At 32.7% G+C, this 144,179-nt stretch overlaps 11 protein-coding genes, 2 long non-coding RNA genes and 1 pseudogene across 17 annotated transcripts; 5 read left to right on the forward strand and 9 right to left on the reverse strand.

Annotated features, from left to right (window-relative positions):
* Positions 1–3,298: 3,298 nt before the first annotated feature.
* LOC105973237 (nascent polypeptide-associated complex subunit beta) lies at positions 3,299–5,511 on the reverse strand. Its single transcript, XM_012998256.2, has 6 exons — positions 5,335–5,511; positions 4,495–4,562; positions 4,233–4,381; positions 4,075–4,131; positions 3,748–3,786; positions 3,299–3,652 (listed from the first exon to the last, which is right to left on the reverse strand). The coding sequence occupies exons 2-6, from the start codon at positions 4,560–4,562 to the stop codon at positions 3,456–3,458; spliced, it is 510 nt and encodes a 169-aa protein (XP_012853710.2). The 5' UTR covers positions 5,335–5,511; the 3' UTR covers positions 3,299–3,455.
* A 3,745-nt stretch (positions 5,512–9,256) lies between these two features.
* CALS5 (callose synthase 5) lies at positions 9,257–23,661 on the forward strand. Its single transcript, XM_088821844.1, has 43 exons — positions 9,257–9,380; positions 9,538–9,827; positions 10,090–10,190; positions 10,823–10,944; positions 11,038–11,134; positions 11,274–11,384; positions 11,499–11,627; positions 11,724–11,816; positions 12,150–12,241; positions 12,364–12,490; positions 12,597–12,734; positions 12,817–12,893; positions 12,976–13,054; positions 13,138–13,260; positions 13,343–13,457; positions 13,643–13,980; positions 15,111–15,163; positions 15,248–15,308; positions 15,395–15,476; positions 15,558–15,607; positions 15,691–15,777; positions 16,237–16,359; positions 16,442–16,533; positions 16,642–16,729; positions 16,796–16,956; positions 17,411–17,534; positions 17,608–17,702; positions 17,810–17,909; positions 18,055–18,206; positions 18,589–18,698; positions 18,791–18,913; positions 19,008–19,076; positions 19,416–19,605; positions 19,690–19,801; positions 19,886–20,005; positions 20,092–20,207; positions 20,287–20,370; positions 20,790–20,902; positions 20,982–21,211; positions 21,780–22,577; positions 22,690–22,740; positions 22,864–23,049; positions 23,118–23,661. Exons 2-43 carry the CDS (start codon positions 9,644–9,646, stop codon positions 23,346–23,348), a joined length of 5,727 nt encoding a protein of 1,908 aa, XP_088677970.1. The 5' UTR covers positions 9,257–9,380; positions 9,538–9,643; the 3' UTR covers positions 23,349–23,661.
* Positions 23,662–27,283: 3,622 nt separating this feature from the next.
* LOC148768422 (uncharacterized) lies at positions 27,284–27,819 on the forward strand. The gene is made up of 3 exons (XR_016032834.1): positions 27,284–27,331; positions 27,418–27,517; positions 27,604–27,819. It is a non-coding gene; the product is annotated as an uncharacterized LOC148768422 (long non-coding RNA).
* A 9,067-nt stretch (positions 27,820–36,886) lies between these two features.
* On the forward strand, positions 36,887–38,026 carry LOC148768423 (uncharacterized). The gene is made up of 3 exons (XR_016032835.1): positions 36,887–37,015; positions 37,526–37,604; positions 37,796–38,026. It is a non-coding gene; the product is annotated as an uncharacterized LOC148768423 (long non-coding RNA).
* Positions 38,027–43,381: 5,355 nt separating this feature from the next.
* Positions 43,382–44,145, reverse strand: LOC105973165 (uncharacterized). Its single transcript, XM_012998185.2, has 2 exons — positions 43,804–44,145; positions 43,382–43,714 (listed from the first exon to the last, which is right to left on the reverse strand). Exons 1-2 carry the CDS (start codon positions 44,143–44,145, stop codon positions 43,382–43,384), a joined length of 675 nt encoding a protein of 224 aa, XP_012853639.2.
* A 1,363-nt stretch (positions 44,146–45,508) lies between these two features.
* Positions 45,509–46,272, reverse strand: LOC148768424 (uncharacterized). Its single transcript, XM_088821200.1, has 2 exons — positions 45,931–46,272; positions 45,509–45,841 (listed from the first exon to the last, which is right to left on the reverse strand). Exons 1-2 carry the CDS (start codon positions 46,270–46,272, stop codon positions 45,509–45,511), a joined length of 675 nt encoding a protein of 224 aa, XP_088677326.1.
* A 1,362-nt stretch (positions 46,273–47,634) lies between these two features.
* LOC148768425 (uncharacterized) lies at positions 47,635–48,398 on the reverse strand. Its single transcript, XM_088821201.1, has 2 exons — positions 48,057–48,398; positions 47,635–47,967 (listed from the first exon to the last, which is right to left on the reverse strand). The coding sequence occupies exons 1-2, from the start codon at positions 48,396–48,398 to the stop codon at positions 47,635–47,637; spliced, it is 675 nt and encodes a 224-aa protein (XP_088677327.1).
* Positions 48,399–55,765: 7,367 nt separating this feature from the next.
* Positions 55,766–62,120, reverse strand: LOC148768426 (uncharacterized). The gene is made up of 9 exons (XM_088821202.1): positions 61,605–62,120; positions 60,849–60,965; positions 60,686–60,734; positions 60,339–60,553; positions 60,179–60,247; positions 59,350–59,444; positions 58,980–59,073; positions 56,439–56,508; positions 55,766–56,319 (listed from the first exon to the last, which is right to left on the reverse strand). The coding sequence occupies exons 1-9, from the start codon at positions 62,037–62,039 to the stop codon at positions 55,766–55,768; spliced, it is 1,698 nt and encodes a 565-aa protein (XP_088677328.1). The 5' UTR covers positions 62,040–62,120.
* A 5,411-nt stretch (positions 62,121–67,531) lies between these two features.
* On the reverse strand, positions 67,532–70,708 carry LOC105973233 (PRLI-interacting factor). The gene is made up of 2 exons (XM_012998251.2): positions 69,826–70,708; positions 67,532–68,660 (listed from the first exon to the last, which is right to left on the reverse strand). Exons 1-2 carry the CDS (start codon positions 70,441–70,443, stop codon positions 67,716–67,718), a joined length of 1,563 nt encoding a protein of 520 aa, XP_012853705.2. The 5' UTR covers positions 70,444–70,708; the 3' UTR covers positions 67,532–67,715.
* A 12,542-nt stretch (positions 70,709–83,250) lies between these two features.
* LOC105973166 (uncharacterized) lies at positions 83,251–83,898 on the forward strand. Its single transcript, XM_012998187.2, has 3 exons — positions 83,251–83,367; positions 83,470–83,532; positions 83,746–83,898. Exons 1-3 carry the CDS (start codon positions 83,278–83,280, stop codon positions 83,896–83,898), a joined length of 306 nt encoding a protein of 101 aa, XP_012853641.1. The 5' UTR covers positions 83,251–83,277.
* Positions 83,899–85,062: 1,164 nt separating this feature from the next.
* LOC105973227 (NAC domain-containing protein 82) lies at positions 85,063–89,657 on the reverse strand. Of its 5 annotated transcripts, none has more exons than XR_016033100.1 (8): positions 89,500–89,651; positions 88,513–88,931; positions 88,091–88,365; positions 87,059–87,394; positions 86,089–86,511; positions 85,865–85,973; positions 85,529–85,766; positions 85,063–85,428 (listed from the first exon to the last, which is right to left on the reverse strand). XR_016033100.1 is itself a non-coding variant. In XM_088821846.1 (7 exons), exons 2-7 carry the CDS (start codon positions 88,667–88,669, stop codon positions 85,738–85,740), a joined length of 1,329 nt encoding a protein of 442 aa, XP_088677972.1. In that variant the 5' UTR covers positions 88,670–88,950; positions 89,500–89,657; the 3' UTR covers positions 85,063–85,737. The 5 variants fall into 5 exon arrangements, 3 of the variants coding, with proteins under 3 accessions (XP_088677972.1, XP_088677971.1, XP_012853699.2); XR_016033099.1 differs by having other exon boundaries at positions 88,513–88,950; XM_088821846.1 differs by having other exon boundaries at positions 85,063–85,766; positions 88,513–88,950; positions 89,500–89,657.
* A 672-nt stretch (positions 89,658–90,329) lies between these two features.
* On the reverse strand, positions 90,330–90,974 carry LOC148768427 (AAA-ATPase At2g46620 pseudogene; annotated as a pseudogene).
* A 1,622-nt stretch (positions 90,975–92,596) lies between these two features.
* LOC105973210 (chitinase 2) lies at positions 92,597–93,795 on the reverse strand. The gene is made up of 2 exons (XM_012998228.2): positions 93,712–93,795; positions 92,597–93,586 (listed from the first exon to the last, which is right to left on the reverse strand). Exons 1-2 carry the CDS (start codon positions 93,764–93,766, stop codon positions 92,760–92,762), a joined length of 882 nt encoding a protein of 293 aa, XP_012853682.2. The 5' UTR covers positions 93,767–93,795; the 3' UTR covers positions 92,597–92,759.
* A 7,166-nt stretch (positions 93,796–100,961) lies between these two features.
* EMB3144 (AAA-type ATPase family protein) lies at positions 100,962–108,208 on the forward strand. Its single transcript, XM_012998237.2, has 17 exons — positions 100,962–101,450; positions 101,978–102,233; positions 102,450–102,828; positions 102,907–103,165; positions 103,746–103,877; positions 104,037–104,111; positions 104,197–104,322; positions 104,408–104,517; positions 104,597–104,675; positions 104,770–104,907; positions 104,983–105,094; positions 105,816–105,979; positions 106,092–106,197; positions 106,318–106,394; positions 106,538–106,681; positions 107,242–107,424; positions 107,811–108,208. Exons 1-16 carry the CDS (start codon positions 101,166–101,168, stop codon positions 107,386–107,388), a joined length of 2,589 nt encoding a protein of 862 aa, XP_012853691.2. The 5' UTR covers positions 100,962–101,165; the 3' UTR covers positions 107,389–107,424; positions 107,811–108,208.
* The last annotated feature ends 35,971 nt before the right edge of the window (positions 108,209–144,179 follow it).

A 144,179-nucleotide genomic window follows, 5' to 3' on the forward strand; every position in this document is an offset into this window, starting at 1 on the left:
CATGCCTGGACATACTCTATCATATTTTAATGGTTTAATGCAATTATATACGATTTTTAGTGAATAATTTTTTTACGATTCAAAGTGTATCTTATTGTTTATGTTAAAAATAAAATTCAGCATCTTGTTTGAAAAAAAAAATTATTATAAAAATAATATAAATCAGATCATTTTACTAAATACTTTAGTTCGAATCGTTGTTGTATTGATATTTTCCTTCTCTTTTTGCAAAAAATATCTCTCTTCTGCCTATCCAATACCCTTTTTTATAGTTGTTAAGTATATTTATAAATAAATATAACAATTTTAGTAAAACTGTTATAATTTATAATTCGTTATGACTTAATGATTTATAAAATTAGGAGAACGTGTATATCATCTTTAAATATAATAAAAGTGTGTGGTAAAGTAATATTTATTTTATTGGTCAATCAAATCAAATTGAAAATGAGATGTTAAATATAACTCCAACTTGTTTTTTCGAAAAAAAAAACTCACCATTTGGAACTGATATCAACAATTTTAAAACAAAGTCAATTAATACAATTCTGCTCTTTTCTAACAAAAAAATAAGTTTTATTAGACCAGGTATTATCAATCATTTTATTACAACTAATTATCTCAATTTGGTCATTAATTAGGGTAAATAGCATGGGTTTGCTTATTTTGCAGATGACCCCCATGTTGTATTCAAGTAGTCGTGATCGTCAATTTTAGGGATTTTTATCCAAAAGTCCCCAACCAAGCATGTTTATTATTCTAGGTTTAGGGGACATATCTCTTTTACCAATAAGCCCATCCTTTTAATATTTATTATAACTAAAGGAAACATTCATGTATATCCCAATATTACCCTCAACCATTTATACCCAATTCTTAATTGTAATCCAAATTAATCAATTTTGTCCATAAAAGTTCAATTTTGACCACAAAAATTCAATTTTGACTTTTTTTTGGAGTATAATTTAATATGCTCCAATTTCATCCTTAACTTAATTTAATCTCAATTTGACCCCAAATTTCACAAATTATTAAATTTTGACCCAAAAATTTTTTTTTTTCAAAAAATATTTTTTTTTTCAAAAACTTTTTTTTTGCCGCCGGATTCCGGCGTTGACCGGCGGTCAACGCCGGTCTCCGGCGTTGACTTTTTTAAATTTTTTTTTTTTTTTTTTTTTCTTTCTTCCGGATTTTTTCGCCGGTTTCCAGCGTTGACCGGCGGTCAACGCCGGTCTCCGGCGTTGACTTTTTTTTTTTTTTTTTTTTTTTTTTGCTTTTTTCTTTTTTTTTTTTCTTTTCTTTTCTTCCGGATTTTTTCGCCGGTTTCCGGCGGTCTCTTTTTTTAGTGTTTTTTTAAGTTTCTTGTTTTGTTTTGTTTTGTTTGGTTTGTTTTGTTTTTCCACGTCCGCCGCTAAACGTTGACCGTAATTGTGCTGTCACTGACAGTAAATTAACGTAATTATACTGTCAATGATAGTTAATTAACGTAATTGTACTGTCGTTGACATTACATTTATGTAATTGTGTTGCCGTTGACAGTAAATTAATGCAATATTATATTTTTTTATTTATTATTATTTTTTTTTATTTTTTTTTGATTTGTTGACAAGTCAACGTAATTATATTACTGTCGTTGACAGTAAAATAACTGTAAACACAATAATATTACTGTCAACAACATCAATATTATTATTTTTTTGTGGTGTTTGTATTAATATTACTGTCTATTATTGTAATATTACTGTAAACACAATAATATTACTGTGGTTGACGGTAATATTACTGTTTGTTATAGTAATATTCCTGTCAACCACATCAATATTATTCTTTTGTTTGGATATTTTGTTTGTTTGAGTTATTCACGGAGTAACGTAATAATATTACTGTCTACTATTGTAATATTACTGTTGCTATAGTAATATTACTGTTGCTATAGTAATATTACTGTCACTCACAGTAATATTAATTCTTTTGGTTTTTTTTATTTTGTTTACATTTGTTGAACGGACAACATAGTAATATTACTTTATTATACAATAATAATGAATTTTGTTGTGTTAATATTAATGTGCTAGAGATTAATATAGCAATATCACTGTGTTAAACTATAGTTTAGTTATTTTTACTGTGTTTAACAGTAATATAGTTAATATTACTGTCATTCAAAGCAATATTGTTGTTTAAACGGAAAAAAAAAGTTACAGAAAAAAAAATTAAAAAAAAAATAAAATAAAAAAAATAAAAAAAAAGTCAACGCCGGAGACCGGTGTTTACCGCCGGTCAACGCCGGAATCCGGAAAAAAAATCCGGAAGAAAAAAAAAAAAAAAAAAAAAAAAAAAAAAAATTAAAAGTCAACGCCGGAATCCGGAAAAAAAAATCCGGAAGAAAAAAAAAATAAAAAAATAAAAGTCAACGCCGGAATCCGGAAAAAAAAATCCGGAAGAAAAAAAAAAAAAAAAAAAAAAAAAAAAGTCAACGCCGGAATCCGGCGGAAAAAAAAAGTTTTTGAAAAAAAAAATTTTGTGAAAAAAAAAAAGTTTTGGGTCAAAATTGAATAATTTGTGAAATTTGGGGTCAAATTGAAGTTAAATTAAGTTAAGGATGAAATTGGAGCATATAAAAGTAAGAGGGGTTATTTTAGTCCTTTACATAAATCTGGACCATGTGTGGACTTATTGGTAAAGAAGAATATTGTCTGGATCTCTTTATGAATAAGTTCCCACTGATGGGCTTATTTGTAATATGCCCTCAATTTTATTAACAACAGCCTAAAATGACTATATTGCCCTCATGTTTTTCTTTCGGATACACTCATACCATGTGGGGTTCTTTGCAACTAAGTTGATCTCTTATTATTTTGAGTGTTAAGTTTAAGATGAAAAATTAACATGAGCACTTTGCCTCCTATTGACTAATCCTAGTCCTAAAAAGGGCTCAAGAAGAACAATACGAGCAAATAGGTAGAGAAAGGCTAGTAAACGAACACTGAGATTATACCCATGAGTTCACCGAAGATCGCATTGTCGGAAGCTACCATGTTACAAAAGGGACACAGCTTATAGTGAACTAGTGGAAGTTGCACCATCTGATGTAATTGTCCGACTACTTTGAACAAAAATGGCAGGTTCAAACAATATCGTGAAAAAAAAATTGTTCGGGAATAAGGTGGAAATTGGAGGGAAACGGCTAAGGATAGAACTCGTTCAACCACATCTACTCCCATTCGTCAATTTTAAGCGTCCAGAGGCTTTTAAAAGGATTGCTAAAGAACAGTAGATAATATGACAGATAAAAAAAAAAGCAAGGTGAAAGCATTGAGAGTTTTACTAAATGAAACATAGTACCAGCTTTCTGTTATGGATCACATGGGGGAAAAAATAAAAAGCAACATAACAGATATTCCAAAAACATCGAAAATATAGGCAACGGCACAAAATTGAAAAATAATTCATCCTTAGTGGGTGTGTGTGTCGGTGGCGGAGTGGGTGTGGGTGTGGCCCTCCTCTGCCGCAGCTTCAAACGTCTCTCCAGCTACAAGTTCCGGCACATCATCATCATCTTCGTCACCGGGAGCTGCGACACCGCCAGTGGCAGGTGCCTGCTTCTGGAACTGCTCTGCCAATTTCTTCAAATTCTCCAAGTTATCTGGGCCTGTAAATGTTTCAAATCGTACCATTTTTAAGTCTTTTTGCACAAAACTGAATGATAGATGGATATGCAAAATGCTCGGAAACACTACCACTTACCCAATTGGTGAATTATTTGAGGGAGAATGTCTTGCAATTCTGAAACAACAGACCAGATAAAATGTCAACTTCATTTGAAAAAGACATGAATACGAATAACAGAAGACAGATGAGTTAACACAATCCACCTTCATTGCAGTTTTTTTATCAGAAACAATAGAAAATGACAGACTTCATTCAAGAAAGTTAAATGCCCAAATACAAAAGAAATCATTAAAAAAGGAAAACCATTTGCATTCTAAACTGAAGTTAACAAAAACGATTGATGCCCTATAGCAACGAAAAGTGTTCATATTTTCGTACGGGTATCGGTAAAGCAAAACTTACTCTTGTTCTGGGGAGTACCACTAACAACCCAAGTGTTGGCTGCAATAGATGCTTGAACTGAAAAGAAAAACAAAAACGAAATTTTAAAGTCGAACAAAATAAGTTTAAAGTTTAAAGCTTTTGCTAAAAAATTGAAATTCGAGTTGCATAGTTCAAACCTTTGGGGTTAACGAACTGGATAACAACATCCTCCTTGAAAATATTGACTTCCTCAATTGCAGGAATGGCGTTCACTCCTATTCTCTTCAAGGTGCTTTGAAGCCTTTTGTCATCCGTGGTGGTTGTCTTGTGTACGGCTTTCTTCTTTCTACATTCCACAGACAACAAAAAATAAAATATAGTATCCAATATTTTCTACATCCATTTTTTTTCATGCGGTAAATAGAAACAAGATTCGATGTACTGTATAAAAAGACAAACCTTCTCACGGTACCCTTACCACCGGTTCGGACCGAACCGGCCATCTTCTGTAGCTTTTCAACATTCATCTGTAATCAAACAGCACCGAAACTCTTAAGAAATTTCTAATACATATCGAAAAAAAAAAAAAGTAATCTTTAATATAGTAATTGTTGTTTTCTCATGAAATGAACATGTAGTTATACTCATTACACATAGCCCATGAGATGATTTTGTTATTAATTGCTAATGACGTCCTTAGGTATAAGAACTAATATTATGTGGGCAAATGGCAACAAAACAATTTACCATCGTTGTAATTTAAAACAAATCTACGGATAACGAAGTTGGCATAGCCACCTAAAACCAGAACATCCTCAATAATACACTAAAATAAAAGGAATAATAAATCCATGGTCTTATAATTAGAAACATAATCCAAATCAAAGGAAGATGTACGCCATTTGTTCACAAAAATATAGAAAATAATTTTCGTGCAAATAAAACCTGCCAAGACATTTTTTTTTTGGGATTAAATCAGAAATCCAATTTCTCTAAACCATAAATCAATCAAAACGAAGAACAAAGCCATTAAAAGTAGAAAATAAAAACCTAAATCTCGAAACAGCGGACTTTTTCTCCCCAAAAAAAAAACAATTAAGATAATTCATCCATTCAGAAAACAAGATCGAACATCAACCAGGACCTTAAATGAAGCTAGACTCCTCTATCAAAAACATATAAATGCATTAAAAAAATCCCCAAATAATTACCAAAAAATGTAAAATTGAATGCAAGACAAAAAAAAAGCGCCAAGGTGTAGAAAAATGGAGAGAGAGAGAGAGAGAGGGGTAAGCGTACCGCCGCGACCAGAGCGGTGGAAGAGAAGCGGAGGCTAATCGAGAGAGAACACACAGACGAGTTCGAGTGAGGAAGTAACACAACGCAGTGGATAACGAAATGAAACCCTAGTCCCGTTTTTTATATGGTAGGCATTGAAAATGAAGGGTATTTTGGGTATTTCGATGTGTATTTTGAGGTATTTTTGTCCAGATATTTTCTCTCTCTGATGTGGGTCGGGTTTTTTTGTACCCGCATGGCCGATAAGCCAATTCAGCGCATAGGCTGGGCTCTAAGGGAAAAATGGGAGCCCATAAAAGGGAGATTTAATTTGGCTGTGATTTTTGTTCAAGTTTCTTTGAATTTTTTAAACTATAGTTGATTATTTAATTACAAATTAAGTGAAGGTTATAATAAAGTATTTGAGTGGCTTGAATGTTTGCTACATTTGTTTCTTTTAATTTATTAAATTGAACTTTACCCTAATTTTATGTATTATCAAATAAAAATTAGTCTATATTTAATTTATTATATTATGGAATGAAACAATTGATCCTATGAAACATCTTCAACACTCAAGCTAGTGATGTAGTTAAGGAGTAAACTAGGAATTTGAAGAAAGTTTAAGTATTGACTAATTGAGTACATAAATGAGTTTGACACATATTTATTATTTATATAGTTATTTTAAAGAAAAAGCGGATCCCCAACCTCATGGGTCCAACCCCAAGCATTTTATGCAAGATGTAAACACTAAACAACATGATGTAGATCAGTGTTGGTGAGCATGAATTTGCTAACTGATCAAACGTTTAAGGGATCTCAAACTTTCATGAGAAAACGGAATTGAAGCCCCACCCTATGTTCCGGCTCATGCGGCTGAAACAACATCACTTCATGTCCTTTACCATTGAGCTATGGTCGTGGACACAAAGTCATAAAAAGGAAATCAAATTAATTATAATCAATAACATATGTAACCACTCCTTATGTGCGCTAAAAAAATACATCATAAATTACACAGGGCAAACGTATTATTGCTGCGCAAGTACCACACTACTAGAAGTAGACATGGGCGGAACCAGGATGAAAATGTAGGGGGGGCTGGCTAAAATTTTAGGGTTCGGGGCAGCGCCCCGAAATTTTTTTTAGGTTCACAAGAACATTGCAAAAATAAGTTTATATTGATATGTTTTAATTAAAATATCATATACTTTGTAATTTTTCGTATTTTAAGCATGACAAAAAAATCCAAATTAATTCAGATTATTCTAATAATGTATCGTACTTAATATTTTGGGGATTCATGGCATTGTCTCATATTAATTTTTAGAGTTATTGATAAAAAAAATTCAAAAAATATGTAGATATTCATAAATTTTATTTCAAATCATACACGTTTTCACCATTTTATATATATATATATATATATATATATATATATATATATATATATATATATATATATATATATATATATCAAAATTATGGAGAATAAACAAAAAATTAAGGATTAAGATACATATTTACAAAAACTTTAGGGAGACCAAAAATAATATTCACAAAATACATTGCCGAAATACCTAATTTTTTTTTTATCTTGGGGGTCAACAGCCCCCAAGCCCCTACTAAGTTCTGCCTATGGAAGTAGACCATACATGTTTACAACATATGTTCCACAAAGGTATAAAAAACAATAATAAAATATCTACCAATTGATCACTATTTAATTATTCGGTAAATATCGTTATTGTATAACGATGATCTTAATGTTAGAACTTAAAAGTGTTTCATGCATCTACCGGATTCCTTTGGATTGAAGGATTTGAAAAGAATGAATTTGAATTTATAAATCCAAATGGAAAGGATTTGAAATAAATAACTCAAAACAGAAAAGGATTTGAAATCCACCAAAAATCCACCCGATGTAAATAATTAGGTCAAGGTGTACAGGTGCAGCATGATCTAGTCTTCCACTATATATTTGCTACACCTTGTATTTGTGATCTACGCTTGTTTGTCGTCCTTGCTACATACCCCCAACGAATGAATTAACATTACTTGAGCCAGTAAACCATGCTAGTAATGAATGGAATTAACATTAGATGATCCAACAAACCATCGGAGCTGAAAAATGGTATCTAACTACAGGCATTTTCTTATTTTATGTTTACCTATATATGAAATAATTTTCGTTTAATTTGCTGTAAAAAATCAAATTAGTGTCTCTTAATAATACACGTGGTAATCAGCCTCAATTCTATTTATTGTTTGTTTTAAAACTTGTAGGTTCCATAAACCATTTTGACCATCTTTGTATTATATTCTTTCTTTTCAAAAATTATGTAGCCCAATAAGCGAAATGCTAATTGCTTCTATCAATTTTCAATAGCACATTTTTACATCCTCTTCAACTGCAATAATGTATATACAAAACATGTAGAATCATTCGAGTCGAGAGAAACCGAAGCTCTACTCCAGAGGCTTATACTTATAGGGCGCACGCACGTGAAGAGATGTATCGGGGGCCTGAGAGTTGTATAAAAGCGGCGTCTTTTAAAACTTCTATCAAATCTGGTCTATTCAAAAAATCTGATGACTCGTTCAAATTATTTGAGTTTTTTTTATCTTTTTTTTTTTTGAGTTGAGTCTAAATAATTGGGAACCGAGTTGAGATTGAGTCATTCTGTGAGCTCAAATAATTTGTGAGTTGATTAAAACTTTAACTGGATTAACCTTGATTAAATAAATAATATATGAACATTTAGTAACTTTAATATCTTACACATATTTACTAGCATTTACTTTACACAAATTAATAAGATAGTTGAAAAAATAACTTTAGCTTGCTAATGAACGAGAATTTGACTATGAACTCATAAATTGAAGTTCTTTTCAAATTTGAACTCAATATAAAGAGTCCAAAAGTTTTTGTTTTAATATATTAAATATTTTGATTTGAATCATTTCAAATACTATTACTTTAATTTGTTAGGGAGTATAACTTCTTTAGATGTTCATAAATATTTTAGATTTTAGTAAATTTTATCATAATACATATGACTTGACTTTTGATTCTAAATATTATTCAACACGTTATATTATAAACAACAAGCATGAAATTTATACTTACAAGTTAAAACTAGTCCATTTTCAGATAGATATTTAATAAAGTAATGTGCAAGTCCACAATGACTTAAATACATTAGAACTACAAGTTCAATTTAAACTCGATATAAATTCGGAGCTCGAAAATATGTAAGGAGAGTTTGATCCTATAACTATAAATTACGAATCCCAACAATACACGAGTTTTAATTTTAGTCATGAAATTCGATGATATTTTAATTTGAACCTATAAAAACTCGAGTTATATTGTATGGTTGCCACCATAGAGAGCAATTACCTCAATAGTATATTTATTACTCCATCCGTTCTTATATATATGTCATTTTTCACATTGGCACAAGTCTTAAGAATATCAATAAATATGTTTTGATTTTAGAAAAATAAATATATATAGATCTAAGCACTCTTGTTTACTAATTAATGCAAAAAGAGTGCTGAAGAATTAATAAGTGTATAATTAATGAAATATTGGAATTGTAAAATAACAAATAATACGAAACAATTTTTTTTTAAATAGATAAATATTATGAAACATATGAAGTAATATTTTTAACAATTTATTATTTGATTAATTGATCCATAAAAGAGATTTGTACAACTTTAAATAAACTCCTAAAGGAAAAATGTAAAATGAAAGTAGAAGAAAGGCCAGAGGAATTAACAACTTTGACCTTGTTGAAGGGAGGGAGAAGGATGAAGAACGAGGTCCGTACATCTTCCTAACTGCCCATGCGCAGAATCCTCAACTTCTGCCACGTGTCTCTGATGGACCACCTCTCCCGTTTAAATACTCCCTCCCTTCATTCTCCCTCTTCGTTTAGCCCCGCGCTAACGATAGTTAGCACCTCCCTTTCACTTTCTCTCTCTAGACATACATTCCCGTTCCGTTCCACATTCACACACACAACACACACACACAAACACGCACCATTATCTCTGTAAGCTCCTTTCGATCGTAAGCTTTTTTCGTTCGGATTTCATTTCACGAATGTTGTATTTTCTGGAATTGCGTTCGTGAATTTTAATCAATTTTTTTTTGTTTTTGCTGTTGGCTGTGTTTTGGGCGGTGGTGCATGGCGGCGGTCGATCGATCAGAAAAAAAAGGGGGAGGCTAAATAGTGCGAGCGAGAGAGAGCTGCGGCTCCTCTGAGCTTTCGAGGGCTTTGGTCGTCGCGGTCCTCGATAGAGCGAATCATACAAGATGACGGCCAACGGAAACCACGAGCAGCCGTCTCTGACGCGGCGGGCCTCGCGCAGCGCCGCCACCACCTTCTCCATGGAGGTATTTGACAATGAGGTCGTGCCTTCCTCCCTGCAGTCGATTGCCCCCATTCTCCGCGTCGCCGCCGAGATCCAGAATGAACGCCCCCGTGTTGCCTACCTCTGTGCGTCCCCTTCATCGTCAAATTACTTTCCCCATTTTTTTTTATTTTTTTTTCATTTTGCACAAATATCATTGCTATATTTATACAGCTGTTGCGTTGGAGATTTAATTTGTATCTAAGCCTCTAGAATAAGAGCACTGTTAATTATTATAATCAATTATATATTTCCTGTTCATGTTCATCTTTCCTTATAAGTTCTTATAGTTTTTTGGTAAATGTCTTTAATTCCTTTGGATGGTGATGATATGATTTATTTTTATAGGTCGATTTTATGCATTTGAGAAGGCGCACAGGTTGGACCCTAATTCGAGTGGACGTGGTGTGCGACAGTTTAAAACTAGTCTACACCAACGATTAGAAAGGGTACATTTATGTTTTGTTAAGTTTAGTATATATCTATGATATGCTTGTTTGGATATATGTTCAATACTAATAATAAGAAAAAAATATACGATCAATATTTTTAACATCGTATGCATTTGACAAGCTATTTCATCTAGAAAAATGTATATATTGATACATTGTACAATAGTAGAACCCCTGTATATGACACCATAACAGAAAAGAGTTGCTTCTGGAAGCCTAGTATGTTTCTGAAATTTCTTAATCCATTTTAATGGTCTTGTTGTTTGGTGGCTTAATAATTTCATACTTATTTTTGGGCAGTGAGTGAGGTAATAGCACTCACATACAGGAGTAAGAGCCAAAACTTGTTCCGAGAGTTCTTTAGTTGAGGGTGGGAATATATATATATATTTAAGTCAGATGAAAAGCAATTAAGAAATTTATAATAGAGCAAAATATTTAATTTCATATCATTATTTGTATATAGTACAATTTTAGATAAGCTATGCATTCTGGTGCAGGGAGATTTTACTACCCTTGCTGCTTCTTTTATTTTTATAGCCCTTTCAGTTCCTGGGGAGCACCCAAATAATGGATGTTAGAACCATGAAGATTTTTGATCGATGGTTTGTTGGTAAATTTGTATTCAGGACAATGCATCAACTCTTGCTCACCGGGTCAAGAAGACGGATGCTCGAGAAATTGAGAGCTTCTATAAGCAATATTATGAGCACTATGTTTTGGCACTTAACAAGGGGGAGCAAGCTGATAGGTGCTGTTAACAGACTTCTTTTTAAAATGTTATTAGTATTTGACAATTCACCTAATTCGAAGCTGATAAAAATTTATACCAACTTCGTGGCAGAGCTCAACTTGGAAAAGCTTATCAGACGGCTGGCGTGCTGTTTGAAGTGCTTTGTGCTGTTAATAAGACAGAAAAAGTTGAGGAAGTAGCTCCTGAGGTTAGTTTCTATACAACTTTACGAGTGTTTGTCATTATTATTATTTTCAATTTATAATTGAGTTTAGATACAGCCACCTTTCTTGCGTTTGAGGGAGGAAATTGATGTCCTAGAATATAACTTATGTTGTTTTTTACAGATTATGGCTGCTGCAAACGATGTCCAGGCAAAGAAAGAAATTTATGCTCCATATAACATTCTTCCACTGGATTCAGCCGGGGCTTCACAGTCCATCATGCAACTCGAAGAGGTGATCCATTTGCACCACGGGGCACTGATATATGTGCATGTTAAACGACAGACGTGCATGCTTAATAGTACATTCCAAGTCGTAAGTAATAAGGTGTTTCTTTGATGATATCAGGTGAAAGCTGCTGTGACTGCTTTACAGAATACTCGTGGCTTAGCATGGCCCGCGTCATTTGAGCAAAATCGCCAAAAAGCTGGAGATTTGGACCTGCTTGACTGGCTGAGAGCCATGTTTGGGTTTCAGGCATGTCATACGAAATTGTTGAACCAGAGAATGAAATAATCAGTTAACTTTTAAAGATGAGGATATTTAGTCATTGAGTTATTTTGATATCTACAGAGGGACAATGTCAGGAATCAAAGGGAGCATTTGATATTGCTGCTTGCAAATATTCATATAAGGCTAATCCCCAAGCCCGAACCGCAAAACATAGTATGCATGCCCTTTTTGTTTCCTCTTTTAAGTATTGAAACCTTACTGTTTTCTCGTCTCTTTACAATAAATCCTATGGAGCATCTGACATCTAATGCATTAGCCACAGTGATGGGTTCACTTTGTAAATCATTACTAAAAATCACATAGGCATTGCTGCAAATATGCTTTTAGCTGCATGCTTCCTTTCATGACAAACCTTTGATTTTCATCACTTATATATTATTTAATATGCTGGACATCATCTTTGTTTGTAACTCATACTACACACATTAGTGCACGAGTTTATTTATTTTCAGGGAGAGTAACTAAAGGCACACTATTTTTGCTTAGCTTGATCATCGAGCTGTTGATGCACTCGTGAATAAGATTTTCAAGAACTACAAGACATGGTGCAAATACTTGGGAAGAAAACACAGCTTAAGGTGAAATGATAGATTTCTGCAGTAAACCTCAGCTATTGTGACATTTCTTTTTTCATGAGCCAAGTCAACTGATCTGGTGTTTTTTTTTTTAATTTTCTTTATTTAATGTTACCTGCTTTTAGGCTTCCCAAGGGTGAGGTGGACGTGCAACAGAGAAAGATACTTTATATGGGCCTTTATCTTCTTATATGGGGTGAAGCAGCTAACGTTCGCTTCATGCCAGAGTGCCTATGTTACATATTCCACAATGTGAGTATTTGTCTTGTTCAACAAATTAGGATTTGTGTGAAATAGTTACCCTGACATGCATGTAAATACAAGAGCAATATTGTTAAATATATGAGCGCATGTTCAGATGGCATATGAACTCCATGGACTCTTAGCTGGAAATGTCAGTATTGTCACGGGAGAAAACATCAAGCCTTCTTATGGTGGAGATGAAGAATCTTTCCTAAGGAAGGTTATCACGCCCATCTATCGAGTAATTGAAAAGGTAATTTCTTGCTCAGATAAAAGGCATAGTAACCGAGTGTTTGTCTTCAAAATAACAAAATGGAGTGCTTATCTTGCTCCAGGAGTCCAAGAAAGGAAAGAATGGAAAAGCCCCCCATACAGCCTGGTGTAACTACGACGATTTGAATGAATATTTCTGGTAAAGAGTTAATTTGTAAGTAAATGTTCGTTGTTGCGATCGACTTAATTCTGTGCAAGTATGATTTGGTGAACTATTATAGGTCATCAGATTGCTTCCAATTGGGCTGGCCAATGAGTGATGATGGTGAGTTTTTCAAATCAACAAGAGATGTAACACAGGTAAATGATGCTGGTTTTCTGGAATGAACTTGTCGGGTGAACTCAGATGTTCCTTGTCTGCTTAGCATGACTGTTTTTTTCAGGGGAAACGTGCTCAGAAGAAGCCTGGAACGCTGGGAAAATCATTCTTTGCGGAAACTCGGACGTTTTGGCACATTTTCCGAAGTTTTGATCGTCTATGGACATTTCTCATTCTTGCTCTACAGGTACCTAAAAAAACAATGAAAAACGAAAAAACCCAGTTGAAGTGGTAATGCTTGTGCTAAATGTTCGTTTGTTCAACTGCAGGTTATGATAATCCTTGCATGGAGTAATGTTTCCATATTCGATGTCTTCCAGAAGGATACCTTATACAAGTTGTCTAGCATTTTTATCACTGCATCCTTGCTTCGCCTCCTTCAAAGTATGTAATTTATATTTTTTATATCGTAGGACAATCTTCAGGTGTTATTTGTTTTTGTCAACTGTAGTTTCATCTTTTGAAATTACCATACACTCTTTTCCTGAACAAGTTAATTTCAATTAAGTTTTAGGCCTTCACTTTTGGTGCTTATTTGATTGAAACATCAATTTTTGAAACTCCTATAGGTATTTTGGACCTTGTTCTGAACCCCCCAGGGTATCTCAGATGGAAGTTCACTACGGTTTTGAGAAATGTTCTGAAGATAATTGTCAGCCTCGCCTGGTCCATCACCCTTCCCCTGTGCTATTTGATCCATACAAAATCATTTTCATTTTCCCAAATAAAAAATGTGCTTGTGTTCCTGGATAAACTCAAGGGTGTGCCTCCGTTGTACATCATGGCGGTAGCTCTATATCTGCTACCAAATTTATTGGCTGCAGTCTTATTTGTTTTCCCAATGCTCCGCCGCTGGATTGAGAACTCCGATTGGCTTATTATTAGATTTCTCCTATGGTGGTCACAGGTATATCTGTTACTGTCTCGTTCTTTTTTACTCTTAACCAAGCACTCGCTCATGCTTATGTTGAAATCAACTAATATGTGCCGTAATATCTGTATCATTCTGTTGGCTGTCATTAACAAGAAATATGAGATTAATCTTTGACGATCAGTTTCATCAATGTACGGCTTTTTCCAACAATATTTATTTAACTAGAGTACATGCTGGATAAAAACTAAGATTCTGCAGCGCTTCTCATTATCCAATATCAGAAATGCATCAATATTTTATATAGGCAAGAACCAATGGCCATTCATTATGTACTCTAATGCATGTACATTTTAGTGGGCAAGTAGATGCTCCAAATCTTGGTTTAACTTCTGATGAAGACTATATACCTCTTTGGTTTAATTATCCATTATTTTATTTTGCTTTGCTAGCCATTTTCTGATAAGTTGCCTATATGATCATTTTATTTTATGATTTTGTGTGATGGCATATTTCAATAAAAACTAAGTTAATATTATTGTCAACTGAAGTCAGCAAATCAGAACTAGGCTGTACAGTTTTCCCCAGCAGCAGTATGAAGTATTAACTGTTTGTCTAATCACAAAGCAATGTACTGCTGTTCTTCAGTATTGCAGTTTGTTGATCTAAACTTTGTTTGACTACTGTAACAAATTGGTTTTGTTGACTTATCAATTATATTGTCATATAATAGTTGACCTTTTTGCATTATCTTTTCATAATATGATCTGATATAGCAGTTAATCGCAGAAAAGTGAAAACGAAATTTAAGAACATTAAACACTGTATACCATCACATTTTTTCTTTTGGACAATAAAGTAATGACTTTAAAAGTTTTATGGATGTGGTTGAGTACTTGTCTTTCATAATTATTTTTTGAAGCAACATTTGTTTTGTGCTTCCATGGAAAGAAAATGAAAGTCTTATCCTAAACGTTCTCGTTACAATAATCCAATGCCCAAATAAGCATTAAGAACTGTAGAAAGAACTTTTGTTTATGACTCTATTTCACAGTCACACTTGTCTTTGTATCCTGCAGCATTCTTTATACTGTTATATGTATCTATCAGTTTCTTGAGTATTAGTATATGATGTATCTGTAAAAAATTAACTTATAATTTTGCAGCCAAGAATCTATGTGGGAAGGGGAATGCATGAAAGCCAGTTTTCACTTATCAGGTATATAGAAGTTCCCTATTCATTAAATATGTTTGTTTACATGTCCGAGACTGACTCTGGTTTTTATGTTGTAATTGGTAACAGATACACTCTGTTCTGGGTGCTGCTTCTATGTTCAAAATTTGCTTTTAGCTATTTTTTGATGGTAGTTTCACATCCTTCATCAATTCAATTTAATACAAGATATTGGGAGCAGTTTTTTTCCTTACTGTAGTGTCTGGTTTGGTTCAGATAAAACCTATGGTTGAGCCCACAAAAGATATAATGAACATTCACCACGTTGATTATGCTTGGCACGAATTCTTCCCGCATGGTATGTATTTAGATGTGCTGAATTTCTTTTTTCCCCGAATCATCTACTGGACTTTACACATTCGAATAATTGCAAATGCAGCTAAGCACAATTATGGAGCTGTTGCTGCAATATGGGCGCCGGTTATCTTGGTGCGCTTTCTTTTCATTAGCGTTTTTATAAAATAGTATGATTCCGTAAGCCGTTTTTCATTGTTGTGATGATTCTCGTACAGGTTTACTTCTTGGATCTCCAGATTTGGTATGCTATATTCTCCACCATGTATGGAGGTTTTACTGGGGCTTTCGATCGTCTCGGTGAGGTACGATTGCTAGTAAATTCAATTGGCTAAATAATTATTTGGATTTCCAATCAATAATATTGGAGCTAACTCATTATCTTCTTATATTCATACTTAAATGGACACTTTATTTTCTTCTGACTAAATTGAAAATAATGGGATATTGTGACGGGTAAAGATAAGTTCTAGGCCGTTACACAGATACAACTTGTTAATTGACCTAAGCTTCAGTTTCAGTTGTTTCTTGTAGTAGCAGGAGTCATACAATATACAAAGGTTATCTGTTCATAGCACAAATGTTGTGAACTACTTTCTAAAATTTCCTTTTTCTTGTCAATTTGATGTATGACAGTAAAATATGCACCATATACTTGTAGGATCAATCTGATAGCACCATCAGCATATTTAGTTAACTATAAGTTACGTATATCTTCAATTTAGTTTTTGTTCTATGCTCACTTATCCATTTGGTCGTCACAGATTCGGACCCTTGGAATGCTGAGGTCACGTTTTCAGTCTTTACCTGGTGCATTCAACACTTACTTGGTCCCTTCTGAGAAAACAAGGAAAAGAGGGTTTTCTCTTTCAAATAACTTGCAAAAGGTTCCTCACCCTCTAGCATTTCATATATTTCATGTTCCCAAGCAATGGCATTTCTAAACTTCATATTTCCTGCCATCTGTAGGAGACTGCAAGTAGAAGAAGTGAAGCTGCCAGATTCGCGCAGTTGTGGAATGATGTAATATGTAGCTTTCGTGAAGAAGATCTCATAAGTGACAGGAAAAGCCCCTAGAACTTAATCTTTTGTTTATATACTGTCCTCTCTTCCAATTTACCTGTTTGAATTCGTTTTATCACATAAAACTAAACTTGGATTGTTAACTTCAGGGAGATGGATCTGCTTCTTGTTCCTTACTCCTCCGATCCTAGCCTAAAAATAATTCAGTGGCCCCCTTTTTTGCTTGCTAGCAAGGTAAAATACAAAGAATTTTAGTTGTATGTTCTTCCCATATTCTTGTTTGACAATTCGCTTTTGCAGATTCCCATTGCACTAGATATGGCTGCTCAATTTCGATCCAAGGATGCTGACCTTTGGAAACGCATCTGTGCTGATGATTATATGAAATGTGCTGTCATTGAATGCTATGAATCATTTAAACATGTTCTGAATACCTTGATCATTGGAGAAACTGAGAAAAGGTTATTTTTATTTATCTCGTTCAGGAGATTATTAGCTACATTAATTAGCTTTATGATATAATATTGTTTAGGCTTGTAAAGCACGAAATGAGTTCCTGCAGCCTGTTCCAATACTTCAATATGCACGGCATTAGAATAGCTATACGTATTTTAAGTTCTTAGTAAATATTCCAACTTCCAACGCCATGTCATGTTTCCTTTTAGGATTTATGATGAAGTAGAATTAGTATTATCCCTAACATTTTCAAATGTTTTATTGTACGCAACTCTGAAGAACTTCAGTTATATCTTCCATTTAGTTCCTAATGTGAAAATTATGGTTTTTTGTGGGGATCAAATCATATAAGATAGTTGTTTTTTCCTTCTTAATTTACTGTTGAGACTTGAATCAAGTATTAAAGGCTTTGGGATTTTTTTTGTTGCATTCCATCCTAATGTCGCTTTGCTGGAACAGGATAATCGGAATCATCATTAAAGAAATTGAAAGTCATATATCAAAGAGTACATTCCTTGCAAATTTCAGAATGAAGCCTTTACCTGATCTGTGCAAGAAATTTGTGGAACTTGTGGAGATATTGGTAAGTCATTTGTGATCAATGTTTTAGTTTTTCTTCCGTGTTTCATAACTAAACCCTTCTTTGTACCTTGCAGAAAGAAGGTCAACCTTCCAAGAAAGATAGAGTTGTTCTGCTGCTGCAAGATATGTTAGAAGTAGTTACCCGTGACATGATGGTGAACGAGATCCGGTTGGTGGATAGTACAGTATTTAGTACTATTATGCTCTTTTTCCTGAACACATTTTTTCTTCTTATTTGGTGAAGCACTATGAATTTGTTCCCTCCTTTGAATGCAGTGAACTGGCTGAACTTGGTCAAGGTAGCAAGGATTCTGGAAATCAACTTTTTGCCAGTATTGTTTTCCCTCCCCCAAATACAGCACAATGGGAAGAGCAGGTATATGAAAATGAGTTCCCAACTTAATATCTGTAACATATAAACAAACTCATATATAGAAAGATCAACCAGTGAATAAATGAAGCTCCATAGAAAGTTTAATGGGTGAATAATTGAAACACCACTGCATGTATTTGTTTGACAGATACGGCGCCTCTATCTGCTCCTTACTGTAAAAGAATCAGCAATTGAAGTGCCCACAAATCTCGAAGCACGTCGAAGGATAACATTTTTTGCCAATTCACTTTTTATGGATATGCCACGCGCACCTCGAGTGCGCAAAATGCTGTCATTCAGGTGCATCTACTTTCCATTCTTATCTTGTTAGGAGTTATTTACACCACTCCTTACCATTGAGAGGAGACTACTCTAAACTCCTTATATTATATTCTATCTTACAATATTTAGTTTGTTTCATGATGAGTACCATAAGGCTTAGGTAGCATGAGATTTTGCATTTAGTAGCATAAACTTCGGTAAGAAGCATGGTTGAAACCTGGCTTTTAACTAACTTCATCACTGATTCTTCCAACGAGATTGAACTTCTCTTTTCAAATAAAATTTCATCAAGAAGCATTGAACTTATAAATAACCTGTTCGAATATAGTATATTGATTGTCATCTGCTATCAAGGCTGAATAGTGTTTCACGTTAATAACCATATCAATTGGCATGGCAGTGTATTTACTCCATATTACAGTGAGGAGACTGTCTATTCCAAGAGTGATCTTGAAATGGAAAATGAAGATGGTGTATCTATCATATATTATCTTCAAAAGATTTATCCAGGTCTGATTACTTCCAGTCGGAAATTACTTTGAGCTGAGCTATTTCATTATTATGTTATTGTCCATTGATATTCGTATACATATTTCATTCAGATGAATGGAACAATTTCATGGAGCGTCTAAATTGCAAAGAATCTGATATTTGGGAAAATGAAGAGAACATACTGCAACTACGCCATTGGGCCTCCTTGAGAGGACAGACTCTTAGCCGAACAGGTTTGTTGAGTCTCTCTTCACTCTCTATTCCTCCTCTTCTCTGTTTTCCCTCTAGAGCCTTCGTGTTGTTTGACAATATTTGCATGCCATGCAGTTAGAGGGATGATGTACTATAGAAGGGCCTTGAAGCTTCAGGCTTTTCTTGACATGGCTACAGAAGATGGTAAGGGAGAATTTTTCGAATTTGCTTAAGAATATGAACAGGATCTGATTGGACCTAAAGAACATCTGCATACTACTACCATTCCAATTTTGGACCAACTACATGCATAAAGTGGTGCAAGTAACTGTAAAATAATTTGAATCTATAAAATTTAGCTATACCTAACTATTTCGTAGAAAGGTGAAGAACTGTATACTTAATTTTATTATCACTGTTCAGCCAACGGCGAACCACTCGATGTGTCTATATCTAAATCTTTGTATTCATAGAAGCTAACTACTAAGTAATTATAAGAGAAACCCATGTTCATTTCTGACTGTTCTTGCGTACATTGAACAGAGATACTTGAAGGCTATAAAACTATTACCGAGCCATCAGCAGAAGATAAGAAGAGTCAAAGATCTATGTATACTCAATTAGAGGCTGTAGCTGATATGAAATTTACATATGTCGCTACCTGCCAGAATTATGGGAATCAGAAAAGGAGTGGAGATCGACGTGCAACTGACATTTTAAATCTGATGGTGAAGTAAGTTTTACAATTTATCAATGTGAAAATTATGTTGTTCTTTAATCCTTATGCTAATCATGATCTCTTTCTATTTTGCCGCAGTAATCCATCTCTCCGTGTAGCCTATATAGATGAAGTTGAGGAAAGGGAAGGTGGGAAAAACCAGAAGGTGTATTATTCTGTATTGATTAAAGCGGTTGATAATCTTGATCAGGTAAATGTTATCTTTTAGCTCTTAATGAATACTAAAAAGTTCGATTCAACTCCAAGACTGACTCAATATTCTTTCTTTATGAAGGAAATCTACCGTATAAAGCTTCCTGGGTCAGCAAAGATAGGAGAAGGGAAGCCTGAAAACCAAAACCATGCTATTATTTTTACGCGTGGGGAAGCTCTTCAGACCATTGATATGAACCAGGTAAATTTGATGAAATCTGTACTAGGATAATTATTTGGAAGAATTAGTCTAGCAAATTGACATAATTTCATGCTGCCTTTTTCTAGGATAATTATTTGGAAGAAGCTTTTAAGATGCGCAATCTACTTGAGGAATTTAATGAAGATCATGGGGTGAGACCACCTACAATCCTGGGTGTCCGCGAGCATATTTTCACTGGAAGGTTGGATATAGTTTTAACTTTCTGGCAGGTTGACACAACTTTCAGGTTTAGCTCTGATCTGTTATATTTTCATCTGCAGTGTGTCATCATTGGCTTGGTTTATGTCTAATCAAGAGACGAGCTTTGTCACCATTGGCCAAAGAGTTCTTGCTAGACCTTTGAAGTATGTTCTTTCTTTCTTTCCATCCTCTTGTTTCTGTACAGTGCATATGTTAAAACCGATATAGTTGTTTATCTTCTATAGTGTAGCTCTAATAATCTGCTGCTTGCATTGGCAGATGCCAGGATGAGTACAGCAAATGTTGGAAATTTATGTTGTAAAAGCTTGGGTTTAATTAGACATGTATAGACTAATGACACCTCTTGGTTGTTGCTCTTTTGCTTAATACGTGTAAAACCCCTTGCTATTCTGCTATTATAGTTTGAACTGGACAGTGAATGATGTACATAAGCTAATGTTTGCATGGCGTAAAATCAAATTTCTTAGGCACTAATATACCAACTAATTGTTTGATGATTCATCCTGGTTGCTGCAATCATAGTTTTTACATGATCCCTATTCCTCTGATTGATTTTATATAGGGTACGATTCCATTATGGGCACCCAGATGTTTTTGACAGAATTTTTCACGTAACCCGTGGAGGCATCAGCAAAGCTTCAAGGGGAATCAATCTTAGTGAGGATATATTTGCTGGTGAGATCTGAACCCATATTTTCCTAGCAAATATATACCTTCATTTTCCATAGTTCCTAATGTATGTTACTACTTGAAGGTTTTAATTCAACACTAAGGCGTGGAAATATTACTCACCATGAATATATCCAAGTTGGCAAGGGACGAGATGTTGGTCTTAACCAGATCTCACTTTTTGAAGCCAAAGTTGCATGCGGTAATGGGGAACAGACGCTCAGCCGTGATATTTACAGGCTGGGGCATCGTTTTGACTTCTTCCGCATGCTGTCATGTTACTATACAACCACAGGGTTTTACGTGAGCTCGATGGTAATATGTCTTATTTATAAATCGCAATTCATAATTGTTGGTACTGTACACTAGAGTTAATTCAGATTTCTCATGTTTAAAACCAGGCATACTCAATCACATGATATTAACTTGGAAACAATGTTTTAATACTTTACATGGAAATGTATTTCTTTTCAAGAGACTTGGGTATGACCATTATCTTGGTTACCTATCGATAGAAATAACATTTGCTAGGCACTGTGCATTATTCTGCATCGATATTCTTCAGAGACTGGATCAAAATATTCTGAGAAATGTTATGTATTTGTGTGTGCTAGTTTCTTAATCCTAGGGAATCTGGCGCTTATCTATTTTCAGATAACTATATACTGAATGCTCTATGAAAAGAATCTTCTGTAATGTCGTCAAAGAACCCTATATAGAAGTTTGTGGTTAGACTGCTGGCAATTCATTGTGATATATTCTATTGTTATTAATTAGTGATTATGACATACAATCTCAACAGTTGAAAAGAATTTGCTTTGTTATGTCCCCTCCAGCCAATATTTTTTTATTGACAAAGTGTTTTTTTATCGATGATATGCAGCTGGTGGTCCTTACAGTGTATGCTTACTTGTACGGTAGACTCTACCTGTCTCTCAGTGGACTGGAGAAGACCATAGTCAGGTTTGCAAGATCAAGGGGAGATGACGCTCTCAAGGTTGTCATGGCATCACAATCAATTGTTCAACTAGGTTTCTTGATGGCATTGCCCATGGTTATGGAAATTGGACTTGAGAGAGGCTTTAGAACTGCAGCTAGCGATTTCATAATCATGCAGCTTCAACTAGCATCTGTCTTCTTTACTTTCTCTCTCGGGACAAAGCTCCATTACTTTGGGCGAACAATCTTGCATGGAGGAGCTAAATACAGAGCCACTGGGCGTGGTTTTGTTGTGAGGCACGAAAAATTTGCTGAGAACTACAGAATGTACTCAAGGAGCCATTTTACGAAAGCTCTAGAACTGATGATTATGCTCATAGTTTATCAAGCTTATGGTGCAGCTACTCCTACCTCTACGGCTTACATATTTGTCACTTTCTCAATGTGGTTTCTTGTGGGTTCGTGGTTGTTTGCTCCCTTTCTTTTCAATCCTTCGGGATTTGAGTGGCAGAAGATAGTGGATGACATTGAGGACTGGGCCAAGTGGATGAGTAACCGTGGTGGAATTGGTGTTCCCGCGACCAAGAGTTGGGAATCGTGGTGGGATGAAGAGCAAGAGCATCTTCAGTCCACAGGTGCACTTGGACGATTCTGGGAAATTATCCTTTCTCTGCGCTTCTTCTTGTACCAGTATGGAGTTGTTTATCAGCTGCAAGTCGCCCAGCAAAACAAGAGTATCATTGTGAGTTATCTGAAATTGCTTTAGCTCTTGCTGATTTTTGAAAGATTTTGTTTGGACTATGATTTTATTCCGGAGAAGCTGGAAACTTACTATATACTGGTATATTTTACAGGTTTACGGTTTGTCGTGGCTGGTCATTGTTGCCGTGGTGATCATTTTGAAGGTCAGTGGCTTTATTTTGTATAATAAAATGCGGAGAAATCAAAACCTCGTCATTGCATGTTGTCGCATTGAACCTTAATAATTAATACCAAAAATAGTTGAACTTGCATCTGCATGTATGCAGGTGGTGTCGATGGGAAGGCAGAGGTTCGGGGCAGATTTCCAGCTGGTTTTCAGACTCCTAAAGCTATTCCTGTTAATTTCCTTCATTGCCATACTTTTCGTGTTTGTCAAATTCCTTGACCTCACAATTGGAGATGCCTTTGCCAGCTTATTAGGCTTCTTGCCAACTGGATGGGCTCTTCTGCTGGTACTCTCTCTCTCTCTCTCTCTCTCTCTCTCTCTCTCTCTCTCATATTGTATTGTTCCCTCTGACAGATAGCACAAGCATGCAGGCCAGTAGCGAAAGGACTGGGAATGTGGGGGTCAGTTAAGGCTCTGGCGAGAGGGTATGAGTACCTTATGGGGCTAGTGATATTTGCTCCGGTGGCAATCCTTGCCTGGTTCCCATTCGTATCGGAATTCCAAACAAGGCTGCTCTTCAATCAGGCTTTCAGCAGAGGTCTGCAGATTCAACGGATTCTTGCTGGTGGAAAGAAAAACAAGTGAGAGACCATGTCCATTATTATATGTTATCATATACGTATATATGCGCACAATTTCGTATTCATTACTTGATCATTCACATTATATTACCTTACCCTGCAAAAGAGGATATATAGATTACAATACACAACCTCGACTTGTTAACTATACGTTAGCGGAGTCGTCGTTATTGTAGCATATCTAGCGGACGATGAAACTATATATAGTCTTATACATGTACTCTAGTTTAAAAGTTGCATTTTCACGTCTACGATTGTAACACAAATATTATTACTAATCAAATGTGACCGAAAATATATTGTTTTTCACATTTAAACTTGACTGTTATTATAATTTTAATGTCGTCGTTTTAAGTACATGTTTTTTTTCCCTTTAAACGAGGCTAGAGATATAATAGTCGAGGACTAACTTTCGTTTACTAATGATTTACGTAGTGAAATACGATTTTATTAGAAAGTAAAATATGCTATTATTGAGGGAAAATTTTAAATTTGGTCTTGTATGTTATGCTTAGAGATTTAGTCCTCTAAGTTGTGCTAATTCAATTTTAACTGCAATAACGATGTGGAATTAGCGATTTTGATCCTATTTCGCTCAAACTTTGAATTTACCGGTTGTTTAATGATGCAGCTAAAAAAGTCATTGAAATAATATTTATCTGGACGCTTAAAAATTACAAATGTTCATCTAACTTGGTTTATAGATTCGTCATTTCACATAATCAAAATTATATCAAGGCTAAATTAGATGTTGACTTTATAATTTTTCCTTGTCCATATAAGTAATAAAATCCATCAAATTTATTTGTCGCGTCATAAAAAAAATGCAATATAGGACCAAAAATACTACTATATTAACAAAGTTATTGCATGCAAAATTAAAACATGACTAAATCTTTAAATAGGCCAACATAAAAGACCAAAACTACAATTTTCCCTTACTATTGACATCGGAGTGGTCCACTACATCGGAGTACAGTTTATAATCACGGTACATTGTTAAATTTTTGCATAAAAATTGAAAAAAAAGGTTCTGCAAAATATAATAATCATTGAAATATTTGAAGGCTTGATAGAAGAGAAAATAAATCGATAAATGGAAATAAGTGAATGAAGCATTCAAATTTTAGATTAAAAATTTTATTATAATTTTTTTCGAATTTTGGTTTCGCTAAAAGCCCATCTTGTGGATATTTCAACTACTTAAAGTGCCTGGGCATGGATCGGTTTTATCGGCCAATCGATTCATTTTTGACCTATTTCTTTCGGCCGATGAGTTTGTTGTCGGGACGGTAATTTTAACGACCCATATATAAATGGGTCGGTCGATGGTTTTCAGTTTACTAAAAAGTCGGTTGGTCGGGTAATATCGGTTAACCAACTTTTTTAATAATTTTTTATTATAAATATTTAATTGTAATTCTTATTAAAATCTATATCTATATCTATGTATTTATATTATCTATATCTATCTATATCTATATCTATATTTTATATATAGGGATCATTACAAATAAGTCCATCAATGGATACTTATTCATAAAGAGATCCAGACAAAAAACTCATTTACCAATAAGTCCACACATGGTCCAGATTTTTATAAAGAACTAAAATAACCCCTCATACTTTAATATGCTCCAATTTCATCTTTAACTCAATTTAACCTCAATTTGACCCCAAATTTCACAAATTATTCAATTTTGACCCAATTTTTTTTTTTTCAATTTTTTTTCCCGCCAATCTCCGGCGTTGACTTTTTCGATTTTTTTTCTTTTCTTTCTGTAACTTTTTTTTTCGTTTAAACAACAATATTGTTGTGATTGACAGTAATATTAACTATATTACTGTTAACAGTAATATTGCTATATTAATCTTTAGCAGAGTAATATTAACACAATAAAACTCATTATTATTGTCTAATAAAGTAATATTACTATATTCACCGTTCAACAAATGTAAACATAATAAAAAACCAAAAGAATTAATATTACTGTGAGTGACAGTAATATTACTATAACAACAGTAATATTACGTCAACCACAGTAATATTGCAATAATAGACAGTAACATTATTACGTTACTCCGTAAATAACTCAAACAAACAAAAAATCCAAACAAAATAATAATATTGATGTGGTTGACATCAATATTACTATAACAACAGTAATATTACCGTCAACCACAATAATATTATTGTGTTTACAGTAATATTACAATAATAGACAGTAATATTATTACGTTACTCCGTGAATAACTCAAACAAAACAAAAAACCCAAAAAAATAATAATATTGATGTTGTTGACAGTAATATTATTGTGTTTACAGTTATTTTACTGTCGACGACAGTAATATAATTATGTTGACTTGTCAACAAATCAAACAAAATAAAAAAAAAAACAACAAAAAATAAAAATAATAATAATAATACATTAATTTACTGTCAACGGCAACACAATTACATAAATGTATTGTCAACGGCAGTACAATTACGTTAATTAACTGTCGTTACAGTATAATTACGTTAATTTACTGTCAGTGACAGCACAATTACGGTCAACGTTTAGCCGGACTTAATAAAAAAAAAATACTAAAAAAAGTCTACGACGGAAACCGGCGAAAAAATCCGGAAGAAAAGAACAGAAAAAAGAAAAAAAAAGAAGTCAACGCCGGACACCGGCGAAAAAATCCGAAAGAAAAAAAGAATTTTTTTTTTCTAAGTCAACGCCGGAATCCGGCGGCAAAATGTTTTTTGGAAAAAAAAGTTTTTGGTCAAAATTGAATAATTTGTGTAATTTGGGGTCAAATTGAGATTAAATTAAGTTAAGGATGAAATTAGAGCATATTAAAGTATGCTCCAAAAAAAAGTCAAAATTAAATTTTTTGTGGTCAAAATTGGATTTTTGTGGACAAAATTGATTAAATTGGGGTTACAATTAAGAATTGAGTATAAATGGTTGATGGTAATATTGACATATATATGAATGTTTCCTTTATATATAATAAATATTAAAGGGATGGACTTATTGGTGAAAGAGATATAACTCCTAAACCTAGAAAATAAAGAATAAAGATGCTTGGTGAGGGACTTATGCACAAAACCCCCTTATATATATATATATATATATATATATATATATATATATATATATATATATATATATATATATATATATATATATATATATATATATATATATATATATATATATATGGGAAATTTGCTAGACACCCCTTATTTTGGACTTATATAGGTAGAAGTCCTAGTTGCTAGATGAATATAGGCCTAAGTCCTTTCACAAAAAAAAAAAATATAAATTAAATAATAAAAAGAATATATAGACATAAGTACCCTTATTGAATAAACATATTTTAAGGGATTCAGTTATTTACGTAAAGTTAGGAAATCAAATCCCACTAATCACGATTGAAGGCAGAGTATCGTGTAAGACGCATGGAAAACAGATCTTAGTCGATTCAAGTGAAATATGAGATCATCATGAAGAGTTTGAGAAACCAATACGATCATATTATAATTAAACGCGAGAGTCGGTGTTGATAATTAGTGAATCTTTTTTTTTGGCCTGCAATCAACATGAAATTGAATTATACGCAAAGGTTTGTCAATTGATGTTTGTTGTTTTGAATTTTCGATTTATTAATCGTTGTTTTTACAACTTAATTTTCGTTCAATATTGTTTGCAGTGTATCGTTCTCCACAAAATTGGTGTTCAAGTATGATGTATTGGTACTGTGAAGAAAGTGTCGGATGCAATCAACATGAAATTGAATTATACGCAAATGTTTGTCAATTGATGTTTGTTGTTTTGAATTTTCGATTTATTAATTGTCGTTTTTACAACTTAATTTTCGTTCAATATTGTTTGCAGTTTATCGTTCTCCATAAAATTGGTGTTCAGGTATGAGTATTGATACCGATGAAGAAAGTGTCGGATGCAATCAACATGAAATTGAATTATACGCAAAGGGTTGTCAATTGATGTTTGTTGTTTTGAATTTTCGATTTATTAATTGTCGTTTTTACAACTTAATTTTTGTTCAATATTGTTTGCAGTTTATCGTTCTCCATAAAATTGGTGTTCAGGTATGATGTATTGGTATCGATGAAGAAAGTGTCGGATGCAATCAACATGAAATTGAATTATACGCAAAGGGTTGTCAATTGATGTTTGTTGTTTTGAATTTTCGGTTTATTAATTGTCGTTTTTACAACTTAATTTTCGTTCAATATTGTTTGCAGTTTATCGTTCTCCACAAAATTGGTGTTCAGGTATGATGTATTGTGTTTGCCTTCCTGAATTTAAAACACGTCGTGGTAGACCAAAGAAGAAGAGGATACCGTCTATTGGCGAGAAGATAAAGAGGAAAATAAGATGCGGCAGATGTAAAGAACTCGGTAAACACAACAAGAAGTCTTGTACAAATCCGATGTATTCTTAGGGGTGATGCTTTTTGGTTATGCTTTTTATGTTTCATTTAAAAACTTGTGCTATCATTTTGAAGCTTCTATTTTTGAATTTTTTTTTTATTTTTGATTAGCTTATGTTGATGTTTTACCATTTATAATGAAATGAACAATTTAGCAAATGGTAAATTTTGATTAGCTTATGTTCATGTTTTGATTAGCTTATGTTCATGTTTTACCATTTAGCAAATGGTAAATTTGCTACAGACAACAAACACGAAGTTATTCAACAAATACATACCTCCATCTTTTATATTGTAAACAGCAAACAACAAAAAGCAAATAACAAACTATAAACTTTTACAGCGTTCAGTGAAACTGTCGACTTTGTTTGGTTCATTACATCGCTCGTTGCACTAGTTAGCAAACAATATGTGTAAAACACAGCGCATAATATTATACTTTAAGGAGCAAACGTGTAAAACTAGTAATTGTCTTATTTTTTAAACTGTCCTACTTAGTAATTAGCGAAAATTGAAATTGCAAACATAAAAAAAGTAACATAAACAACGAGAAAAGTACGTCAACTAAGTTTAGGTACCAAAATAGCAACAATTAGTAGAGTACGTCAAATTATAGAATAATACAAGGATGTTTTACCAACTGCAAAATTATAATTGTATCAAAATGCAACCAAACTAAATATCAAAAATAGCAAGAGTTCAAGGTAGTTTCTAAAATTTGATCATTATGCGCTAATCTAACTTCACAGTGTGTTCATCGTTTATGAATTGATGAACAAAGTCACTTCGTAATGCGCATACCCCATTTTGTGCATCTTTAATGTCTAACGACAAAATTGTCGTGCGATATAAAGGACGAACATCCCGCAGTCAACTGAATCAGGCTTTTGTTGTGGTGATGTCAAAACGGAAACTAATTTGGCCTTTGACTTAATACCAAATTTCATCTTCCCATTTGCAATCTGCATGAAACTCTTCATTTATTTGGCATCAACCAAGAATGGATCTTCTTTTCCGTCCAATCTTCTAGGCAATGAGGAGTTGAAATGCTCCCACGAGCAGTTAATCCTATCATAAACAAGTAGAGTCCAGTGGGGTATTATGTTCATGGGACCTTCACCTGAGTTTAACGTGAAAAGTAAGTAACGGGAATTGGTCACATCCTTTCCCGTCATGAAGTGTTGTACCATTTGAGTTGGTTTCATATTTTTTCGTATAACTCCCTGAAAAAACATAAGATATTACTTACATTACCAATTTTGTGTTTAAAACTTATAAACAAGATTAGATTATATATACCAGAAGCAAACTGGGGAATATCAGACTATTCCCCATACGTGTGGGGTCTACGCCGCTTGCAAAATGCTCTTCATCTTGTTGTTTCATCAAAAGGTACGCACAAGAGTCAATTATCTGCTTATGCCATAATAACCAACCATTTCGAATAAAAATAAATCAACGTGCAAAATATGAGAAAATATCTAAATGTACGTACAAATATACGGTATGCAAATGTTAACTACAATTTAAATGTACAAACATTGTATAACAGACTGCAAACACCAAACTACAAAAACATATTGCAAAAAACCAACATGATAAGTACCACAAATATAAAATGTAAACATCACAATAGACACACTAAACTTAAATAACAAAAGACAAATATTCATGTCTAAAGTGCAAACCACAGTTAATAACAAATTGCAAACACCTAACTCAAAACATCCAACTTAGTTAACTGATTACCCAAATGAAAAATAAAATGTGCAAACAACAAATTGTAAAATGTGCAAACAGCAAATAGTTCACATTTTGTTTAAGAATAAACATAACCAAAGTTGTAACATAAACAAACCCTTCAATTTTTTTACTTGATTTCGGGGATTGGAAATCATCATCCTCCTTTGTTGTTAAGGGGAAAAAAAGGGGTTCTCAAATTATTATTGAAATATTTGAAATAAATAGCAAACAACAAAATGCAAAATCAAAATAGGAACAAAATACAAAATTAATAATGAAAGAAAAAAAATCAAAATTAAAAACCCAACATGCAAATAAAATTTTACATAAAGGATCATTGCTCCAAACAACAAACCCTAAACACCAGCCGTTGATTCCGAAAAAAAAACAATTTGTAAACAGCAAACGGAACGAAGGCAAATTGGGAAACAACAAATCAAACGAAGGCAAACGGAATGAAGGAAAAATGCTCAGACCTGGTAAAACTGCAAACGCTCAGACACTCACACGCTCAAACAATAAACCCTAAACACCAGCCGTTGTTTCCGAACAACAAACAATTTGTAAACAGCAAACCAAACGAAAGCAAATAGGGAAACAACAATTCGAACGAAGGCAAAATGCAAACGACCTGGTAAAACTGCAAACACTCAGACACCCAAACCTATGGAAGGCTTCAGAATTTGTGGAGAGATTTTGGCTTCGAAGAAACAGGGAAGAAATCGATTTCCTTATTTTTGCAATTCTAATTTTCGGATTTGCAGTATAAAAGGGAGAAAAATAGGGGATTTGATTTTGAAGATTTATTTTACCGTATATTGATAGGGATATTGATAGGGGTACTTTTGACAAATTATAAATAAAAATATTTGCTGAAAATTAGAATTTAATAGATGGATTTTAACACATATAATCTCTTATAAGAGGACCTATAGCAAATTGCCCCATATATATATTATATATATACTTCTTTTAAAAGCATGAATAAATAGATGGTTTCTTCCCATTTTTGTATGTACAAAATTACCCCACAAATTAGGCTTCAAACATAGAATTTTAAGGGCAACTATGTTATTTGATTAATATACATTAACGTTTAGTATCCAATCTATAAATCAATTAGAATAAATAAATGATACTATCACACTACATTTTTTTAGAAATAATAATCTGAATAGAATCCGTGCGCTTAATGTGTTTGAAGATTAATTTCTTCCACGTATAGGGAAATATTCGTTACATTCTTAATGTTTATTGATATTTGGGGTAATGGCAAATAGGCCCATGACAAGGTCACTTAATTAAAAAAGGGATATCTAATTTTTTTGTCTTTCAAATAAATCCAATCCATTCAAACTTATTTGCAAATAAGGAAAATCCTTTTATATATATATACCAAAATTACCCCCAATTCATTGAAACTCAATTTAACTCTAATTTCATGATTTACACCCCAATTTAGCCCAATTTCATCAATTAACCAATTTTAACCCTAATTTCAATTTTGACCCCAATTTTGACCCGCCACCACCGGAGACCGCCGGTCGCCGCCGTTGACCGGCGTTGACCGCCGGCGTTGACTTATTTTTTTATTTTATTTTTTTTTGAAATTTTTTGTTCCTGAAATTTTTTTCCGGCCGGTCAACTGCCGTTGACCGCCGGGTCTCCGGCGTTGACTTTTTTTTTTTTTTTTTTCTTAAAAAAAATATTTTAATTAATATTACTGTCTTGGCTGCTAAATTACTGTCTCCGACAGTTATTTAACTGTCGGAGACAGTAATTTAACTGTTAATTGACTCTTTTTTTTTTTTTTTTTTTTTGCTTCAAAAATATTTTAATTAATATTACTGTATTCGTTCCTAAATTACTGTCTCCAACAGTTATTTAACTGTCGGAGACAGTAATTTAACTGTTAATTGACTTTTTTATTCTTAAAAAAAATATTTTTAATTAATATTACTGTATTCGTTGCTAAATTACTGTCTCCGGCAGTTATTTAACTGTCGGAGACAGTAATTTAACTGTTAATTGACTTTTTTTTTCCTTAAAACAAATTATTTTAATTAATATTACTGCCTTGAATCTTAAATTAGTGTCTCCAACAGTAATTTAACTGTCTTAGACAATAATATTAATAATATTACTGTTCGGAAAAATAATATTCATAATATTACTGTCCCAAACAGTAATATTACTGTCTGAGACAGTAATTTAGTAGCCAAGACAGTAATATTAATTAAAATATTTTTTTCTAAGAAAAATAATTCAAAAAAAAAAAAAAAAAGAAGTCAACGCCGGAGACCGGCGGTCAACGGTGGTTGACCGGCCGGAAAAAAATTTCAGGAAAAAAAAAAAAAAAAAATTCAACGCCGGAGACTGGCGGTCAACGCCGGAATCTGGCCGGAAAAAAAAAAAACATTTCAGAAAAAAAATTATTTTCTGAAAAAAAAAGTTTTGGGGGTTAATGTGATATATTTGTTTAAATTCGGGGTCAATGTGTAATATTAAGGAAGTTAGAGCATAATGGGTGGAATTGATAAAAAATATATTATTGAGGGTATTTTAGACTAAAGACATGGGGACAGGCTTAATCGAGAGACTGTTTTTTTTGTGGACCAAAATGCATTTAAGTCCCATGTGATGACCTTTTTGCCATTTGCCCTTGATATTTAATTAGCACCAATTCTATTGATTTCATAATTAGTCTTTAATGTGCACGACTGTTAATAATATCCCAACCAAATTCCCCATAAATCATCCGGTAAACCCAAAACAACATATATTTCTTTCAATAACATAATACACATCGATAAGCATGGTGAGAGAAGGACTTGAGTTATTGTGAAGAATACATGTAAAGACCATTTATTTATTTGTTAACTTTTTTTTTTTTTTTTTTTTTCACGATGGCTTGTATTTCTTATTCTTCCTTTCGATAATCATGAGTGCAAACTTGGATGCATGTTCACAAGCTTTTAAATGTTAGAGCAGTATAACATTCTTCCTATTCTTCCCAACAAAATAAGGCATGTGGCCTTGATTTATTTTGCATCAGGTTTTTTCTTGTTTAGCAATGAGTTTTCGTTGTATGATAATTCTTTTCAATTATTGTGATGTCATAAAATTATTTGGTGGAATGTAATCGTTGACAAAATTGAAAAAATAAATAAATTATCATATGTAAAATATAATCGGAAATACATTATGATCATGAAGAATTGAAGACAATGCCCCTGTAATACTTATGCTTATGATTTTTTTTTTTATTTTTTTAGAACCTGTTTACAAAATTTTCATCCTTATGCCCCTGGAAATGTAATTATCTGAAAATAAAGAGCCTAATCTTATATATAAAAGAAAAAAAAGGCTGGACAACCCTAAAAAACTCTAATGGTGTAAGGGTGGAAATGTACTTATCTGAAAATATAGAGGCTAATTATATAATTACAATAAACCTGTAACAAAATCTCGTCTAGTCACGTCAATTTAATCTCAAATCTTCACCATTAAGTCGGATCTTTTTTCTCCCTATCTCTCTCCCTTATTTCTTTTCCTCTTATTTTCCTCCATTGACAGCTCTTCTCTCTTAGTTTCTTTTCCTCTTCTTTTCCTCCATTGACAGCTCTTCTCTCTTAGGTTTCGGACTTCATTTTATGTTCATTTCTCTCTCTCTCTCTCTCTCTCTCTCTCTCTCTCTCTCTCTCTCTCTCTCTCCCCTTATTTCTTTTCCTCCATTTTTACAGAATGTCTCGACTTCTTGTTCTGTAAGTGTGTGATTCGTATGTAGTGATGACTGTTGTTGACTTTCTGTGTTGTTCAATGGTATGTCTATTTGTTAAATAAAAGTTCTTTTATCTCTTACGATTTTTATTTATTTTTGTCATACACATTCCTTTGGTAGTTCAATATAGCTATTTTGGTAGAATTATTTCTCCAAATAGAAATAATTTATATTTTCGAAAAAATATTATAACTATTTATATTAAATTATTATTTTTTCATATGTTTTATTTTTTAATATATTAAATAATAAGATTTGATACAAGATCTTATAAAATTATGAAATGCAACATATCATGACTTGGTAAATATTTCCTAGAGGAGTTCATATAGATTTGAGACCTTTTAGAGCAAAACCTAGCTCATTGTGCATTTATAATATTTTCTTAAAGTAGTTCTATATTTTAAATTTATATATTATTAAATATTTTAAATTTATAATACAAGTTTACCATAACTATGTCTACACCAAAGACAATAATACAAATAATTATTAACAATTTTTCATATTCTACTTATTTTTTTAATTATATCTTATTAATTTCTATCCTAACTCCTAAACTAATTTAAATTCGGAAAACATATATTTTATTCGTATTAAATAGATCTCAATTGCTTTCCAATGAGATATTATCTTACTATATTTTAATCAACCCCCCCCCCCCCCCCATTCCCCAATCCATCATCTTACCAAATTAACGGATATTCATATGAAAATAAACATCTTTCTAAACCCCCGCAATTCAGGAGAGTTTCTTCCAAAAATTTCGCTAGAAAATCTACCCATTATCTACGACCTTTGTTGGAACCCTAGATTATTACTACATTTGTTCGAAAAAAATTCACATTCGTTCGAATTGCGGAGAAGTAAGAACGAAAACATGGTGAAATCGAACAAAGGTAGGTTGCTACGAAATCCAAATCTGGCTGCAACCACCTCCTTTCTTTACCGCATGCCTGCAAAAAAATGGCGTCCCTTCTGTAATCCTTCCATGGAATCGTACGCCATAATGAAAGATGTTGGCGGAGGGCGCTTGATCGCTACCGTGAAGACCACCTGATGATGCTGGCGGTGATGGCGTGAAAGGAGACGCAGAGAACACGTTTGTTGGGCTTGTGTAGCAGTCGACGGCGGAGGAACAGTGGTTCGAAGCAACGATTCAATTTTTACTATGGAAATTTGGTAGTCAACTATATTATTTGTAGAGTCAACTATAAAAAGTGGGTAGTCAACTATAGATTTTTCGATGTCAACTATAAATTTGTCGATGTCAACTATAAATTTTCATCTGTCAACTATAAATTCTTCTATGTCAACTATAAAACAGTAATAGTCAGCTATATTTTTTCATCACTTAACTATGTTTTTTCAGTTAAGAACGAGGTTAGGGTGTTTCTAAGTGGAATCTCCACAAGAAAAGCTTCATTTCAGGCGAAAAAATGACATATGGTAACCATACAATAGAAAATAAGACTGATTCTCAAAATGTAAAAAGAAGATGAAGAAGAAAGATAGAGTTATGTGGAACGAAGAGATTGAACGAAAGAAAAGAAAAAGAAATAGAAGAAAGAGAGGAGAGAGAGATGCATAGAACGTGCAATATCGGAAAAGGGGGAAGAGAGATGAAAAAAAAACGGAAAACATGAGAAAGAAATAGAAGAGAGAGATCCATGGAGAAAAATATGAAAATGAAGGGCATAATAAACATTAACTTAATATTAGGGGGTGATACAATTCAAGAAATATTATATGACCTTCTTTATGAATTGTCATTTTAAATTGGACCAAAACTCTATTATTTTATGTAATGAAGAGGTTACCCCTTATTTTTCCAGTATTTTATTTTAGGTCAATATGAGATTAATTTTTCGATAATTTTACAACGATGAACCAAATTGATCAATAATTAGATTATGAAGTCTTTTTATTAATTTAATGCTATTTAAATTTATTTATCTACTTATTTATTAAATCACTCACAAAATATTGATTTGTAACCAATTAATACTAGACAATGTAACCTGTAGATTCACGTGCAACACACGTCCTACTAACTAGAAATATATAAACGAAGCAAAAACTCAAAACTCAAAACACAAATTTATAAATCTCTCCATACAATTTCTATTTTGTAATTCTTATTTCATATTCTTTATCATATATTTACTTATTATAGAAGTATAAAAAAAAGAACTCTTAATTTTAAAGTTAGAATTTTTACTAACATAAGTTTTCCCAAAATTTTGAATACCTTTTGATTTTTTTTTATAAAAACATCTTACTATCGTAAAAAAAAACAATAAATAGATGGCCGATAAGACCAACCAACCACCCATTGTTTACCCGACAAAGTTGGTTGCCAACCATTACCCGACCAATAACTGTCGGGCCGGTAATAATGATGAGTGCATCTAATTTCAGTCGATTTGAGCATTGATTTGAAATTTCGTGGTTTGTTCTTCGTCTCCAAAAAATGGACCTGAAAGTGTCGAAGATTTCACAATTTTCGACATATTTTGTCGAACATTGTGAATAAATCGATACTTTTTGGTCGATTTGTGCGTAATTTCGAAAATTGGAATTATCACATTTCGACATGTTCCCGTCGAAAATGGTGGAAAAATCGACAGTAACATGTGGAAATTAGGCTGTGATTATTGTATTTTATTTTACTTCTTATTTTGTTTTTCCAATTTTTATTTGTTTGTTTTTTAAATTATGTATATTTATTTATTTGTGTGTTATTTTTGGGTTTTTGCAGTGGAAGAACTGCGTGAACCTCGTATACCCCGATTGTCTCGAACCGTAAGAAGATGAAGGAACTATCTAATAAGGGCAAGACAACCATGACCAAGACCAAGAAAAAGACAACGACCAAGACCAAGATCAAGAAAAAGACAACGACCAAGACCAAGAGCAATCCATCTATGCCGTTTAAGGCTCCGGGTAAGGTACACTTACGGGTCATTCATATAAATGGTGTAATAGTAGAATTGATTAACATAAATGGTGTGGTTTTTTTGTAATTTACAAAAGTGGTGTAAAAACTCCACTTGTAGAGGCGGCAACATAGGGAATTGTGCCAAAAGAAGTCAGGTATTTTTTTTTTGTTTGGTAGTGATTAACGGGTGAGATTGAGAGGAAAAAAATGAACGACTGAGATGACTGTGTAGTAAAAATCACGTGTTGTCGCACTCTGCAGAGGCGATTTCTGCAAAAGTAGAAACCACCTCTGCAAGAGGCGATTTCTGCAAAGGCTGCCACTTTAATTTTCTGCAAAGCAGGCTGCCACATTAATTCGGTCAACAATAATAGAGGAGGGGGTTGTGAGGTGGGGCCAACCCTTGCATTTAAATTGGCAAGTGAAGTGGAGGGGAGTTTGCTTTTACTTCCTCCTCTTCTTCTTCATTCTTCACAATTTTTCAACACAGGTATTCTGTAAACTCTTTTTTTTTCTTTAGCAAATTTTTTAATTTTTTGTTTATAAATAACGTTATTTAATTTTTTTAAAACATGTGGTTGTTATTATATTGTTATATTAATTTAATCTGTTTATTTATATATTTTCAGTTTTGTAACAGAAAATTATAAAATACAGGTATGTTTAGTTAGTTGTATAATTTTTCGTTTTTTAATTTGTTTTTGAAATATTGTACTAATTTTAATTTCTTTTGCAGAAGGTGAACGTAAAAATACGAAGGTATATTCTAATATGTTTAGTATATGTAATTTTTTCATTTTAATTTGTAAAAAATTGAATGTACTTTTTTTCGTGTTTTATTTGTTGAGTTATTTCATAGTGTGTGGGTTGAAGAAACGGACCAATTTAATGATGTTGTTTGCTTAATTTTAAGTTATACTTCAAATTTAATTAAATATGTATATAAATTTAATTTGTGAGTTGATTTATATATATATATATATATATATATATATATATATATATATATATATATATATATATATATATATATATATATATATATGTTAAATAAGTAAAATTGTTTCTATTTAATTAATTTTAATGAAATATTTGTAGTTAATTTTAGGTAATTTTACATTATAGTTCCATTTTTATAAAATTAGTTAGTGTTCAACTGTTTTTTTGGTTGTAGCATAATTGCTAAAATAACATATAATTGAGTAGTGTGTGTTTTCAAATTTTTTTGTGTGAATTTTTTTTCAACTTGTACTATTTTTTTTTTGTTAGATTGCAATTGAACGGGAGGATCGAGTTGTGTCCGAAGAACAAAGGGATTGTTTAACATCTAATCATATACTAATTTCAGGTATTTTTAAGTGCTTTTTAAAAATTTATGACATGTTATTCATTGCGTAAAATGTGGTATAGTATAATTATTAGTATAATATAATTATGTGGTTTGGGTTTTGGAACTGTATATAGTTAAAGAATTTTAATATTAATTGTTTGATAATAATTTTTTTAATTAATTATATTTGTTTACACCATAAAAAATAGGTGAATTTAATGGCACCTAATAAGAGCCGAGTCAAAGTAATCGTGTATATTGGGGGTAATATAATTCAAGATGATTGGTTGGTGGAATACGATTGTCCTCACAAAGCAATTTTTCGAATTAGAAGGGATACTTCTTTCCAACTACTATTATCGAACTTGTACGAACGATTCGAATAGACAATACTAGGTTCACTCTAAAAGTTCGGGGAAAACTTTTTCGCTTATATGGGGATACGGTTAAATTAATGCTGTGTGAAATTAAATACGGATCAAGATTTGGAAATGTTTCTTGATCCGGAAGAAGGGAATGATTCAATGGATATTTTTGTTCAAACCATTCCATTATCCAATAATGTACCGTCTCCACAATTAACTTTCGATCTGAATGAGCCATACAACATAGTCTCACAATTGAGTCCGGAAGTGGTTGCTGTCACGCAAAAGTTTTGGCCCTTACAAACTATTTGATTGACAATTCTGTCAACGATCAAAGTTCAGATGTACGTGTTGCTCAATTTACTCAAGCATTGGCATTTATGATATTTGGTGGGATTATGATTCCGGATAGCACCGAAAAGGCACTACCTTTGATGTATTTGAAGCCTTTTGAGGAAATCGATACAGTTCGTTCCTATAGTTGGGGTAGTGCCGCATTGGTGGTATTGTATCACGAGCTATGCAAGGCGACACTTCGAGGAGAGCGTAGGGATGTTATTGGATGTCCGATGCAGCTACTACAGTTGTGGGCATGGACCATAATTCGCCGTATAGCACCAATATCAAAACCGCTTAGAGATTACGATCCAATTACGGTACTTCAACTAAACGCGGATGATGTATTTCCAGTACCTCCATATGGTACACGGTAATACTCTAACTATAACTAATTCCATATAATTTCAAATCTTTCAATTAACTCTACACTTAATATATGCATTGTTTTAATATACGTACTTTGCATAACACATTGCAGTTGGTTGCATCCTTTGAGTTATGTTCACACCGCTAGTCATTTAGTTCGCATATATAGAACAATGCTTGATCACATATTGCCAAACCAGGTTCGTGAATTTGCTAATAATGTTGAAAATATTTTTTTTCAATATTGTTGATAATGTTGTTGATAATGATGTTGATCATATTCGCAAATGTCCTAATATTTTTTTATAGCTCATTTGGATTCCATATAACACCAGTGATGTTGAGTACCAAGAATTGGCTTCGGATTCGACGATTGTTTCATCATTACTTTGGATGTCTAGTTGTCAACTTATTTGTTATTCACGAAAGGAGATGCATCGTTCGGAGAGAGTATTACGACAGTTCGGGATGGTCCAGCCAATTCTGTCACATCCTACAGATGTTGTTATTTCCAACAAATTACATGATTTGACTCGTCAATGTCGATCGGGTCTGGATTGAAGCGAGTATTTGAGTACATATGTTCCTAAATGGCAACATAGATTTCAGACTGTCGTCCCATTTCAACCAATCAATGGACAAGATACAGAGGATGGTTATGAAGCATGGTATGATGAGCACACTCGTCGTTTTATATCACCGATTGAGGATTTGACGAGCATTGGTTTTCAGACTGGAGATCGGACAATTATGAATTTGGTGGCACGTAATTTTATGTCAATAATGCAATTACATACAACTACTCGATTTCTATAACTTATTTTATAATTTATTTCAGGCTACTCGACTAGCCTCAATGAACACCAATATGCCAGAAATGCAGCCTATGATCAATATGCTCAACAGGACCGAGATTCCTTCTACGGGTGTCTCGGATGGAGGAAGAATAAGAACTCACAACTGCACTCAAAGGTCTACAAGAAAAAGGAATGATTTCACTTCCCGAGATGAAGATGTGGCCGGTCCTTCCAAGTACCGAGATTATGCCGGTCCTTCCTCATATCGAGATGAGGCCGGCCCATCCACACTTCGAAATGAGCCCGGTACTTATCCCGGTTCTACTGATGATGTTTATATTCCAGCACCAGTAACTCCATACCAGCCTGTTATGAACATGTATTCAGGGAGTGAATTTTTGGATCTCAATTTAGGATATTACCAAGGTGACCAGCCTACATATAGGCATTTCAATGTTTCTCCCGTTCCCTATCACCTCCAATCACCTCAAAATCATTCTATCGAGAACTATGTTGCCACGCTATTGAAGATGATATTGCGCAAGAACCAGTGGGTAGAGTGAGTAGAAACTGGCGTCCGTCTAGATGTGGGACCGATGGACATCTCGAACGTCATTGATGCTCTTTTTTTTAGTAGTTGACATTGTGTATTTGATATATATGGATTCTTACATTTATGTAATTTTTATTTAATTATGTATGACGTTAAATTTTAAATTCTCAATTTGGAAAAGAAAAAAATAATAATATTATATATGTATGTATATATATATATATATATATATATATATATATATATATATATATATATTGATTAAAAAAAAAATCACATCTCCTAGAGGCGATTTCTGCCTTGTCAGACTTTTGGCCTGAAATCGCCTCTACAAGTGGAGTTTTACACCACTTTTGTGAATTACAAAAAAACCATACCATTTCTGTTAATCAGTTCTACTATTACACCATTTATATAAATGACCCGTACACTTACACAGTCCGGAGAGGGTTCTTCCTCAACGAATCCGCTGCCGGCTCTACCTGTCCCATCGACTGTTGAAGTCGGTAATTCGAGCAACCAACCGGTCCGAGGCTCTGAGATATTGGAGTTGTACATAAAATTTGATAAGCATGTTGCTTATCATATTGTGATGGAGGTCCAGAGCGCTCGGAGTGCGGCGCCAAATTTCGATTTCGGAATCACACGAAGACGTTGAATGGCTGGGCGCCGACGCCGTTTATTATGGAGGCCATATAGAGAGCTCAATTGATGTCAGTTGTACACGCCTCGTACAACACTATGGACGACCATCTACTTAGATCCTTCATAGAGAGATGGCAGCCAGCTACCAACACGTTCCATTTACCTGTTGGAGAGATGACCATCATTGATGATGTGAGCACATTGGTCGGTTTGCCGGTTTTTTGACGTACTGTATCTTGCGAACGTTTGACATGTGATTCCAATACGCAAGCCAGTAATTTGATGCTCGAATTGCTAGGTGAGTACCCGGAAGATGTGGATAAGAGGAAAGTATTGAAGTTGGAATAGTTGAAGGCCAAATTTAGTAAGGTGACCAGAAGAGACAGTGCGAAGAAGATGATATACGCCTTTTGGGCGTATTTGTTATTTTTGTTGGGGTCTACTATATTGTGCGACAAGACCGGCAACATGGTAAGGGTTCTCGTCGCTGATTTGGATCAGATCAGCGAGTATACTTGGGGCACTACATGTCTTTGCCGGTTGAACGATGAACTATCGTCAGCCTCACAAAATTCAACGAACTCGATGGCTTCCTGGCTGACGCTCTTCCAATCATGGATTTACGAGCACTTTCCGTATTTGGCGGGTGACACATTAAAGACGGAGTTCGAGGGGCCATTAGCCAGCCGATGGGAGCCTCAGTCAAAGACAACTTCGATGCCTGAACGAGCCATATACTTATGATCTCGATTAGATGATATGATACCCGATCAAGTAAAATACAAGTTTAGTAATTTGTTACTACTACTTGAGTAGGTTTCTAAATTGTTTTTTAAATTATTTTATTAGGTTATATGGTCACCATACGCGGCTTTTCGTGATCGTTTCCCGTTGCCCGTTTCTGTTTGGTTAAAGTGGGATGATATGCTGCGTGGACCACTTCGAGGCATATCATCTGGGTAGAGTGTTGAGGCAGTTCAACCGGATCCAGATTATTCCATGGCTTATACACATGTCAAAGGCAATGTACAAAGCTCTGGTTAACAAAGGGCGACCAGTCCAAAACTCGGTATTTGTCGCGTATGGCAAACGATTCTCCGATCAGTTGGAGGAGTATTGTTTGGATGAGAAGTCGAGGTCCGTTGAAGTTAAACTCGAGGAGGGGGACACTTCGCCAGACTACATAAATTGGTTCCGGTCGCGATGCATATTACAACTCACCAGGCATCGATCCCATCCACATCGACCACGTGAAGCTCGTCCCAAGGGGGGGGGGGGGGGGGGGGGGGGGGGGGGGGAGGGGTCCTGATAGGGAGATCCAACTTTTGCAAACTCTGGAGTTGGTGAAGGGGACACTTACCGAGGTACGGACTTGCGCCATCCGACGCCCATACAGTTATGTGGTGGACACTAAATAACATCGCCAGATTGATCGAGCCGGATGACCCACCACCACCTCCTCCTAGCACGTCGGATGCCCCAATTGCTCACAACGATTTGCATGGTTCTAACGGTTTCTTCGCCATAGTGCATGTTCATGTAAATTGAAAAATTAGCAGTCAAATCTCGTAGCATGTCATCTCGTACTCGACCACATTCATCTTTCCCAAATCCCATCATTGAGGCAACTGCTCTAATTCCACAATGGCCATCCTGAACCAACATTGATGATTTCTCGGACATGGATACGAAACCGTGGATGGATCGTCTCAATATACTTATTCTTACTGATCAAACCTGGCGGCAATTCTAGATCTAACTCTTCAACCAATGATTTGAACGACCCTTGCGTCGGTATATTGCTCTTCTCTAACCAACGTTGACTTTTCAACCAATGTTGACTTTTTAACAAATGGTTTGAACCAATGTTGATTCTTTGCATTGACGTCGCCAAATTGAAAGAGCTTCTGGTATTCTAATATTTCTTCATCAATGGTTGGTAGAATAACTTCGTCTGTGGTCACGACGGGCTCCATACTTATGTGTTTCCAGTACGAGCCTATTAACTCAAGTGGGATAGAACATTTGTTTACAACAATATACTCATGAAGCTCATGGCAGCATGGTAGACCGTGGGTTGTTCGGATGGCGCAACTACAACACATATCACTCGGTTGCAACTGTTTCGCCTAGTCTACCTCAACTTTCAGTTGTTGCAGAGTGAATTTTGAGATATATTCACGAAGCTCATTGTATATTAACGTTTTGAAAGTGTGTAGGTAAGTATTTTTAGTTACTTTAAAAGAAGCTTTGATATCATCGTGTTGAAAGAGAATTCGGTTGTGGACTTTCGCATGTAAATCCACAAAGGTGCTAGTTGAATTAGCACATCCCTTTTTCATTCATTCGTGTGCCCTCTCCACCCGCCTAGAAGTGTACGTTCACATTTATTTGTCCACATAGATGCAATTCTCTCCTTCTACGGATCCAACAATTAAGTAGCTACGTATGCTATAGCCGCTGGATAACTAACAATTATTCTTTTCATTGACTCCCAATCCTCATTGAACTCATCTATGATATTTCATTCAATAAGAGCCGAAAAAGCCGACTGAAACTACTTCCACTTGGAATTGTCCTTTGTGAACATTTTCTTACAATTGGCCAATATATTCTTGTTCATATGTCACCGACACAACAAATGATGACTCGATGGATACACATTGGTTGCTGCCTTTATTAAAGTAAAATTTCGATATGTTACAATGCAATTAGACCGATGACAATTTCTCATGGCCTCCACCAAACAACGCGACGCCCATTCGAAATTTTCCGTCTTTTCGTGACCCAAGTATGCAAAACAATGGAGAACGCCAAGTTGGTACACGTAAAACCCATATTCTCAAGAAACGGGAGTCCGTAACGATTGGTTTTGTACGTGCACTCCATGACGAATATGTACGGATAGGACTGTGCCAACTTAATGCATTTCGGGTGGATCCACATCAAGTCGGTAATCTCATTAAGCTCGTTCGATTTATGGTACGAGAGGCATTCATCTTCTTTCAACTTGGCGAACAATAGTTTCAATTGAGATATCCCAGATAATTCGTTGAAATTTATCTGCTGGATAACATTGTAAACTGTCTTCATATGAGTTACTTTGGACGGGTCATTTTCTTCAATAGTCTTAGAATTTCCATTGGTTTCACCATTGCTTTCCTCAAAGTTTGAACAAGTGATGTCTCTTTCTTTGATAATCTTCTGGCATAAGAGTGTACTTGCAAGTTTCCAAACAAGTTGTGGTTGTGAATACCACTGTGAATAGTCAATTCCCACTCAACAATTTCATCTTCCTTGCCTTCTTTTGTCCCTTTCAATTTAAACGGACAATTGCATTTCTTAGAACTGGTGCTCCTTTTTCCCGGTCTTTGACCATCTTCACCAGGCACCTTCCTGCCAGCATAAAGGCCCCCATGCTCACAACCAACAATCACATATGGTCTCATACGTCTTTTCTCCCCGTCATTCGAACCCGCGATCATCATTACCATTCTCATTTGTTTAGATACTCACGAACCCATTCCAATAAAGCTATATATTCTTTCAACAACATAATACACATCGATAAGCATGGTGAGAGAAGGACTTGAGTTATTGTGAAGAATACATGTAAAGACCATTTATTTATTTGTTAACTTTTTTTTTTTTTTTTCACGATGGCTTGTATTTCTTATTCTTCCTTTCGATGATCATGAGTGCAAACTTGGATGCATGTTCACAAGCTTTTAAATGTTAGAGCAGTATAACATTCTTCCTATTCTTCCCAACAAAATAAGGCATGTGGCCTTGATTTATTTTGCATCAGGTTTTTTCTTGTTTTGCAATGAGTTTTCGTTGTATGATAATTCGTTTCAATTATTGTGATGTCATAAAATTATTTGGTGGAATGTAATCGTTGACAAAATTGAAAAAATAAATAAATTATCATATGTAAAATATAATCGGAAATACATTATGATCATGAAGAATTGAAGACAATGCCCCTGTAATACTTATGCTTATGATTTTTATTTTTTATTTTTTTAGAACCTGTTTACAAAATTTTCATCCTTATGCCCCTGGAAATGTAATTATCTGAAAATAAAGAGCCTAATCTTATATATAAAAGAAAAAAAGGCTGGACAACCCTAAAAAACTCTAATGGTGTAAGGGTGGAAATGTACTTATCTGAAAATATAGAGGCTAATTATATAATTACAATAAACCTGTAACAAAATCTCGTTTAGTCACGTCAATTTAATCTCAAATCTTCACCATTAAGTCGGATCTTTTTTCTCTCTCTCTCTCTCCCTTATTTCTTTTCCTCTTATTTTCCTCCATTGACAGCTCTTCTCTCTTAGTTTCTTTTCCTCTTCTTTTCCTCCATTGACAGCTCTTCTCTCTTAGGTTTCGGACTTCATTTTATGTTCATTTCTCTCTCTCTCTCTCCCTTATTTCTTTTCCTCCATTTTTACAGAATGTCTCGACTTCTTGTTCTGTAAGTGTGTGATTCGTATGTAGTGATGACTGTTGTTGACTTTCTGTGTTGTTCAATGGTATGTCTATTTGTTAAATAAAAGTTCTTTTATCTCTTACGATTTTTATTTATTTTTGACATACACATTCCTTTGGTAGTTCAATATACCTATTTTGGTAGAATTATTTCTCCAAATAGAAATAATTTATATTTTCGAAAAAATATTATAACTATTTATATTAAATTATTATTTTTTTCATATGTTTAAGTTTTTAATATATTCTTGTTCATATGTCACCGACACAACAAATGATGATTCGATAGATACACATTGGCTGCTGCCTTTATTAAAGTAAAATTTCGATATGTTACAATGCAATTAGACCGATGACAATTTCTCATGGCCTCCACCAAACAACGCGACGCCCATTCGAAATTTTCCGTCTTTTCGTGACCCAAGTATGCAAAACAATGGAGAACGCCAAGTTGGTACACGTAAAACCCATAATCTCAAGAAACGGGAGTCCGTAACGATTGGTTTTGTACGTGCACTCCATGACGAATATGTACGGATACGACTGTGCCAACTTAATGCATTTCGGGTGGATCCACATCAAGTCGGTAATCTCATTAAGCTCGTTCGATTTATGGTACGAGAGGCATTCATCTTCTTTCAACTTGGCGAACAATAGTTTCAATTGAGATATCCCAGATAATTCGTTGAAATTTATCTGCTGGATAACATTGTAAACTGTCTTCATATGAGTTACTTTGGACGGGTCATTTTCTTCAATAGTCTTAGAATTTCCATTGGTTTCACCATTGCTTTCCTCAAAGTTTGAACAAGTGATGTCTCTTTCTTTGATAATCTTCTGGCATAAGAGTGTACTTGCAAGTTTCCAAACAAGTTGTGGTTGTGAATACCACTGTGAATAGTCAATTCCCACTCAACAATTTCATCTTCCTTGCCTTCTTTTGTCCCTTTCAATTTAAACGGACAATTGCATTTCTTAGAACTGGTGCTCCTTTTTCCCGGTCTTTGACCATCTTCACCAGGCACCTTCCTGCCAGCATAAAGGCCCCCATGCTCACAACCAACAATCACATATGGTCTCATACGTCTTTTCTCCCCGTCATTCGAACCCGCGATCATCATTACCATTCTCATTTGTTTAGATACTCACGAACCCATTCCAATAAAGCTATATATTCTTTCAACAACATAATACACATCGATAAGCATGGTGAGAGAAGGACTTGAGTTATTGTGAAGAATACATGTAAAGACCATTTATTTATTTGTTAACTTTTTTTTTTTTTCACGATGGCTTGTATTTCTTATTCTTCCTTTCGATGATCATGAGTGCAAACTTGGATGCATGTTCACAAGCTTTTAAATGTTAGAGCAGTATAACATTCTTCCTATTCTTCCCAACAAAATAAGGCATGTGGCCTTGATTTATTTTGCATCAGGTTTTTTCTTGTTTTGCAATGAGTTTTCGTTGTATGATAATTCGTTTCAATTATTGTGATGTCATAAAATTATTTGGTGGAATGTAATCGTTGACAAAATTGAAAAAATAAATAAATTATCATATGTAAAATATAATCGGAAATACATTATGATCATGAAGAATTGAAGACAATGCCCCTGTAATACTTATGCTTATGATTTTTATTTTTTATTTTTTTAGAACCTGTTTACAAAATTTTCATCCTTATGCCCCTGGAAATGTAATTATCTGAAAATAAAGAGCCTAATCTTATATATAAAAGAAAAAAAGGCTGGACAACCCTAAAAAACTCTAATGGTGTAAGGGTGGAAATGTACTTATCTGAAAATATAGAGGCTAATTATATAATTACAATAAACCTGTAACAAAATCTTGTCTAGTCACGTCAATTTAATCTCAAATCTTCACCATTAAGTCGGATATTTTTTCTCTCTCTCTCTCTCCCTTATTTCTTTTCCTCTTATTTTCCTCCATTGACAGCTCTTCTCTCTTAGTTTCTTTTCCTCTTCTTTTCCTCCATTGACAGCTCTTCTCTCTTAGGTTTCGGACTTCATTTTATGTTCATTTCTCTCTCTCTCTCTCTCCCTTATTTCTTTTCCTCCATTTTTACAGAATGTCTCGACTTCTTGTTCTGTAAGTGTGTGATTCGTATGTAGTGATGACTGTTGTTGACTTTCTGTGTTGTTCAATGGTATGTCTATTTGTTAAATAAAAGTTCTTTTATCTCTTACGATTTTTATTTATTTTTGACATACACATTCATTTGGTAGTTCAATATACCTATTTTGGTAGAATTATTTCTCCAAATAGAAATAATTTATATTTTCGAAAAAATATTATAACTATTTATATTAAATTATTATTTTTTTCATATGTTTTAGTTTTTTATATATTCTTGTTCATATGTCACCGACACAACAAATGATGACTCGATGGATACACATTGGCTGCTGCCTTTATTAAAGTAAAATTTCGATATGTTACAATGCAATTAGACCGATGACAATTTCTCATGGCCTCCACCAAACAACCCGACGCCCATTCGAAATTTTCCGTCTTTTCGTGACCCAAGTATGCAAAACAATGGAGAACGCCAAGTTGGTACACGTAAAACCCATAATCTCAAGAAACGGGAGTCCGTAACGATTGGTTTTGTACGTGCACTCCATGACGAATATGTACGGATACGACTGTGCCAACTTAATGCATTTCGGGTGGATCCACATCAAGTCGGTAATCTCATTAAGCTCGTTCGATTTATGGTACGAGAGGCATTCATCTTCTTTCAACTTGGCGAACAATAGTTTCAATTGAGATATCCCAGATAATTCGTTGAAATTTATCTGCTGGATAACATTGTAAACTGTCTTCATATGAGTTACTTTGGACGGGTCATTTTCTTCAATAGTCTTAGAATTTCCATTGGTTTCACCATTGCTTTCCTCAAAGTTTGAACAAGTGATGTCTCTTTCTTTGATAATCTTCTGGCATAAGAGTGTACTTGCAAGTTTCCAAACAAGTTGTGGTTGTGAATACCACTGTGAATAGTCAATTCCCACTCAACAATTTCATCTTCCTTGCCTTCTTTTGTCCCTTTCAATTTAAACGGACAATTGCATTTCTTAGAACTGGTGCTCCTTTTTCCCGGTCTTTGACCATCTTCACCGGGGACCTTCCTTCCAGCATAAAGGCTCCCATGCTCACAACCAACAATCACATATGGTCTCATACGTCTTTTCTCCCCGTCATTCGAACCCGCGATCATCATTACCATTCTCATTTGTTTAGATACTCACGAATCCATTCCAATAAAGCTTCTTTTGTTGGGAATATTTCTGACGTGGTAAACGCATGTGTGTGTGTTTTACAATTTTACTTAAGATCTCCACTTTTGTCTAGATCGATTGCATATCTATTATTATTATTTTATTCGACATATATGCGTCGAAAGACACACATTTTCGACTGTGTCGAAAGACACACATTTTCGACTGTGTCGAAAATGGATGGCGGCTTTAAAAAAAACATTCAAAATCGACTTTTAAGAAAACAATAATTTTTTTGGACAAAATAATGAAAAACACAATTACATGAAGAAAAAAAGTTGAAATAGAAATTGTCAAATATACTTTAATATACAAATATACATATATAGTAAGTGAAGGGTAAAATTGTCAAAAAAGTGCAGGATCTTCTTTTTTTTTGGTAAGTGACTAGGAATAAATAAAAGTCAATTCGCCATATTAGGCATTAGCACATAAAAAGGGACTAAAAACGGAGGGGCCATTTTAATATATTTTATAATTCACGGGTAGTTTGGGACAAACCCCATAGTCGAGGAGTGCAAAACCCTACTATGGAGAAATTTTAGAAACTATATGGGCTCTTTTGGATTGGATGATGGGATTGTAAAATCAATATTGATTAGAGATTATTGCACTGTTCACTACTATTTAGTATCATAAAATACTCTTTTGGTTTGTAGGATTATTAATACTTGATAGTTTAATTTTTTCATTTGGTTTGAATGATTGTTATTGATTTCACATGTATTAACATATAAGCAATTGGTCAATATTTCTTTCCTTGACCAAACATATTCACGGTGTAAAGACCGCAATAATTCCAATTCTCAAAACAAGCATTAACAAAAAAAAAAAAAATCCAACTAAACCAAATCGATCGGCATCTCACGTCGGCCAAAACCCCCAAATCTCTGCAACATGATCTGGAGAAATACTAATCTGAATTAACATCAGAACAACCCATTCCAAAACCGAGTCGTCTCTCGCATAATGAGCAACAATAGGCGTTTTCGTGCAGACGGGTATGAGTTCGAAGATGGCAATCGAAGCCATCCACCCATTTGTCGTTGCGCAAACATCTTGAACTCCGTTAAACCCGAGGCACCGTTTTGTTACCCCCAAAACGAGACGTAAGTTCCATTGTTTTTGCAATACTGTATTTGGGTTGGATCTGAAATTATAGTTTTTATCATGTTTTTACAATTTTCTACAATTTTTTAGGGTTATATTAATAAAATATGTCAAAAAATATTCTGTTTACGTTTTAATGGATTTTTGTTAGGGTAATCGATGCAAGTTCTATGAGTGGTGTGATCAGGAAATATGCGACCGAAGTAAGAGGATAATTCCAGGTTTGTTAAGAAAATTTAACCTTTTAGAATCACAACTTGAAGCCATTAAGAATAAGGAAAAAATACAAATTAGCTTGCATTGTATGTCTAGCATGTGTTTTGGTTATGTTGCTTGATCCCCTATATGTTTCAATTGCCATTGTAGGATTTGTTTGTTTCTTGAGAATTATTGATCACTTTATGTAAGTACTACATGTATGCATACAATAGTATATGTGGAGTTTTTTTTTTTTTAAGAACTTGAACCTGTATTGATCTATTGAACGGAAGTAAAGTTTAGCTTCGTGTTTTGAATGACCATATTTTGTTATGTTGTTAAATATTATGTTTATATAGTACACATTATATGATAATTTGCTAAGACTAATTGAGAAATCCGTAGGGAGATAGTGGAGTACCATACTACCATTACATAACAAGAATACACTTAGTAAAGTTCTACCATACGTTGGCACTAGACATAGGGAAAACTCGATGAATTACATCGTACATGTGCCAATTAGGGAGAAAAAAGGGGGCACTCCATTCATATAAGTAGCGAATATAGGAATTTAAGGATCTATTGTCATTGTCTTCGTCCAAAGCATGCCCGTAAATATCATGACGATATCCGTCGGGGTAGATAACGTCCAATGGTAGAGATTCCTCATTAAATTCGGGAGGCTCATACATGTCATCCTCATTACGATTGGGTACTAGAATGAAGTTTTGAACTTGTTCCGGTTCCTCGTTCATTCTGTCCTCGTCGTATCTAGTTCCATAGGTAGATGTGGGCCGAATCGGGGAACTTCTCCGAAATTGATTTGTGATGCTCGCTTCTCCTCAAATATCTTGACACAAATGTCGTAGTAAGGGAACCCGAATCTCTTAAAACCTCTCTCTATCGTAGTCTCCTTGAGAAACATATGAAGATCCGATGTTTAGTATTAAAATACAAAGTATATAGTTTGAAAAAATTAAAACATTTGTGGGGTCGATAGCAACATGCATACCCAACGTGGGGAATGGATGCGAGTGGGCTCAACCGTGATCCGGTTCCTTTGTTGTAATTTAGCCTCGGTTTGTTGATGTATTTGAGGAAATCAACAAATCGGTTGCGTATAATTTGGTATCGGTTTTTTATCGTCAATAATGGAGTGTCCAACTCGTAGTATTGATTGAATATCCGTGCCGTCTCCACCACCATGGTATCGAAAACTTCCCCTTCGGCCAAGGATGCAAAGGGTGTGCATAACCGATCGAGTTCCGCCATGAGGAAGTCATCATACTCGGTCGGCCAATCCTCCTTGTTCAAAATAGAGTTGAGAAATTGAGTCCTCGTCATAGACATTTTTAATGTAGCACCTGCAAAATTAAACAACAATATTACCAAAAAAGTAAACTGTGGTAAATTTAATAAAAGATGAGTAACCTCTTCAATTTCCAACAAATTGCTTTATTTTGTGCTTCTTCTTGTTGTTTTGCCTTTAAACGTGTAATTTGTGAGAATTCCTTTGCATACATGACCTCATTTATAGTAAAAAAAAAAAGAAGCAAAGTAGTTCGATTGAGTTAAATGCTTTCAAGTGTGAATTTAATTATTTATGGTATGAGTTAACATTTTTTGGTCCTTGAGCTAGAAATGAATGTTGTAAATTTATTGTAATGACTTATTTAAGGCATCAATACACACACGTATATTTTACAGAGGCATTAATACACACACATATATTTTACAGAAGCCATGTAACGACCATCGAGAATCATCTGAACCATGACAGCTTTGTTTCGTCATTCAAACCATGGAATATGTCAACTAGTTCTTTGTTCGTCGTGCAAATGTGTTTGGTCACATTTAGTTTGTCTTCCACGCTTAAATTCGGAATCGGGCCAAGCGCGTCGAACACACTCTTCCTCAACGTAGCCGCATCATGCTCAAACCCCAAACGTTTCACCATTTCACCCAACCTTACCTCAGTTTTGTCAAAGAAATTCCCAATCATCCCCATTAACTCTCGGTCCAATGAATCTTGTCGGGGTCGTTTCTTACCCTTCATCTTCTTTGTTTGGTTGGATGTAGACCCCGCATGCCAAGATGACATTTTGTCGGAGGCATCATCGTTGTTATCATTGTAGTTAACATCCTGCACATATTCACCACCCATGGAAACATGAACGTTATTGTTGTCATTAGTCAATAAGTCGTTCACTACATCCGCGAACACATCCGCGTTTTCTCCTGTGGCACGGTCTTTGCCAAATAATGAGCTAGTGCTTATAGTACGGCCAAGATTTGTAATGCATTGTACGTGCTTGGGCATTGACAAAAAATGAACCACGATGAAAATCCAAAACAAAAAAGTAGATTTAGTATGGTGTTTCCCTAAATTATTTTCAGTATTGTTTTAAATTACGACTAACATAATTAAAAATTAATATCTTACCTTAACATATTTGTTCCATACTTGATTATTTTACCTTAACATATTTGTTCCATACTTGATCATCGGCAACATCGATTGTGTTGCTAGCATCATTCCATCCAAACCCGGAACGCGACATCATTGTGCTTAATGAGCCGTACATTTTTTCCACACATGGATTTTGCTATTAATGAACGGAACCTCCTTGAGATCGGTCCCGGGGAATGTTTGATTCATGTGGAATTCGAGGACCCCAAGATATCCAGTTTTGAATCCGTTGTCGCATTTCCAACCACTAGTGACTATCTCTTTTAATGCAACAAGTAAACAATGTTCTTCCGGAAAGGTCCAAGTGCGCCGTGTGTTTGTGGTACGACCCTTTGTGTTTTGGGATTTCTGTGAAAATATAATTCCATCCATATTGGTGGCATGTAATAAATATTGTATATGAAAATTATTATTTATTGGCCATTAAGACTCAAATCATAATAATAACACATTTGATTTATAACATACAATACATTCATTAGCTACTAAAAATTAAAAGAGTCTATAAATACAACTATTATATCATAAAATTGGAAAAAAAATCTATGTTATACACTCATCGAGATGCCAACCAATGATGATACATGTTCAACGCCAAAGTATCTCTCTAGTCAGTCCAATGTTGCGAGGCCTCCACGTTCTCAATGACTTGATCTTCTTGATACTCGTGGTTATTTCTCGTTTGCAAAACAACCTTATCTTCCTTGGGATCGCAATCATTATTAGTACGTATAAAGTTGTGAAGATGACAACACGCCATTATAATACGGTTTTGTTGTTTGATTGGATAATACACCGCACTCCTAAGTATGCCCCATCTTGATTTTAGTAGCTCAAATGACCGCTCGATTATATTATGAGCTTTTGCATGTTTTAAATTGAAAAATTCTTTGTGATTTTGAGGGACATTGGCTGAAGTTTCAAAGTCTTGAAGATGGTATCTAAGACCCCTATACTGGGCCAAAAACCCATCCCCATTGGTATACCCACAATCGACCAAGTAGTATTTCCCTGGCACGGTGGTATATTAAGATGGTTGTTAATGATTAGTTAAGAAGGACAATTAATGAGGAACAAATTATACGCAATTAGGGAAGGTAATATAGTCATACCGATAGGTACTTTTAAACCGTTTTACCTCGTAACCGCGTTGCGAAGAATCCGACTATCGGTGGCTGATCCTTCCCAACCCGTTAAAAGGAAAATAAAATTCATGTTCGTATCGCAAACTGCGATGACATTGATTGAAACATCTCCCTTTCTATTTCTATAGCGAGGTTTGTCAGCCTTTGCAACTCTAGCAGCTACGTATGTTCCGTCTAAAGCACCTAAGACACCCTATTCAATGAATGTGAAATGAAATTGGGGTTGAATGGTAGATTTATTAATTATTGAACAAATGGCCAAAAGTATCCATATTCATGCGTAGATTATTTCTACAGGTGTTGTCTTGCGTACTTATTAAAAACCTCAGATTTTGAAGTTGGGTTTTGACTTTATTTTTCAAACTGTACCTAGTGGGGCCATTTGAAGTATATCCTAACCGACGATGTCTAATTGAAGCCCAAATTTTTATGAACATAATTAAAAACATTTTTATGTCAAACAAAATTTCAGTTAGCACAGCAGCAATTTCTTCATCTTTGTACGGCATGTTCGTAAATCACAAATTACAATAAAATGGGAGCCAATATTACAACAAACATACTTCATATTATAACAAATAAAACAACCCACGGTAAATTCACATAAATAGAGATGAAATTTTATGTATTTACATGCTCATCCTATAATAAACGCAAAAATAAGATTCAGGAATTAATTGCTAATTAACAAAATAAAGCAGACATTATTGATTTAACAAAATTATTAACCATTTTTCTTTATGGTAACAACACAAGGTTTGCTTCCAATATATAACAATGAAAAATATAAAATATGTATCACATAAATTATGTTCATCAATTTTCCATTTGCGAACCAGGAAAAAATAACTATTGTAATACGCAACAAAATTGTTGTATAAAATTTGCAGTTATAAAATCGAAAATAAACATTTAAGGCTCCAAACACCTAGGTTGCCAACAATGTAACTCTACCCACACAGGGGAAAACATTAATTGGAAAGAAGAGATTAACCTGGTAAGATTTAAGGATTGGGTTGTCGACGGAAAACACAAACCCAAGCGAGCTTTGTATTGATGTAATTGTGGAACGCCGGACGAAAATCCCCTACACCCAAAGCGACCTCTCGATAGTTTTCTACTGCGTGATGACAAAAACCCACAAAGTTTGAAGACGATGTGTATGCCAAATTGAATTTCCAGAAATTTCTTGTACGGAGAGGTAAGAATCAGGTGATGTTGCTGCTAGGGTTTCAATCCCATTTTTCAAGTCTGAAATTGGGATACTTTTGCTTAAATAGATACTTTTTCTTGTAATTTCTGTGAAAGATGAGGGGTTTTTGGTATTTTCCTAACATTGATAAATTTGTGATTAAATTATCACACCTATTCAAGTGGGATAAGTTATCACCCATTTGGGTGATTGGATACCGGGCCTATAGTCAATATCGGGTTTTTGTCCATTGTACCAAACGTTGGATTAGGGGTGACTAATCTGCCAATCACCCCTTATCACACCAACCAAAAGGTCCCTATATATACAAGATGCATTTACATTGGAGAATGGATATAATGAAGAATCTTGGCTCTAACTTCGCGACAAAGATAGAAATGTCTTGAATATATGGCCAAATTAGGGATGATGAGCTTTGCTTCAATGGTTGTCCGATTTTTCTAATTCTCTCACATTTCCAGACTGCCATGCTTTTCAGATTCAAGCTATAATGTCATAAGAAATCCACGTCAATTATGGCCATCTGCCCTGTTAATTTAATTCATGGAAAATACTGATCTAAAATTTCAAGATATATATACCTAGTTTTGGACGAATTGTTCTTTATGCTGGAAACACGAAAATAATTAGGAAAATTAATTTGTTTCTGTGTATTTTAGTATTTTACAGGGAAATCAGATGTTGCACCTGGTTATGTGCACTGGTTGTATTTGAATCGTAAATTTATACATAATAACACATATACCCATGTGTTTGTGTGCTTAGTGGTAGTTATTTAATCAAATTTACAATTCAAATCAAATATACAGTTCAAATCCACCTGGTGTGAATAAGCAGGTGTAGCATCTAACTCCCCGAATTTTACGTGTTTGCCACTTTTAATCAGTTTATAAAGAAGGGATTGTGACTGCGGAATTTTCGGGTGGTAGATATTTTTTAAAAATGTTATTAGGACTGTTGTTATCATCTTCTCCGATTTCGAAACTTGATACGTCTGTTTCTATTGATGGAAAACATAGTGCTTCGTGCTAGATAATATGTGCGAAACATAAGGCAAATTTAGAAAATGGGAAGAAAAAGCCGAAAAAGGAGGAAAGTTAAGCCAGCGATCTTCATGTATATAGGCAATCAGAATTAGTCCCCAAACTTCTTTTCGGGGAAAAAAAAAATACAATTTCAGTTGAGAAGTTCGTGCACTCCTTCAAAATCTACAAATTCGTCATTATATTCGTGTAGTAGATAGTTGCCTTGTGCATTCTGAGGAAACACGTCGACGTTCATTTGAGTACTCGAAGAAGCCGTTCCCATTTCCGGTGCCGAAGAATCTTCTATACCAATCTTTTTAAACTCATAATTCTCGACATCGATATACACTACCTCGTTTGAATTGCCACCATAGATATTGTTGCTACTCTCGATATTCACGTTCTTGTTTTGATCTGCTAATGCCGTATGAGCCACGACTCGTGGTTGTAAATCGAATAATGGAGTTGCAAACGACGTGGTCTGAGCTGGTGTCGCTGTCACCGCATAGGGATTACTAAGCTGCCTTTTGCAGTTGGTGGGTCCCGCGTAGTTTGAGGCTGTTGCGTTACCTAATACGTTGTTGCCAGCAAAATAAGGAGCTGAGGGTGCTGCTGCAGGTGATTGCTGCCGCTCGAGTTGCTGACTGGACTTTTTCCCGGATGACGATACATTGGAACCAAGACAACGATACTTGGCTATACTTTCTGAAAGATAATAAATACGATCAGCTACATTTCCATCTCTCCGACTCTCTCTCTCTCTGGGCTAGACTATAGGCAGATTACGACGTTGTTACAGCAGAATTAAGTTTGAATAAACGTACCTTTTGGGGCGAGCCCGTTTTCTTGGCTATAATCAATCAAGCCATGCATAATATTGAGCACTTCCGATATCTGTTATTCAGTTACAGAAAAAACCAAATTAGTGAACCGCTACCGTAATCATGTTTAAGCCTTTTACGACAACATGTTAGATTTCAATTTAAAGAAATTCAAGTGGGGTATATGAGTAGGAAAAGATAACATATTCCGTACATCATGGGAAGATGAAAGTGAGCAAGCTATTAGATTGGAGTACGATTCTCCGACATGATGTTTTTTTTAAGACTCCAAAAATTAAAATGAAGAATTTACTCGCTATGTTGACGTCAATTATGTGCGTGCAGGCTAATTAAAAATTGTATTTCCAATTAGAATGCTTATGCACGCGGTAAAAATCCTAGTTTGAAATTTTGTCGTGCTAGAGCATTTCGTGAATGATTATATGCTTATATTAGGTTCTCCAGTTCGGCTTTTTCCTATAGTATTATCATTCTCAACTTCTAAAGACTATCGTTCCTACATTTTCCTGGGAACATAAGAAGGCAAACGTACGGTTGATCTCAGGCGATAATCATTCACAGTGAGTGTCGGCTAAATCTTTTACTTCCTTCTCGTGATAATTGATTATCTATAGTTATTCTCGCTCGATTTCATTTCTGATCAATGGAACACTTAAAGTCTATCCTATAAATGACATGTTGCTAAATGTTTATCATTCAAGAATCACACTCGATCGAATTTCATTTTCCATATTAATGTAGACCTAGTTATCAGCCAACCATAGTACCCTCTCATCTCGTAACACGTACAATTGGTTCCTTTTTCTCCAATATGTGAAGTCTTCAACCTTAGTCGTTTTGAGGTTGCGATAGTCGATCACTAAATGAATCTCCCCGTCAACGTTTCTAGCTTGAAATGCATACATAAATGCATACAAACTACATTTGTGTATGATCCTCCTCCTCCACTATTCAAAAGAAAAATACTTCAAAGAAGTCAACTAGTTATACTTAATTTACGACATTAAAATCATTTGTAACATAGATTCCATTTCATATATGTGATTACATAGGTACGTATACGAGTCGTGATTCGATTGGGTCATTTCGAAAACACTGAGCTTGACACCATTTATGGTCTCAAAATCTATTATGCAGGGTGTTTCCGAGTTTGACTCAATACCTATTACCATCCGCAATTAGGAAAGTCGCAACCATCCCGAACTTTTTAAAACCTTTAGTTAGCATACATAGCTCAATAAGATCATATATGCTCGTAAAGATTACTATCTAGAATAGATAAAAAACCAAGGATCCAAATTTGACAACAGTCGGTCTTCAAAATGGAATTTGAGAGTTACTTGGAAGACACAATTGAGACCTTGGTTCTATTAACCATTCCATTTGATGCCTTGGTGCTATAACCATTTCGTTGTTATAAGTTACATAGAAGAGAGAACCATTCCATTTGAAGTTAACGGTAGAAGGTGTTAAAGTAAGGACACGATTGATAAGAAAGATAACATGCGATCGTTGCATGGTATTTCTCATGTTATCATAGGAGCCGTCGAGGGAACTTCAATGAATTACATGAACGCAGGATCGATTCACCTTCAGTGGTGGAATCAACATAGGGCAAAGGGGGACGATAACCCTCCAACGTCTTTCAAATCCCTAATATTTTATAATAGATATTTATTATTTTTCGTGTATGGTAGCATTACATGTCCCCGAGAAAAATATTAGTGCATAGTTGGCTTCTGCGGACATAATAATATCCCGGCTGCACGACTCAACCTTGATAGATTCCCATGGCTAATAATTAGTTATCCATTTCTCATTTCTTGACTTTCCTTAGAGACTCACTCCATTTGAATTTCTTTTAAATTCAAATCATGTCACAAATGGAACAAAATAATAACCAAGGTCAAGTACCAACTCCTATAGTAAGAGATGGTTTGGTATGCAACCGAGATCGACAAGGAGTAGCAAATTGGGAGAGTAAGAATGTGGAATTGATCGTTGCGTAGTTTACGCGTAAAAGGATGTCTTAATTAGAGCAACCTAGACATCTTAGAAATTTGTTGGATCGTCAACTTACTAGGGATGGAAGTAGGAAAGAACCATCAATGGATTTATGAACTACTCGGGATTTTGGAATTTTGAGTAATTGACTTAGAATTCGATCAATCCCAATTCGTCGAAACCAAGAAAGCAGCCATGTTTTGTAAATTGTAGGCGTTGATGGAAGAATATGAGTTAACAAACAACTTATTAGGAGAGGAATCCTTAGTTCATCAATCAATTCTTCGGTAAAGCTTCTTAATTAACTACCGAACCATGAGAACATAAGCTTATATAAAGTGATCGTCCTCTGTTGAATTCTCTGATTTTGTGTTCTAAAGTAACGACGAAACGGAAAGTGTCGACTCTAATATGAATTTAATTCTTGAAAGGTACTAATGAGCTATACAAGGCCTCAAAATTGCGCTGGATGTAGAACGAAACCCTAGTAAAAATATAGAGAATTCAATATCAAAATACCTGAAGACTTCGAAAATATCTCTTGTCAACTCCTATTTGACTGATAAATGGCACGCCTAGAGCCTCTACCATCTGATTGGCCGATGATATTAACCTGAAAAATCATATATTATTTACTCGAGTACCTGATTTAGAAGAAAGACAGTATATAAAGCAGATACGAAATTCATATCCATATTACAATCAAACCGCTTGAGCTCGATTGGTATCCGGCTTGATTAAAGCTTGTCTGTGAACTACAGGACTATTAATCAAACTAAGCTCAAACACAATTTTTGAATCTTGATAAAAGTTCAAACAAGTTTGAAGTGGTCGGTTCGGCTCGATTACTTTACACACCTAGTGATAAACCTACTCGAAGAAGACTTACAAATCAGTGTGTTTTTGTCTTTCTTCCGGAGTTGCAGAAGAAGACTCTTGAGTAGAAAGTCGGTAGTTTTCCATTGCAGCTCCGAGCTGAGAAACCTGAAAAGAGGTACATAAATAGCATGTCATCACATGATGTAAAATAATGGATAATCACATGATGTAGTCCCTTATCTTTGTCAAAATTCAATTCCAGTCCCCCTTTATTGTGAATGTTAGTAATCCAATACCCCTGAATCAAACTCTATTGTTGATTTTCGCGCCTTTTCATTTTTGGCAGTGTATAATTTTTAGTAGTTTTTCATATTAGGTGGGTTCTGGTTTAGTCTGTGTTGGGAAATGATGGGGTGGTCATAGTCTGTTTGAATCTATTTGGAGTTGTCTGTTTGCCGCATGGTGCCACCTTTTTTTACAGTTGTTCTACTTGTTCCGCCCGTTTTGGATGGAACTGTAAGTGGCCTCGACTGTTGTGGTGAGGTGTACAGACTCTCTCGATTTTCTCAGGCTTTCTGTGCTCATTCTCATTCTTATATCTTCTCATTAGTTTGGGCTTCATGTTTTGCCCGTGTTATTATATATTTGATTGGTTTCCTTATTTTTTGGCAGTTGCTATTTTTAGCCATTTTGAGGGTTGTAGCATATTTATTGCCTTAGAATCTTTATGTACTCATTGATTTTTCATCTGTCTTTAGACAGGTTGGGGGTTCAGCCCAATGCTTAATATATTACTGTATATTCCATGTAAAACTTCTAAGAATCCTGAAAGATTTTGACAATGATATAGCATCAATTTTGTGAAATAAAATAAGAAAAACATATTTTATTTTAGTTACCTGAGGAACTATGAAGTTTCGATGAACATACTCGTCGTGATCCTGAGCACAGAACTCCCAAGAACGTATCTATTAAATCAGAAAAGACAATTAAATCATCAACATCAAACAGGAAACATAAAAAAATAAAAAAATAAAAAAAAATAAAAAAAAATCTGACCTTAAGATCTGGAGAGAAAACTATTCGAAGCTGACCATTGCGTACCGTACGCGTTTGTTCATATTGGCTCTCTTCCGCTGCTTTCGGATAGTACAGGAAAATCTGACCGCACGCACCTTTATATTCGTTCGGTGTGTCGATTTGCAGATGTTCATCCACTAAGCCCGTGTCGTACTTCCTTTTATGCAGCCTCGGAAGAAGTTCTTCGCTCATTTCTGAACATGCAAAAAAGGTTTAGTTTAAAAATCTTTTCATAAAGGTATGTATACGCACGAAAACTAACAAGTCACTGAAGAAACAGAGTATATACTATCTGTAGTCGAATAAGCGGGAGAATAAGAACATACCAAATCCGTAACATGGTTTCTGGTTACACATGTTGCATTGCCACTCGACCTGCAACAAATGTACTCAAACAATTATATTTGAGTATACTATAGAGTGCGTATAAAGGTTTAATTTTTCCTCGGAACTTTTGCATTGTACAAGTATATAATTAAAGCAATAAACCTTGAAAATAGTGTCTATCTGCTCGACGTTCTTGTACAAAGAGATGCACCATCTTTTCGTAGCACCCGGAGCAAAAAACTCGGCAACTAAGTTCCTCCAGAACTGAATATTATTGTCCTGTAGCATAATATTAGTATTTAGTTACATGCAGCGTTGTCACCAGGGGCGGATCTTTTAAGGGGCAGGGGGGCTGTTGCCCCCCCAAGATTAAAAAAATTTTTTTTTTTTTTTAGGTATTTTGGTATTTTAATTTTTGAATATTACTTTTGACCCCCTAAAGTTTTTGTAAATATGTGTCTTAACCCTTAATTTTTTTTTTCTTCTCCACAATCTTATATAAATATTTTGGTTAAATTTGTATTATTTTATATAATATCTATGAATATTTACTTATTTTGGAATTTTTTTATCGGTGTCTCTTAAAAATAATATGAGATGATGCCATTAATCTCCAAAATATTTAAGTGCAATGCATTAAGATTTTTTTGTCATGCTTAAAATATGATAAAACTATAATATATATGCTATTTTAATTAAAAAATTATCAATATAAACTTATTTTTGCTATATCTTGTGAACCTAAAAAATTTTTCGGGGCGCTGCCCCGAACCCCGAAATTTTAGTTAGCCCCCCCTATATTTTGATCCTGGTTCCGCCCCTGGTTGTCACGAGGCGCCCTGGCGAGGCGAGATAAGGAAAACCCGTCTAGGGCCTGTTGAAATGTTACAGAAATGAGGGTTGAAATGAATTACGTACCTCGGGCCTGTTCCTCTGCCGTAACATGTATTGCATCAGACGTTCAGCACCTTTTCCCGGTTTGTAATCTGAAGGGACATTAGATATTTCGGGTACGAAAACACCTCCTTCGGCTTGTTTCTCCACTAGAGGCTGTTTTCCGATTTTTTTGAGGATATTCATGTGGGCCCGTGCAGCCATGGGAGAGAGCTTAGATGGTGGCAAGGCTGGCTGCTTCCGACGTGGGCCCCGCTGGTTGTGCTGAGGAATATTCGTTTGATTCTCAACTGTTGTTCGGTCGAAGGAGCTCTGCACAGAGTTCAGTAGTAGCAGTTGACAATCATTTCGATGAGTAGTATGTTTGTTGTGCATCATATTGTCTCCTCCAAGTGTCGCGAATGAAGCGTCTCTTGTTTGCGAAGGCAACGGAAGGGGTTTCTTCCCATTTGGATCCATATTTCAAACGAAATAAACGAGTGTTGATGGATAAAGACAAGATTATTTTTCCGGGTATAATATATGTAGTAATTCGGCTGCCTGTTGTCGTTGCGGTTGATCTACAAACAACGGGTAAAGAGTTGTTTTACGGTAGACATTTTCTTGATTAGTCGACGAGTTTGTGCAAGTTTTGCTAACATGTAATATTCTATGTTTGGAGCTCTAGCTTTGTTGAGTTGGGAATTACAGTATTTAGAATGGTTATGTATACACACTATAGCTATTGTTTAGGCCAATATTTTGTAAAGAAAATAAATGAAAATGAAAAAAATAATAATAATAATAATAAGAACACCAAGAAAAAAAATATATGTATGAAAGAAAAGTTTAATATCTACATAACTATCCAAAATCAAATATAAAGTTTATTTTTAGGAACAAAAAAAATCCAACATATGATTTATTTATTTTTTATGTTCTTTTTTATATATACGTAACAAGCAAGGACTAGCATTTGTTTTCCGGTTGGATTGGTTCGGACCGATCGATTTGGTTAGGCTATGAAAACATTAATCATGATACCTTCGGGTGGAAATTCGATGGAACATATCGAAATCAACCTTTTGGGATTTTTTTTTTAATTATTTTAGAAGTAGAAACTAGTTTTAAATGTTTGAATTAAAATCTGTTCCAAATTAAGAAAGCCTTAGAAATTTCAAAAATCTTATCATATTTAAGATATAAAAAATTATCGCATTTATAATTTTCCGATACAAAATTATCATCTTTTTGCAATATTTTATTTTGATTTCTTTGAAAATTTTAGTTTTTCTTTTTTTTTTTTTTTTTTTTTTATTTATATAGTACAATGTATAGCAATTAGAATAATTTTCAAAAACAAAACAAAATAGTGAGATTTATCCACACATATCAACAGAGAGTAATGTTGAGTCCAAATATGATCTTTTAAGTTTTAGGGCAAATTACGCCCAATACCCTAAGGTAAAGCTAAATTACGAAAACCTCTCTCATGCTTGGATATTTCCAATCACCCCATCAATTATGTATTGTCTTACACGTTTATCCTTATGATGTCAAATTTACCTACTAAATGAAGGGTTTTTCCGTAAGAAAATACATAGTTGAGGAGTGTGACTGTAATTTCCCAGACAAGAATAATTTTTTCGTAATTTAAGCTTACATCAGGGGCCACGTCTATAACCATTTTGGACCCATTTTAGAAACATTGAGGATTCGGTGGATTACATAAATTAATTTATGCAATCCATAATATTATACTTAAAATTTGGTCTATTTATAAAAATATTTAAGGGTAAATTACAAACACCCCTGAGGTATGGTCAAATTACAAAAAAACCCCTCTTGTTTGGATAATTACATCTACCCCCTCAACTATGATTTTTTCTTACACCTCCACCCTTATGGTGCCAAATTCGACATAGTTATCTAGATTCTGCGAAATGTGCTCTAGTTTGTACTCGTTTTGTGTAAAAATACAGTTTCTGATGCACCACAAACTGATATATACAAGTTAAAAATCACATATTATGATCATCTTACTTCATAATGTAGAGTTTGAATGGGATAAAACGGGTACAAAAGTGATAATATTTCATATAATCTCGAAGATTCCACTAAATTTGAGGAGTTGTAATTATCCAAACAAGAGGGGTGTTTTTGTAATTTGATCATACCTCAGGGGGGTGTTTGTAATTTACCCAATGTTTAATTAACTTCATGAATTAAAAATGCAGGTACAAACATCTCTCTCATCAGTATTTGTTATAATTATTTTACAAACACCCTTTTTTGTTTGGATCTGCTCAAGTAATCAACACAGCTGTTATCAACCATATATCAATACACACACACACACACAATATATACACTAACACAAAAACATGTACACAGAGAGAAAAACAAACTGAAATGACACCAAACAGCTAACGCCTAACAGGCAACCAAAAAATAAAAGAAAAACCAATCAAATATATATATATATATATATATATATATATATATATATATATATATATATATATATATATATATATATATATATATATATATATATTTGAGTTGTGAATAAAAGGAAACTCACCAGGCTGTTGTAGGAAAAATAAAACACCCTGAAAGCGGCGCTGCATGCACTGTACAGAAGAGAGAAGAGAGAAGAGAGATTTAACTGATGACACTGAAATTATGTTTAATTAGGTTTGATAAATCCTAGGGGTAAGAAAAGTAAAGGCATTATATTATTATATATATAGAGATTAGAGAGATAATTATTAGTGTGAAGGGATTAATTAGAGATTATTGTTTCATTACTGTAATACTTCAATTTGTTCTCTACTCTCTAACACAAATGCACACGTGTACGTACTTCAAATTAAAAGGCAAGAAAAAAGGTCAACGTTAAACCTAATTATTCACTCTATTGAAATCTTTTGCTTTTCTATGCCATTAATATATGTATTTATCTACAGAGTTATCTTCTTAATTATATATTGTCAATTAATTAGGAATTATGATATTCAACTTTAGGAGATAAGCATGGTATTAAATTCTGGATGGAATCGAAAATCGTTTTGTAAACAAATGGAAACGACTCCGATCCTAAATTTGAATGAAAACTAAAACTTTAGGTTCACAAGACATTGCAAAAAAACCGAAACCAAATAAAATCCAACCGATAAAAAACGATATATATGTCGATTTTAATCTTACAAAAATCCATATAATTGGTTCATGTTCAATTTTAGCCAAAACTGAGCCGAACAAAGCCGTGCACATCCCTAAAACGCAATTTTACATATAAAAGGAGTTAACGCTATGGCAACTCTAAATAACCCAAATGGCATCTTTGTATTTACTTTTTATTTTTATTTTTTTTCTCTGATAATTTATTTGTTATTCCGTCTTCTTTGGTAATGGTTGTCTTATATATATATATATATATATATATATATATATATATATATATATATATATATATATATATTAATTTTTGCTTTTATTAATTATTTCATTTATTTATTAATTAATTTCATATTAAAACAATTAACTTTATATGATATTTTGACTAATGGGTTTGTATTATTAAATTTGTATGACTATTGGTCGATATTGTTACTGTAATTTAAATATATGTAATAAATTTTATATTCTAATACTTTAATATATAATTTATTATAATTGTTATTGTCATGTATTAAATTAATTATTATTTTCTACTTTTAAAATGATAACCTGTACATTGCACACCCGAAAAATACTAGTTAGTAAAAGAATTGTGTAGCCGACATTGATTCAGCTAAATATTTATCCACGACTATATGTTTTATAATTCAAATTTAAAAATACTTATCTACAGTCACACCTTTATAATTTGATATAGTTGGGACCACTATAATCCTATTAATTTAGTGAGATATTAAAATTTATAAATTAATAGTTATTAATTTATACATTAATTAATAACTTACTGATCTATGAAATTGTTATTATTATTATTTTTATTTTTTTATTATTTTCAATAAATATTAAAAAGAAATTATGCACAAACCGTTAGATGGTGAAATTACCCAAGAACTGCAAAATCTACTCAAGTAGTTGAATTATCGTAACATAATGCTATTGGATATCTCTTAAACTACTTTGAAAAAAACAGCATAACTTCAGAGATGTTAAGTTGGCAAATAAGTAAAGGATGCAACTATATGCAATACTAATTCCATTTGTACAAGACTAAATTATAAACGATTCTAAAAAAATCCATTTTATTAAGATGAAATCACAAATATACCCTTAAATTAAATTGGTTTTTGTTTGCTCATGCAAGACCAAATAACAAATAATGAAAAGAAAAAAAAACAAAAAGAAGAAAACAAAGAAAACGTGAGAAAGGAGAACTGTTTTATGGGTTTTGGAGGAGAAGATTGGTTTTGTGGTAGGGTTTTTTTTTTTTTTTTGTTTTTTTTTTTTAGTTTTTGATATTCCACATTTGGAATTTTCTATTTTTTAATAAGGGTATTATAGTATTTATACATTGAAAATTTTAATTTGATCTTGCACAAGTGGAATTAGTCTTGCATATACCCGCAGCCAATAAGTAATTGAGACCATCATGAAAACTGAAAAAGATGATGAAATTAAAAATGATACTACACAGCCCGTCCTACAAACGAAAGCTCTTAGAGCAACACCTTTATTGAACATTTTGTTTATTGAGCTATAGCAAAAGTACAATCAAAGTTCTTACCATTTAAAACAAAAAATGATATTTAATATGATATTGTCAACTCCAACAAGGAACAAAAAGAAAATCGAATCATGTATTGTAAGTCTCTATATCACAAATGTAATCGACCATGCATTTGAGAAGTTATTTCTGTACATTATTAATTTATATATAAGATGGGTTAATAAGAATATTTAAATATGTATTATCTTATAAATTTAGCAAATTATATATTTAGCACGTTATTCTCGAGTCAGAACTGAGAAAAGTTATTATTTGAGTAAGGTTATTAATTTATTAGGTATTAATTTACTGAAATTTTAAATTTCGGTTGAAATTTATTAAATCCTACACACAATAAAAATACTTTCTCTCTCTAAATTTTTTGTTTCCTCCCCAACTTTCTTCTTTTTGCCCATTTTTCCACAAAATCACACACAAAAATCGTCTATAGCATTCCAAGTTCAAATTGGAGGAAAATCTTTACATATTCAAGCTACGTAATATTCTATCTTTATATGTTGATTTTATTTTCTGAGGAATTGAGATGAATTTAAATTGTGTTTTCATGGTTTCTTGGAAGGAAAAAAAAAACATTTTTTTCTTTGTTTGTGTAGTGGTTGCCGGTGGAGTGGGAATGGCTTCCTAGACTGTCTTCGGTGAGAAACAAGCTTATTTCGACATCTTAGCATCGATCAGGATGCGCAAAATTCGACGCTCAGATGTCGTGTCAAGTGTACAAAAATCGACATTTGCAGGCCGAGTTCCATAGTAGATCGACAATGTTCTAAAAATATCAAATCTAACATTAAATCATTGACTACTAAGCATACCCATAACAACGTGCTCGTGGAGAATTGTAAATAATATTTTAACAAAAAATAACAATGATAAAGTTCGATTTTCACAAAATCGATTTGATTTTTCGTCCTTTTAAAGGCGCTTCTTTGGCTTGGTCTTCGGTGTTGGATTGTGTTTGTGTTCATCGTTTTACCGCGAAGGATCGGGTGTGTTCATCGTTTTACCGTGAAGGATCGGGTGACGGCGGCAGCGTCAGTGAAGGGGGTATATTAGTCATTTCATGGTGTTAATTTTGAATCTTCCGTTATTTCGAGTAGCCTCGACCTATCTAGCTAGTATCTCAAAAAAAAAAACACTAAATCCCAAAAAATCTATCAAACATTACACACAAACGCAAGTGCAACTCTTAGATGGTGGTGCCTAACGCAAATGCGCTCAAAAACACAACTGTAAAAAATGAATACATAAAAAGCTTAACCTTCTGATTACATTACAACTTGCACAAAAAGTGTTGGGAAATTTTACATAGTTAATTAATCTACATTATTATTAAACACCCCCACGAAGCAATACCTGATCGATCTCCCCCCCTACACGAACAAACATTTCGTTTCGATACCATCATCAGTTTTTTACCTAGATTCGATAGCAAAAGTCTCGGACCCCCTTTGAAACGATCTCCTCCACCAAATTTGAAAAGCTTTACCAAGATTAGGGCAGTCACTACCATTCTTGGAGAAGCAATGAAACCAATCCATAAACAAAGGATACTGCTCTTTTAACGGGAGCGTAAGCAATGATTGGCCCATAGCATCTTCCAACGCCTTCATATCGAGCCCCTTCTTACACCTCTGCAGCCACCCGAAATCCGACAGCATTGGCCGGAACCACACTTTAAGAAGCCCTAATCTCGTTTCCGCAGGACAATGGAATTTTCGAGTGCCCATTGCAATAAACAGCATCGCCGAAACTCTACTAATCTCGTACCTAACCATGGGGGACGCGTTCCCGTGCATTTTGAGCAGCACTTCTTGATTTGCCCACATGTCCACAAACTCCTCCGCCATGTGGTGGTCGAGCAGGATTTCGAGCAGCCAATTAATGTTGTCCACCTGTCTCGAGATCCGCTCCAACAGAGGTGGGTTTTTGTTATTGCCTGCGTTGTTGTCTGATGCACCGGAAGCTTCTAGAAGAAGAGTGGTGAGTGAGGTTAGGCACGACTCGCAAACTGAGTATATGTCGCCTTTGTTTAGATCGGGGGAGTCTTTTTCGTAGACGGAGCTTTTGCATATTAGAGCCTTGACCAATGACTTTAGGTCGTTTCTTGAATTGGTATTGGTTGAAGCGGTGATGGAATAAATGAGCTGTTTCGTTAGTGTTTGATGGGAATCGGTAGAATTGAGGGAAATGAGTCTGTCTGAGATGTCTGAGATGTCTGTTGTTTTAGCATTATCGATGTTTTTGAGTTTTGGAAATAGTTCCCTTAGCTTTTCCTCCTCTTCTTCGGTCCATGGTACTGCCTCGAGGTACTTTATACATGAAGAAATACCCCTGCTGAACTTGATGCTCGATGATACCTGAAAATTGAAGTCAAGGAGTTATAGTAGATTTCAAGAGAATCGAAAAAAATAAATAATTGACAGAATGAATAAAAATTGATGTTAAAAGCCTATAAACTTTTTAATATGATACGAGAGAGTTGGCCTAGGAAAAAAAAAAAAAAAAACCTTATCTTTGTTTATTTGGGTTTCGAAACTTGACAATGTAGAACGTGAGAAAATCAAAACTATTGATCAGAGGATAAAACAACAGCAGCTATTTGGTTTAATGAATGAGGAAAATTAATACTTGATGAGTTTGTTCCTATCCTTCTCTATTTTGTTTAAGAAGTTTAAAAGGCTAAAAAAAAAAGAAGAAAAAAAAATGTAATCCCCGGCTCACCCCACCCCAAATCAAGAGTTTCACGATCGTAAGCTTCGTGCGAAATCTAGAACACATGCAAACTCACTGTCTCAACATGAGAAGGAACTAAATTCATACGTCAAAGTTCAGCCATCACCTGATAGTAATTTCCATGGTAAATTATTTATTTTACCAGCCGCACAAATTTTATGATTCGGAAACACCTAAGATATTCAAAGCTGCATTTCTCTCAGTTTGGTCAATGATTCACTCCAACAAGTGGTTAAACCACTTATTTAGTTAAACTTGAGGTTGTGTGGAAAATAAGATAAGTAATTCAAATTCAGTTACACATCTCTTCGAGTGCATATGGATTGGAAGATTTGGAGGGAGGGTTTTAAATCTAATTACTAACCCCATTCGTCAATAACAGATTACGTGCAAACCTAACACCCTTTACTTCCATATTAAAACTAACGAAGAAAAAAAAATCGATTCTGGGTTAGAATTAGTTTCAACTGAAAATAACTGAAGACCAAATCCAAGTCTTTCACCTCAGAAAACAACAACGAAAACAACAACGCAATCAAATCCACCAATAAATGGGGGCCAAAAGCATAGAATGAATCAATATTATCGGCATATCTTCTTTATTGCATGAAAAAATATTTTTCGATATCTGAACACGGAAGGGAATCGGTATCTACGCCTAAATATGATACACTGCAACAACAGAAGGGGAACATAAAATGTTTCGGAATTGTGTAATAAATCCAACAAAGAGACCAGAACTGCTAAATTATATTGCATTCCAAAGGAAACAAAGAAGAAGAAATATACCTCAAGTATATCGATAGCCCGGAAAACCCCAATCTTGAGGAGCTTCTTCGGAATATCATCATCAAACATAAGCTCAATCGTGTCTCGGAACACGTTCAGATTATCCACATTAGGCACTTCAATCCTACAAAAGCCACTCACATTCTTGCGATAATCAGCAATCAAATCGGCAAAAACAGGGCTATTGGCAGTCAAAACCTCCGAACCCAGCTCGAGAATCAAGGATCCTCCATTCTTCCCCTTGAGATTTAACCTAACATCAAAATTACCCAGATTACCCTCGTCTCTGGTACTAATTTCCGAATCAGCCGGAGGCGGAGGCAAATTGGGGGATGCTTGAACTTTTCTGGGGGTTTTGTGAGTGATTACGGGGTTGTCGGAAATTGGGGAAACCCGGCCAGGGGAGAGTATGCGGCGGGCGAGGGGGAGCTTCTGGTGGTGATGTTGGAGTTCGGTCTTTTTATTACAGGAGGAAGAAGAGCGGGAGCGGGAGAGGACGGGGTTATCGGGGCTGAGAGGTGGAGTGGTGAAGGAGCAGCACCAGTGGCGGCGGCGATGCAGCGGCGGGCGCTGCTGCTGCTGCTGCTGGGGTTTGAGATGATGGGTGGAGTCGTGCATTGCGATTGAGGGTGGGAATAGGGATTACTAATTCATTGGGGAAGGTTTGGTAGGGATAACAATTGACAAAGAATGGTAGTGCGGTGGTGGTGTGGTGGTGGAGATTATGAGGAAATTGTTTTAGAGAGAGAAAGTGAAGAGAGAGAGAAAAGATTCCGAACGGCAGTAGGACGTAACGTACAACTGTGAAGTGAGCTGTAAACGGAATTCCCTCTTTTCCCTTTTCTTTTTCTTTTTTGTTTTTTTTTTTTGCTTTTTCATTTTTTCCCTCAAAAGAAACAAGAATTGCATTATATTCTCTTTTTTTTTGGGTTAATATTTTAATTATTATATATCCTCTAGATTTAAATTATATGCCGCCTTAGAGCATTTCTTTATTTTTTTCAAATTATCGATCAATTATAATTTAAATAATACATTAAATGCAATTTTTCATGTTTTGCATTAAACATTAATTACCTATTATCTCCTCATTAAATGATAAATATTACTTTGCTCCTTTTTATGTGTTTATCCTAAGATTCAACCATATTTAACATTTTTAATATATGTAAAAATCTTAAAACGTAGATCATACAGTTTTCTTGTAGATGCTAGTGTGAAATACGAGTAGAATGTAATGAGTTGGACCATGAGGCTATGAATCGGTTAGAACTACATCTCGAGTTTTATTAGCTGACGCTTTCTGACGAGCTCGAGCTCGAGCCCTTTTACTCATGTTGTTTATGAGTTCATGACGCGAGCTATTTTTCCCCTTCAAATATCTAATACAATAATCATAATATAATAACTACATATAGAATTATTAAAATTAACTTCAGTTCATTTTTTTATTATAATATAAATAGCTTATAATTATAATAATAATAATAATAATAATAATAATAATAATAATAATAATAATAATAATAATAATAATAATAATAATAATAATAATAATAATAATAATAATAATAATAATAATAATAATAATAATAATAAAATGATTATAAGCCTAATGTTACGGTCCGCAAGTCTTGGCCCAACCCTTTGTCGTTTCATTTGGGTTGAGGGGTTAAAGAGTCCAAGACTTAGCTCATATAGGATTAGGCCCAAGTTGACCGAATGTAAGTAGGCTTTGTATAAATTCTTAGATGATTCTAGAAAACTTTCTTGAACCCTTCCTTTGTAGACACAAGAATTTTGACATGTGCAATAAACGAGACATATATATTACTAATCATTATTTAATTATATATTTATTTCAAAATAAGAATATTTCAAAAGTATGAAGCAAATAATATTGTCAAAAATAAAATAATTACCATATTTTTTTGTATTCAAGTGTACATTTCAATTCATTTTGCATTGTATTTTCTTTAATTCTATTTAGGCCTAAGAGCAACTTCAATGGAGGCATTAAATGAGGTATTAAACTAAAAAATTACCACTTTGATGCTTTAAAATTAAAAAATCCTCCTCCAATGGAGGCATTAAATGGAGAATTATTTTGATACTTAACCACCCGGAGGTGCAAAAATAATCCCTGGAAAATAAGGTATCAAAAATATAACCACCCAATTAACCTATCACTATTTGACACGTGACATTTAAAAATATAATTATTCATATATTTAAAATTTGATAATCTATTTGATACTTGTGGTTGGAGTGAATTTTTTTTCAAGAGGTATCAAAGTATTATATCAAGTATCAAATGAATATTTAATGCTCCATTTTGATATCTCCCCATTGAAGTTGCTCTAATGGCAATCCCATTAAAATACACTATAAACTTTATGCAAAATAAATATATTCAAATTTGTATACAAAATAAAATCGCAACTATAGCCTAAATTGTATTTGTCATGTTAAATAACTAGGCATATATAATAATATACTTAATTCAAAATAAGAATAATATTTCAAAAGTATGAAGAAAATAATATTGTCAAAAGTAAAATAATTATCATATTGTCGTATTCAAGTGTATTTTAATTCATTTTATATTTTATTTACTTCTATTTAGGCCTAATGGAAAACTTATTAAAATACGTCATTATAAGAATAATTCTTCAAAAGTATGTAAAAAATAAAATTGTCAAAAGTAAAATAATTATCATATTTATGTATTCAAGTGTACATTTCAATTCATTTAGTATTCTATTTTCTTTATATCTATTTAGGTCTAATGGTAAACCTATTAAGACACATCGTTATAGACTTTAACAAAATAAAAATATAAAGTTGTGTACAAAATAAAATCGCAATTGTAGTCTAAAATTGTATATGCAGTGTCCAATGTAAGTAGGCTTCAAATACACTAAACTACCACGGAGTTACAATAATATTTATTATACTTTATATTTTATTGAATTATTAATGGGTTTACATTTATGATCATTAAAAATATTTTCACAAGTAATCATAATTTTTTATACTCCAATGATACAGTAATATTTATTATGCTTTATATTTTATTGAATTATTAATGGGTTTATATTTACAATCATAAAAATTATTTCCTCAAGTAATCATAATTTTCTATACTCCAATGTTATAATAATATTTATTATGCTTGATATTTTAATGAATCATTAATGGGTTTATATTTTACATCATTAAAGATATTTGCACAAAGTAATATTTTTTCTTTTGAAATTGGTAAAAAAATACTTTGAAAAATGATAGGTATATGATCGACAAACATTATGCGAAAAAATATTGAAAATGATAATTATAAAATTAAATTCAAAAATTGAATAAGAAAATATTATAAGATGTTAAATAAGATATGTACAACAATAACCTTCAAGTCAGCGGGAAAGATTGTCCTTAGGGTTTCTTAATTCTTATGGTTTTTGAATCTTTTCTTTTGTTAATAAGATTTTATAGGAATTCTTTGGAGTTTTCTAGTGAATAACTCCTAACCATTAGATCAAACAGATCTCCACTATCCATTGAGTAGGTGGTCTGGTATAAATAGGAATAGGGACTTCATCTGTAAGTATCCAAACAATTGTAACCACTCGAGCAATACAAGTATTTTCCTACAAAGGTCTCTTATCTTAAATTCTTTGTTCCTCTTTCATCACTTGGCATTTGCACCACATTTGACATTCACACCACATTTTCTTATCTTAAATTATTTGTTCCTCTTCCATCACTTGGCATTTGCACCACATTCGACATTCACACCACATTCGGGGGAGACTAACTTAGCTATAGCGAGGGCTGAAAATGAAATAAGGCTGCACAGTTCGTTGTAAAAAGAACAAGTCCGTGACACCGAGCTTACAAAAAAAATGAGGTAGAGTTCGGCTAGTTTCCACTTTTGAGTGCCGTAACATCTAAACCTTAGAGGATGCATATGTAATTTAACATTTAAAAAGTAAAAGAAAATGATTAATTCAAATATTAGAAAAAGAATTAGGAAATTAAGGTTGCTCCGAGACAACAACATTAAAATGTTTGCGGTCTATTTAATCAACATCATTTGAAAACTAATAAGAATAAGAAAGTTACCATTATATAAACAAAATACTATGAAAAAATATGTACGATTATGGGCTTTTTGATGATATAACTTTCAACATGTAAACTATTTTGCACCATTTGAGAAAAGTCTATTTCTAATTTCAGCTATCCATTTTTTTAAGGGTTAAGTTCATTTTGCCTATCTGAACTATAACCAACGTATTAAATATCTCATGAACTTCAAAATGAATCAAAACAGCATTTCCGTTAAAAGTCCATATGCTCTTGCTGATGTGGCACTTTAACTTTTACATTTATGATATTTTAGACAATTTTACCCCATTTCTCTTTTCCTCGCTTTCGTCTCCTTCTCCACACCACCTTTGGGTCAATTTTAATTTCTAAATCCAAATTCAACAACAAAACTTAAGAAATTCAACAAAAAAGTTCACCCAATTTTGTGAAGAAAAACATTATTTAGTCAAAATCATCCTAAAAAAAAGAATAACAATTTACACGATTAAGTTTTTGGGAATGTTGCTGGTGGATTACGCCAGGATCTAGGCCGTGCGTGGAGGAGCAAAAGTTGACTTCTTCTTGGTTTTTTATATTCCGGTCGCCGCCACCGGTGGAAACCCAAGACTTCGTATTTGGGTTTTCGAAACCGAAACTCATTGCAACCTTATTTTCGAGTCTGTTTTTTCGTAATTTGGCCATACCTCAAGGGGATGGTCGTAATTTGCCCTGACTTTTCATTCTCTATCAGGTATATTAATCGACTACGATAAAGCATACCGATTAAGAAACTGACTACTAAAATATAAAAAAACACAACTATATAAAAATGAAAATCAATATTTTGTTTACAAAACAAATAATATACATAAATTGGAATCAATACACAAAAATCCAAAAATGAATTAAAAAATGAAATCAAGTAACCTTAATCGACTACCAAAACTGTCGATTAACACTCAGAGCATAGTCGATTAACTTAATTGACTACTAAAGCACGTAGTCGACTAAGGGTTCAGCTTGCGCGAATTTATCTACATGTGCCGTCATCCGCTCAATCTACCAAAAGAACCTAGATCTGCTCTCCATCGTCAACACTCCGCCGCCACATCACACTATCACCACCCCACTTCGATAAATTCTTGCATCCGCCGTCTGCTGCACTACCACTCTCCGCCGCCGATATAAGGTACCACGACAATCTAATCTTCATAAAACTCCAGGAAACTTTAACTGGCGGTGGGTGGTTCCGCTCCTCTCCCTTCCGGATCAACATGCTAGAACCGAAGGATGTGGTCCTCATTGCGCCTGCTCTTCTTCGTCGGTTGATTCTGCCCTTGTGACCAATGTCGAGGCTGTTGCCAGAGAAAATAGAGAGAAAAAAAAAAAACTGAGAAGAGAGAAGAAAGAAACGAGAAAGAAGATGTGATGAAGGAAACATGAGATTAGGGTTTGACAGAATATATTGGACAATTAAGGATAGGATATTATAAAAATAACATATGAATGGAATATTAGCTAAGGGGGTTTTCTCTAATTATTTTTTGGAAGTAAAATTTTCCTCAACTACATTTCGCTACTTTTTCCATATAATAATATTACTATTTTAGAATTATACAAACTATCCAAATTTAAAGGCTTTAGAATTCAAATATTTGAAACTACAGAAAATAAACTTTACTCCCTCTGTTCCACAATAACTGTCTCTTAAAAATATTTTTGTTCCATATTATATGCCACTTTAGATTTCCAATACTGCATTAAATTCATTTTTTCCTGTTTTAACCTTATTAATTCAACTATAAGTATTAACTATCTCTTACCACATTATTAAATAATCAAGGTTATTTTAGTCTTTCTAATATATTTTACCTAAAATCAAGCTACATTTATTGAGCTTTTTAATCCTTGTGCAAAGCCAAAAACGACACTTAATAGGGAACGGAGGAAGTATATATCTATTTGTTGGATTTTATAAAATTCAATTGAATTACCGTAATGGGTGTTTAGAGATTTGTTCGACCCTACACCCGCTGATAAATACCGGGTGGGTCTTCTATAGCCACGTGTTTCTTTTTTGTATTTTATAATAGATTCCCCGCTAGGGTTTACCTTTAAGGGTTTTAGAAAAATAAAAAAAGAAACATGTGGCAGCAGAAGATCCATCCGGTATTTATCATCGGGTGTAGGGCCGAAGGAACCGTGTTTAGATGAGAGGGCAATGATTAAAATATCTAATAATGCCAAAATGAACTACATTACAGAATTGCATGATCCAACAAATTCTTGCATAATTTGGTGAATATTTTTAATAATAATTTTGTATAAGGGACGATTATTTCAAATATCACTTATTTCTTAATTTAATGGGACTATTAGTGAGAATTTTTTTTTAATAAGAATGAGTCTAAAAATAAAAATATAAAAAACACCGACAAAAGTCATAAATTAACTACAAAAGGTAACAAAACAATTGAAATATAATGCTAAGAAAAACAACTATATAAATAACATAAACAACTAATAAAAGTACAAAACAACTATAAAAAACAGAAAAATAAACTACAAAAATGACAAAAACAACTATTTTAACAAAATTAAAGCGACATGACTATCGCAACACATCAAGACCGATCAAATAGTTTGCTTCGAGCATTTTCGTAATTTCTTGATTTTCTCATCGCAAACCACCATTATTAGCATATCTAAACAAACAAAGAAAATAAAAGAACACCAATATTCCCAAACAAAAACATAGAAATAAAAACTCAAATTCGAGTATACTCAGTACTCACACTTTCTCCACAATCCTCCACATTAGGGTTGCACTTAGCAATAGGCTGACCCTGGGGCTCCTTCTCCCATTCCTTCGATTGGTCCTTTGTGTGCAGTTTCATAGCCATAAATCTCATCTCCTCCAGAAAAATCTTTTACCTCCCTGAATACATTTTCTACAGCTTCTCTGCCGCCGTTGTGGCTGAAACCACCACCATCCTTGCTTTGTATAGCGAATATCTCATTGTTATGGATAATTTCCGATTATTGGAGAACTGGAGGTGGAAGGGCGGAGGTGGGGGGCGGCGGCAGGGGAAAGAAACGCGGGAGAGGTAGGGGGCTGGTGAGAGAAAATGGAGAGGGGAAAAAATAGGGTTTGTTATTTGAATCAAGGGTAATACAGGTATACTACTCAAAATTTGGATTTATGTTAAATTGAAATATGGAATAAGAGGGTTTTCACTAATATGTAAAATAGGGGTATAGTCATTCTTATTTAACCTAATGTATTAGGGGGTTTTCACTAATAATCCCTAATTTAATACTACTTAAATAAAAATTAGATAGCAAATAGGTAATAAATAGGTAGTGACATTGATACCTAAATGAGAATCAATACCACATTAACATAAAAAATCTTCCCGTACAAAATTCTCACACTCTTCTCCTTTATATTCTCAAACCCCCACCTTCTTCGTCTTCTTCACATACCATCCAAAAATCGTTGTTGATCCCAATTTTTGACCTTCACCGGTGCATTGACTTTTGTTTTTTTAATCTCTTTTGTTATTTCTAAACAATATTACTGTATGAGACGGTAGTATTTCCGACCAAGATAGTAAAAATACTATATTAACAAAAATATTACTGTATGAGACATTAATATTGCAGACCAAGACAATAATATTATTATTTGAAGAGGTTATTTTACATACCCCCTAGCCACCAAATAAACTAGGGATAAACCCAAACCCAAATCATCCTTTGACGTACCCCCTGGAGAGGTGAAAGTATAATACTACCCTTATATGCAATTTTCGGCCAAACTGCATTCAGCATTTATGGTCCTGCATTTATCATTCGCTGATTTATTTATTATTATTTTCCTTTTTTTTTTATAAATTTGTTTGTTATATATATATATATATATATATATATATATTTAATTTTTTAATTTTTTTTTTAATTTTTTTTTTAATTTTCAAAACAATATGTTTACAGTACTAAAAATAACTACATGTAACTATAGTACCTATAGTAATTCATAGTTATGTTCGTTTTTTTCCCCCATATTTTTAGTCGATCAATTGTATACACACACGAATACTGACTTATACAAAATAAATTCATAAAACCCCAACAAAAATTTACAAATTTCAGTATTTTTATTATAAACTACATCAGAACCAATAAAATACAAATCGAAAATGCACAAATATACTCATATGTAACTACATGTTACTATAGTAATGTATAGTAATGTACAATAATGTATACTATACAGTCTGTTGAACAAATCAGATCTAACTTAAAAAAAAAATTGACACCTTCAAGGAAAGGATCAATGGCCTTCATTAAGCTGCAATATAAAAATCAAAAATAAAAAGAAATTATTTTAGTGCAAATCAACAAAATTTGAAGAAAAGCATCAAAACACTCAAAAATCAACAAACACTAAGAGATCGAGAGATAGAGAGAGAGGTTATTGCAGGGAAATGCTACAGATTTTAAATCAAACAGACAGTAACTCCTCACCCCCCCTCGCCACCTACCAACACCCTAGACGCCGCTAATAACCACCCACGGTTCCGCGCGCCCACAAATGCAAAAAAATATAGAAATAAATCTGAAAACATAAAAATAAACGAAATTACCATCAAAATATAGATCCCGACGAGAGAAATCCAACGGTGGGTGACCCGTCAATTTTCGACGGGTGGAACACAAAATAAAGCTCCGGCAAGACCACCGTCCTCGAATAAAAAAAAATTGCAGAAACAGATCCGCGCTCGAAACTAAATGAAATCACCACCAAAAGAAAGAGCTCGATGAGAGGAATCCAACGGTAGTTAAACCATCGAATTCCGACCACCGGAGAGAGAGTTATGGCTCCGAGAAACAATTTCGCCGGTGAGAGGTTTGTAGAGGCGGGATTTTGAATCTGGGAGAAGAAGGAAGCGTGAGTGGCTAGGGTTAAAACTGATTTTAGAAGGGTATTATAGGAACTTCAGGGTAGCCCATGGAGTATGTCAAAATATTTTCGTAATGAGGGGGGTTTCCCCTAGAGTGTAATCCACTTGATAATTAGTTCTATATAATTTGGAAGGGATCATTAGCAATAAACCCCTCATATAGATAATAAATGGTGATATGTCCAACCCTTAAATCTTTCTTTGTGATAACCCCTAGAATTTGTAGTTCCAATTCTACCCTTATATCAATAGCATAATTAGTCTCAATTATTCATTTTTTATCTCTTTCCATAACAATAATCTAATTCCTAAAAATCTACTTCCAAATTTCTAAAAAATTGCTACCAAATCAAAAAATATGATTTTTTTATTTTTTTTTATTTTGTATTATTTTCGGATTTTATAGCAATTTTTTTGTATTTATTTTTTATTTTTTAATATTTTTTAATAAAAAAATATTTTTTTAAAATTTTTTTTAAACAAAAAATTGATATTCTTTTTTCTCGACAGATTTACAACTCCGAATATGACTATAGTTGAATATGGTTATTATGTGATTACGCTGTGTATAACAGTGTAATTAACATATTGTAGAAGCATAATTATAAATATAACAATAAGAATATGACTATTATGTGAATGTGACTGTGCTTTGTAAAATATTATAATTAACAGACAGTAGAAGCATGAATATGACTATTATGTGACTATAGTTTGTATGACAGACTGAACAGGATTAACAGTAAGAATATGACTATTATGTGAATGTGACTGTGCTTTGTAAAACATTATAATTAACAGAGAGTAGAAGAATGAATATGACTATTATGTGACTACAGTTTGTATAACAGACTGAACAGGACAGTGGGAATATGACTATTATGTGACTAGGTTCTGCGTAATGTGACTACAAGTAATCAGCACTTGAAAAAACTTGCAATATTAACAGCAAAATACATTGCAAAAAGAAAAAAAATGACTACGAAAAAACAAAAATAACTAATGTGATCCTTCAACAATGGCCATCGAACATGTTTTTTTGTTGCGGTATCCAACTCGGTTGCACCGACTGCACTTAATCTTCCGTTTGATCTTCTTTGTCAAATATGACTACACTATTGAACTTATGCAACACTACAAAAAAAAGGACAAAATATAACTAAGTTGTTAAACATGACTACTCTGTTTAATGTGACTACTCTCTAAAATACATTGCACTACAACCGACAAATCTCGTAATTCAATGGGTTTTCCAGATCTAAACATTCAATATATGCAGAATAACACAAAAATTAATAAAATCCAGAATAATTGAAAATCAATGTATGCGTTCATAACAAACAAATAATAGAACTGAAAATCCAGATCCATAACATATTCTATTGCTAGTTCGACAATTAATTCGAGAAAAATAAAAAAATAAAATTTACCAATTAATATAGTATATATTGGTATTCCGCGTTGAGAGAAGGGAAATCTCCATGTAGAAATCTGACGGAGGCAGCGACAAGGTGGGGAAGGCGCCGCCGCCAATTGTACCAGGCATTGATGTGGTGGTGTTCGACGAGGGGGGAGACGATCTCCAACATCGGTGGAGGAGGGCCTCCTGCAACGGGTTTCGGCCGACGGCGTTTGAAGGGTGACTCCGGCGGTGGCGGTCTGCAGATGTGAAGAAGAAGGAAAAAGAAAAAAAGAAGAAAAAGAAAAGAAAGAAAGAAAAAAAATTGTGAACAGAGAAAAAAAGAAGCAAGAGGATGAAAGAGAGAGAGCGAGAACCGAGAGAATGAAATTGACGGAGAAATAAAATTGTATTATATTAAAAACCTAACACATATGGGCACTTTAGTCTTATCATGGCTGGTAAGGGGGTCTCACTAATTTAGATTGGAATGTGGGTTATAGAAAAAATCTTTAAAGTCAATTGGGTTTAGTTCAAAATATTTTCTAAATAAGGGGTGTATTGCATATTTCCCCAATTTGGAAATAAGGGGGTTTTACAAAATGGGATTTTTATGCAAAAGTCCCCAACCAAGCATGTTTATTATTCTAGGTATAGGGGACATATCTCTTTCACCAATAAGCCCATCCCTTTAATATTTATTATAACTAAAGGAAACATTCATGTATATCCCAATATTACCCTCAATCATTTATACCCAATTCTTAATTGTAATCCAAATTAATCAATTTTGTCCATAAAAGTTCAATTTTGACCACAAAAATTCAATTTTGACTTTTTTTTGGAGTATAATTTAATATGCTCCAATTTCATCCTTAACTTAATTTAATCTCAATTTGACCCCAAATTTCACAAATTATTAAATTTTGACCCAAAATTTTTTTTTTTTCAAAAAAATTTTTTTTTTCAAAAACTTTTTTTTGCCGCCGGATTCCGGCGTTGACCGGCGTTGACTTTTTAAACTTTTTTTTTTTTTCTTTTTTTTTTTTTTTTTTTTCTTCCGGATTTTTTTTCCGGATTCCGGCGGTCAACGCCGGTCTCCGGCGTTGACTTTTTTTTTTTTTTTTTTCTTTTTTCTTTTTTTTTTCTTTTCTTTTCTTCCGGATTTTTTCGCCGGTTTCCGGCGGTCTCTTTCTTTAGTGTTTTTTTAAGTTTTTTTTTTTTTGTTTGGTTTGTTTTGTTTTTCCACGCCCGCCGCTACACGTTGACCGTAATTGTGCTGTCACTGACAGTAATTTAGCGTAATTATACTGTCAATGATAGTTAATTAACGTAATTGTACTGCCGTTGACATTACATTTATGTAATTGTGCTGCCGTTGACAGTAAATTAATGCAATATTATATTTTTTTATTTATTATTATTTTTTTTTATTTTTTTTGATTTGTTGACAAGTCAACGTAATTATATTACTGTCGTTGACAGTAAAATAACTGTAAACACAATAATATTACTGTCAACAACATCAATATTATTATTTTTTTGGGGTGTTTGTTTTGTTCGAGTTATTCACGAAGTAACGTAATAATATTACTGTCTACTATTGTAATATTACTGTTGCTATAGTAATATTACTGTCACTCACAGTAATATTAATTCTTTTGGTTTTTTTTATTTTGTTTACATTTGTTGAACGGACAACATAGTAATATTACTTTATTATACAATAATAATGAATTTTGTTGTGTTAATATTAATGTGCTAGAGATTAATATAGCAATATCAATGTGTTAAACTATAGTTTAGTTAATTTTACTGTGTTTAACAGTAATATAGTTAATACTACTGTCATTCACAGCAATATTGCTGTTTAAACGGAAAAAAAAAGTTACAGAAAAAAAAAAAAAAAAAAAAAAAAAAAAAAAAAAAAAAAATTAAAAAGTCAACGCCGGAGACCGGCGTTGACCGCCGGAATCCGGAAGAAAAAAAAAAAAAAAAAAACAAATTAAAAAGTCAACGCCGGAGACCGGCGTTGACCGCCGGTCAACACCGGAATCCGGAAAAAAAAAAAAAAAAAAAAAAAAAAAAATTAAAAAGTCAACGCCGGAATCCGGCGGGAAAAAAAAGTTTTTGAAAAAAAAAATTTGTGAAAAAAAAAAAGTTTTGGGTCAAAATTGAATAATTTGTGAAAGTTGGGGTCAAATTGAAGTTAAAGTAAGTTAAGGATGAAATTGGAGCATATTAAAGTAAGAGGAGTTATTTTAGTCCTTTACATAAATCTGGACCATGTGTGGACTTATTGGTAAAGGAGAATATTGTCTGAATCTCTTTATGAATAAGTTCCCACTGATGGGCTTATTTGTAATATGCCCATACAAAATAATCCCTTATTTGAAACAATAACATTGCTTTTAGTATGAAATACTACGGTGTTGGTTGTTTACAAAAAAAAGGTAAAAATATACTAATTTTATTGTGCAAGACATAAAAAAATCACAATGCCAACCGGCCAAAGTGCTCTTATTATGGGTATTTTTGGAATTAGGCGCTTAATTAATACAAAGGGGCGTAAAGTGGAAGCACTAGAAAACTTGATCACGTACGGCTAAAACGAATAATTAGGGGTGGGACCAACATTAACGGCGATGATGCAGACAGACAGATACAATTATTGTACACGTGGATATCACCCGTTTGGCCAACACACTAACACCCCCATATATACAAGTCTCAAACTTTACCATTTCTGAACAAATATTTTTCCAAGCCACAACGACCTGGATATGCGCTGCCACGTGTTGGAAAGAGTCACACGTAATCATGAAATTCAATTAAAATTAACCGGCCAGGCCGGCATTATAAAAAGACGATACTCATTACATATTAGTATATATCTACTGTGTGTTACGTTGAAATTATAAACATTCATACATACTGTGTATGTTTAATTTGTTGAAGAAAATAATCGGAGGTAATATATATATAGTGAATAATATAATGGAGGAAGGTCTTAGATTAATAGAGAGAGAGTCGTCAATCGAGAATGAACCTCGTACGCTCAACATTCATCAGATCCACCTAGCCAGGGCAAGCTCTCTCTCTCTCTCTCTCTCTCTCTCTCTCTCTCTCTCTCTCTAGATCTATCATAAGGTGTGTGTGTTAAGTTGTTTTGTTGAAATATGTTAATAGGAATTGGCACGTCATGTGATGAACACTAAAACCATTCAGGAGGCTTCTGCCATTTTCACTCAGGTACTTTAATTAGTTAATTCACTCTTTCATTTTATCATCTTTTTATAGATAATATTATATATATAAAATCCGTAGCCATAATTTTCTGGGGAGAAGACTGTTTCCGAAAAAATATCGAAGAACGAATTGATTTTCTTTGTTTTGTATTATGATCGATGATATTAATAATTAGTTGAACAGATCGATTGAACTGAAATTGTGGATAATGAGCAGGTGTCGGAGCCGGTGGTTAGAAGAGCAGCAAAATCAAGGTTTGAGAGCGTTAGGGCAGCCATAAACGCCGAAGAAGACGATGATGAATACAATGAAAGCTGCATTTTTTATAATATAATACGGATAAGAGACATTGTTTCTGCCCCCTTTTGATCAAAGTCGTCATCGTCGGCACATATATATATATATATATTTTGTATATATATAAATAGATCAGTCTGTAAATTATTAATTTCTTCCCTTTGTTTTTCTTATGTAATCTGGCGCTTTTGTTTCGATAGTGAGTGTATGATCAGATTACAGTAATCTTATGTAGCCACACTTCAATAGTTTCAAAATCCACACCTTTTTGGAATTTTCTTTTTTCAGAAATACAAAACTTATTCCAATTCCAAAAGTTGAAATCTAGAAATTCATTCAAATTCCAAAACCTATAGATGTTTCGTAATTTCAAAAATTTTGAAAATTACACAAGTAATAACATTTTTAAAAAGTTTCAAAAACTCTTATAAATTTTCTAAAATAACCCACTTTCATGAAATCACAAAACTAAAACTACTCATATAATAAATCTTAATATAATTCTAACTGCACGGCACACCTATTTTGTTTTGATTGCAGACACCTACTTTCAACGCCACATAAAATTCTAAACCCTCGAATAAATAAAAGTCAAAACTGTGGAAGAAACTAGTTCTTTTTTTTTATATATGAAAAGTAGAAAATGAAATATTTTGGCTCTCCAACATGAAGCATATGCAAATATTATCTGTCATTTTTTTGGAAAATAAAAAAAAAAAATTAAATCGGATCAGAAATCGAAAATTCCAAATACTTTTTATATAACACTAATTCCAATAAAATAACTGAAAATGTCGGAAATTGGAATTTTAAAAATCAGAATGAAAAATATGTTCCATAATCACAAGTTTTGTAATCGGAACCGACGGAAATTAAAAAGTCCGTTCCAACTTTCACCACTAAATCAGGGCTATAATTACACATAACCTCAATATCATAAAGGTAAGTTATAAACCCTAAAATTTGACATCCCCTAAACCTAAAAGAAAGAAATAGAACAAGCAAAGGATGACAGCTGACAGTGAGTGACTGACTACTGCTGAGTTAAAAACCACAGAAATTATCAGACTAGACACAAATTCATTGTGTCAAAGAAGCAAAATCATAAACATATAGGCCAAATATAGTAAAACCATGCTTCCTAGTCATGTAAAAAATCCCATGGTTTATCGGGAAAAATCTTACTCAATAGCTACACTCAGAGATTATCAACCAAGTTGCCATTTAGTAAATCTGTTCAAGAGGATGGTGCCGAAGCAATTTCAATTGAACAATCACAGTAAGTATTCAAAAATACAAATAGAGCATCATTCAAGTAGCAATAATAAAAGAAAACCACAAAAAGCAGCAGATAATTTCGCACGAGAATAAACAATAATAATAATAATAATTGGTGCTTAAAAAGAAAGAAAGGGAGGATACACCAACAGCTGCTCGACCCCCCCATCATAACTGATAAAGCTTCGTTAGTGCATTCACCAGCTCCGTGAGTCACCTCAGCCTTTATATGTATGGAGGAGCCACCACTAGTACAACTACATGAACAATAAACAGCTGAAGGTGTTGAGCGAGCTGGATTTGATTCCGTTTTCTTAGGTATTCCTGGAACAATAAATTTGGCCAAAAAAAAATTTAAAATATGAGATCGACTACAGAAAAAGTTAAAAACAGTAAAATCATACTGCAACTTCAGAAAAGGTACCTGCAGCACCTCCCTGACAAAAAAAATGAGGTTTAATGCAACCTCAATAAGAGATGCTGCATTTACATAGTAAAGTCATGAAATAACAGAAAATAAAACATTCGTGTTTTTTTCGTTTTTTTGACAGAACACAGAATCAGTAGCCCCCATGCCTGAACACAAGTAGAATCCCGGTTCCGCAAGGGATGCTGGACTCTGGGAGAGATGATTTAGCAAATTTTCTTCAAACTGCCATTTTCTGACAGTGCATACATCATACATATATAGAGATGAAGAAACAATTCATAGAATGTGAATACTGTTGTCAAATTCATCAGTTATCAGCAGCAGGTCTACCTCTTTCCGAGTCTTGATTGTTGGAGTTGAAACCATTATTACCTGGTTGCCCAAATGCAAAATCCATATCATATGCAACATTAGATCCCTGATAAAACTGGTTGTCAGCCTGCATTTTCATGGTAAGTCCATGAGAATGATAGAACAAAAGAGCATCCTGGGAAAACCAAATTACAATAATCTGTTTAAAATAAATTTTAAAAAAAAATCGGTATTTTGCTCACCATCTGAAAGCCATCCAAACAATTATTTCCAGGTTGAAATCCTTCGGGCATCATAGGCAGTTGATTCGGGCCAGAAGAATACTGATTCGTGCTAGCAAAACTGGGTCCAGGGCGGAACTGTTGACCATTGTCATAGCTGTGGGACCCAAATATGTCGCCAAGTGGTGACTGGTCCGTTCGAGGAACTTTGTGTGGATAATTTAACGGGGCGAGAAAATCATTAAGCTCTATATAGGCTGAATTGTCTTGTGGAAGTATGTTGTTGAGAAGATATCCATCTCTCTGCATCCCTGAGAAATCAAGAGTGCCTTGATACATCTGAGCCCAACTGTTCCAACTATTAAGATCATCAAGACCGTTATATATATCATTTGCATCCCAACTAGCCAACCGTTTGTTCTTCCCCTTTTCAGTAAGATCATCCTGTATGCATAGAATTCAGTTTCAGTGACAGGAAAATATTTCAAAAGAACAAATAAATTATGCATTTCAATCACTTTTGGCAGTGACAACTCAAAACACTAGCGAGTTTATCAAAACCAAGTACAACAAATCTCAGATGTGTACAACAGTTACATATTTATAAAGGTTACCATGCTAAAGCCAATGATTCTCCTCTCCTTTTTCCACCCAAAATAGGGAAAAGAAACATGAACCTTAAAAGCAGATGGTACAGAGGAAGCACAGTGAACTTCTAATTTATTTGCTGAAGTATACTAACAAATACACATTAGAAGACCATTTAAGAACACTAAAGTGATTTATCCATTAGAGGACTATGCATATATTTAGCATTAACAGGATGGCAGGTATTAGTCGGTAAAGAAACAGTTCGGTAAAACGATACCCAAGCCTCGGTTGCTACATAATTGACAAGAAATATTAATACATCAATCGGGATAAATACTCAACTTAAGGCATATATATCATAGCAACAATATGTCAAAACAGGCATTTTCTATGCCCATACCTGGTTGATTCCATTCTCATTAGAAAGCAATGCGTCATCTTCTGTAAACGATTCCAACAGACGAACAATCTCATCATCAGTCTCATCCACAAGCACCTCACTAGTTGGAGTTGGATGAACAGCTGAAGGTGAAGGACCTCCTTCAACAAGCAATGCAGACGTGCTCCCAGGGGTAAACAAGCTTGACGGACCATCAGATGCCAAGGACATAGCTTGGTTTGGAGTGTCATCTTCAACATCGGCCCACTCTGCTTCATCAAATGGAGCTCCATATTGAGCACCATTTTTTGGGCCTGGACCATTCTTCTTGAAGACTTTACAGAGCACAAATGTGTCCTGCAAAATACATGAATGATCAGAGAACTGTTATAGGTCTAGCAACAACAAAAATAGCACAAAAGGAAAATTGCGAGACAGAAATAGTTATAACTGTTATCAAGAATCTTGCTATCTAACCATACGTAACTTTGATAAGCAATAATGCAGCTCGAATTCCAGTACATACTGAAATGAAAATTTTGTTTAACACTCAACATAAGAAACCAACTACAATGAGAATGTCCAAGGAAACAAAGTCCAATGTCCATAAAATTATTAATTGGATTAATGGTCATTAAAAGTGCCGTTGGTATTGAACTTGGAAAACGGGTGGATAATAGAGACAAGTTAGGTCGCAGAGAAGGTCAACCTCAATTAAAAACATTGTTCCAACTTACATTATGAAACCTAACAGTACTTCATATACTAAACCAATGGAGTTTACCATACAGATTTATAGTAATTCTTGCGAAACATAAGAATTCAAGTACAGGTAAGCCATTGTGACAGAACTTCATTTGAAAAGGAACAAGGGTTTCAGATAACAAAAACTTAAATGATTAGACTAATCCAACCAACTTTCATAGAGCACCAAGAATCTAAAATATGAATACTAGGTTTATGAGATATTAGCTCAACCAATAGTTTTACAGTCAAATATCAGTACGGTCTTATGAACAATCAGGTTTGTAACCAAAGGAGGTCAAAATATACCTGAACTCCAGCTGCAGCCAACTGGGCATCAACGATCTTGTACTCATGAATAACCCAATCGGTTCTTTCCCCTTTGGGTGCAGTGCCTAAGTGAAAAACTAAGGTTTTCACCGATCCAACTTTTCGGTCATTGTGACTGATAGGTCTATCCTTTCCAGTAGTTTTCCAGTACCCATTTTCAGTAGCACGCTTGACCCGAACTCCACTTGCATACTTTTTCTCTCTTGGGCAGAAAAAGAACCACTCAAGATCCTTATTTTTCAAGCAAGATTTATCTGCAGAAAATCAGAGAAACATCATAACTCAAATGTGTCCGTGTATTCAAAAGTCAACCAGCATATGTTAAATCAAAGAACCAAATAATTGGCAGTCAAAAACTGTAATTGTGCAATTAGAGAAGCAGAACAAGAGAAATAGTAGACCTGGAAGATCCCATGGAGAGAACTTGTATATGTTGACTTCCGCAATAGCTTCAAAGAGAAGCTTCTTTCCCATGACCTTCCTCTTGAGATAGTACATAATCAGCTCAACATCAGTCGGATGAAATCGAAATCCAGGAGGGAGGGATGTCCTTGCCATGACAACAGAACACCCCACAATCTAAATACTTGAATTTACTTCCCGCGAACAATTTTTTTTCTTTACAACCGTTTTATGGCACTAAAAAAATAAACCAACAAAAAAAAAGAACTGAAAAACGAACACGTGAACGAATTGCAATCGGCCCTCAAGTCCAATGTCGAAACAATAACTTTCTGGAGCACCAAAGTCTCTCCCGGTTCATGAAACGGAAAGCACACCAGACAAACCACTGATACTTCTTGCTGGAATCAAAAGACATCTGGTGTGCAAAACAAGCCCTAGCATTTTAACTATATGAGAAGCCTTTCGCAGAAAATAAAATCAAAAAAACCCACCCGAAACAAGTAAAAGCCACACCATAATGAAAACCCAATCAACATACAACCAAAACTATAAAAAGGAGAAAGAAAGTACCCATTTCATAAGAAACTTAATACATTGATAAAGCCCAGTTGGAGTGAAGCATCAAAAGATTTTACTCGGAAAATAGACAAAATAAATTTACCTTAAAAAGTAATACCTAAAAAAATTGAAAAATCGCAATAATATAAGAATCAAATGATATCGTCAATAGACTCTTATCACCATTACAGAGAAATTAAAACCATACAGATGAAACACTCAAACGATTGGATTCTATATTATAAAATTTTGTTTGACATATTATAGTTTTGACAAAATGCCCAAAATCGAAATGAAACCCTAGAATCCAATACCAGAAGAACGCTACACAACACCTCCCCCCCAAAATCAACGGTCCAGGAAAACAATTGCAGAGGAAACGGCGTATTGTGCCCAGAAATAAACAGGAATAAATCAAAACACACCTTAACGGAAGACGAACCGGAGAAGCCGAGAGAGAAAAAAACGCGTAGATTACTAAGAAAACTCAGAACAGTAAATGAAAGGGCCTAATTTGGTGCTGGGCGAGGGTTTAAATAGAGGGACTCTAGGGCGAGGTTTTGGAGTGAGAAAGTGTGTATTTGAAAAGAAAAACTTCTCCAATAAGCTAACTTCTCATTGGTTGATTGACGCAGTATTTTAGGGTAAATTTTGATTTTCCCCCCTTATATTTTGATTTGGTATCACTTTACCCCTCATACTCTCGATTTCATCGATTTGGCCCTTGCACATGAAAAACTGTCTCAATGTAGCTCTCAATGTCAGTTGTCGGACAATTAAAATTAACGGTCTAACCTCTGAAATTACAAAAACACCATCCCTCCCAGTTTAAATAATTATTAAAAAAAAACAAAAATAAAATAAAATAAAAAATTCAAGACAACAAGAAAGCATAGTCCACGATGACAAACACAATTTTTTTTTTATTATTATACTTTAAAGAGTAAAAAGCAGTTTACCCCCTAAACTAAGGGTCGATTTGCACTTTACCCCCCAAACAAAAAAAATTTGCACGTTTTTACCTGAACTCGTTAATTCGTTGTACGGTGCCCCCTAAACTCAATTTTCCGGCAAATTTGGACGGAATATTAAATCATATGCGTTGCACGTGCAATTTACAGGGGTAAATTTGTCCATTCTTAAATTGTATATATTAAATATAAAATAATGATTTATAATAAAAGGAAAAAAGCAAATCACCCACCACAGGCCTTTTTTTTTTCCTTTTCTTTACTCCCTTTTTTTCCACTCTGTTCTATTTCTTCTTCTTTCTTGTTCGTTTTATCTCCTCCATCGGAAAATGGATGTGCGTATCGATTCTCCCAGGACGCAAGAGGGCTGAATCGATTCCTTCTTTGTCGTTCATCGTGAAAATCATAATTCTCTCATCCTCAGAATTCGACAGCCCATCCATGAAATTCATCAGACCGGATGACGTAATCCTCGACCTCGATCTGTCCGACACATAACGATCGAAATCCTCGAAAACCTGCTTCGATTTCTGAAACATTTCCAAATCGTTGCGTATTTTGGCTTTCACGTCTGGGTCGATTACGAGCGAGTCGAAACTCGCCGGGTGATTAAAAGGAACCGATTTCCACCTGCCGTTGCTTCCGTTATTGTAAATCCTCAGTTCTTTCCCCCTCTGCTCGATATCGTCGGAGACTGTGTGTATGTGTTGAAGATAGGGTTTCAGTACCCTCCGCTTATCCCTTTTGTTGATTCTCATGACGAAATTCCGAGAAACAATCTGGTTCCGGTGGTCTCTTTCGATTTGATTGACCCATGAAATTCGAGCTCCGAGGAAGACCTCTTGGATGGACTGATTGTCGTCGAGGGAGAGAAGTATGTCATTGGGCTTTCTGCCGGAGAAAAGGTTGGTAAAATCGGAATCCTCCATCTAAGAGTGTGACAAGCTGTAGTCGGGATCGGAGGAGAGATAGGTGTCGTAAAGCCAGTGTCATAGAGGGTCTTAGCCGAAGCCGGAGGAAGGGGAGGAAAAAGCGGCGGAGGAAAGGAGGAGGGATAGGTAAATCGCTGGTGGTCGGGGGTGAGGGAAGAAGAAGATTGCAGATGTTTTTTTTTTTCCTTTTTTTTTGTTTTTAATTAATTTATATTTAATATATAAAATGGAAGTGAATTTATGAATTTACCCCTGCAAATTTCATGTGCAATGCACGTGTTTAACTTTCCGTCCAAAATTGTCGGAAAATTCAGTTTAGGGGGTACCCTGCAACGAACTAAAGAGTTTAGGTAAAAGCGTGCAAATTTTTTTTGTTTAGGGGGTAAAGTGCAAAACGGCCATTAGTTTAGGGGGTAAACTGCTTTTTACTCTACTTTAAATTGGGATGAGTGGTTTTTTTGTGATTTTCAGACCTTAGACCAAATGGTCGTAAGGTCAAAGGTCGAGGACTCATTTGAGACAATTTTTCAAGTGTAGGGGCAAATCGATGCAATCGAGAGTAGAAATGAGTAAAGTGATGTAGAGCCAAAGTATAAGAGGGGAAAGTGGAATTTACCATTATTATTATTATTATTATTATTATTATTATTATTATTATTATTATTATTATTATTATTATTATTATTATTATTATTATTATTATTATTATTATTATTATTATTATTATTATTATTTTATTATTATTATTATTATTATTATTATTATTATTATTATTATTATTATTATTATTATTGTTATTTTTATTGTTATTATTATTCTTACCATTGTTATTTTTATTATTATTACCATTGTTATTGACTTATTGTTATTATACTCATGTTTTACAATTACTAATTACCTTTAACTAATTGTATTTAATTTCATTTTGATAAGTGCAGGGTAAGAGCAACTCCATTTGAGGCACTAAATAAGGTATGAAACTAAAAAACTATCACTTTGATACTCCAAAATTTAAAAAATCCTCCTCCAACGGGGGCATTAAAGTGAGAATCATTTTGATACTCAACCAACCCAAGGTGCAAAAATGCTCCCTGAAAAATGAGGTATCAAAAATATAACCACCCAATTAACCTATCACTATTTGACACGTGGCATTTAAAAATATAATTATTCATATACTTAAAATTTGATAATCTATTTGATATTTGTGGTTTGAGTGAATTTCATATACTTAAAATTTGATAATCTATTTGATACATGTGGTTGGAGTGAATTTTTTTTCAAGAGTATCAAAGTATTATATAAAGCATCAAATGAAAATTTAATGCTCCATTTTAAAATCTCCCATTGAAGTTGCTCTAACGAAGTAAGCATAATCATCAAACAAGAGAGGTTTTGGCAATTTTCAAACTAAGAGAGGAAGGGTTTGCAGTTTCATTATCTAACAGGGATACAATAATGAAATTAATCCTAAAATAAAGCATTACAAACAAATGGTTCAAATAAAATTATAGATATTATGGTACACAAAAGAAAAAGGAAATACATAAAAACACTATAGTATTAGAGAGATGACATCATATTTATATTGAGATTTCAATACTACTATAGTACCAACTATTTTCGATACGGTACCAATATTGTACATTGTACGAATAATGAAATAATAGGAATACTTTTCTATTTTTCGCTTTTGTTCGATTTGTACACTATGATACTCCGAAATCGAAAAATACATTCACCTATATACATAGGTGTCGAATGCAATAAACTCCGAGTTAATTAATTAGTAGAATTATTGAGCAAGAACTCCTGTGTTTTGGTCTCGTAATAGTAACCGTCGGAGGAAGAAGCATCGGCCGAGAAAATCATAGCCCCATTCACACTAAAACCATTATCTTCCAACAAACTCAACGCCTCGAAGAATGCATCACCTTGAATCCCTCTCCCATTCACCTCGTAGCTAGGCAAAATTTTTCCGTCGAACTCCAACGTCCGGTTCCTGAAAACCTCCACGTATTTCTCCGGTGTCTTCACTTTGTCGGTATAGAATTGGTAGTTCACGTAGTCTATCACATCCTCGTACCCTTCGTAGAGACTCATGTACGGCGACACGGTGGAGTAAAAAGGCGCGATCGTGGCCACCGTGATCAAGCTTTGGTTCTTCAAGAAAGTGATCAGCTCTCCTATGCAGTAAGCGAAGCTGTCGTCGCTGTTTTTCTTGTCCGGGAATTTCTCGTAGTCTACGTCGATTCCGTCGAGGTTGTAAGTTTGGATGAGGGATTTTAGCGACGAGAATGCGTTGGAGATCCATAGGTTTCTGTCTGGGGGGCTGTACCAGAAGAGGGTTTTGCCCCCCAGGCTCCAGCCGGAGAGGCTGGCCAGGACTTTGACGTTTGGATGTAGGGATTTGGTGGCGGCCACCGCGTCCGGCGTCAGAGTGGCGGCCCAGTAAGGTGAGAAGATGCCGTTTTGTGGGGTGCCGGATGGGTTTGCGTCGATTGCGAAGCTGAGGATGAAATGGAAATCTATGCCTTCCTTTATCGGGACGTCGGATAATTCGATGGGGATTCCGGTGGCTCCGATGTACTCCATCATCACCTTTGCATCTGAAATTGTTTCAAACATAATTATATTAATTGATTGCAATTAGTACTATTTAGATTACTGTTATATGGTGAAGAAAATGCATCATATAATTAAGGAGGTTATTTATGCTAATATTAATACTTACCACAACTAAGTGCCTGAAAAGTGACAAACAACACAAGGAGTAGAACCCTATTCATTCTTCTGCCCTTCTTATTAATTTTTTTTTTTTTTTGTGTTTATTGGATATATATATTAATATATATATAGGTTGAGGATATATGTTAAATTTTCTCGATTTGTCCCTTAGCCGGCGGAATCAAGATCCTGCATGTTGTAATAATCTAGGATATATATGTATTCGAAGATTACAAGAATAAATGATCAAGAACAACTATTAACAAATTTAATTTATTGTTACGTTAAAACAAAATGTCTGGATGATTTCTCAATGTGAATCCCAAGACAAAATACTTTGTATTGAGATGAATCAGGTGGAATCTCGGCTCCAGCCAAATAAAAACATTTGAATCGGACATTATAGTTAGGGTCCATTTGATATACACCCTTAATATGAAAAATATATAGGGATAGGTCCACCCCTAAAATTCTTTCTTTGAGATAACCCCCTGGAGAGGCAAAAGGACTATTGTGCCCTTATATCTAATTTTTGTTCAACTGCATTCAGCATTTTTGCTAACTGCATTCAGCATTATGGCCAACTGCAATTAGCATTCAGACCTGCATTTATCACATTCTCAGATTTTTTTAATAAAAAATTATAAATGTTTATTTTATTATTATTTTTATATATACCTCTGTTGTATTTTTTATTTTTTTATTTTTTTATTTATTTTATTTTTTTAATTTTTTAAAATTGCTTAATTTTTTGTAATTTTTAATTTTAATATTTTTTTAAATTTTTTTAATTTTAATATTTTTTTAAAAAGTTTAAATTTTAAAATTTTTAATTTTTAATTTTGTTTCAATTTTTTGATAAATTTACTGTATTGAAATTGAGTAGACATGACTCTTGTATATATATTACATATGATTATATAAAAAAAACTTCATCTACACCAAAAGTAAAAATTCACAATTTAATCTTGATATTATAAATTAATTAATACCCAACAAAAAATTGGAAAAACACAATCATCAACATCACTGTACATCAGAAAAAACACATAACTTATATAGCTTATATATAACAATATATTACTACGAGTTACTACACGTGACTATATATGACTACACATGACTATATATGACTACATGTATATGACTACACGTGACTATATATGACTACACATGACTATATATGACTACACATGTATATGACTACACGTGACTATATATGACTACACATGACTATATACGACTACATGTATATGACTACACGTGACTATATATGACTACATGTCTATGACTATATGTGACTATATATGACTACATGTATATGACTACACGTGACTATATATGACTACTATGTGACTATATATGACTACATGTATATGACCACATGTGACTTATAGTCAGATATAGTGTAGTTTGTATTTATAGCTTCAAATCTTACTTTTCAACACAACAACAATTTCAATCTATCGATTGCAAAAGAACTGCACCATGTCCTCTCGGCAAAAATTATTGCATAGAAGTTGTTCGAACACCAAGACCTGTGACAAAATGATGATATTTGAAGTGTTAGCAGCAGAATGTTTAACAGGACATCAATAGCCAAATTTCTATTAAAAAATAAAAAAATTGAAATCAGTGGCCAAAATTCCTATTAAAAATTAAAATTAAAAAGATTGAAAAACAAATAGCAAATTATTGACTGCAAATCAATTGATTTTTTTTATCAATGAACGTAATCCTAATTAAAAAGTTCAGGAACCCTAATTAAAAAGTTCAATCAGTAATGTTGTGTACCATTGAATACAGGTATGTATTCCTCCATATATATATATATATATATATATATATATATATATATATATATATATATATATATATATATATATATATATATATATATATATATATATATATATACCAGATATATACAAACGGCGGCGGAGAGCAGCGGCTGCGGCGGCGGGGAGCAGCGGCTTCGGCAGCGTCGGGAGCAGCGGCGTTGGAAGCAGCATCGGGAGCAGCGTCGGGAGCAGCGACGGCGGAGAGAGCAGTAGCGGCGGACGACGGCGGAGGAAACAACGTCGGCGGAAGACGGTGGAGGGAGCAGCGGCTGTGGGCGGCGCAGATTGGGAGAGGAGCAGAGGTGGTCGTATGGGTGTGGTGGATCGAGAGAGAAGAAGAGAGAGGGAGGAGAGATGTAACGGCTGATGAGTGGGTGGGAGATAAACTAGGGTTTGAAGAATTAAAAGGGTAAAACATGTATTTTAAGTTGTTTAGGGGGGTCTCACTAATTAAGATTATAATTTGGGTTTTTGACTAGATAAGAAAAATGCATAGGACCTACACCTATATATTTCTAAAACTAGGGGGTTATCCCTCATTTCCCCTTATAGTTAATGCAGAATTTTGTTTTTATTTTTAAATAAACAACAAACTAAACTGTTGGGCCTCATTTGATTGCTAAGATAAACCATGATTAACTAAATAGTTGGACTTAATTTGATTGCTAAGATAAACCATGATTAACTAAATAGTTGGACTTAATTTGATGTTTGGTATTTCCAATAATTATCTTGATTTATCTTGCCTTCTAATGAGTTTTTTTTTTTGTTGGACGTTGCAAACTCCAATAAAATATTAGATTATTTAATCTTATCTTGGCTAATCTCATTTTACCAATATATTGCACCTCAAGGGCCATACTGACCGTACTGCTGCCAATGAATAAAAATCATTACAAATCAAGTTATTGGTTTTTGCCTTAGGAAGAGAGAGAGAGAGAGAGAGAGAGAGAGAGAGAGAGAGAGAGAGAGAGAGAGAGAGAGAGAGAGATTTAATTAGTAAAATTCAAAATATGATACCTACATCAGGTTCCTTTGAACTTTTATAGTTGAAACTTGAGAAAGACATCAGAAAATTCAACAACTTCAGAGCCTCATCAATGCCAAACTTTACGCCTTTTTCCTTCAATGTACTCATTTTGTGGATTCTGCCAGCCATTGGCATCAAGATTTGGAGATTGAGATGCAAATACGGCTCAATTGCATATAATTACGCTGCTTTGCACCCATAAATTCCCAGAGACGAGCAGTAGCTATAGTTTTGGAAAGTACTGTCTTTCGAAAGTTGTCAAAGAGACTCACCTGAGAGTGCATGGCTTTCTCCTTCGAAAGCATGAAAAGAAAGCCCGACCCAAGAATTAACAAATTTGCCTCACATTTGAAACAAGATTACAAATGAAAAAAAAAATTGAAAGATGAAGAAATATTCCTTTTCAGATCTACAATGGATTAATATCCAACGAGCAAAAAGTGTATAAAATAATAAATGAAAAAAAAAAAAGATAATGAGTATGGAAATCTAATATGCTATGTAATTTAAATCTCGTTCGCCTCAGCTGTGTAATCCTCCCAATGTCAAAAGAAATACATTCAACCACTCAAAGTTCATAATTAGCATACTAAACCTAAACTGAAACTTGTCTCATCGCTCGTCAATTAATCGTTCATTAGTCAATCTTATGTCAATCCATCATTGTAGGATTTAAGTATTTAACCCTATACAACCATAATAAACTGTGGATTACACAAGAAACAATGAGAAGAAAACTGTCATATATATTTTTATTTATTATTAAGCAAAAATACTAATGTAATCAAGATTTGTGGTCGAGAGCAGCTTCAACTTCCATGTACCTTCAAAACCATATCATCAATTCATGATTACTACAAATTATATTTTTACTAAAGCAAAAATAATGCAAAAGTTCCTGATATAATAAACAATGCTTAAAACACTAATTGAAATAGGGAAATTAAAAGAAAAAACTCATAACAAGAAAAGTGTGTACTTATGAAAGCTAGTTAGTTAGTTGGTGGCGGCCAATAGACGGTGCTTATAGTAAGCATGGTAAGGATGATTGGAATGTAGAAAGCTAAAATTCGGATTCCCTTGACAGCTTGCAATAATCCTTTGCTCGAACCCTGGTCCATTCTTCGCCACGTACCGAGCAGTTTTGTCTACGATCATTCTTATTTCCGGAGGAGGCAATATTGTCGAAGCACCCTCCATCTTTCAACCTGCAAATTTAATTGCAAACAAACATTGTCAGAAACACACGTAAACAACACCAACCGACAAAAAGAAAAAAAAAAAGTAAATTAATGGGTTCTACATGTAATGATGAAAACCAACCCCCAAAACCCTAGAATTTAGTACTCGGGGAAGCGAAACAGAAAAGTAAATAAATCGGACAGAAAACAATGAAAAGAAAAAAGTATGGAAAGATGAAAAAAAAAAGTCGTAGATGCAAGAATCCGCAGAGAAATTATGTTCGTCCTCGACTATTGGTTTTCCTGAAATCCGGAGAGAGCGGTTTTGGAAGAAAATATATAATATATAGGCGGCTGCTGGTAGTGTGGGTTTGGGTTTCCTTAATCAGGCCCAGCATCTAATGTGGGCTGAATTTGCATGCCCACCCCTCTTCATACGAAAACACTAATGTTGGTTATCAAGTTATTTATAATATAAATATTGAAATTGTAAATTTTTATTGTTGAGGTTTATGAATTTCTTTTTGTATAAGTTAATATTTGTGTGTGTACATTATTGATCGACTAAAAATATGAGGTAAACAAAAAAAATGAATATAACTACGAATGACTATAGTTTACCACAGTTACGTGTAGTTATTTTAAGTACAATAAACATATTGATTTAAAAAAACTTAACTTTTTTCTAGAAAAAATAAAAAAAGTAATATTTAAAAAAAATATAAATAAAAAATAATAAAGTAAACAAACGGGTTAAAAAAATTATAAATATATAAATAAATCATCGAAAATGCTAAATGCAATACCAGAAATGCTGAATGCAGTTTGACCGAAAATTGCATATTAGGGCAGTATAGTAGTTTTGCCTCTCGAGGGGGTATGCCAAAAGATGAATTTGGCTTGAGTTTAACCCAATTTTTTTCTTTCTTTCTTTTTTTTTTTAATCTTTACTTTGTTGTTTGCATTTTTGCGAAATCTAGGTAGTTTGTTGTTTGCAATTCAATAATGCAAAATTTGGATATATTTTTTATTCAGTTTACTATTTGTTTGCCGAAATCATATGTAGTTGTTATTTGCAATTCAATAATACAAATTCTTATTTTCAGTTTGCTATTTGCAGTTCATAGAATCAGCGGGGGTGGCGCGGCATCTGTGATTTTTTTAAAGTATGAGTTTGTACAATAAAGTATTTTTTTTTTTACGAATTGATTTTGTTTTTTGTACCAAAAAAGGCGAAATCCCTCGGCCCCAGGGCCCCCATTCTTTGGCCCGACAAGTATTTGATGGAGGAATGTAAATCATGGTAACTCACCGGCCCGTTAAGGTAGCGGACCCGGACTTGGTGCCCAAAAGTAGGGTTGTGCATTGATCGGTTTTAACCACCAACCAACCCATTTTCGACCCATAATTTGTGACGGATAATCAACCATCATCCGACCCATTGAAGTTGGGTCGATAATTTCAACCAACCCATGTATAGTTGGGTCGATAATGGTTTCTAATATGCTAAAAAGTTGGTTAGTCGGGTAATATCGGGCAACGAACTTTATTTATTAATTTTATTTTAAAATATTTAATATTTTCAATTTTAAATTTCTATTTTATATCACATTTATTAAATAGTCTATAGTAACCAAAATCCTAAAAGCAATAAATATAACCTAAGTATCTAATTTGAACTATTTTAATTTTAAGACATATAGCCTAACTATTTACACGATTCTTATTTGTTGAACCATTTATGTTTAATTGCAATACATGTGGCCTCTAATGTTTTGATTTTTTTATTTGAATATTGTTGAGCTAGGCATATTTAATTTATAAAAGATATAACACTGTAACAACTAATAAAATATTAAAAAAAAAATATTTAGATGGATGATCCATCAACCAAACCATCGACCGATCCACTAAATTTGTTTTCAACCATCACCCAACCCATGTAAATTAGGATAACGGGTTCCAATATTTACCAAAGTTGGTTGGATGTGTTGGGTTGGTTTTATGGCTGGTTTTTAACCAACCTAACCAATGCACAACCCAACCCACAAGGAACCAACCATATTGGAGTTGACACATTGCGGCTGCCAGGATTCGATCCTAGGACCTTGTACCAACTTACCATCTCCGGAACCACTTGAGCTACACCCATACGGGCTTGATTTTGTTTTTTAGTTAAATTTGGAAGAGAGATATGTTTGGGGGAATTAGTTTTGATAAAGAGATTTTTGGGGATTTAATTTTGATTTAATTAGGGTTATTTTGGCCACAATGAATATAATTAATTTATTAAAATACACATTTTTTTTTGAATTTATAGACATAAATTATAATATAGAGAGACCTACAACAAATTGTCATGTATAAAATAAGCCCCTTTTTTTATTGCATCCTGAATGTTTATTGGATAATTGAGTGGTCCAATTAAATACAACGGTAAATTCCACTTTACCCCCTTGTACTTTGGTTGAATATCATTTTACCCCTTGTACTTTGGTTCAATATTACTTTACCCCCATTTACTCTTAATTCATCGATTTGCCCCTTGTACTTTTGCTCGATATCACTTTACCCCCTTCTACTCTCAATAGCATCGATTTGCCCCCCTTACTTGAAAAAATTGTCTGAATGTGGCCCTAGCCGTTAGTTTTCAGACCTTTGACCTTAACACCGTTTGATTTAAGTATGAAAATACTAAAATGTCACCCCTCCAGTTTAAATAATTATTAAAAAAGTTAAAAAAAATAAAAAATAAAAAACAACAAAAAATAAAAAATAAAAAATTCAAGACAGCGAGAAAATATAGTCCACGACGCCAGCCACAATTTTTTTTATTAATAATTATTTAAACTGAGAGGGGTGGCTTTTTTGTAATTTTCAAACTTAGATCAAACGGTGTTAAGGTCAAATGTCTGAAAACTAACGGCGATGGCCACATTGAGATAAATTTTCAAGTAAGGGGGGCAAATCAATGCTATTGAGAGTAGAAGGGGGTAAAGTGATATCGAACAAAAGTACAAGGGGGCAAATAGATGAATTGAGAGTAGCAGGGGGTAAAGTGATATCGAACCAAAGTACATGGGGGCAAATCGATGCAATTGAGAGTACAAGGGGGTAAAGTGATATCCAACCAAAGTACGAGGGGGTAAAGTGATATCCAGCCAAAGTATGAGGGAGTAAAGTGGAATTTACCCTAAATACAAATATGCAACAAAAAACGTTTTCAAGCTAAAACGCGATTTTAAGAGCTGGGCTAATGAGACAGGGTACAATGAGGAAGCTGGTCTAAATGCTCTATTCAAAGAGGTCTCTTCTGCCAATGGAGGAAGGATATTCCGCAGAAAAGATAATGCAATTACACGATTGATTGATTGATTAAATAGTTTTGCTGAAATCAGAATTAAAAGAGATGAGCTTTTCCACTGTTTCGAACCCATTTCTCGATAGTTTATCGCTAAAACCCTTGTCCGTTTCCCCTTGTTCTAAAACCCTGTTTGCTCGAAGTGATAGGCGGCGTAATTTTTTGCTAATTAGACCCTTCTCGGCTTCAATTTTGCGGTTCCAGTCACGCACCTGTGTACTACATCTCCACAACGATGTGGGAAGACTGAGAATTAAAGGTTGCAAAGCTGCGCCAAGTCCGAGTTCCAACTCAGTGGAAGTGGAAACTGAGTCTGCCCACCAACTGTTCGAGGTGGGTTCCATCTCAATTTCTTCGCTTTTTTTTTTTTTTGAATTTTGGGTCTTGGCATTTGGGAATCTACACTTTAAAGTATGACACCAACAATGCAAGTAGAGTTTCATGTTACCTTAGCAAAAATTTGCTTTATCACTTGAATCGGTAAATTGCGTAATCAGAATTTGTTTTAATTTGCTTTACTGAAGAATATTGAAGTGGAGATTGGGTGATGGATTGTTTTCAATCTCTTTATGCATGTGTTTACATGCACTTAACGTTTGTCTTTTTGTACTTTAAAGTTTAAACAAAGTTGTTTCTTCTGGTATTTCCGAGTTATTTTATCTTGAAGTCGTATAGATATATTGTTTCCTACGGGTGTTACTAATGAAGCACTTAGTGTCGATTTTTTGGGAATTAATATGGTTTTGAAAACAGAGGTCTTTTAATCTGACTGGATAGTTTGTTTACGTTTTTCGATCTTTTAACGTTTATGAGAGAGATGACCTTGCCTGATGATATAAATTGATGATGGAGATTGCCAGAGTTTGAAAGAAGCAGAGAGAGAACGAGTAAACCAATTAGAGGAATTCGAGAGGAAGGCAAATGTTCAGTTGGAGAGGCAGCTCATGATGGCTTCAGAATGGAGCAGAGTACTTTTGACTATAAAGGGAAAACTAAAAGGAACTGAGTGGGACCCGGAGAATTCTCACGGCATAGGCTATAGTGACTTCAAACGACTTCTTGATTCGAACAATGTCCAATTTATGGAGTACTCTAATTACGGGCAGACTGTCTCAGGTTGGAAGTTTTCTTGTTTCTCGTTTTTATATTTATGCATATTCTGTGATTTGATTTGAACATGAAGTGTACAAACGAGATATTAGTATATTTTTAAATATTTTTTTTTCTCATGTTTTCACAATCTTTGTCATGTTTGTTTGAACTTTGAAACCCTCATTAGCTTTTTGGTTTCTTATGATTTTTTTTTGTTTTACTTCTTTGTCTGAAAAACAGTGATTCTACCCTATTATAAAGAAGGGAAGAATGTCGGTCAAGAAGGTGACAAAAAGAAAGAAATCATTTTCCGACGCCACGTGGTCGACCAAATGCCAATCGACTGTTGGAACGATGTTTGGCGAAAATTGCATCAACAGCTTGTAAATGTCGATGTCTTAAATGTGAATAGTGTACCTGGAGAAGTTTATTCAACTGTTGCAACTGCAGTTGTTTGGTCAATGAGGCTAGCGCTTTCTGTTGCTCTATATGTTTGGATTGATAATATGTGCAGACCAATTTACGGTAAATTAATACCTTGCGATCTCGGCACCCCTCCTAAAAAGACGACACTGCCCCCACTCAAGAGCCAGGGCCTTGGCTCATTAGGAAAGAGTCGGTAAGTTCACTTGTGATTTTTTCTTTTTTTATCCATACAATTTTATTCTGATCCGTTTAAACTTTACTTTGATGCCAGGGCAAAGTTCATATCAGCTGAAGAAAAAACAGGTGTTACATTTGATGATTTTGCTGGCCAAGAATATATCAAGAGAGAGTTACAAGAGATTGTTCGAATACTGAAAAACGACGAGGAGTTTCAAAACAAAGGTATCTATTGCCCGAAAGGAGTCCTTCTTCATGGTCCACCCGGAACTGGTAAAACACTTCTTGCAAAAGCTATAGCTGGTGAGGCAGGTCTTCCATTTTTTGCTGCTAACGGTACAGATTTTGTCGAGGTGAGCTTCTTTTTCGTAATAAAAATAGTAAAAATATTCTATCTCCTAATAGATTATTGAGACAATGTAGGTACAATTAAGGGCTCTTTCGTTGGATGGAATTGCAATTTATATCAAACTAATCTTTCTTCGATAAGCCAATCAGATTTGCAGATGTAGATTTTTTTTGTCCAGTTAATCAGTTAAATGGTTGACACTTAAGTATACTAGCACGTATTTTTCTATCTTGTGGAATAAATGTTTCCAAGTAGAAGAATCTACCCTAAGCACATATGAATATATGTGTAGTGTTTGAATAAATAGTTTTCGAAGCCTCGTTTGGTTGCCAAGATAGGATTAGCCAAGATAAGATTACATAATCTAATGAAAACCAAATCATTTTATTGGACTGCGGAAGGCCCAACAAAAATGTTCCCTGAAAGGCATGATAATGTAATATTTTTGGGTCGACCTTAGAAGTTATTGGGTTTACAAAACATCAAACAAAGTCCAGTTGTTTAGTTAATCATGGCTAACCCAACCAAACGAGGCCTAAGATTCTATGCAACAGTTAATAAATTAAACTTTCGTTTTGGTTCAGATGTTTGTTGGTGTGGCTGCCTCTCGTGTGAAGGATCTTTTTGCTAGTGCCAGGTCATTTGCCCCTTCAATAATATTCATTGATGAGATAGATGCAATCGGTAGTAAACGTGGTGGACCTGATATTGGTGGGGTATGAATATTATTCGCTTATTTTTCCATGTGCATTTAAATATATCTCTTCTTCTGCAGTGCAATAATGAAATTCTGCAAGATACATTCTGTTATTACAGTTGATATTCTCTTTGTCAAGTTTTAAAAAATGCGCTTCTGTACCTATTTGCTTAACCAGGGTGGTGCTGAAAGAGAACAAGGACTACTTCAAATACTGACTGAAATGGATGGTTTTAAAGTATCAACTTCACAGGTGTGAAGTGATTAGATTTCTTAATCTCTTTCGGATATGGGTGATTGTTTTTCCGTAGTTAACTTGGAAAGGTTCTGTTTTTCAGGTATTGATTATCGGTGCAACAAACAGGCTGGATATTCTTGATCCTGCTCTTCTAAGAAAAGGCCGATTTGACAAGATTATTCGTGTTGGATTACCATCAAAAGATGGTAGATTCGCCATACTGAAGGTATGTAAATTTCAGCCTCGTAGACTTCAAAATATCAAGAAAATAATTATTCGTTTATGGTATTTCTTATTGCGAAACATAACAGGTGCACGCTCGAAATAAGTACTTTCGGTCTGAGGAAGAGAAGGACACTCTACTTGAGGAAATTGCAGAAAATACAGAAGATTTTACTGGCGCAGAATTGCAAAATATACTGTAAATAGGAATAATACTTAAGCTCATATCTAATTTAAATCCCCATTATATAGAGCAGCTGATGAAATGACTAAAACAGGAACGAAGCTGGAATTTTAACTGCTAGAAAGGACTTGGACTTCATAGGTCGGGAAGAACTTCTCGAGGCCTTGAAACGAGTGAGTGTGTGTGTGTGTGTTTTATTATTTATTATTTTTGTAAAATTCCTAGAAATGCGCACTCATATCATTTGTTAATAATAAAATATTGCAGCAAAAAGGCACCTTTGAAACAGGGCAAGAAGATAGTACTGAAGTACCCGAAGAGTTGAAACTGAGATTGGCATATCGAGAGGCAGCTGTTGCTGTTCTTGCTTGTCATATTCCAGATCCTTACCGTCCTTTCACTGATGTATGATTTATTAAATAGAATTTGAAATAAAGTTACCAGCTTGGTCTTTTTGATAATATTTTTGGCATTTTACAGACAGATATTAATTCCATACGTAGTCAGCCAAATATGCGGTACGAGGAGAAATCGGGCAGGGTATTTCAGAGAAAGGCAGATTTTGTGGAGGCCATAGTACGCGCATGTGCTCGTAAGTTACAAAAAGAAAAAAAATACTCTGTGGCCTTGATGTTGAAATCACTGAATGTTATTGAAAACCTTTATAATACATGTGGATAAGTATCTAGAGAATGGTATCTTAGCAAAATTTGACTTGTGCAATGTTTTTGAAACACGATACCATAATTTTTTAAGATCGGTATATTTGGAAGTTAAATGATTACTTCATTACTTGAACTGTGAATCGACAGTCTTGATTGGGGTAGGTGCCCCCACCCTTTTTCTTAATGTATAAAAACCTGTTGTTTTCTTTATGCAAATTGTGTGTATTTTCCGGCATTATCTCTTGGGACCTTCTTCTTTCTTACTTGAGAAACTTCGAGTGGAAATTTTCGATTACAAATTTCTCATCTACTACATTCTTCATCTCAAAGTAGAATTCAAAGTTATAATTAGATCTTGATTTCTGACATGTCAATGAAGTCATGTCTTTTATACAGTGTTCTAGGGCAAGCTTTCTTGATTTTTTTGTTATCCTTTTTATTGAGCGTTAGGTGCTTATCTAATGTTTGGTTCGCTGGATTGGAATTAAAGACAAGGATCAGATAACAATAGGAAAGGGAAAATTGAAACCTTGATTATTCTCATTTCCTTGTTATGTTGAATAGTATTTCTACTTCTTTCTCTTTTTTTAGTTTGTTTTTTTTCTTAATTTATTACTTTGCTATGGCATTGATAGTTCAAATTTGCAGCCAGAGTAATTGAAGAAGAGATATTTGGAGTTGATAATCTGTGCTGGATTTCTGCAAAAGCAACATTAGAAGCTTCGAGACGGGCTGAATTCTTGATTCTGCAAACAGGAATGACTGCTTTTGGCAAGGCCTTTTACCGATACCAAAACGACCTTGTCCCTAATGTGAGTATATGCTGACATCACCATTTTTGGATAATGAGTCACTCTGTTTCTATTTTTCTAATTAATATTGTCAGTAGTTTGTTAAAATGTTTTATATAATCATCATTTTCAGCTAGCTGCCAAACTTGAGGCACTTAGGGAAGAGTACATGCGTTTTGCCTTGGAGAAATGCTCATCTGTAATAAGAGAATACCGTCCTGCTGTGGAGAACATTACAGGCTCGTTCTTACTCTTTGCATTTCTTATCGAGCTCTTTTTATTGCGTTAATCGTATTTTCGTATATTTATAGAATTTGTATAGTAGTCATCCTTTGTTGCTGTGCTTTCACTTCGACCAGATGTTCTACTCGAGAAGGGAGAGATAAAAGCAGATGAAATCTGGAAATTTTATAACACTTCACCTCGAATACCTCAAGTAAGCTTTGTTAAATGCTTTTCTGTTTTTGTCTAAAAGCCTGTATGAACTTATCAACTGATTATATAATTGAAGATTAAATTAGTTGATCTTGTCTATTTTTATATTCATTAGAAGCTGATGTTGTGCTATTTATTTACCAGGCTAGTGTGAGGCAATTGGATGAATACGGGGCCCTTATACACGCCGGACGTTGGGGACTGAATGGTGTTTCTCTTCCCGGGAGAGTCACTTTCGCACCTGGAAATGTCGGGTTCGCTACCTTTGGTGCACCTCGTCCCATGGAGGTTATTATTTATTGACTATAATTTTTCTACTTGAAACTTTAAATGCTGTTTCAATTTTACTAATACCGTTTTGACTTCAAACGTGATTTGGACACTTTCCTAGTCTGATTTTGGCAAAAATTCAAAACAATGAAATTTATAGTCCTTTGAGTTATCTTTCTAATCTAACATGAGTCATCTAGATTGGATGTCGGGTGACAAAGTTATGCATGAAGGAGTTATATTTTGAATTTTAAATAACTCAAAACATCAAAGTTGTGGGCAATGTTCATTAGTTCATGCGTATATTTCTTATCCGACATCCAATCTTGGTGGTTCAAGTTGGATTAGAAAGCTAACTCAAAGAACTATAAATTTCATTACTAGAGTTCCGCCAACCTCAGCCTTGAAAATGTGTAAAATTGTGATTGAAGTTGAAACATCATTATTAAAACTGAAACGACATTTATCACATCCTTTTTCTGCCTATTTGATTTCCCTTATGCAGGCATTTGCTCCTTCTTTGTTTTACATGCATCTTCGATATATTTTTTCACGCTAATTTTTTTTTTAAAATGCAGACTCAAATCGTAAGTGATGATACGTGGAAGTTAATAGATGGAATATGGGATAAAAGGGTCGAGGAAATGAGGGAAGAGGCCTCTTTGGAAATTGAAGAAGAAAAAGAAATGCCTCCACAACTTCTCATGGCGAGTCATTTCATTTAAGATTCTTCATAAATTATATATACATACACATACCTGGTAAGCGCGTTTCTTTTTCCAGACTTTTTTAACGTATTATTATTAAGATTGGAGAAGAAAATGTGATTTTGCGGGTATGACTTGTATTTTTGGGTAAACCTCCTCAAGTTAAGAGAGTATTATCAACCATGGAATGTGAGGTGAAAGGGACTTGTAAAGTACCCGATTACACTTTTGTCATCGATTTATTTTGGCTTGGGGGATAGAGATTAGAGGTAGGTTATTACTGCACATTTATTTTACGATCAGCATAATCATTGATAGTTAAATACGGAGAACGTTAATTAGTCCGATGAGTTGTCATTTCTGAAAGGCGAGGACAAAATGTTACTTGTAATTTTTGCAATTTATTATTTGTATTTATGTGCTTTTTGGGTTCATTCCAGGGAATTAAGCAGCAAAAATAATTATGAGGTTAATATCTATGGCGCTCCCGAGGTCTCTCCCCTCAGAGCCACGTGAACCAACTGTGTCGCAGACATGGGGGGCTCCTCCCGTCGGCGGGCCTCCAAATTCTCATTCTCAGCAGCCATTACACTTTCGTAAAACCCTATATAACATGAAATAACCGAGAGAAATAAAGTCACAAACAACTAACGCCTATAAGTCAAAGTTTCCCACATACGGCGCCATTTGATGGAGGAATCTAAAAGACACTACAATTAATTATGGTTTTATACAAAGCCAAACTGCTTATATTAATTGTGAGTTTTTATGGAATAATAAGAGGACTAGTTTTTAAGAGAATAGTTATTGTAGTTATGATCACTTGCTTTCTTACAAACATAAGAGGAGTATTTATATATATATATATATATATATATATATATATATATATATATATATATGAGCTAATTGCATATAACCCCCTGTGTAATTTCGAATGGGCAAAAAGACCCGTGTGTTAAAAAAATTAGCAAAAATCTCCCTATATTTTGTTTTACAAAGTACACTGCCCCTTACATTTAAATTGGGTGTTGACTTACATGAAATGACGAAACCACCCCTAGTTAGAACAAACCAAATACCCCACACTAGAAAACAAAAAATGGGGAAAAAAAAAAAGGAAAGTTCGAAAATTTTTCACTTTGAGAGCGGCAATGGAGTTGAAGATGTCAGACCGCCTCAAGAACAAAGAACAAAGGGAAGATAACTCTTGTTAGTTTTGACACAAATTTTCTGGTTGTTAAATTTCATTTGGCCTATTTGTATTGTGGGAAAAATAGAAAAAGAGAAAAAAAGGAAAGAAAAAAAAAAGAAAAGAAAAGAAGAATTGGTGGATCTGACGACGGAGGAGAAGATAACAAGGGAAGAGGCCATTGTTTAGAGTTAGGAGGCTGAAGAAGTTTATTGTGTCTGTTCAAGCTCCCCTCCATGTGCTCTAATGGTGGGTCATACACACACACACACACACACACACAAAAATACGGTCTGTAAATGCATTTTTTTTTTTTGCTTGAATTGAATTTCAGCTTCCCTTTTGTTTGTTGATTCGTAATGGATTATTTGATGGTGGGGGAAACTATTGATGGCTGTAGGTGTGTGTTGGAGAAGAAAATTCTGGTTTTGGGGTGTGGTTTTGGGTTTATTGGGGAAGATGGCTTTTTAGAAATATTAGGGATTGAATTGAAAATTTTGAGAAATTCATTTTGGGCCTGATTAAAATTATGGGGTGAATTTATAATTTTTTAAATTTCTAATTTAAAGGGTATTTGAGTCTTTTCACGTCAAAAATAGACACCCACTCGCACATTTCGTGCGTGCTACACACGTTCGGCTAGCAGGGGCCTTATTGCCTTTGACTAATTTTCATAGGGGGGTATTTGCTAATTTTGTTAACACAAGGTGTTTTACAGCAATTCGAGATTACACAAGGGTGGTTTTTGCAAAAAACCCATATATATATATATATATATATATATATATATATATATATATATATATATATATATATATATATATATATATTATCTTAAGCCTATAGCCGACTTCCTACCCTAGCTTGACATCTATCTCTTCACATCACTTGATACAAACCTTGTAGAATTTGTTACGAGACCAAAATACCTTAAGATCGAAAACATCCTAAAACAAAGGAATTAAAGTGGCAGAAGCAAGAAATAATGACCCCATAGCTATAAAGAGCTAGAAATCATTATTATCAAGGAGGAATATTGACCCGTGGATATAAAGCACCATAAACCAATATTATATCGCTAAGAAAGTTATAAGAATCCACTTGTAAAATCCCGAGGTTGCTGTAGAACAGCGAATGAGAATTAATCTCACCAAATACTCAAAATATCACTAAAATTCGTCCATTAAAATAGGCGAAATTAACAACCTACTAATAAGTGCTAAAAAGACTCTTTTTTCACAAGGAAAAAGATTCCTACCTAAACTCTTAACGAAACCTATAAATAAGAAAATCATAGGCATAAAGAACTCTAAAATAATACAAATATATTAAATCCTAATATTGAAACGTGCATAAATAAATTAGATAACTTGATCTTCAAGTCGACTTCTCGATCACCCTTCTAAACTCGTGTAGCTAGTTGGATGTGCACGTCCAAAAAATTCTAACTCGATTTAGACACTGTTCGACTCCGAATCTCTCTTTAGTCCAGACACGAAAGTTGTAGATCTTTCCGTTAGATTTTGGAATCAGTTTGAATCACCTTAAATACACTTCGAATGAGAGAGATATAAGCCTAATGGTAAACACTGCCAGAATCGTACGGGACTTTCGGGATGCATGAAATTCGACTTAAACACTGCCAGAATCGCACGGGACTTTCGGGATGCATGAAATTCGACTTATCCAACTAGTTCTTCTCATCCTGTTCTTCCAATTCCAAACCATTGAAATCTCAAACATCCGATTCAAGCCCTTCTTCTCCAAGGAAAACTCGAATAGCCTCTTTAAACTCGTACGCTTGTGCTTCTTCAAATTCTTCATCTTTGAGCTTGGTAGGATCATATCATACTCCCCCTCTTTAAAAGGAAACGTCCTCGAGTGACATATATAAAAAGGAGCATATAGAAACCATCTTTCAGGATCATCTTCAAACAGTTGTAGCTTATATGGTCTAGAATAATCCAAAGTTGATACACTCAACATTCCCATTGAAGTATAACTAGTTGCATTAGTACAACCTACTCCATCAATAATTAAACTGAAATATACACCTTCATGGCACTGTGTAGGAACAAGATAATCTTCGTGTATTGCATCACCAACTTCATCAGCATGCATAATTGGAGTTTGCACTCCAGTTAGCTCGGTATTAACTTCGATGCATGGCTAGATCATATCATCACTTCTCCATCTCCCCTCTTAGCAAGGTAGAGCTTCTTTCTGCCGAGGTAACTTTTTAGCCGAGGTACCCATTTGTGCCGGCGACGTCTCACTTACCTGAGGAAGACGAGCTATTCTTAGTTTTACCTTTATGAGCATTTAATGCTATGATGGGCCTTCAATGTGATGGGAATTTCAGAGCATTAAAGGTTGGGATGGAGGACTTTAATACTTCGTTCCAGCAATTAATGCTTCAATATTCCTTTAATGCTTTATTCTCGACATCTTTTACCAGCTGTCTTGTCTACTTTTAAGTGGATTCTCTCTTCTGGACCCTTGCTATTCTGAAGGCCCAAAATTCCCACAAGCCCAAAGTACAATTATTTAGGCCCAAGCAGAATTGGCCCTTATTCCATCAACACGGTTTTAACTTCCATGTATAAGAACAAGAAAACAACGATTGCAATGACCCATGAATCCATATTATAAAAAATGTGTTTTTTGTAATGAAAAAAATTTAGAAGAGGAAATAATTATAGAAAGTAGTGTCAATAAAATGAAAAGCAGGCCAACTGTATAAATAACACAAACTTGTGGTTCTATTTAGGAAATATTAAAGATTAGGGAATCAAATGTTTTACTTTCTTATTTCACATTTGAATTATTATATATGGAGAAATAAGTTATTTAACACGGCTATTTTGTAATTTTAAACCCGTATACACTAAGGCTTCGTTTGACATGATGAAGTGATAAATGTTGAATGCGTGTCTGAATGGATAATAATTGTGTCTGAATGTTGCTGAATGCGTTTCTAGATGGATAAGGATTGTGTCTGAATATTGACTGGTCAACAATTAAGTCCATTTGATAATTGAATATCTGTAATATCTTCATATTGTTATTTTCCTGTTATACCCTTATTTAATATTGACATCGAATTTGTTAATTAAATTTTATTAACATGTATGAATAAACACAATTTTTATTAATAATTGAGTTACTAATAATCCATTTTCTTGCAACTCCTTTTAAGAATCCGAAATTCTTCAAGCTCTTGGCCAATAAAACTTAGTTGACTTCGGAAAAATTAAAGTTGACTATCTAATTTTTATAGTTGACACTGGGAACAATATAGTTAACTACCATTTTTTTATAGTTGACTTTAGGCGTAGATGACTACAATTTTGTTTTGTGTTTTTCGCCAAAACAATGATCGCTTCTTTGTTGTGGACTCTGATAAAACAAATTTCATAGAAATAAGTATCTATGAGTCAACAATTTGTACAATCATGGATTTGTAGATCTAAAAAACCAGCTTATTTACAAATTTTGTTTTCGAGTAATCAACCATGAAAGGATTTTGAACCGTCGCACATGGTCACCGTGAACCATCACCCTTCGACGTCCCTGCACATATGCACCCATCGTCGTCGCAGCCCATCCGTCGTCGGTAAGCTTATCAAACTTTTTTTTAGACGATGGAAGAAAAAAAAAATAGGAGAAAAGAGAGATGGAGAAGTGGTGTACTAGGAAGAGGTTGATTCGTGAGAACTGCTTCAAAAATATCAATTAATTTGGTAAGATGGTGGGGGGTCATTTCCAACACAAAATATGAGGGTAGTTATGGTATGCCACAAATTGAGGGGGTTTGTCTTATTAAAAATAATGAAGGGTGGTTAGTTCTAATATTTTTCATAATGAGGGGGTTATGCCTCATTAAACCTAAATAATAAATAATAAAGACAAACACACACTGCAATCATAACACATAATCGACGTTCAAAACTCATAAATCAAAAAATCCCAACAAAATTCATGAAAACTGGAAGGCAAGGATAGCGCCAGATTCAATCAAAACACAAACGTGTTGACGTAGAAGAGATAAATTGGGGAAGTCTTTAAAATGTGGTCGAAAAAAAATAAGAGCAAAACCAAAACCCTACAAAAATAAGGCTGAAGTTTTTTTAGTGTCTCACTCGTCAATTTGAGAGTCTATCTTTGGTTGTGTTATTAGAAATGTCTATGTCTGAAAATAAGAGTGCTTGCAATATATAATAAGAAATTTAATAGAGACAAAAATAAAATTAAAAATAATCTCAAATATGCCACGAGTTGAAAAAAAAGAGCAAAAACAAAACCTAAAAAATATGGCCGAAATTTTGTAAGGCCACACTTTTAATAAAAAAAAAATAATTTTTGTTTTTTTTTTCATGTTTTTTTTTTGTTTTTTTTCTTTTTACTTATCTAGTTGTAATGGCCCATGGTAAAGCTTATCTTATATATAAAAGAAAGAAACGATATGGCAACCTAAGAAACTCTAATGGTATATTTGTAAGAAAATATTTATTTATATATTTATCTCCTATTTCGCATCAATTTTTTCTTATTACTTTAACACCAAATCTAGGCTAGAACAATCATAATCCACTACTTGTATTTTTTTTTATAATTGTTCTTATTATTTTTTCTTTGATATTTCTTTGATTCATTTATTTAATAATCAATTTAATATTATGAGAATTAAGTTAATATAATTTTATTTGGGAATCAGTTTATATTATTAAATTTGTATAAATATTGATGTTGTTACCAATATATTATAATTGTTATTGTCATATATTAAATAAATAAGTATTTTCACTTTTGAAATACTATACCGTGCATCGCACGGGAAAAAAAACATTGATTTGTTAAATAACAAGTTACAATATCTTTAGAAAAACTTTTAATACTATTTGCCAAGAGTTCTTTTATTTGTTAACTCTTGATAGTAGTTTGAATATAATAAATTTCAATATTATCGTGTGAATGTCATACGAATCTATAAAATTAAATTGTTTAATCAATATTAATATTCATATTAATATTTAAGTTATTATTGTTTTACAATACACGATTAAAATCTGAACGGTTTGCTAATTAATTAAGTGCTAACAAATCATATATTGGTTAGGTAATTACATCTACATGTATACAAATATATAACGTGAAGTTATCAACTATGACCCAAACTCTATTCAACCAGTATTCCTAGCGAGGTGGTCCCGTTTTATTGATTCCTATAAATTAGAGGGGATGTATATGAATTTATCTCTTCACCGATCTCGTATTATTCTTCCTTGATACACGAAATCTGTTTATTCATGGGTACGAGAGAAATGAATCTAAAACTTGTATATAGTCTCATAATTTTCATGATAATTATATCTAGTATCTAGGTGCAAGTTCTTGAAGACGAGGACGAGAACTGCGGAGGGGAGATGGAAGAAAAAAAGTGTGTATATATATATATATATATATATATATATATATATATATATATATATATATATATATATATATATATATATATATATATATATATATATATATATATATATATATATACTATTCAACCAGTATTCTTAGTGAATAGTGAAGTGGTCTTGTTGTATTAATTCCTATAAATTGGAGGGGATATACATGAATTTATCACTTCATCGATCTCGTAATATTCTTCCTTGATAAACGAAATTGGTTTTTTCTTGGGTGCGAGAGAGATGAATCTAAAACTTTTATATAGCCTCACAATTTTCATGATAAATATATCCAGTATATCCGTGCAAGTTGTTGCGGACGCGGACAAAAACTGTTGTGGGGAGACAAATGAAAAATATATATATATTATATGTATATTATATATATATATATATATATATATATATATATATATATATATATATATATATATATATATATATATATATATATATATATATATATATATATATATATGTTTTTATAATGAGGGGGCTATGCCTCATTAACCCTAAATAATAAATATTAAAGACAAGCACACACTGCAATCATAACACATAATCGACGTTCAAAACCCATAAATCAAAAAATTCTGACAAAATACATGAAAATTGGAAGGCAAGGATAGCACCTGACTCAGTCAAAACACAAATGCGTTGAGGTAGAAATGAGAAGTTGGGGAATTCTTTAAAACGTGTTGGAAAAAAAGAAGAGCAAAAACAAACCCTACAAAAATAAAGCTGAAGTTTTTTACTGTCTCACTCGTCAATTTGAGAGTCTATATTTGGTTGTGTTATTAGAGATGTCTATGTCTGAAGATAGGAGTGGTTGCAAAATATAATAAGAAATTTAATAGAGACAAAAATAAAATTAAAAATAATCTCAAATATGCCACGAGTTGAAAAAAAATGGCAAAAACAAAGCCAAAGAAATAAGGCCGGAATTTTGTAAGGCCACACATTAAAAAAAAATTAATTTTTTTTTTTTTTCTTTTTACTTATCTAGTTGTTATGGATCGTCGTAAAGCTTATCTTGTATATAAAAGAAAGAAAGATAGGGCAACCTAAGAAACCGTAATAGTATATTTGTAAAACAAAGTTATTTGGTTATATATTTATCTCCTATTTCGCAATATTTTTTGCTAATTACTTTAACACCAAGTCTAGGCTAGCACAATCATAATCCACTAATTCTATATCTTTTTAAATTTTCTTATTATTTTTCTCTGATTTTTCTATGTTTCATTTATTTAATAATCAATTTTATATTATTAGAATTAAGTTAATATATTTTTCTTTTCGGAATCAGTTTATATTATTAAATTTGTAAAAATATTGAAGTTCTTACCAATATCACAAATAAATTTTATTATAATTGTTATTGTCATATATTAAATCAATAAGTATTTTCACTTTTGAAATACTATCCCGTGCATCGCACAGGAAAAAAAATACTAGTTTTTTAAATATCAAGTAACAATATCTTTAGAAAAGCTTTTAATACTATTTGGCAAGAGTTCTTTTATTAATCTTGAGATAGTAGTTTGAATATAACAGAAATTTTAATATTATCATGTAAATATCATACGAATGTATAAAATTAAATTGTTTAATCAATATTAATATTAATATTTAAATTATTATTGTTTTACAATACACGGTTTAAATCTGAACAGTTTGCTAATTAATTAAGTGCTAACAAATCATGTCTTGGTTACGTAATTACATCTACATGTATACAAATATATAACGTGAAGTTATCAACTATGGCACAAAGTCTATTCAACCAGTATTCCTAGCGAGGTGGTCCCGTTGGATTGATTCCTATAAATTGTAGGGGATGTATATGAATTTATCACTTCATCGATGTCGTAATATTCTTCCTTGATACACGAAATCTATTTATTCTTGCGTGCGAGAGAGATAAATCTAAAACTTGTATATAGTCTCACAATTTTCATGATAATTATATCCAGTATCTCGGTGCAAGTTCTTGTGAACGCGGACGAAAAGTACTGTGGCGAGACAGAAGATATATATATATATATATATATATATATATATATATATATATATATATATATATATATATATATATATATATATATATATATATATATATATATATATACTATTTAACTATCACGTGGTAAGAAGAAGAAAACAATGATTGCAATGACCCATGAATCCATATTATAAAAAATGTGTTTCTTTTTAATGAAAAAAGTTGAAAAGGAGGAAATAATTATAATCAGTAGTGTTAACAAAACGAAAGGCAGGCCAACGATATATATAACACAAATCTGTGGTTCTATTTAGGAAATATAAAAGAGTAGTGCATCAAATGTTTTACTTTCTTATTTCACATTTTGAATCATCATATATGGAGAAAGAAATTATTTGACACGACACTTTTGTAATTTTAAACCCGTATACACTAAGGCTTTGTTTGACATGATGAAGTGATAATTGTTGAATGCATGTCTGAACGGATAGGAATTGTGTTGGTATGTTGAATGTTGAATGCGTTTTTAGATGGATAAGGATTGTGTCTGAATATTGATGGGTGATATTGTTATTTTCTGGTATAACCTTATTTAATTTGTTAATTAAATTTTATTAACATGTATTAATAAACACAATATTTATTAATATTTCAGTTACTTATAATCCGTTTTTCTTGCAACACCCTTTAAAAATTCGAAGTTCTTCAAGCTCTTGGCCAATAAAACTTAGTTGACATCGGAAAAATTATAGTTGACTATCCAATTTTTATATGTGACTCTAGGAATAATATAGTTAACTACCTTTTTTTTATAGTTGACTCTGGACGTAGATGACTACATTTTTTTTTTGTGTTTTTCGCCACAACAATGATCGCTTCTTTGTTGTGGACTCTGATAAAATAAATTTCATGGAAAATAAATATCTATGAGTCAACAATTTGTACCATCATGGATTTGTAGATCGAAAAAATCAGCTTGTTTACAAATTTTGTTTTCGAGTAATCAATCATGGAAGGATTTCGAACCGTAGCACATGGTCGCCGTGAACCACCACCCTTTGACGTCGCTGCACATAGGCGCTCATCGTTGTCGCAGCCCATCCGTCGTTGGCTAAGAATAACAAACTTTCTTTTTTAGAAGATAGAAGAAACAAAATAGGAGAAAAGAGAGGTGGTGAAGAAGAGAAGAAGAGAGGAAGATAGAGAAACGGTGTTATAGGAAGAGGTTCATTCCTGTGAACTGCTTCAAAACGTCAATTAATTTGGAAAGATGGTGGGGGTCATTTCCAAAACAAAATATGAGGCTAGTTATGGTATGTCACAAATTGAGGGGGTTTGACTTATTAAAAATAATGAAGGGTGGTTAGTTCTAATATTTTTTTATAATGAGGTAGTTATGCCTCATTAACCCTAAATAATGAATAATAAAGACAAATACACACTGCAATCATAACACATAATCGACGTTCAAAACTCATAAATCAAAAAATCCCAACAAAATTCATGTAAATTGGAAGGCAACGATAGCACCAGATTTAGTCAAAACACAAACGTGTTGATGTAGAAGAGAGAAGTTGGGGAAGTATTTAACACGTGTTCGAAAAAAAGAAGAACAAAACCAAACCCTACAAAAAACAAGGCTGAAGTTTTTTAGTGTCTCACTTGTCAATTTGAGAGTCTATCTTTGGTTCTGTTATTAGAGATGTCCATGTCCGAAAATAGGAGTGGTTGCAAAATATAATAAGAAATTTAATAGAGACAAAAATAAAATTTAAAATAATCTCAAATATGCCACGAGTTGAAAAAAAAGAGCAAAAACAAACCCTAAAAAATAATATCAAAAGTTTCTAAGGCCCCACTTTTAATAAAAAATAAAAAAAAATTGTTGTTTTTTTTTTCTTTTTACTTATCTATATGTAATCGGTCGTGGTAAAGCTTATCAAATATATAAAAGAAAGAAACGATAGGGCAACCTAAGAAACCCTAATGGTATATTTGTAACAAAATTTATTTATTTATATATTTATCTCCTATTTCGCAGTAATTTTTCTAGTTACTTTAACACCAAATCTAGGCTAACACAATCATAATCCACTACTTCTATATCTTTGTAATTGTTCTTATTATTTTTCTCTGATTTTTATTTGTTTCATTTATTCAAAAATCAATTTTATATTATGAGAATTAAGTTAATTTAATTTTTTTTTTCGGAATCAATTTATATTATTAAATTTGTATAGATATTGCTGTTATTACCAATATCACAAATAAATTTTATTATAATTGTTATTGTCATATATTAAATAAAAAAGTATTATCACTTTTGAAATACTATCCCGTGGTGCATCGAACGGAAAAAAATATTAGTTTGTTAAATATCAAGTTACAATATCTATAGAAAAGCTTTTAGTACTTTTATTTGCCAAGAGTTCTTTTATTGGTTACCTCTTGAGATAGTAGTTTTGAATATAACCGAAATTTCAACATTACCGTGTAAATATCATACGAATCTATAAAATTAAACTGTTTAATCAATATTAATATTCATATTAATATTTAAATTATTATTGTTTTACAATACACGTTTGAAATCTGAACAGTTTGCTAATTAATTAAGTGCTAACAAATCATATATTGGTTACGTAATTACACCTACATGTATACAAATATATAACATGAAGTTATCAACAATGACACAAACTCTATTCAACTAGTATTCCTATCGAGGTGGTCCCTTTTTATTGATTCCTATAAATTGGAGGGGATGTATATGAATTTATCACTTCATTGATATCGTATTATTCTTCCTTGATATACAAAATATGTTTATTCTCGGGAACGAGATTTTTCATTAATCTAAAACCTGTGTATAGTCTCATAATTTTCATGATAATTATATATAGTATCTCGGTGCAAGTTCTTGCGGACGAGGACGAGAACTGCGAAGGGGAGATGGAAGAATATATATATATATATATATATATATATATATATATATATATATATATATATATATATATATATATATATATATATATATATATATATATATTCATAATGAGGGGTTTATGCCTCGTTAACCCTAAAATAATAAATAATAAAGACAAACACACACCGCAATCATAACACATAATCGACGTTCAAAACTCATATATCAAAAAATTCCGACAAATTCATGAAAATTGGAAGGCAAGGATAGCACCAGATTCAGTCAAAACACAAATGTGTTGAGGTAGAAGAGAGAAGTTGGGGAAGTCTTTAAAACGTGTTGGAAAGAAAGAAGAGCAAAAACAAACCCTACAAAAATAAGGCTGAAGTTTTTTATTGTCTCACTTGTCAATTTGAGAATCTATCTTTGGTTGTGTTATTAGAGATGTCTATGTCTGAAAATAGGAGTGGTTGCAAAATATAATAAGAAATTTAATAGAGACAAAAATAAAATTAAAAATAATCTCAAATATGCCACGAGTTGAAAAAAATGGCAAAAACAAAGCCAAAAAATAAGGCCGATATTTTGTAAATCCACACTTAAAAAAAAAATATTTGTTTTTTTTCTTTTTATTTATCTAGTTGTTATCGGTCGTAGTAAAGCTTGTCTTATATATAAAAGAAAGAAACGATAGGGCAACCTAAGAAACCCTAATAGTATATTTGTAAAAAAAATATTTAGTTATATATTTATCTCCTATTTCGCAACATTATTTGCTAATTACTTTAACACCAAATCTAGGCTAGCACAATCATAATCCACTACTTCTATATCTTTTTAATTATTCTTATTATTTTTCTGTGATTTTTCTATGTTTCATTTATTTAATAATCAACTTTATAATATGAGAATTAAGTTAATATAATTTTTTTAATCAGATTATATTATTAAATTTGTAAAAATATTTAAGTGGTTACCAATATCACAAATAAATTTTATTATAATTGTTATTTTCATATATTAAATCAATAAGTATTTTCATTTTTGAAATACTATCCCGTGCATCGCACGGGAAAAAAATACTAGTTTGTTAAATATCAAGTTCCAATATCTTTAGTAAATATTTTAACACGATTTTTCAAGAGTGGTTTATTTCTTAACTCTGGAAATAGTAGTTTGGATATAACAAAAATTTCAATATTATCATGGAAATATCATACGAATTTATAAAATTAAATTGTTTAATCAATACTAATATTAATATTAATATTTAAATTATTATTGGTTTACAACACACGCTTGAAATCTAAACGGTTTGCTAATTAATTAAGTGCTAACAAATCATATATTGGTTACGTAATTACATTTACATGTATACAAATATATAACGTGAAGTAATCAACTATGGCACAAACTCTATTCAACCAGCATTCCTAGCGAGGTTGTCCCGTTGTAGTGATTCCTATAAATTGGAGAGGATGTATATGAATTTATCACTTCATCGATCTCATAATATTATTCCTTGATACATATAGTCTCACAATTTTCATGATAATTATATTCAGTATCTCGGTGCAAGTTCTTGCGGAGGCGGACGAGAACTGCTGAGGCGAGACAGAAGAAAAAAAAAACATAAAAAAAATAAAAAAATATACATATATATATATATATATATATATATATATATATATATATATATATATATATATATATATATATATATATATATATATATATATATATATATATATATATATATATATATATATATATATATATATATATATATATATATATATATATATATATATATATATATATATATATATATAAACTCTATTCAACCAATATTCCTAACGAGGTGGTCACGTTGTATCGATTCCAATAAATTAGAGGGGATGCATATGAATTTATCACTTCATCGAACTTGTAATATTCTTCCTTGATAAACGAAATTTGTTTATTTTTTGGTACGATAAAGATGAATCTAAAACTTTTATATAGTCTCACAATTTTCTTGATAATTATATCTAATATCGGTTAAATTTCTTGCGGACGCGGACGTGAACCGCGGAAGAGAGACAAAAGAATAATAGAATATATATATATATATATATATATATATATATATATATATATATATATATATATATATATAAGCTCTATTCAACAAGTATTCCTTGCGAGGTGGTCGTGTTGTATTGATTCCTATAAAATGGAGGTGATGTATATGAATTTATCAATTCATCGATTTCGTAATATTCTTCTTTGATTCACGAAATCTGTTTACTCTTGGGTGCGAGAGACATAAATCTTAAACCTTTATATAGTCTCACAATTTTCATGATAATTATATCCAGTATCTAGTTGCAAGTTCTTAGGGACGCGAACAAGAACTGATGAGGGGAGACAGAAGAATATATATATATATATATATATATATATATATATATATATATATATATATATATATATATATATATATATATATATATATATATATATATATATATATATATATATATAACCTCTATCCAATCAGTATTCCTTGCGAGGTGGTCCCGTCGTATTGATTCATATAAATTGGAGAGAATGTATATGAATTTTTCACTTCATCGAACTTGTAATATTCTTCTTTGATAAACGAAATATGTTTATTCTTGGATTCGAGAAAGATGAGTCTAAAACTTTTACATAGTCTCACAATTTTCACGATAATTATATCCAGTATTTAGGTGCAAGTTCTTGCGGACGCGAACGAGTATTGCGGAGGGGAGATAGAAGAAGAAAAAATATATATATATATATATATATATATATATATATATATATATATATATATATATATATATATATATATATATATATATATATATATATATATATATATATATATATATATATAATCAGTTAGTATTCCTAGCGAGGTACTCCCATTGTATTGATTCCTATAAATTTGAGGGGATACACAAAATATTTTTCCTTGATACACAAAATCTGTTTATTCTTGGGTGAAAGAGAGATGGATCTAAATCTTGTATATAGTCTCACGATTTTCATGATAATTATATCCATTATCTCGGTTCAAGTTCTTGCAGACAAGGACGGGAACTGCGAAACTGCGAAGGAGAGATAGAAGGAAACAATATATATATATATATATATATATATATATATATATATATATATATATATATATATATATATATATATATATATATATATAAACTCTATTCAACAAGTATTCCAAGCGAGTTGGTCCCATTGTATTGATTTCTATAAATTGGAGGTGATGTACATGAATTTATTACTTCATCGATCTCGTAATATTCTTCCTAGTTAAACGAAATATGTTTATTCTTGGGTGCGAGAGATGAATCTATAACCTTTATATAGTCTCACAATTTTCATGATAATTATATCCAGTATCTCGGTGCAAGTTCTTGCGGACCCGGAGAAGAACTGCTGAGGGGAGATAGAAGAAAAAAAATATATATTTGAATTTACATTTATTCTTGAACATTCCTAACATACATCATTAGTTCTTTAACAATAACAAAATAAAACATACGTTCATATTTTATTTATTAAAATCCCAACTTTTATTTTGAATTATTAAATTACAAAAAAAAAACTTATTTTTGACAAATTTTTGTCCGATTTTTGTCTCCGAAGTTTGATCTGCCATAACGGTTTGACTACCTCGGACCGCCTCACAGACAAAAAACCGATTTTTCAAACCTTTACACTAAAATCGTAAAGGTTTTTGATCGCTTCCACCCCGGAGATAGATTAATCGGCCGCCTCGGCAGACTTTTAGAACACTGATATATATATATATATATATATATATATATATATATATATATATATATATATATATATATATATATATATATATATATATATATATATATATATATATATATATATATATATATATATATAAATTCTATTCCGCCAGTATTCGTAACGAGGTGGTCTTGTTGTATCAATTTCTACAAATTGGAGAGGATGTATATGAATTTATCACTTCATCGAACTCGTAATTTTCTTCCTTGATAGATGAAATATGTTAATTCTTGGGTTCGAAAAAGATGAATCTAAAACTTTTATATAGTCTCACAATTTTCATGATAATTATATCCTTTTCTCGGTGCAAGTTCTTGCAGATGCGAACTAGAACTGCGAAGAGTATGTGTGTGTGTATATATATATATATATATATATATATATATATATATATATATATATATATATATATATATATATAGATATTTAAACTTTATTCAACCAATATTCCTAGCGAGGTGGTCAACGTTGTATTGATTCCTATGAATTGGAGGGGATGTATATGAATTTATCACTTCATCAATCTCATAATATTCTTTACACGAAATCTCTTTATTTGGGTGCGAGGGAGATTAACATAAAACTTTAATATAGTTTCACAATTTTCATGATAATCATATCTAATATCTCATTGCAAGTTCTTGCGGTTGCGAACGAGAACTGCAGAGGGGAGACAGAAGAAAAAAAGAAAAAGAAAAAAAAAAAAAAAATATATATATATATATATATATATATATATATATATATATATATATATATATATATATATATATATATATATATGTGTGTGTGTGTGTGTGTGTGTGTGTGTGTGTGATTTAGTTAATAAATGCATATCCGAGTTTTAATAAAAATATATGAAATATACACACTATTTTTTTCTCTTATCTTGTTTCGTATTATAGTAATAAAAACATAAATTTCATAATATCTTAAACAAGATATTAATTAAATTTAAAATTTTAAACATCCAAGTCCATAAATATACTATATTTGCAAAAGGAAATAAAATGATTCCAAATTAGCATGACACCGAAATATACGGAATGCCTACTTTTAATTGATTGACATAATCTATATCAATGATATAGTTTATATTTAATATTTCCATTTATATTGATAAATTAATTTATTAATCTATTCATTTGAGTTATTAATATATATATATATATATATATATATATATATATATATATATATATATATATATATATATATATATATATATATATATATATATATATATATATATATATATATATATATATATATATATATATATATATATATATATATATATATATATATATATATATATATATATATATATACTCTTTGGAGGTATGACAGAGACATTTGCCACATGTCAATCATAGAGAGCACATATCCTCTTCTAATATAATATATCAATTTGTAATAGTAATTATGCCTATGTTGTTAAAAGATTTGGGGGATTGTAGTTTTTTCAGGATTAAGTGCATTTCACACACACTTTCACTACGGGTGAAATATTCATAAATACTCTTTTCTTACCGTGATAATCTGAGTATTTTTTTACTTGCTTTCATTTAATTTCTATTTATTCCTTGTCATTTAAATGATGATTTAGATTTTTTTTTTCAGTAGATATTGTTTTATAATTATCTATCTTTCTGACATTTTCGTATAATAAATGCTCCAGGTTACCACAAATTTTTGTACTAGTGGTCAATATTTTATTGAACATATTATCTATTGTTAAGTCTATAACTATATCCTCAGATTTATTTATTTATTTATTCATTTATTTATTTATTTATTTGTAGTTATGCACGATACTATAATGTTTAGTGTTTGCGATGATTCTACTTCATCATTACTCATTATAGTCATGTGAGTACATAACAAATAATGCTCTAAATTAATGCTTAATTACTTTGGAGGGATTGAATGGAATTACCAAACAAAAATGCATTTATTGCTAGGGGCCTCCAAATTGCACTTAACAGGGCATTTCGTAGGGAAATAGACTTACTCAAAGACTTTTCAAGTAATAGAGATGTTTCATTAGTCTCTAGTTGAGGAATTGCCGGTACCTCAGAGGTTTTCTGCGTACGCAAAGACTCTTTAAGCAATGCATATGCTTGGTTAGGAGTCTCCAATGTAGGAATTGGTGTACGTCTTCCAATTCAAGTTCTTCACAACGACTCTTTTTGAAAATAGGGTTGAGCCACCTAAATGTTGTCTTGCTCCAAATACCGATAGTTGTACATGAACAACTCATTTTCTAGTTTTATTTAAATGATATGTATATAAAAAAAATAAGAACAAATTACTAAATGATGAAATGAAAATGTGTTAGTGACAATTGAAATTCTATGCTTATTTATAGTTACAAAAATAATCAAAAATGGAAACATGCTTTAGCGCAATGGAAAGTAACATAACATAATGCCCAATTAGAAAATATAGAAAAGGAAAAATAATATTTTTTGTAAATTTTAAAATCATGGCTAGATATGTTGACTCATTTACGCAACATATATAATTAGTGGCAATGCTAGAAATTTGTGACATAGTGGGGTTAAAGTTTCGGGGGTTCAGGGGGCAGCGCCCATGATTTATTTTAAAGGATAAGTCGTATTAAGTAGCAACTAAAATAAATAAATATATATAAAAATAAATATCTAATATATTATAATTTTAATAATTAGGGGCCCCATAATTAGAGGAATTATAGAAACAAGTAACAATCATTGGTTTAATATCTATTTTATGAATTAGAGTTCTCAATAATTATGTATGTAGTATATTTTTTTTGTTATGAATACTAATATATTTTGGACCTAAATTTTTAAAAACATTCGGGGTCCCTAGGGCCTAGGGGACCGTCTACTTCATCTCCCCTCAGAATCGGCCCTGATCTTTTCTCACACGATAAGTGATGTAGATTCATGTGATAAAATATTGTGAGTGGCAATGGTATTTAATGTTCTAAGTATTCAAATATTTGAAATGAGTTGGTTACATTTCAAATTAGAATTACCACCATTACAAAGTTATTTTTTTTTGCATGTTGTTTCCACTTTTCCCATTACTTGTTTAGTAAATTCCACACGAATTTTAAGTGAATTGGAGAGGTGTTGATTCTTTTGTACTGTTCTCATATTTTTCCATTTAATCCCTAAGTGTTTAATAATTCTATGAATTTAACATTTTTTATCTAAAATATCATTCTGAGCGTTTGAGAACATGTTTCACAAACTCCACCAAGAAAAGAAGTAAGATATCTTAACAAACATATACCATAAACGTCACAAAGAAAAGATACCAACAAGAAAATCATTCTAAATTACAATGATGCTTGTTTCAAAATTTAAGAAACAATTCAATAAACACGGTTTTAACTACCACATGTAAAAACAAGAAAACAACGATTGCAATGACCCATGAATCCATATATTATCAAAAATATATTTTTTGTAATGAAAAAAGTTTGATATATATATATATATATATATATATATATATATATATATATATATATACATATGTATATATATATACATATGTATATATATATATACATATGTATATATATATACATATGTATATATATACATATATATATATACATATATATATATATATATATATATATATATATATATATATATATATATATATATATATATATATATATATATATATATAACTCAAACTTGTGGTTCTATTTAGGAAATATTAAAGAGTATGGCATCAAATGTTTTTCTTTTTTAATTCACATTTTGAATTATCATATATGAAGAAAGAAATTTAACACGACTCTTTTGTAACTTTAAACACGTATACACTAAGGCTTCATTTGACATGATAAAGTGATAAATTTTGAATGCGCGTCTGAATGGATAAGAATTGTGTTTGAATGTTGAATGCTAATGCATGTCTGGATGGATAAGGATTATGTCTGAATATTGAATGATAACAATTAAGTCCATTTGATAACTGAATTTCAATGATATCTTGATATTATTATTTTCCTGTTATTCTCTTATTTAATGTTAACATCTAATTTGTTAATTAAATTTCATTAACATGTGTGAATAAACACAATTTTTATCAATAATTGAGTTACTAATAATCCGTTTTTCTTGCAACACCCTTTAAAGATCCGAAGTTGTTTAAGTTCTTGGCCAATAAAACTTGTATCTACCCACTATAAACATAAATAGGGCATGCAAGAACAAAAAATTGATAATCAACATAACTTTTCCATTTTCCCACAAATATCCCTAATTATTTTTCCAAATACTTTCAAGTCTTTTAAGAAATTTTCAAAACCGTTTTTATAATCTTGACACCCTTTAATTGCAACAAGAAATTGATATTTCTTACCTATTAGCTGAAGAAAAACAGCCGAAGGGAGAGTGCTTCAAATACCAAAATCGAGCCAAGCAACTTTGATGGTGAAAGAGAGGGTATGAGCTTCTAGGAGAAGTGTTGTTTTCTCCTGTGAGAAGACAAGCGGTTTTGATGGTGTTCTTGGTGTATTCTAAGGCTAGAGTTAAATAGGGGACTTTCATTTACTTTGAGAGTGAGATTAGACAAAATGATTGATAATTGCTATGTGTACGTACTTACATGCAATTTACTAAATAAATATTTATTTAATTAATCCTTAACTTAGACTAATATACACACGCACATACAATCACACACACACACACACACATATATATATATATATATATATATATATATATATATATATATATATATATATAATTAATAAATAAATTAAAGTTACATTTTAACCACACAAGTGACCACTTAAAAAATGACATATTGCAATTAAATATATAATCATTTTATGTATTTTGAATTAACAACTATTTTTGATGTTTATAGTTGGAGAAAATTAATATATATAGGTATGAAAATATAATGTTAAATATCAAAATTAATATTTAATATTTTATTTTGATATATTACGTTTGAACTAATATAAATGCATGTACATTATGTACGTCTGAACTCAAAAGCCCCTATGCGCGAATACACAAAAAAATGTTATACTCAAAATTAACTCAATAAATAATAGGAAAAATGAGGGATAACCTCCTCATTAGCTAAAAGGCCAATTTATAATTGATCCTTTGCAAACAAACCCATATAATATTTTCTGAACTGTGTGACCCCCAAACCCTTTGCAACATTATGTAGAATTCATGTTTTATAAGAAAAGAAAATCAAGGAAGTCATAAGACCAATATAGAATGCCTTGTTTTCAAGGATTAATCAAAAGTACTTTTAATAAATCACGATAGAAGGCAACCAACATGCTCTTCGATGCATAATATACCTGGAAGAAAAAAATTAAAAAATAAAATAATATATATATATATATATATATATATATATATATATATATATATATATATATATATATATATATATATATATATATATATATATATATTATTTTTCTTCTGTCTCCCCTCCGTAGTTCTCGTCCTTGTCCGCGTCCGCAAGAACTTGCACCGAGATACTGGATAAAATTATCATGAAAATTGTGAGACTGTATAAAATTTTTAGATTCATTTCTCTTGCACCCAAGAATAAACAGATTTCGTGTATCAAGGAAGAATATTACGAGATCGATGAAGTGATAAATTCATATATATATATATATATATATATATATATATATATATATATATAAACTCTATTCAATTAGCATTCCTAGCGAGGTGGTCCCGTTGTATTGATTCCTATAAAGTGGAGGGGATGTATATGAATTTATCACTTCATCGATCTCGTAATATTCTTCCTTGATACACGAAATCTGTTTATTCTTGGGTGCAAGAGAAATGAATCTAAAAATTTTATACAGTCTCACAATTTTCATGATAATTATATCCAGTATCTCCGTGCAAGTTCTTGCGGACGCGGACAAGGACGAGAACTGCGGAGGGGAGACAGAAGAAAAATAATATATATATATATATATATATATATATATATATATATATATATATATATATATATATATATATATATATATATAGTTTAATAGATACACGGTGCATCTTCTGGTCAAATTGTATTAATTTGGTGTGTAAGATATCAATTGAAAGTCGTTGGAACCATTAACTTTTCTGCACTCGCGTCTCCTCCGAGCTACTAGACCAGAGGCGAAAAATTCCATTAATTGCTACTAGACCAGAGGCGAAATATCAATTCAAAGTCGTTGGAACCATTAACTTTTCTGCACTCGCGTCTCCTCCGAGCGGCGATTAGACATCAGTTGAAGTGGTTGAAATTATTAATTGCCTAATGTATTACTTGCGTTCCCACAAGAGAAAACATGAAGAGGAGAGAAAGACGAAGAGGAAGAATATATATATATATATATATATATATATATATATATATATATATATATATATATATATATATATATATATATATATATATATATATATTTTTTTTTTTCTTCTGCCTCCCCTCCGCAGTTCTCGTCCTTGTCCGCGTCCGCAAGAACTTGCACCGAGATATTGGATATAATTATCATGAAAATTGTGAGACTGTATAAAATGTTTAGATTCATTTCTCTTGCACCCAAGAATAAACAGATTTCGTGTATCAAGGAAGAATATTACGAGATCGATGAAGTGATAAATTCATATTCATCCCCTCCACTTTATAGGAATCAATACAACGGGACCACCTCGATAGGAATGCTAATTGAATAGAGTTGATATATATATATATAAATAACTTATGGAAATAATACGATCATAATTAATTTTAATTTATGTAAAGCTTGACTTTCAATTATTAGTTATTAATAATTCGTGTGAATTTGCATCAAATAAAATCAATCACCGGATTTATTGTCAATCATGTCGTTTTTTTATGAAATCAGTTTACATTTATTTTAGTTATGTCCAATTATGGTGACATATATATGCATGTTTTAGTATATATGGACTTATATATACATTAACTAATATAAAATATATATGATTTCCTTAAAATCGTTTTATTTACTTATTTAGTGTGTGTAAATTAAGTATAAATACCCCTGATCTCAACTCCAACTCAGTCATCTCACTCTTCATCTACATATTTTGTTATAATCATGCTAAACTAAGGTCCTCATCCTAAAATTCTTTTTTTTTTTTCCTTTTTTTTTTGTAAATTCATAATACAATTAGTATTTATCGATGCGTTTGCTTGAAGCATTTTATTTTTCGTTGAATATTTATGATGTTATTTATTTATTATGTATGTGTACATATTACAATCTAACTTATGTTTGTTTCGTTTTTTTTGTTTTTGCAGATCCATGGATAGCATCGTTTGTGTTATACGTGGCGACATTAGCAAGAGAGAAGCCCTGCGACGTTGTATAACACGCATAAATATGATTCGCGTATATTGTAAGGATGGATTTAGAAAAAAATAATTATGCATTTCCATCTTTTGATTATACGTGAGATGATTGTAAGCTTGGTTTCGATGAAAAAAATTTGAAAGCTATTATCTTATTATAATTTTAATTTTCCGAAAAAGGTAATATTTTGATTCTTTTTTTAGTAGGGATAATTAGCAATACCCCCCTCATCTAGGTAAATGAGTTAAGAAAACCCTCCCTCCCAAAAATAATTAGAGAAAACCCTCTTACCTAATATTCTACCCAAATATTATTTAATAATTCCCAAACCACCCTTATTACCCTAACCCATTGCCTGCCGTTCTCTCTTCTTCTTTTGTCGTTCCTCTTCTCGTCTTCTCACTTTTCTCTTCTCTTGGCAATTACCTCCGCCATGGATTATCGGTTAGAGGAAGATGCCTTTGTATTCGTCACCCAACTGGCCATGGAGGTGGTGTTCTTCGGATCTGGCTACAAGCGGCGGCCGAAATCTTCAGATCTGAAATCTCCGGCGATCTGGTGGACGGAATCTGAGGAGGAGGAGGGGAAATCGTCTGCGGCGGAGTGCATATCGGTATGTTTTCGGGAAATTTGAGCTCCGTTTCTTCCTTGTCTCTCTTCTGAGCCATAGATTCGGCCGGGATGAAAGGTGTTGTAGAATATAGAAGTGGGATGGTGATGCTGTGGTGTGGCGACGATGTGGTGACGATGAAGAACAGATCTAGGGTTTTTTTGGTGGATTGTGGCGGAAGACGGCGCAGAAAAAAAAATTCGCGCATCAGGGCCCTTAATCGACTACGTGGTTTAATCGACTATGTTCAATAGTCGATTAAGGCTTAATCGACTATGTTCAATAGTCGATTAACGCTTAATCGACTATGTTCAGTAGTCGATTAAGGTTAACCGACTCCAGTTGTTATTTTTTATTTTTTTGATTTTTTGATTTTTTGTTTAGTGATTCCAATGTATAAATCAATTACAATGTTTGTATATTTTTTTTTAATATAGATGATTTTGCATTTTTTTGTAATTGTGATTTGTTATTTTTAATAGCTAAAATTTTAATCGACTATGCATTAATAAACCTGATAGAGAAAAAATTAAAAAAACCAAAAAAAATTTAAAAACAAAATTAGAAACAAAAAAATTAAAAAATTAAAGATTTTCCTTAATCGACTATGAAGCATAGTCGATTTAAGACTAATCGACTATGCTTCATAGTCGATTAAAAAATCGGAAAAAAAAAATCCTGGAGCGCTGACCCAGTGATGAGGTGGCGGGCGGGGGTAAAGCTGAAAAATGTAATAGCTGAAAATGGGTGTGGACTTTTCTCAAATAGACTAAAATATTTTGGGCCTCCCTCAATTAAAAAAAGTAGTGAGGGGGTTTTCTCAAAGAGCCCCTTTTTAGTATTATTTTTTATTGAAATTTGTAATTAAATAGTTATGTTAATAATTTTGTAACTTCAATTTTATATATACATTTGAATATTCTATGAAATTTTAGTAAATTTGAATGATTTGAAAAAATATATTCATTTCGTTTTAATTATTTTAAACATTTTGAGATATTTGTATTAAATTTGAATATTTATATATTTTTTAATTTAACTATATTTGAATATTTATCGTCTTAAATTAGTACATTACAATTAAGACTACAATATTTTTTAACAATTTTTAATATTCGGAGAATATTTTTACAAATTATTAATAATTCAAATGGACTTATCAATTAATTAATTTTAAACATACATGGAAATGATTGAATATAGATCATATCGCTGATTGATGTAGATTATATCAAGTGCATTTTATCAATCAATTAAAAGTCCATCATTTCATATATCTTGAGATCATTTTAATTTGCATTTATTTTAATTTCTAGCAAATATTGTATATTTTAGACTTAGATGTTTAAATCGAATTAAAATTTGTTTTAATTTTAATATGTTATGAAATTTATATTATTTTATTATTAATATACAAAAAAAAATAGTGTGTGTATATTGCACATATTTTGAAAATTTAAAATCCGGATATGTATTTATTATATAATACTAAATTTTCATTTATTACATATTTACGTGCCAAGATTTCAAAGAATTTTGTCCATTTATCAGTATTAGTATCAGTATTAGTATCAATATCAGTATTAGTATTAATATCAATATTATTATTAGTATTAGTTTTAGTATTAATATTAGTTTTAGTATTACTATTAGTATTAGTATTAGTATTAGTATTAGTATTAGTATTAGTATTAGTATTAGTATTAGTATTAGTATTAGTATTAGTATTAGTATTAGTATTAGCATTAGTATTAGTATTAACTAGTATTTTGTCCCGTGCGTTGCACGGTGCGTTGTACCGACAAATATTAAAAACAAAAGCGCAAAATAAATAGCAGTAAATAAATGATACTAAAAATATATAAATTTAATAAAGGTTACGTTCAAAATCAAAATGTAAAATTCCATTAATTGGATCATAATGTAACAATATATTTTAGAAATAAAACTTAATACACATATGTCTATACACGGAGGGGAAAAAAAAAAAAAGAAAAAAAAAAAAAAAAAACCAACTTAGTATTCTTTGTGGCATTACAATTTTAACAATATAAGTCGATCCAACAAAAAGAAACATGTAATGTAAATAAAAATAATATTTTAGACAAATGCTGATATTGCATAAAGCAGTGAACGAATTAAAATATGCTGTTGCACGAAAAAAATTGATATGTCAAACTCTTATTTTTGTGGAAAAAATAGTAAAAAAATAAATGAAATAGTTAAGTAATTCATCAAATTTTAAATAGTTTTGGATAATGCAACACGATAAGGTATTCAATTGGACATACTTCATTAAAAAAAAAAAAAATGTATACAACACAGATATTCAATATATTGACTTAAATAATTTTTCTCTTAATTCATTCATAAAAAGTTAAATTTGAGCACTATGCTCCTTTATGTTTCTAAATCATTGTCTTAAATATTTAGTAAAAAATCATAAGTAACCGAAGTATGTGCACTTAAATCGTTCTTCCGAATATCATAAGCAAAAAACCCAGCTTAAGATATATGGACAAATTAACTTTCTTAAATCATAAAATCGATCTCTCTTAAATCGTTCATCCAATAATCGAGAATTGTAATTTAACCAATAATAAATTAGAAGCAACGAAAGAAACTTAAAAGAGAAATCATAAAAAATAGCTATTTGATCAATCTTTGTAAATATTTACAGTAAATAATATATTTATGTGTGCCTTTAAATCAAAGTGATGTGAGTAGAATATGATAAGTAAAACTCGTAACTGTGGACAAATAGTTAAAAACAAAATTGGCTCTTTGGCTCCACTACACAGTGTTGTTGTTGAAGGCTCACATTTTGAGCGGAAAACAATGGTAAATCAGGATCTTCGGCTGTAGAAAAAACAATGGAAGTCTTGCGTGAAGATGGAGAGAAACCGAAAAAAAGATGTGGACGTAAAGAAAAAAATAACAGAGAAAGATAACAAATGATTTGTAGGTAAATGATTAAAGATAACAAATTCATGTTGTGGAAACGACTTTAAGAATTATGCTGAAACACATTAAAAGAAACAAAACAAATTAAGTCCAAAGGATGTGTTATTTCCACCAAATATAATTCACAAAACACCACCATTCTCAGTCCACTATGTTTAAATATTGAAAGAAAAAAACATGTTTAACGTTTAAAACTGACGAATTTAAATCAGATCTACGTCGAACTTATGTTCCCTCTTAAGTTTATGAAATCAAAAAATACCAAGATTAATGAAACAAATAGAACGAATGCCATGATAGTTGATGCAGGAGCAAATGAAGTCGACATTGTTGATAATACAATTGCTTGATCGGAGAAATTACCTAATAGCCAAAATAAATTGTGAAGTCGTTAATATTCATACAAATTTTGCACCGTAATAAAGAATGTTAAGAATGTTAAGACAACGAAAACAAATAATATAATTGAATTGTTAACAAAGACAAAAACCTATAATTTCTTACGTTGAAGATTATTGATGTGATGAAAGAGAAGACAAAACAAATAATAATAATAATCTCTATACAATTATAGTGTTCTTCGATGTTCTTGGTGACATGTATATATAGGAAAATTTATGGGGGTTGAGATGGAGAATAGTGGGGAAGTTAAGAAAAGAAGTTGAAGATGACGTTGAGTGGAAAACCAAAAAAAAAAACATAAAAATCACAGCTAATCGTGATTAGTGGGAAAGGAAAAAAAAATAATAATAATAATTATATAAGAAAAAGATTAGAAAGGTGCAATAAGAACTATTTGAAGGTAGATATAAAAGAGGAGTAAAGAGGATAAAAGAAGAAAAAGCAAATATAATTAATTATATAAAAATAAAAACACGTGCTATTAAAAAAATTCCCATCATACGATAAAAGAGGAAAATGTAAAATTTTTACATGTGCATAAAAGTATAAAAAATAATTATATAAAAATAAAAACAAACGTGTCTTGAAGAGCAGAAAAGAAAGGAGAAAACAAAGGAATTTGTTTTTAAAGAAAATAATTATATAAAAATAAAAACAAACGTGCACTTGAAGAGGAGAAAAAAAGGGAGAAAACAAAGGGATTTATTTTTCAAGGAAAAACTATTTTTTTAGGGTTTCGGGTAAAACCTTTCTTTTATATATAAAGATATTAGTATTAGTATTAGTATAAGTATTAGTATTAGTATTAGTATTATATTAGTATTAGCATTAGTATTAGTATCAGTATCTGTATTAGTATCAATATCAATATTAGTATCAGTATCACTATCAATATTAGTATCATTATCAATAACAACATCAGTATCAGTATCAGTATGAGTATCAATATCGGTATGAGTATGAGTATGAGTATCAATATTTGTATCACTATATGTATGAGTATTGGTATGACTATTGGTATGAATATTAATATTGGTATTAGTATTGGTATTAATATTAGCATGAGTATTAGTATCAGTATCGGTATCGGTATCGGTATCAGTATTAATATCAGTATCAATATGTGTATGTGTATTAGTATTACTATCAATATTAATATCAGTAGTAGTATTAATATCAATATTATTACCATTATTATTATAATTATTAGTATTATTATTAGTATTCGAATTCATATTAGTCTTGGAGTATCAGCATTAGCATTAACATTAGCATTAGCATTAGCATTAGCATTAGCATTAGCATTAGTATTAGTATTAGTATTAGTATTAGTATTAGTATTCGTATTAGTATTAGAATTAATATTAGTATTAGTGTTCGTACTAGTATTGACGTAATAGTTTTAGCATTAAATATTCGTATTAGAATTGGCGTATTATTATTAATATTAGTGTTGATATTAATATTAGTATTACACTATTAGTATTAATCATCGTATTAATATTAGTATTATTAGTGTTGGTTTTAGTATTAATATTAGTATTGATATTAGTTTTATCAATCTTGGTTTTAGTATTAGTAGTAGTAGTGGTTGTTAGTGTTAATATTTGGGTGGTAGGCAATTGTAGAAAAAATGGGATTTTCTAGATAAAATTATCAAACAAACATGATCTCTGTTTTATGAATGGTATAAAACTGGAAATGAGTTTTGGAAATAGAAACAAACATCCCCTATGTGTTTATATTAAAAGTATTATAGAATAAAGTGTAAAAAAATCTAAAATTCAAAATACAAAATAGTCATGCACTTATATTAAAAGTAAAAGGGAGTCATGTGTATAAAACTGAAACCATAGGGGTCTAAGTGTTATTTACCCAATAATATAATCTTCCCGCTTAGAATAAAGTGCATATGTGGCAACCACTTAAATTCTTCTTTCATGGTTTTGAGCTCCAATTGGTATTTTTTAAAACCACTTGTGCAAGACCAAATTAAAAATTTTAATGTATAAATACTATAATATACTTACTTATTAAAAAATAGAAAATTCCAAATTTGCAAGACTAAAAATTCAAAAACATAAAAAACCCTATCACAAGACTTCAAACCACAAGACTAACTCTCATATTCTCTATCTTCCAAAAACCACAAGACCTTTCTCCTTCCTCCATAAACCCACAAAACCTAAACATTCAAAATTATCAAAACTCAACAAATCTTACAAAGATGGCAAGTATGGAGTTAGAAGACGTCAAAATAGAAGATTCTATGGTGGAAGAACCCAAGTAGGTATGCATTTATGGGTTTTTTTAGCTTGAATATCGTTTTTCCAAAAAAAATCTCGCGCAAACGAATTCGACATGTACAGGTTGAATTTTATGGGTAACAATCGACATTTAGATGTCGATTTTGAGGTATCAAATTCGACATTTGGCAATGTTGAAATTTGTGATATAAATTCGACATGTCAATGTCGATTTCTGCCTATGAAATTCGACGCTTAAGTGTCGATTTGTAGCATAGTTTTTCGACACCTTGGTGTCGATTTTTACCAATTTCAAATTTAATTTGTTTTTCCTCTTTTTTTGTAAGGTTTTACCAGTTTCAATTTTTTATCAGTTTCATGATTGTGAGCGGCGGGGCTGGCGGTGACAGCGATCGGTGGTGGAGCTTGGGCGGTGGAGCTTTGACGGCGGAGAAGGTGGGCGTAGATGGAGAAGGTGGGCGTATGTAGGGTTTGAGGAGGGGGGGAGGGGGTTGTTTGTTTTTTTAATTCACGCATCTATGTTTTTTTTTTCCTTTTGTTTTGTTTTTTTTTTTCCCCTCATTATTTGTATTTGGTCTTGCATGAGGAAAAAAAAACCAATTTAATTTATGGATATATTTGTCATTTTATCTTAATAAAATATAATTTTTTGGAATCTTTCTTTAATTTGGTCTTGCACAAGTGAAATTAGTATTGCATATAGTCACAGCCTATCTATTATCTCAAAGATGTCAACAGGTTTAACTGAGGTTGGAAGATTTCGTCATTAAATATATGCACTTGGTTATTTCTATGCTACATCGGGTGAATATTACACCGAGTATTTTTTTGCTGTTGATCTATATACATTAATATGGGTGTGTGTTTGTATGTATATGGATGGTAAATATACCCGATACATTTCATCGATGTAGCATATAATAAACCGCTCTGTGTCCTTAGGCACGCGCCCATATAACTACTAGGTATAAAACGACATTATTTAGATATGACGATGAAGCGGATAGCGGATACTAAAACAAATACAACCTTAACATCATTACAACTTAATATGCATGTTCTATTCACCACCAAGTAATAAATGTGTTGTGTTTTATTTGTTTAAAGAAAATGAGGAGATGGCAAATAGGTCAATAACAAGAGCATTTAATTAAAAAATAGCAAATGACAAATAGATCAATGACAAATGCATTTAATTAAAAAAAAGAATATCTAACTTTTTTATCTTTCAAATAAATTTAGCTTATTCAAACTTATTTACAAATAATAAAAACCCTTATATATATATATATATATATATTACCCTTAATTCCTTGGAATCCGGATTCAACTTCATTTTCATGATTTACACCCCAATTTAGCCCAATTTCACCAATTAACCAATTTTGACCGCCACTGCCGGAGATCGGCATTGAATTTTTTTTTTTTTGAAAACTTCCACTTTTTTTTTTGAATTTTTTTCTTTTTCCGGCAGGTTCACTGCCATTGACTTTTTTTCTTTTCTTCTGAAAACTTGTTTTTCTTACAAAAAAATATTTTAATTAATATTAATGTATTGGTTGCTGAATTACTGTCTCCAATAGTAATTTAACTGTCGGACACAATAGTTTAACTATCGGACACAGTAATATTACTGTCTAAGACAGTAATTTTACAGTATAAATAAATTTTATCATCTTGGCCTGCAATTGTGCTGTCTTCGACAGTTGTCCTCGACCGTAATATTACTGTCCCATGCAATAATATTATTGTTTGAGACACTAATATTAATAATATTGTTGTTCGGGAAAGTAATATTCATAATATTATTGTTCGAGATAGTAGTATTCAAAATATTATAGTTCGAGACAGTAGTATTAATATTACTGTTTGAGACATTCATATTAATAATATTACTGTTTTGGTATTCAATATTACTATCTCAGACAATAATTTTATTGTTAACACAGTAATTTAGAAAAAAAATTCAAAAAAAAAGAAAAAGAAAAAAGTCAGCGTCGGAGATCGGCGGTTGATCGACTGTAAATTTCAGAAAAAAAAAGTCAACGTTGGTATCTGGTCGGAATTTTTTTTTCAGAAAAAGTTTATTTTCTGAATTTTTTATAATTTTTTTTATGAAAATGGGGGTTAATGTGATATATTTGTTCAAATCCGTGGCCAATGTGCAATATTGATGAAGTTAGAGTATAATTGATGGAATTGATGAAAATTTTATTATGAAGGATATTTTAGAAAAAAAACATGAGGATTGGTTTATTTGCATGACTATTTTTTGTCTGGACCTATGTGCATTTAAGTCTCTTGTCATAGGCAATGTTTTGAAAACCGGACCGGACCGGCCGGTCCGACCGGTTCAACCGCGAACCGCCGCCATGTCCGGTCCGGTTAGATGTTAAAACCCAAAATGCTCAAAAAACCGGGTCAATCACTACAAATCCGGTTCAACCGGTATGAACCGGGTAACCCGGAAATCAACACGAAAAACCGGTTTTTAGCTAAAAAAAATGGCATCGTCGGATCTACGTCGTGGGTTACTGAATCTTGTCGAAAATGTTGCTGGTGAACGGATCTAGGTAGTATGTGACCCAATCCAAGTGTTAGCTGCCATAGCTATCCACCAAAGAAAAGAAAACGAAGAAGATGAAAATGAAAATGAAAAAAAGAATGAAAAAATAAGTGGGAAAATAAAGTAATGTTTGGGTGGAAATGGGAAGAATTAAGAATAAACAAGGAGGAAGAGAAGAAAAGAAAGACGGAAGAACAGAAGGCGATGTGGGGGGGGCTGTGCGTGAAAAGAAAGAAGGAAAGAAGAAAGAAGGGAGAGAGAGAGCCAGAGAGGAGAGAGGAAGGAGTGAAAGAAAATTAATAATTTTTTATTCTTGTTTTATAAAGTGATCAGAGAAGAATAAAGTATAAAAATAATAAAATATATAAATACATTATAATTGAGGTATTAAATAAATAAAATAATTATAAATAAAAAAATGTACGAAACCCGGTTGGACCCCGGTTGAACCGGTCCAACCGTGACCCGGTAGCTTGACCGGGTCGATGTCCGGTCCGGTTTTCAAAACATTGGTCATAGGCCTATTTACCATTTGCCCAGTGAAAATATACCTTCTTCATCAAAAAAAAAAAAAAAAACAATACCATACAAAAAATTATTTAAAACTTAAATAGAAATATAAAAACTATGCCTACCAATATTTGAGTATCATTGTTTACAATTTTTCTCTAAGTTGTTAAAAAAAAAAAGAATAAAAAGAAGAAAAAAAAAAAGAAAAAGGAAAAAAAGAAAGAAAAGGACAAGAAAATGTCGTTACATGGTAACTTAAGCAAGAAAAGCTAAACAATTACTTGACCATTTTATAAATTGAAATGAAACCTTGTCAAAATATCTCTCAATGTTGGTGCATGCATTCCATCACCAACGTTCCAAATGATGACCCTATACCATCTCGGGCACTATAATGCCTTCATTAGCCGAATGCACTCACCTGCTGGCGGTGGTTTCCACTCACTTGGATGCACTTCTTGTCTTGTGCAACTTGGCCCGAGTTTTTCACTGTAATACATCCCAGGGGCGGAACCAGGATTAAAATATAGGGGGGGCTAACTAAAATTTCGGGGTTCGGGACAGCGCCCCGAAAAAAAAATTAGGTTCACAAGATATAGCAAAAATAAGTTTATATTGATAATTTTTTAATTAAAATAGCATATATTATAGTTTTATCATATTTTAAGCATGACAAAATATAGCAAAAATAAGTTTATATTGATAATTTTTTAATTAAAATAGCATATATTATAGTTTTATCATATTTTAAGCATGACAAAAAAATCTTAATGTATTGCACTTAAATATTTTGGAGATTAATGGCATCATCTCATATTATTTTTAAGAGACACCGATAAAAAATTCCAAAATAAGTAAATATTCATAGATATTATATAAAATAATACAAATTTAACCATTTTATTAAATATTTTTATATTAGATATGATGTATACAAGTATAATTTATATAAGATTGTGGAGAAGAAACAAAAAAATTAAGAATTAAGACACATATTTACAAAAACTTTAGGGGGGTCAAAAGTAATATTCAAAAATTAAAATACCAAAATACCTAAAAAAATTTTTTTTTTTTTTATCTTGGGGGGGCAACAGCCCCCCCTGCCCCTTAAAAGATCCGCCCCTAATGTACGAATGACACCAACTAGTTAGCTCACATGGGCCATGGCTGAAGCGCCTCTTCGCCCCTGAAGTTCTTGTTTCAGCCCAATTCCAAGTTGAAAAGAACTCTTGATTATGAATGCTATCGAAAGGAACTTTCTTCCAAATCTCCACCACCCCGTTACATTTAAGGAGAACATGAATCGAAGTCTCAACCTCGCTCTTGAACACGTTACAAATAGGAGATTGACTTTTTTTCCTTGTAAACAGGTCAGCCTTGGTTGGTAAAACATTGGTTAGAAATAGGAGATTGACTTATTTCTTTCACATTAGTACAAGGAATATATGCAGATTACAAAATGTACAAAATAGGAAAGAAGTTACAATAAATTGGGCCAATACTTCCTCAATGTTTGAGGTTGAATTTTGGGCTGGTGGATTGTTCCCTAGATAACTTTGTAGCGGATGAACTTAATTTTTGAATTGACCTTGAGCTCTTTGGTACCCTTGGCCTTCTTGATTACCTTCATATTGGGCTTATGGTCTCCACCTTTGATTGTGGAATTGGCGATGTGCATTGTTGAGTGTATTGTTGACGTAGTTGAGTGATTCCATCTCTTGTTGGCATTGGAGTGAGTAGTGATTGCCCTGGCAAATTTCGCAGCATGGAGAATCCACTGCTTGGACTTGTTGTGCTGGATTTGCCTTGATGTGTTTGATAAAAAGCTAATTTTGTTGGGCAATTTGGACTACTTGAGCTTAAAGGATTGTGAGTATGTCTAGTTCTAAAACCACGGAACCTTCTTGACTTTATTGATTGTCCTTTCGTTTGATTTGGCAAAGCTGTTCTGCGCAATCTTATCTAACAAAATAAATGCATCATGAATTGATCGGCTGATGTAACAAATAATTTGTCAAAAAAATAAGTCAAGATATCACTACAACATTAATTTGGGGTCTATAAACAAATATATTAATTATTAAGTGATTTATTAAAATTTCATTCACAACAAAACAAAAAAAAATTATTGATCGTGAGAAATAAATTAAATCCACTTAAATAATTAACTAAAAATTTCCAACAATATCATGCTCGATCAGATTTGATTTAGAAAAAAAGTAAAAATAAAATGTGACAAATTGAAGTTGACAAGGGTTTCTCCATAGATTGTAATCAGTATTCAGTATTGACCGGGCCGATCTTAATTAAGCCTAGTTGTCCTTCTCTTTTCAACCAATTAACAGAAAACTATATAAACAAAACAAAGTTGACTTTTAGCAACGGTGACAACTAGCTAGCTAAATCATCAGTGTTTATTTAAACACACGTACTGGTAACTACCATAGATAAATAAAACCCCTTAATCTGGTGAGTCACTGGTGGCATTTCCAGGGATATTTCCTAGCCTTTTCTATTGGAAAGATGTTTTGGCGTAAAATAATGACGACTTTGGTTACTCGTGATAGACTAAACTTATTTAAACAATTGCGTGTTAGAAATAATTCGTATATGCATACAAATTCCAAGAACCAACATGCTTGAATCAAGAAGAATTATTAAAAAACGTAAACATAGAAACGTATCTTACATCATTAGTTAAATCTTCGAATTTTCATTGGATTTGGGACATGTCTTCGAAAGAATCCGCATTCTAACGATGAATTTTAGAAGAGATGGAATGATTAGGTTTGTTTGGGATCATGACCTTTATATAACTGTAAAAATCCAGTTATATTACAACTGTATTGATTCAACCCATCAATAAATCACAATTAAACTCTAACTGTCTCTATGCATTACCATAATTATAGTCTAATGACTACAAGTCCAACCATAGAATCTTTATTGTGTAAACAACATAAAATCCCCCGTGTTTTTTTTTCTTGTGTAAGACCCCATTGCGTTTCATTTCACTTTGCACGAAATTCCCTTTTCCATTAAAAATTAATGCCGTTAACTATAGAGGGGATTTTGGCAATTTTTTCATAACACAGGGAGATTTAATCCATATTTTCTACTTACAAGGGGATTTTATGGAAAAATAAATTTATTAGTTTAAATTTCATATTATTTTTTTAAATTAAGCCAAACACATTTATTCAGTTACAATATAAAAAATAGATATTTAACATGTGTGGTGAATGTTTAAAAAAAAAAATTATATGATATAATTTATTAATGTATATTTAAATTTTTTTATTTTTTTAAATATATAATTATTTTATTAAAATTATTATATATTTTTATTATTTATTTTTGATTAATTATATGTGAAAAGAACATAAATAATTTGAGAATTCGTTTCAATTTCCATCAGGATATTATTTTTTAGTTTCCATATTTTAAATTAATAGATGCATTTGACTTAATTTAAAAAAAAAATAATTTTAAATAAATAAATTAATTTTGCGTAGAATCCCTGCATGCACCAAATCTCTCTATATTAACCCAATATTTATTAAATCACAATTAATTTGTATTTTCTTTTAGATAACCATACATAGGGCTGGGACTGGGTTGGTTTTTATCCACCAACCGACACATTACCGACCATATTTTTAGGTGGATAATCAAATTTTAACCGACTCATAGGATCGGATCGAAAATTTCAACCAACCCATCTATAATGGGTCGGTTGGTGGTTTCTAATATTATCAAAAGTTGGTCGACCGATAATTATCAGTTATCCAACTATACTACTAAAATTTTATTAAAAATATAAAATATATGTCGTGTTTTCTTAAGTGGTTATTGAAATTATCAAAATAATTAGTATTTTAAATTTAAAACAATCAACAAAGGAAAAAAAAGATTGACCTAAATCTTCAACCAGTTTCTTTATGCCTAAGCTTCAACGAAAAGCCCAGAAAACTCCACTTAATTTCTTGTGCATGTTTGAAATTACTTTGAATTTCCTAATTATATTTTTTCGTTAAATTGTTATTAATTATTTTGAACTGATAAATGGTGATGGCACCGTGACAGTGCACAAAATGTGGATATTTTTACTCCAAAATTTGAATTTTTTTAAGTGAACTAGGTGGCGGGTGTAAACTATCAACCGATCCATTCCGAAACCAAATATTCGGTCGCCAACCATCAACCGACCCACAAAGATTGGATCGGCAACGGTTTTCAAATTTGAGCAAAAATGGTTTGAATTGGTCGGTTTTTAGGCTGGTAATCAACCGACCCAACCCAGTCCCAGCCCTAACCATACACATTGAATTCATACATGTGACATATATCACAATATATATATATATATATATAAGTGCGATATGCATGCACATATATATGTCATCTTCTACAGCATATTAATATACATTAGTTGATTGATCGAATCAGTTCAGGAAAAAAAAAAAAGAAAAAGAAAATGGAACAATTAGTTGATGCTCCCCAGGGTGAAGAAATTGATTTCTTGTACTCAGTAATAAGGCATCAGGACCCAGATTTTCTCCGGGCCTTTGATCAGAGACAGTTCGCCGACACGCCGCTGCACTTTGCCGCAGACAACGGGCGAACGCAGCTGGCGGTAGAGAAATCCAAAGGCTAATGCCCTCGTTGGGGA

This window comes from Erythranthe guttata, chromosome 8 (genome assembly GCF_056151865.1).
Source record: "Erythranthe guttata isolate IM_541 chromosome 8, IM_541, whole genome shotgun sequence".
In the NCBI taxonomy this organism is placed as follows: Eukaryota; Viridiplantae; Streptophyta; class Magnoliopsida; order Lamiales; family Phrymaceae; genus Erythranthe; species Erythranthe guttata.

What these genes read in the sequence shown, in the direction of transcription:
- LOC105973237 (XM_012998256.2), bottom strand. Translation starts at nt 4,562, where the DNA reads ATGAATGTTGAAAAGCTACAGAAGATGGCCGGTTCGGTCCGAACCGGT. An exon ending in CCAGTTCGTTAACCCCAAAG is followed by an intron (nt 4,132 to 4,232) that starts GTTTGAACTATG and finishes TTTTCTTTTCAG; the next exon opens with TTCAAGCATCTATTGCAGCC. An exon ending in TCAAATAATTCACCAATTGG is followed by an intron (nt 3,653 to 3,747) that starts GTAAGTGGTAGT and finishes AAACATTTACAG; the next exon opens with GCCCAGATAACTTGGAGAAT.
- CALS5 (XM_088821844.1), top strand. Translation starts at nt 9,644, where the DNA reads ATGACGGCCAACGGAAACCACGAGCAGCCGTCTCTGACGCGGCGGGCC. An exon ending in CAGCACAATGGGAAGAGCAG is followed by an intron (nt 17,910 to 18,054) that starts GTATATGAAAAT and finishes TTTGTTTGACAG; the next exon opens with ATACGGCGCCTCTATCTGCT. An exon ending in ATTTTAAATCTGATGGTGAA is followed by an intron (nt 19,606 to 19,689) that starts GTAAGTTTTACA and finishes ATTTTGCCGCAG; the next exon opens with TAATCCATCTCTCCGTGTAG.
- LOC105973165 (XM_012998185.2), bottom strand. Translation starts at nt 44,145, where the DNA reads ATGGTAATGATGATCGCGGGTTCGAATGACGGGGAGAAAAGACGTATG. An exon ending in AAACTTTGAGGAAAGCAATG is followed by an intron (nt 43,715 to 43,803) that starts GTGAAACCAATG and finishes GTTATCCAGCAG; the next exon opens with ATAAATTTCAACGAATTATC.
- LOC148768424 (XM_088821200.1), bottom strand. Translation starts at nt 46,272, where the DNA reads ATGGTAATGATGATCGCGGGTTCGAATGACGGGGAGAAAAGACGTATG. An exon ending in AAACTTTGAGGAAAGCAATG is followed by an intron (nt 45,842 to 45,930) that starts GTGAAACCAATG and finishes GTTATCCAGCAG; the next exon opens with ATAAATTTCAACGAATTATC.
- LOC148768425 (XM_088821201.1), bottom strand. Translation starts at nt 48,398, where the DNA reads ATGGTAATGATGATCGCGGGTTCGAATGACGGGGAGAAAAGACGTATG. An exon ending in AAACTTTGAGGAAAGCAATG is followed by an intron (nt 47,968 to 48,056) that starts GTGAAACCAATG and finishes GTTATCCAGCAG; the next exon opens with ATAAATTTCAACGAATTATC.
- LOC148768426 (XM_088821202.1), bottom strand. Translation starts at nt 62,039, where the DNA reads ATGGATCCAAATGGGAAGAAACCCCTTCCGTTGCCTTCGCAAACAAGA. An exon ending in GAAACCATGTTACGGATTTG is followed by an intron (nt 60,554 to 60,685) that starts GTATGTTCTTAT and finishes TTGCATGTTCAG; the next exon opens with AAATGAGCGAAGAACTTCTT. An exon ending in AAACGGGCTCGCCCCAAAAG is followed by an intron (nt 56,320 to 56,438) that starts GTACGTTTATTC and finishes ATTATCTTTCAG; the next exon opens with AAAGTATAGCCAAGTATCGT.
- LOC105973233 (XM_012998251.2), bottom strand. Translation starts at nt 70,443, where the DNA reads ATGCACGACTCCACCCATCATCTCAAACCCCAGCAGCAGCAGCAGCAG. An exon ending in GGGCTATCGATATACTTGAG is followed by an intron (nt 68,661 to 69,825) that starts GTATATTTCTTC and finishes TTCAATTTTCAG; the next exon opens with GTATCATCGAGCATCAAGTT.
- LOC105973166 (XM_012998187.2), top strand. Translation starts at nt 83,278, where the DNA reads ATGGAGGAAGGTCTTAGATTAATAGAGAGAGAGTCGTCAATCGAGAAT. An exon ending in ATCAGATCCACCTAGCCAGG is followed by an intron (nt 83,368 to 83,469) that starts GCAAGCTCTCTC and finishes ATATGTTAATAG; the next exon opens with GAATTGGCACGTCATGTGAT. An exon ending in CTTCTGCCATTTTCACTCAG is followed by an intron (nt 83,533 to 83,745) that starts GTACTTTAATTA and finishes GATAATGAGCAG; the next exon opens with GTGTCGGAGCCGGTGGTTAG.
- LOC105973227 (XM_088821845.1), bottom strand. Translation starts at nt 88,669, where the DNA reads ATGGCAAGGACATCCCTCCCTCCTGGATTTCGATTTCATCCGACTGAT. An exon ending in TGGCTGCAGCTGGAGTTCAG is followed by an intron (nt 87,395 to 88,090) that starts GTATATTTTGAC and finishes TGTATTTTGCAG; the next exon opens with GACACATTTGTGCTCTGTAA. An exon ending in ATGAGAATGGAATCAACCAG is followed by an intron (nt 86,512 to 87,058) that starts GTATGGGCATAG and finishes CTATGCATACAG; the next exon opens with GATGATCTTACTGAAAAGGG.
- LOC105973210 (XM_012998228.2), bottom strand. Translation starts at nt 93,766, where the DNA reads ATGAATAGGGTTCTACTCCTTGTGTTGTTTGTCACTTTTCAGGCACTT. An exon ending in TTTTCAGGCACTTAGTTGTG is followed by an intron (nt 93,587 to 93,711) that starts GTAAGTATTAAT and finishes AAACAATTTCAG; the next exon opens with ATGCAAAGGTGATGATGGAG.
- EMB3144 (XM_012998237.2), top strand. Translation starts at nt 101,166, where the DNA reads ATGAGCTTTTCCACTGTTTCGAACCCATTTCTCGATAGTTTATCGCTA. An exon ending in GTGGACCTGATATTGGTGGG is followed by an intron (nt 103,878 to 104,036) that starts GTATGAATATTA and finishes TTGCTTAACCAG; the next exon opens with GGTGGTGCTGAAAGAGAACA. An exon ending in TTCTCGAGGCCTTGAAACGA is followed by an intron (nt 104,676 to 104,769) that starts GTGAGTGTGTGT and finishes AAAATATTGCAG; the next exon opens with CAAAAAGGCACCTTTGAAAC.